This window comes from Cucumis sativus, chromosome 5, assembly GCF_000004075.3.
Source record: "Cucumis sativus cultivar 9930 chromosome 5, Cucumber_9930_V3, whole genome shotgun sequence".
NCBI classification, from domain to species: Eukaryota; Viridiplantae; Streptophyta; class Magnoliopsida; order Cucurbitales; family Cucurbitaceae; genus Cucumis; species Cucumis sativus.
This window is the reverse complement of record NC_026659.2, coordinates 17,825,446-17,967,387: the sequence shown is the minus strand read 5'-3', so window position 1 is coordinate 17,967,387 and position 141,942 is coordinate 17,825,446. Positions and strand designations below refer to the sequence as shown.

The window sequence follows — 141,942 nt, the reverse complement described above, 5'->3', positions numbered from 1 at the left end:
CTATGAGTAACACTGTAATTGTCACAATATAACTGAGTAGGATGAAAAAGATAAACATTAATATCTGCAAGCAACCAAAACAATTTTACAAGTTATCAAACCCATGGCATGATACTAAGCTTCATTGAACGAATGAGAATAAATTAGTTTTCTTTTTTACTCTTCTACACAGAGTAATTAGAGAATCCCCAAGAAATACAAAATCAAGTGGTTGACTTGAGACCCGTAAGATCACTAGTCCAATCGCATCGGAGTAAGCATCCAATGCTAATAGTGATGTGAAAGGAAACAAATTAAAAGACTGTGAAACTTAGTGCCTCGAAGTTACTTGAGACTACGAAGAACAACGAAACTATGAACTGTGTTGTCTATTCTGAAGAATCATAGAGTTGTTGTCCCAAAAATATCTGCAAGAAAAATATGCTCACTTAAACACATAAAATAGATAATTAAAAACCATACAAAGGAATATGAAAACAAACTATGGTATCTACTCGACAGTAAGAGCAAATAATTACGTAGTTGATGTATATATGTGCAAATTAGTAACTTTGGAATTAAAAAAATTTAAAATTTGTCTTCCTTCATATCTGGATCTGCCCACAATATTACTTGAGATCATAATATAAAAACAGTCACTATAAAAAGCTTCTAAGATAACTTAAGCTTATTGTACTCAAATTTCAATTAAGCTCCTAAGATAATTTAAGCTACTTTATTATACAAAAAAGTAGATGGTGATGTTTAAAACTAATTTAGTGCTTTCCATATTGTTTTAATTAACATACCTTATTGTACTCCAGGAATAGCAATTAATCTGTCCAAATACTCATCTCGGGCACATTAAAAGAAAGAAGAGGAAGAGAGGAGAAATAATAGAATGAAGAACAACGACAACAAAGAAGCAAAGAAACAAAGATAGAAAGATCAAAGATATGACCTCATTGACGTACTACTATCTCCCATGAAAAAAATACTCTCGTCTTGAAACTTTTCTGAAACAGGAAGAAAAGTTAGAGGATGAGTGCTTTCATTTTCATTATCACTTCTGAATTTCAATTTGAGAAAAGAAAGCATTTGTTCACAAGGAATGTCATTAATTAAGAATTAAGAAATGAGATGTAAAAACGAAACCGCTTGCCCGGTTGATAACAATCTGTTTATTGTAATTATCTATCGTAACAATCAAGACAAGAATCAAACAAAAAGACAGAAAAACGAAAAAGAATGAGAGGTTTTGCTTAGGAGTAGAAGGTCTTGAACTTTCTCGTCTCCTTCTCCACGGACAAGGTTAATATCAACTAGTTGGACAACCAATTCATAGAAAGCCATACTCTAATATTTGGGATCACATACTTTAGGGTTGACCATATCGGACGTTCCTTAGTTTAGTTCCTCATTTTCACAATTTTACCATTCAAATCACTATTGACTTAAAATTTTAAGAACTTGTTTGGATTCATTAAAGGAAAAAGATGGTCTTCAAAAACGTTTTATTTAATTTTTTTGTTGGTAAAAACAGTTCTAATATAAACTTGAAACCTATTTTGAATAGTTGTTCTTTGAAAGGAGTCCTTTCTAAAACTAAAGAAAAGACAGAAATTGATGAACAAAAGTAGATAAAAACTTGGAAAAAGAAGTTGGGAGAAGAATGAAAATTTAATCCAATTTAATGAAAGAAAGAAATGTACTTATTTACGTGAACAGCAGCTCCATGAGCAACAACTTTATCTGGATTCATACTCACTTGCAAAAATGGTAAAATAAGTTATAATAATTAAGTTTATATCACACACATTTTATTATTTGCGAAAATGACAAAAACGAAGCCTAATCCATACATCAAAAAGGTAAAATGTTATTATTAATACACTCGTTGATACATCTGATACTTCTTGATACACCCGATACATTTGATTGATAAACTTGATGCACCTGATACTGTTTGATAGATATCGAAACATACTAATATATATTTGATACACCTGATACACTGCATATACATTTAGTATTCTTCACTTATACAATTGATTGATTAAATGCACTTGATATGCTTGAAGTCCTACTTATACACTTGATATACTATTGATATACACTTGTAAACTCGATTCATATACTTGATAAAGATTCACTTTACTGATATGCTTTAACAAATATATTGTTGATATACTTGATAATTATATATTAAGTTACATCATTCATATACTTAGTAATATTCTAATGAACCATATAAAATTTGAAAAAATGAAAATCACGTAGAAAGTATATTAACCAACTAATACATATAATATAAGTATATATCACAAAACAAACATACGAAACTGAGACAAAGTAAAACAAAAAAATTAATGTAAAAAAATAAAACAAAGTCATTTAGAATCAAATTCAACTCAAAATACACATCGAAGAAAGTAAAAAAAAATCACAAATGAAATTAAATTACTCCAATCAACAATCATTATATTATATTATTCATATTACAACTATTGTACTATTGATATTTTAAAATTAAGATTAAGACAGAAAAAATAAATAATTTTTATAGTATAAGAATAAACAAATAATTTTTATAGTGGAAGCATGAATAAATAATTAATAGGACATTAAAAAGGGGAAGAGAAATAAGTTACTCAAGGTAGTTTAGGAATAATATCAAATTTAAGACGGAGAAGTTAAATTTTTGTCATATTTGCAAAATTTTAAAACATTGTATTATAATTGTTATATCATATTTTTAAAATGCTATCGTATGCGATTTCTGTTTGCAAAGCTCTTTCGATCGAAGTAATCTTGTCAATGATAGATAGAAAGATGCACACAAAAATAAACCATCAATGAAGTAAAACTTTGCATTGGAGGTTTTGAATCAATCCATCACAACTTCAGACAGAACCCAACATCTCAAAACATAATTTATAAATGGTAACCAATAACTCTTGATGCGATGAGCAATTTTGGCTGTTACCTCGGGTTGATACAGAACATTTGGTCATCAATATTGAATTTTGTATCCTCTGGGCGCTGGGCTTGCTATTATTTTGTAATTTCATAACAAATGAAGAAATCTATGCTTCTTAGAGAGACTAGAAGAGGAGGAGGGAAAAAAACCATTTTGGTTCCAGGTACTTTTTAATACTATTTTGGTCCAGTCTTTTTTAAAATAAAAGAATCAAAACATTTCTGAAGTATAGAAACTAAAGATAACTTAAAGATTCAATAACTATCTCCTTAATTAAGATTCTAAGTGAGAGTGTACAAGTATAACCTTTGATTGTTCATAATGCATCATTAACTAATCATACTCGTGCAATTTTCCCACATTCTCACACAATTCACTTCGCATTGCCAATTTTATTTATTTTTTTATACATTCGGTTGCTTCAATTCCAATACTCTCACTGATTACCGATTGTAAGTCTATGGATTTTAAGAAATCTAGCAAGCTCCCTGTAGATGAATTCCGTCGGCCTTACAGTAGACTACCATAATTGAGATGAAACCTCGATGATTGGAGAAAAAAACAGTCGGACCTACTGCATTACCACAAGACAGCTTAGGAACTGGAAGGACGTCCAAATGGCGATTATCAGTGAGAGTTTTGTGGGATAAAATTTGATATTCATGTCAATAGATGTACCTTGGGTTTGATTAAAATCACAAAGGAAACGACAGGATGTCTCCAATCCTAGCTCCTTCACCAACTTTTCTCGAACCAATCAATTCACGTTTTCAGTCCTCGTTATCTTGTTTTGATTCCTCAAATTTATGTCCATCACAATAACCAAATTAAATCTCATTTATAGTATTTGGTGTTTACGTAGATGATGAGTAATGGAAATCAAACTTAACCATGCAAATTTATTCCTCCTCTGTATATATCCTATAACTATGTCTCTCTATTTTCCTCCACTCCTAACATTCAACCAATTTCATGCCGCACCATATTCGTATTTTTTCTTTAATTTATAGATTCAAAAGACTTGAACTCTACAACAATCAACCTTGATTAATTTTTAATCAAACCTTGCTTCATTTTTTAAAATTAAGCTTATTGTTTATTTGTAAGTTTCATTATTTTGTTGTGAGTTCTATACATGTCTAACAAATTTTCTTCTTGATTTGTAATGAAAATTCAATAGGTCATAGATATGGATGATTAATGATAAGGTCCATAGAACACCTCAACTAATTTTGTTCGTATAGATCATAAAAAAGTTTACAATTCTATGACTGTAGAATGAAATGTCACTACTCTTAGTTATGGGTCATTAATTGTTGACATGGGAAAAATCTCATAACCTTAAAAAGAAAGTTTGAATTTTTTTTGTCTTTTTCCTAAAAAATCACACCTTCTTTCTTTTACTACGTTTCATGGTTCTTATTTACAATCATAGATTTGTGACACACAAATTTCGAAAAAACCCTAAAAAAAACTCTATTTTGTCTCACCAAAAACGCGTGGAGTGAGGAGAGTGAGTTTTATGACTCTTTGTATTTGTTGAAGCTCTTGTTACAAAGGCTTTTCTTGATCGGTATGTGAATGAGAGAGATCTCTTGAGTAAGGCAAATAGCACGCCAATGTAGAATCTCTCATAAGGAAGCAAGATGGAATCTCAAATCAGTCTAGTCTATTTCGTACAAAATTTTATGCGTCGAAAGAATGTTGCGTGAAAAATGACTTTTTGCTTTACCTATCTCTTCTTATTAATAGGTGGTGTGTGAATAACTGATCGAACTTCTTTTCTGAGTATCAAGAGCTTCTATCGCTCTACTTAGTTGAAGAAGAAAGGCAAAGGGAGACCTAAGAAAAGAGAAATTCCTAATATGATATTCCGTGAATGTGTTGTTAATAAAAGCAAGCCCAATGAACTCAGTAACGATAATGAAAGAATCAGCAAAAAGAAATATGGAAAATTTGAGCAATATTCTTTCCGCACTCTCATCTAGTTCTGCTATTGTACAAGGATCATAGGATGTACATTCTGTTGTAGTTTACCTGTATCTACAAGGTTAAATTTTGAAAAGAAAAATAAAATTGCACTATAAGAAAAATAAAATTGCATTATAAGAAAAATGATGTACGACGACAATTATTTTCAATCGTAAATAAAATCAATGACAACTATTTATAGTCATAGAATCGTCTCTTATGGAAAGATCATTGATGACAGTTTTAAGTGTTTCATGACAAAATAAATGTCATTATTTAATATTTTATGACAACAAATAACTATCATTATTTATTTTTTATGACAACAAATAAATGTCATACTTAGAATATTGACGAAAGTTATAAAATGTCACGAGAATTCGTATAATATAACATCTTATCACAAATTCGTATATTATGACATTTTTTTCCTTGTCAAGGATATGCAAATCGTGACATGGTTTTTATAAAATCAAATGTCATTGTTTCAATGTTGACGACAATTATAATATGTCACAAATTAGTATAATTTGACATTTTTTTATGTCGTTTATTCCTCAATTACTATATTTTTTTACAATAAAATACATTTCATGTTCTTTTTGCCGCTCTGCCATTACACTAACCAGTTCAATCATAAATTTGTTCTAATACATAACACCCATATGAAAACAAAGAGTCAACACTTTAATATATATACGTTATGATACACTTTGCAATATTTATACACTAGAATTGACTAATAGCCATTTTTTGTAAATGGTAGTTTACATACAAAAAGAATAAACAATTACATCTTTAGCTACCATCAAGTGTAAAATCAGTACATTGGAACCAAAATTTTGATACTAATCATACAAAAAATTTAAATGGATTCTTTCAAACCTAGTAAGAAAACAAAATCTCATTTTAGAGTAGGACTAAAGAACATTTTCAAAGCAAATCAATTCACAAGTAAACAAAAACATAAAGTTTGTACACCTAAATCAATTAATCTAGTCATCCTATAAAGGATCATCCCACAAAACTTCCTACCAAACAATCCACAAGTGAGTGATACTAATCTTTCACATGTCATAATGAATCTAAAATACATCCTACCAAACAATGTACAAGTGAATGAACCAAATAATGTAACAATTTAAAGCACTAATCTTTCACATGTCATAATGGATCTAAAATACTTCAATCAAGTTTGAAACAATTTACAAGTAAAGAAAAAACAGAAAGTATGCACTCAAATCTAGCCCTTAATCCCCTTCAGCCCCCAGTTCAATTCCCTCGTGTAAACTGACCAATAGACATAAAGAAAATTAATAAAGAAAACTAAAAATTAAGAAAACATAAACTATAGTCCAATAATCTCATTTAACAAATTTTAATAGAGGGAACATAAACTACTCCTAGCAGATCAACACAAACTATATGACTTCACTGATGTTCTTAACATGGAGGGGGAAAGATCAAGAAAGAAAATGATAGAATGATAATCTAGTTTAGTCGACCAGTCAAAACTAAAAAGAACCTCATTGATCTTTTAATTAATGTGAAGAGGAAAGATGAAAACAAAAAATGTAAAAATGATTATTTAGTTCTATAAACTAATCAAAACCAAAAAAGACATTTCTTCTAGCAAAAATAACCACACATTTGACTCAATATCTTCAAAGCCAACAATGCAATTACATATGTGCCACCCTCTAGCCCTTAATTACATATGTATCACTATGAGTTTGAAGATTTACAAGTTTGTCACACATTCTTTTCATTTTACAAATATGGCGAAACATATTTGTTTACCCCTAGCTCTTAATTCTCCTCTCCTCCCCCTTCAGCCCTTAATTCCCCTCAACCCTCAATTCAATTCTCCTGTGTAAATCCTCCAGCAAACAGAAAGGAAACAAACAAAGAAAACTGAAAATGGAGAGAAACTCAATAGGTGATCATTGCTCGCAAAAATGATAAGAATTAGAATAGGGACGAACAACAGAGGGATATGAATCAACACTTGGATATGAAGCAACAAAGTAGGTTCAAATTATAAAATTACAAATACCATACCAACGTAGAGTCCTAAAAAATTGTGCATTACAAAATCAACAAACTTGTAGGTGATTGAGAGGGAGGTCGAATTGTGCCTGGCAATTCTTGCCAGTTCTACACCCCAAACAAAAAGGGTTATTTAAACATGGACTTATAAATATAAATGCACACATTCATATCTGTTTAATTCTCATTAGTACATATATATAAATGTGAGATGAGAACTAAGAACTAACCACTGTGCTCCTTTAGTTTGTTAAAAAAATATGCTCTTAAACATTCACACATGTGGCATTTGTGTTCAAAAAAATTATATCCACCGAAAAAGGAAACACAATACTTCAAAAAAGTTTATAAAAAATTGGATGTTAAGCCCAATATACGTGCTTGGATATGAACTTCACCCATTCAGACCTAACTTCATCAATGTCACTTTGAGAGTACTTACGAGGTAAACTTTTAATCTATGGACAATAAAGTGGTTCTAAATGAGTTTTCTTCAAAATAAATGACATGATGATAGTTTTAAAATTGTTATACTTACTACAACTATAATAGAGGTACTCTTTGACAAAATTATGTCACACGCATAAACTGCATGACATAATAGTCGCATTCTACGCTTGAGACACTATGGATGCACATCAAAAATCATATGTATGCTAATAATAATAATTAATTACAACTATCTAATGGAGAAATTCACATACCTTCACGACCTTCCAGATTGGTTTTTTTTATTTGATATGTTGAACGACCTATAAAATAATATCGGATTGTTACGTACTTAAAGTAGTTGCATACAGAAAAAAGAAATTAACGATATAAGTATCACATACATTTCAAGTACTTCAGACATATCTTTGTCAATTTGATTTGTCAAAGGGTCGATCTAGAAGGCAACACCCTTTGTGTGATTTATAGCGACCAAAGTCTAGTGATTGCTAGGTATACGTTTGAAATAGTATAACTGCATATTAGACTAGTGCATTTGAAACATGAATGACACTTTTAGACCATCAACATACCCGGAGTTGTAAGGAAACAATACGAGTTGGTCATACTCTTCTTCAAGCAATCGAGCATTCAACAATTGTGCTCGCGAGTCTTTGTAGCTTAAAAAACTTACGAATCCAGCATCTAAGAACTTGTATAAACTTAAACTTTTTCCTTCATTCGTAATTGTGTATAGATACCTACAAGTGCAATGATAAGTATATGAAATGCAAGAAAATGGAATTACAATAAAAGGAAATGCAAAAAATTTCAATGCTCATTTACTGAACAATAAGTGTAGTAATAACAAATCTTACATCATGTATGCATTGAGACATGTCGTACATGTTGGTTGCATAGAAGAGAAATCTCTCAACGACACAATCATTACGTAACATTTTCTTCTCACACCAAAGACCTCAATTGGCGTGGTGATTTGAATCGATGACCCCATATGTTCAACTAGAGTCGTAGCAAACATCAAAGGGTCATTGGAGCACTTTGAATTGTTGCGCTTGAGAATGTGGCAAGATCATTAATCAATTTTGCAGTCTCCTTCTACCAAAAAGAATGCAATTAGGGTTAGCATAAATTCATGCATGGAATAGCAATAAAAGAAGATGCATTACCTTCTCATTCCCAGTAACAACAAGATAACGTGGCTACAGTAAGTGTGAACCTACTTCATGTGACATTTTGTTGATTCCTTTCTTTGTTAGAATGGGAATTGCACATTCATCATCCAAGAAGACATCTACTAACACCTTCATGTTTCCATCTACTTTTGAATCAAATATAGTTTCGTTACACATGAAATTATATTTGATTCAGAAGTACATGGTGACAACATAAAGGTGTCAGTAGATGTCTTCTTGGATGGTGAATGTGCAATTCCCATTCAGACTAAAAAAGGAGTCAACAAAATGTCACAAGAAGTAGGTTCACTTACTGCGGCCATGTCATCTTGTCGATATTGGAAATGAGAATGTAATGCATCTTCTTCTGACGTTGTTATTCCATGTATGAATTTATGCTAGCCCTAATTGTAATCTTTGTTGTAGAAGGAGACTGCGAAATTGAGTAATGATTCTGCTACATTCTCAAGCGCAAAAATTCAGAGTGCTCTAGTGGCCCTTCGATGTTTGCTACGACTAGTTGAGCATATGGGGTCACCAATTCAAATCTCCATGCCAGTTGAGGTCCTTGGTGTGAGAAGAAAATATTGTGTAATGATTGAGTTGTTGAGATTTTTCTTCTATGCAACCCACATGAATGACATGTCTCGATGCATACATGATGTAAGATATGTTATTACTACACTTATTTTTCGATAAAGAAGCATTGAAATTTTTTGCATTTTCTTTTATTGTAATTCAATTTTCTTGCATTTCATTTGCTTGTCATTGCACTTTTAGGTATCTATACACAATTATGGATTAAGGCAAATGTTTGAATTTATACAAGTTCTTAGATGCTAGATCCATCAATTTTTAAGCTACAAAGACTCGCGAACACAATTGTTGAATGCTCGATTTCTTGGAGAAGAGTATGACCAACTTGTACTGTTGCCTTACAACTCCGGGTATGTGAATAGTCTAAAAGTGTCATTCATGTTTCAAATGCATTAGTCTATATGCAGTCATACTATTTCAAACATATACCTAGCAATCACTAGAGCTTGATCGCTATAAATTACACAAAGGTTATTACCTTCTGGATCGAACCTTTGAAAAATCGAATTGACAAAGATATGTCTGGAGTACTTGAAATGTATGTGATACTTACTTATATCATTAATTTTTTTTTTTTGTATGCAACTACTTTAAGTACGCAACAATCCGATATTATTTTGTAGGTCATTCAACATATCGAATAAAAAAAACCAATTTGGAAGGTCGTGAAGGTTTGTGAATTTCTCCATTAAGATAGCTGTAAATTAATTATTATTTTTAGCATACATATGATTTTTGTATGTGCATTCATAGTGTCCCAAGCAATCAGGGGTAGTAGAATGCAACTATTATGTCATATGGTTTATGCGTGACATAATTTTGTCGAAGAGTACTTCTATTATAGACATAGTAAGTATAACAATATTAAAACTATCACCATGTCATTTATTTTGAATGAAACTCATTTAGAACCACTTTATTGTCCATAGAAGAAAGGTTTACCTTGTATGTACTCTAAAATTGACGTTGATGAAGTTAGGTTTGAATGTGCGAAGTTTGTAACCAAACACGTATATCGTGCTTAGCATCAGATTTTTTATAAACTTTTTTGAAGTATTTTGTTACCTTTCTTGGTGGATATAACTTTTTTGAACACGAATGACACATGTGAATGTTTAAGAGCATATTTTTTAACAAACTTAAAGAGCACTGTGGTAAGTTCTTAGTTTTCGTTTCACATTTATATATATGTACTGCTGAGAATTAAACGGATATGAATGTGTGCATTTATATTTTTCTAAGGAAGACTCCAGTATTTTTGAAGTATAAGTTCGTGTTCAAAGAACCCTTTTGTTCGGGGTCCCAGAACTCGCAGGAATTGACAGACACAATTCGACCCCCCTCTCAATCACCCACGAGTTTGTCGGTTTCGCAATGCACAATTTTTTAGGACTCTACCTTGATACGTTATTTGTAATTTTATAATTTGAATATGCTTGGTTGCTTCATATCCCTCTTCTATTGTTCGTTCATATTTTTATTCTTGTCATTTTGCGAGCAATGATCACCCATTGAGTTTCTTTCCATTTTTCAATTTTCTTTGTTGATTTCCTTGTTGGAAAGTTTACACGGAATAATTGAATTGAGGGTGAGAGGAATTCAGGACCGGACGATAGGAAATTAAGAGGTGAGGGGGATTAAGGTCTAGGGGTAAATAAATATGTTTTTAAAATGAGAAGAGTGTGTGAAAAACTTGTAAATCTTCAAACTCATATTTTTACTTATGTAATTAAGGGCTGGAGGGTGACATATATAATTGCATTGTTGCCTTCGAAGATATTTAGACAAATTTATAGTTATTTTTGCTTGAAGAAATGTCCTTTTCCGTTTTGATTAGTCTATTGAACTAGATAATCATTTTTGCATTTTCTGTTTTCATCTTTCCTCTTCATATTAAATAGATCAATGAGGTTCTTTCTAGTTTTGATTGGTCGATTAAACTAGATAATCCTTCAATCATTTTCTGTCTTGATCTTTACCTTTTGTGTTAAGAACATCGACGAAGTCATATAGTTTGTGTTGAGTACTTGGTAGGAGTATTTTATGTTCCCTCTCTTAAAATTTTCTAAATGAGATTATTGGACTCTAGTTCATGTTTCCTTCATTTTTAGTTTTCTTTGTTCAGTTCATTTCTGTTTATTGGACAATTTACATAGAGGAATTGAATTGAGGGTTGGAGGGTGAGGGAATAAAGTGTTGGAGGGTGGTGGAATTAAGGTGTGTGTGTGAGGGGGTGGGGGGAGGGAGGGTTTAATTAAAGATTAATGTCTGTAATTGAGATTATGGGAGGCTGAAGTATTTTAGATCGATTATGGCATGTGAAAGATTAATGTTTTATGTTTATTTTCTATGTATATTGTTCATGTGTGTTAAATTGTTACATTATTTGGTTTATTCACTTGTTCATTGTTTGGTAGGAAGTATTTTAGATCCATTATGGCATGTGAAAGATTAGTATCACTCACTTGTGGATTGTTTGGTAGAAAGTTTCGTGGGATGACGGGGTGAATTGATCATTTAAGTGTAAATAAATTGTACTAAATATTGAGGTGTATATCTAAAATATTGAGGTGAATTAATTGATCGCTTGTGGATTGTTTAGTATGAAGTTTTGTGAGATGACGGATGAATTGATCGTTTAAGTGTAAATAAATTTTACTAAATATCGAGGTGTATCTCTAAAATATATGGTTTTGGTTAAGTAGTTTTCCACATCTTTCCTAATAATTTTCTTTTTTAAGAAAATTGGTCTCCTCTTTCCATGTCATATTGCCACCGACTTAATTCAATTGGCACAAGTGTATAAATTTAATTAATGTGAAGGGGAGGGTGATGCAATATAAAATTTTAGGTAAGTATTATATATAAATTTATCTAACATTTTAGGAAAATTTTCAATATAACAAAACACTAAAATATTTATAGCTTGTGTAACAAAATTAAAAAGTCTACAAAGCTGACCATTTTTTTAAAATATTTCAGGTTTTTCTTTCCTTTCCATCTTCTTTCTTCTCTTTTTTCTTATGAACTTTTTTTTTCTTTTCTATCCTTTTTTTCTCTTCTTCTACAATTTTTTTTAAATTTCAAATTGTTATTTAGTCCAAGATCGTGTACCAAATATAAAAAAATCTATTTTTCTTTTATTTTTTTTAAACTGCTATTTGGTTGTTCAACATTGTATACCAAATATAAAAGATCTTGGTAAACGATATTAAACAAAAATCGTTGGATATTGGTATACGTTTAGATTTGGCTATAATCAAACCTAACAAATATAAAATATCTTTGAAAAAATCATTGTGATATTGTCACACGATCGTTTAGATTTGTTAATCTAAATGATCCACTAGTACAAAAGTGGTCTACGACGACAGTTATTTACTGTCGTAAATGAATTTCGCGACAATTATTTTCAGTCATAGAAGCGGGAGTCATGGAAAGTCCTTCGACGACAGTGTTCCAAAACTGTCGCAATAGGTTATTTTATGACATGAAATAAATGTCGTTAATCAACATTCAACGACTTCAAATAACTGTCATATTCTATTTTATGACAGTTAATAACTATCATCATTTCTTTATTAACGACGGTTAAATAAATGTCACGAATTCATTTATTGTGACATTTATTAATTGTCATGAATATGTTATTCGCGACAGTTTTTTTTTTAAAAAATGTCATTGTTTAGTTATTGACAACATTTTTTTCCAGTCAACGATTGTGCAATTGTGACAGTTTTTCGATAACATTAAATGTCATTGTTTTGCTATTGACGACATTTTTTTGCAGTCAAATATATTGCAATCGTGACAGTTTTTTTTGAAAAAAAATTGTCATTGTTTATCTATTGACGACATGTTATTCCTGTCACATATAGAGCAATTGTGACAATTTATTTTGTTAAATAACTGTCATCGTTCTCCAATTTACAACAAGTAATAACTATCACAAATTCGTTTATTACGTCATTTATTTCCTGTTGCACATTTCTTAATTTACTATAGTTTTTTCCTGTTCTCCATGCAGCTCCACCATTACACGAACCATTTGAATGACAATAATGTAGCTGAGAATGACAAATTTGAATTTATACAAGTTTCACACCAATGTACAAAAAAATAGCCAATACTTTAATATATATACACTATAATACGATTTATAATATTTGTACATCTTAATACAAGTTTCAATAATCCACATGTACGGAATTCTAGCCCTTAATCAAAAAATATTTTAAATAGCATTAGAATACATCTAACAAGATTTTCTGCAGAAGCATAAACGACCAACCAAGAATGTTCGTCTCTGAAAATGTTTTTTGAAAGAAAACTCATGAAGTTGTCGACTCCAGTTGAACCTACAAAGACAACATGAATATAAGTATCCATACACATACGTACAGTCAATGAATAACTAAATCAATGTCTCAACAAAATACAGAACACAAACAAGAACTTCAACACTTGATTCCATGAAATGAAAAGAAGCACGTGAGGACTACATTAGGCAAACACAACAAATAACAAGTTGAAAAATGGAAGAAAAAACCTGTGGATTTAAAGTTGCCTTGGAAAGATGGGTAGTTTTGGGTGATTCCTTTGCGTTGCATGAAGATAAATGGACTTCTCTGCTTGGTCTTGATCTTTTGTTGGTATATTTTCTAAATTTCTTTATAAGGGTATATTCAAGAGATGATATGCTTAGTTTTGTTTTAGAATTGGCTTATCAAAGATAGTCGGTTGAAGTGGAAATAATAGTTTTTAAGCAAATCATGTATTGTGAAGTGATGCAGAGTTCTAGTGTGTTACTCAAGTAGTAGGATCAGCAATTTTGGGTGTGTTGTGAAGTGTGTTGTGATGGAATACCAGATTTTGTTGTGTTGTGTTGTGAACTTTTTTAGCAATTCATAGATGATGGAATACCATATTTTGGAAGACCAGGCAAGTGATGGAATGCCTTTGAAGGGTCTATCTGCTACTCTTTCTCTCCAGAATACACATACCAAAAACATACCCCCTCTCACTCTCCCCTTCTCTATTCATTTTACTACCCCACTCATGGTGGTCCCTCTTCATATTCTGCAAACATGTTTTTCTGTTTTCATTGTGTATTGGGTCTTGTATTTAGTTTTCATTTTGGGTGTGTTGGGAAATAATAGGCTTTCGTGAATGGAAGCTAATTTAGGGTCAAGACATGTTTGCAAGCTCTGTAATAAGAGTTTTGCTTGTGGGAGATCTTTCCCTTGGGAATATGAGTTCTCACTTGACCCTTAATATAGCTCATAATGATAAGAAACAAATGGTCACTGCAAGAAGAAGTGGAAGAACCAGATTATCATATTACAGATGTCGAACATAATATGGTAATGGATATCAAATCTGATAATGAAAATGAAGTTCCTAAGAAGAAGAGAAAGAGATCAAGGAGAAGAAGAACGTCCAACCAAATGGCCACTGCAAATTGAACAACTTCTTGGGTTGTTCCTAGTCCTTAGAACAAAAAACCTACGACAATACATGTACGACAATTTGTAATCCTTAGAGTTAAACAGTTTGTATTAGGCAATCATCGCAAATAAAGATGAACTATGAATAATCATGTACCAATTCTCTCAAATTATTAAAATGAATAGGAAGATTACAACAACTACTCAGGTTCACGAACAAAAAAAGTGCTACAGGGAATGAAGGGTTCATGTGAAAACATACATGTATCGACGTACCATTCATTGTTGGTTTGCGGCAATGTAGGTCTATAGCGTCTTACTTGAATGCAGTGCCCAACATTATCCCATGTGTATGACAAAGTTGCCCATATTTTGGAAGACTGCAGTACTGAATTACAAAAACCAATTAGACAGCACAATGCAAAAACATACATCTCTAATCCCCAATCCATATATTAAACATTCAAAGCTAGTGAACCAAGGACACAAGCAAATAATCACCTTCGGCAGTTATTTGATTGCAAGAAGATTCATGTCCCAATGCAGTATGGCACCAAATAACAAAATTCCATGAGCCAGTCACATATATATCGAACTCTTCCTAAGAAACAAATAAGCAAACACACATTCATATCCACTTACTTAAAAGCAAGTCACATATACTTAGATGTGATAAAATAACCATTCACTTACCCCTTTCATGCTTAAGTCTTTTCAAAACAATGTGCTTAACATTTTCTTGTGTGTCGTTCGGGTTTAACAAAATTATATTAACAAAAAATCCCCACAAAATACTTCAAAAAATGTTGTTTCCTAATCTGGTGCTAAGCACGATGTACGTGCTTAGAAAGGAACTCCGCCAATTCCGATCTAACTTCATCGATTTCATCTTGAGAGTACGTAGGAGGTAAATTTTTCATCTGTAAATAATAAAGTGGTTAAGAATTATTTTCATTCCAAACAATGACATAAAGTGGTTTTAAAACTCTAATACTTACAACAACTACAATCGAAGTACTCCTCGCATAAATTATGTCCCGCATGAATCGCATAACATAGTACCTGCATTCTACCACCCCATTTTGTTTGGGACACTGGATGTAGAATACAAAAAATACGTGTGAAACGTTTAAATTAATAACTTATTTACGACTACCCTACTGGTCAATGCCACATACCTTAACAACCTTCCAATTTGGTTTTTTCTTCTTTGATCAATTGAATGACCTACCACATAATATAAGATTGTTACATAATTAAAATAGTTGCACACATAATAAAGACATTAACGACAATAATATGACCTACATTTGAAGCACTTCACTCATGTCTCCGTCAATCCGATTCTTCAACGGGTCAATCCAATATGCAGCACCCTTTGTAGGATTAACAACGACCAATGTCCAGTGATTGCTAAGAACACATTTCCACCATTATAAATTAATATTTTAATAGTGAATTCAAATCGTGAATGTTAATGAAAATGTCATTATCATGCGCTTACCCAGAGTTGTATGGGAACAATACTACTTGGTCATACTCGGCTCCGAGAAGTCGAGCATTCAACAACTGCGCACGCGATTGTTTGTAACTCGAGTAACTTACAGATCTGGCATCCATGAACTTGAACAAGCTTGAACTTCGTCCTTGTACCATAATTGTGTGAAGTAGTCTCCTCTCCACATATTGGACAAGCCTTATATCCTTTCACACTAGAATCGCATAGATTACCGTATGCTGGAAAATCGTTGATGGTCCATAATAAGACAGCCCGCAGTGTGAAATATTCTTCCTTATATGCATCGAAACAACGAACTCCATCCGTCCATATCATTTGTAGATCATCAATTAAAGGTGCTAAGTACGTATTGATATCGTAGCCCGGTTGCTTTGGACCTGATATTAACATTGTCAGCATCAAATGTTTTCTTCTCATACACAGCCATGGTGGAAGGTGGTATATTGTAGTGATGATGGGCCAACAACTGTACGTCGTCGACATATCTCCAAATGGGTTAATTCCATCAGTAGACAAACCCAAACGGAGATTTCTCTGTTCTGACCCAAAGGTTGGCCACATGTGGTCTATCAACCTCCATGATGGAGTGTCAGCCGGGTGTCTCAAAATACCATCAACTTGTCTATCTATCGCATGCCAACGCAAGTTCTTAGCATTTTCAAATCTCTTGAACATTCTTATAAATCTTGGAATTATTGGAAAGTACCACATCTGCTTAGCAGCCACACCACTTTGTTCCTTTTTTGAGTTCTTAGCGATCTTTCACCTTGACAAACCATACTTAGGGCACTTGGTCAACTTTTCATATTCTTTTCTGTACAAGCAACAATCATTAGGGCATGCATCAATCTTTTGGTAACTCAGTCCTAGGGCACCAAATGTTTTCTTCGCTTCGTACAAAGAACATGGAATTTCATTCTTATCAGGTAATAGATCACTTGTTATGGACAGTAATTCAGAGAAGCTAGTATTCGTCCAACCATACCTAACCTTCAGGTTATACAATCTCACGAGGGCTGATAACTTTGTGAATTTCTTACATCCTGGGTATAAGGGTTTCTTCGCGTCATCAAACATAGTGTCGAAGGTATTTGATGCATTACAAGATTGTTCCTGAACAGATTGAACCATATTAATTGTATTAAATAAATCATCGTTTTCATCAGTTTCGTCTACTGTATTTTCCATCGTGTTGGCAACGTTATCTGAGTTCAATTCTTCACCATGCCAGAACCATACCTTGTAACTCTTATCAATTCCATTGGCATACAAATGATACCGAACTGTTGAGACATCCTTAAGTAAACGATTGCCGCAATTCAAACATGGACATCTAATTGAATTAAGACCTCTGGCATGACTCAACCCAAATTTAATGAACCTTTCGACTCCTAAATCATATTCTCTTGACATCCTATTTTGGGTCATCCATGACTTGTCCATTGTGTAGAGGTCTAAGTTGGCCTCGAATAAACCTGATTACAAAAGAGATTATAGGCAACAACTTTTAAAACTCAAACTTTCAAAACGGTAGATAATCCTCAAAGTACTTAATAATTTATTTCATACCATTTAGGAATTTTCTAGTTGTATTTGAAACGATTGTGGTAGGAAAAAGCGTCACAGATAGACACACAAAAGTATATTTTCCAAAATAGATAATCAACATCAAAATTATATATACTAAAGAAAATATTGTAACTATATATACGAAGAAAATATCGTAATCAACATCAAACTTAGTCCTAACAGCTGGTTTTCAGCTTAGTCTTAAAAGTATACTAAAGAATACTTGATAACTCCAATGATCCTCTTAATTTGAAAACCAAATACATGAGCGGTATTGTTCAACTTTTCAATCCACCCATAATTTCTCACATCTATATATCAGAGTTCATCAAATTCTTATCTAAATATGATGCTGATTTGTGTCTCCTAATGAAAGATCAAACTTTTGAATTTATAACAAAAATGTGCTATATGAAAAGAAATGCCCAAAATCAAATGTTCCTCGTAAACAATCATTGAGAAAGAAACATTATACTTAAGATTGAGAGAAACAAATCCACCTACTAACACTCAAATACCATGAAACATTCTCCTAAGACTTGAGTCAATTCAGACCTCCTCTATTGGATTTTGTCGACTTTGACAGTTTTAAAGACTTTCGTCCCTATTAAACGAATCACTCGAATGCCATGATGAAAACTAATGAAATTTGTTACATTAATTTGAAAGGTTGTCTCATTACCACATTAGTGATGGAACCATCTTGAAGGAAACTTCTGGACTAGGTTCAACAACCCCCAATTAGCATAAAACATTTGTTCTTTCAAGTTTTACACTCAATTGAAGGACAATTTCCTTTACAAACATGATGAATGATGAAGGGAATTAGTTGACAAATAATTATAACAATAGTTTGTCTTTAGTTAGTTGATTAGGGTAGGTTTGTATAAGTAGTTTAGCTTACATTGTACAAGTAATTAGACCAATTTTAGATTGTACCACAGTACACTGCCAGAAATTAAAATTGAAGAGAAATTAACAGTTAGAAAACAGAAATTGGGCATAACTCAAATTCACAAAATAATCTCATGTACTTGCAAGAACGAATTAAGGTCATAAAACAGAAATTCAACAATTAATGACTGAAATTGGGAAAAACTGAAACTCACAAAACAATCCAATGGAGACAAAGAAGAACTTCATAGAGAGAGAGAGAGAGAGAAAGAGATAAGGAAGAGAAGCTTACCGGCGGAGGGGTGACGACCGACGCCCACGATTTGAAGCTTTAGGTTGATTGCAGAGGTTTGGAGAAGACGGGGGTGGTGGCGACGGGTTGGTGAAGGAGGTTTGGACGGACGGGCAGGAGGGGGTGGTGGTGGCGACGGGACTTAAGATGACCGGAATTGGGAGAAACGCGAACGGAAGGAATGGGGGAAATTTTGGGCACAATGCGATTGCGAACGGACGGACGGGCGGGAGGGGGTGCTATTAGGGCACACGGATGGGAGGAAGAAATTGGGGAAATTAGGGCACGTGGATGGGAGGAAGAAATTGGGGAAATTTTTGGGGAATTTGGGTTTTTTTTAAAATACAAATATGTAATTTTAATTTTTTAAATATAAAATAATAAATTTTTTAATGGTAACATTCTATGACATTAAATAATTGTCGCGGAAAGTGTTTTCCGAAAAATTCCGTCTTTTCCCGCCAAAAACGCGAAATTTTCTATTTTGTGACAGTTTTTTATTTTCCCATTCATTTTTTGAGATATATAACTGTCATAGTAGACAGGTTTTCTTCTAGTGATCGTGTACTAAAGAATCTTGAAAAAAAATCCTTTAGATTTGGATATACGATTGTGAGCCAAATCTAAACGACTATGTACCAAAGAATCTTGAATAAAAATTGTTTAGATTTAGATAGCTAAATTTAAACGATCGTCTAACCAAATCTAAACGACTCCAAATCTAAACATTCGACAAATCTAAACGATCATGTACTAAATAATCTTTAAAAACATATTTTAGATTTAGATAGCCAAACCTAAACAATTTTGTACCAAATATATTACGTGCGGAAATGGCAAATGAATAGCGTGTTGACGAGGACATTTTTTGTATTTCTCATATGGGTATGTGACGAGGACATTTTTTGTATTTCTCATTATGGGTCTGTGAGCTTTTTCATTATGGATTTATGAGTTTTTTCTATTTTCGAAATTGTTTTATATTGTAATATTTTGACGTTTTGTTATTTTCTATCATGAAAATACTTATTGTGACCGTTTTTTAAAACTGTCATCTCGTCTTTCCATGACAAGCGATTCTATGACAATAAATAACAGTCATTGTCACAGATTTTATTTACGATAACGGTCGTCGTACACCATTTTTCTTATAGTTGTGACTACCATACCTGCGGCATAATCAAAGAAGAACGTCCTGACATACTCCTTCACTTTATAATAAACTAATCTAAACTACTTTAATTTTGTTTGAAACAAACTAAACAAAACTCTAATACATAAAAGTCACCAAAACAAACATGAGTACTTGGTGAAAAGAGTTCAATTTGGTTCGATATCAATTCAAAGACACAAGTAGAAAATCGTAAGCATTAGAAGCTAAACTACAACTTGAATGAATTTTGAAAGGTTTCAAGGATAATTTCCATTGAAGTTCACAAAAAAGAAAAAAAAAACTCAAACGGTTGTTGATCCATATTGGAACAAGCTTAAACCTATGAATTTAAAGCGTTTAAGGTGTGTAACGAATATTTGGGAGTGGGTAAAAGCCAATCCTGAAAAGGATGAGGAAAAATCTCTGTACACTAATTAACATCAGTCAAGATCTCCGTAACAACCGATTTTGATCAGGAGATAGTAAGGACGAGACATTCTTAAGCCAACCAACCATACATAACAAAATAAATCCAAACTAAAGATACCCACCAAATGGTGTCGAAACTCCCCTAATTGGTAGGTTCAACTATTCCAGCTACCAAACGATGGTACCAGTGACGACGGTGAGGACGGCAACCGACGTACAAATAACAGAAGAGGGGGTGGGGGAGATCAAGAAGATGAATGACAACTTACCTGGACGGTGGAGTGCGGCAGACGGCGGTCAAGGCATAGATGTACGGTCCAGCGGTTTAAGAGTTTGAAAACTACGGTTGGATTGGAGAAGAAAATAAACGAAGATTAAAAGGTTTCTTAGGGTTTCCTTTTTTTTTTAATCTCATGTTTCATTTTAAAATTAATCTTACAAAAATCGTAAAAAATGAACCTTTTACAGAATATTTACACAAAAATAAGGGTAAAAAATGATGAACTTAATATGATTGAAACTCTATATAGACGTCCTATATCAAAAATTTTCTATATATATACGGCTTGAAAATAATTAACTTCATTCAGATACTCAAACTTCATATTTATTGCATAAGTCTAACTTTACAAGCATCACATTAGTACGTAAATTATTTATTTCATTTACGGGTCACGTATTTTACTAACAAATTTACCATATTATAAAGATTAGCTGCATTTTTCTGACTAAATTTGAATCAACAATAGTAAACAAACACAGATGAATTAAAAATGGAATGATTATTATGAAACTAACCTATGCACCTGGACAGGAATGGCAGCTGAGCAACACCAGGGAGTATAATAGTTAGTCCTGTGGGAACGAGATTGGGCTGATTAGATTTGATACTATTAAAATTATTGTAAATAGATGGTGGTTGTCTACTTACAGCCTTCTTTAATTTCCCATTGATTGCAACCTTCCGTTTACTTTTATATTCAAACTTAGACAGAATAAAGGTCAAAATTTAAAACTCAAACCTAACACGTTCATAAATCAATAAAAACACGGTTTGTGTATGCATTTATTTCATTTGTTTTTATTGTTGTTGTTATTATTATTATATATGTATGACTTCTACGAATTTAATTAAATACCATGAAATAATCACACTGAAACCTAACGTATCAAACTTGCTAAGACTTTTGTTTAATAATAGTCATTTATGGTGTGCTTAATTCACTGCTATAGCTGTAATAGTTTAGAATTGGAAAGTTGAGCATATTATCTAGCTTATACTTTTCAAACACTTATAAATAATCAAAGTACGGTTGATGTAAATTTGGGTTATAGAAAATGTAGTAATTGTGTTGGAGAGCAACTTTTGAAAATAAAATGAAGCGCATAAAATATCTTTAAGAATTGTAGAGAGGTTCTTGCAAAAATAGAAAAAAAAGACTTTATAATAATATGGTCCATTTCATTGCCTTTTCTAAATTTCAAAATTAACAAATTTAAAAACCGATAACCCTATGATTACCGTTTGATAGCCGTCTAATATCACTAATTTTATCATATTCGCAATATGTAAAAAAGATGGGTGTTATGAACCGTTAATGTAATTTTTGAATTGTAAATATAGAAGGTGTTTTATGGATAAGAAAACTCACTTTAACTTTTCAAGGCTGCCTTGAAAGGTAGATTTATTATCTTGGAGAAGAAAGATTGTTTGGAAGACGAGAAAAAAGAAAAAATTGTAGTGAGGTATGTCAAAAAACCATTAATGGCTAGGTCGATATATGGCAAAAGACGCAAAGCAATTAGCTACAGATGGAGGGGAAGAAGTAATCATGTTTTGTTGGGATTCCATGCTTTATTATATAATGATGTTTAGAAAGTTTTCCTTATATCCCTTTCAAATTTGGAATCTCTTTTGTTTTTCTATTCAGAAACCACACACTTATGGTTGGATTCGAGACGATAGGGATGTTCCAGAATAGAGGATCAATCTGGATCAGTCGTCACTCAGTGTAATCACTAAGCTTTTTTTGGTCTAGTCGAGGCAAGCTAGCTAGTTACAAAGGCCCACTTGGCCTTGGCCTCAGCCTCGACAATCAAGATGGACACTCTACTACAAAAATAGCATCACTTGATAATTTTTTCCAATCAAGTCTTTGTTTACTTGACATTTTTAAATACGTCAAATAATTCGATGTCAAGAATAAAAGAATTATTTTTGACTGGGTATATGCGCCAAGATGAAATTTACTTGACATGTTATATATTTGAGATCAATTGACATGTTTTACATGTCAAGTAAGGTGACATTCTTCACATTTATTATTGGTCAAGAATATTTAACACTTATTATCTATCAAATACATTTTTTTTCCTAACACTAAAAAGTTGACAACTTAGGTAATACTTGACACATTTTGCGTGTCAAGAGCTTTTTTTTTTCAAAAGAAAAATTATACAATTTGAAATATCCATATAATTATATTGCACCTATTTTGAAGTTCAACAATGCCACACAACATAACTAACTGAGACAACACATAAGTAAAGCGCCTTTAAGGTTTCCATCAATCTTGCTAAACTACACATTAATTGAGAACTATTTAAGTTTCTTGAATTAGCTTAAGCTTTCTGTCAAATAACTAACACATATTGCATATATATCCTTGAACACACATACAGTTGGTCATTACATACTTATGTGTGGTTTACGACAACTCAAAAGCAACATCTTCAAAAATCTACCATATGAGCAGATTGTTCTACCTCTTGTCAGCAAATCATGCGTCGGCCAAAGTACTACACCGACGTCATCTCGTTCCTATGTCGTCATTACCTTTTACGATGCATCATTTACGACGTCCGTGCCGACATGCGACTCTACGTCAACGAAGCCTTTGCCGACGCACAATGGCTTTTTTGCGACACACAGCTACGTCGGCAAGGCCCTAATTTCTTTGTTGTGTACATATCTAATATCTACTCCAGTTGTTGTTCGAAGTGTGTCAAGATAATAGATTGTCTTGTTGAATGCGTTAATAGCTGGATGTGCCTAATGACTACATAGAATACAAGCAGATTGTTTTCATTGTTAATGCAATAAATTTTAATAAATTGATTAGTCGAATATTACTTACCATAGATAATTAAAAGGAGCCATAACAATTTGGTTTTGTTGTGAAGTCATTAGTCTCCTGCATAGGTTGCAAGCTCTAACTTTCTGGGTGTTGTGTCCAACAGATATAAGAGACGGGTCAACAAATATGTAAATTGAAAGAGCACTTACTTAACGGATACCATTTGGCACAAAAAAAAGTATATCATTCGCCAAAGACACCCACAAGATAACGTTTTCAATATTCCAACAAAGTCTGCATAAAACCGTGAAAATACTAAAACTTTAATTAATATGTGTGCATGAACTCTTCAGTTGTTTCATTTACTTTCCATCTATCAATTTCATACCATTGAAGAAAAATAAAGACAAATATACAAAAGTACAACATTGTAGCTTCTTCAAAGCTAACAAATTAAACCATCAATCATAACAAGCTTGGGAATACCATTAAGGGAGTAGATGAAGGGTACAAATAAAACAACACATTATATTTTCTCAATGTAAAGATGGGAATACCATGGCTATGGATGAAAATTTTATCTTGAAACAAATGCAATCATGATATTTTTCGAGAGATGAAGAAATCCACAATGAAAAGAGAACAAACATCAAGTCCTATTATATATATTAGTGATATTGTTAAGTTTCGTTAGTTTTTTATACTATAATGAAAATGCATGTCAATGTATCCTCCCGAATATGTTAGAGTTTGATTTATAATGTGAGATGAAATGATGTTGCAAAGATTTCAACAAGGAAACACAAAAAGAAAGAAAAAATAGTTTGAAATTGTCAACCCAATTACAAAGAGAGTAAAATATACCTTTTTCTTTTCCTTTGAGTTACATAAAATCTCCTTCCCTTAATGAACCATTGCCCTTCAAAACAAACATCTTCATCTCTGTTTCAACAATTCCTAAACCCAAAATAAAGAGGAGAGAAAGAGAATGAGCAAAAAAGAGAAAAACAATTCTTCATCTCTTCACTCCTTTCTTCCTCCAATTCCTTATTTAAAATCCCTTTCTTCAATTCAAATCACACACATTCAAAAATTGCATCATATAAAAAAAAAAAAAAATTTAAAAAATCAGTACATAGCATATCTTTTTTTAATATTGTGAATATGACAAGTAAGTACATAGAATATCTTTTTTTAATATTGTGAATATGACAAGTAATTAATAATATCAGACAGCTATCAGGTGATTATCAAATGACTATTAGAGTGCTAACGGAGGGTTATTCGCTTTTGCAATTTAGAAAATGTAGTGACATGAGTCTTATTATCTTTTTTTTTTCCTTTTGCTATTTTTGCAAAAGCCAAAAAAATTTACATGAATTTTTTCCGTTCCCCAGGTTATACCCTAAAATAGAGACATTTACTTGTGAAGCAAAGTGAATATATACAAACTCTATACTTTTCTCCGGTGCCAACTGACCTTCCCATTTAGGAAATGTGCACAAATTCTCATCAACAAAACACAAATAAAAACCCATCAACATAAAACAAATAAAAATCCATAAACACAAAACAAGAATATACATTATCAAATAAAACCAAACACTACTACAAAACTAGGTTTACTTGACCCTTAAAACCTGTCAAGTATCTGTTTATTTGACGCTTTTCAATGCATCAAGTAATCCGGTGTCAAGAATAAGAGGGTTTTTTTTTTTTTTTACAGTTTTTAAGCGTCAATAATTTATTTGTTCTTGACACGTTTTGCATCTCAAGATTTTTTTTTCAAATAAAAATTGTACAATTTGAAATATTCATATAATTATATCACATATGTTTTGAAATCCATTCACACACATATAAGTAGAGCGTTTGAGATTACACAAAGTTGCTAAACTACGTATATTAATTAAACAATTGAATCAACCCAAACTTTCCATTAAAGAACTCATAACTTTAACAAATTGCATATATCAATGAACCATACGTATAGTTGGTCATTACATACTTAACTACAATAGTCCAAACTTCTAACAACATCCCAAACTTTCCATCTATGTCTAAATAAATTTAGATCCACATTTCAACAATAACAACTCCTAAAATCTCAAAACAAAATTAGAGAAACAAAAAACTATAACATAAAAACATCTAAAAGAGAAGAAACTGACCACCTAACTAGCAAAATACACCAAGTAAAACCAAAATTTCAATCACATTAGAGAGAAAAATCTCAAATGAACCGAAAGAGACCAACATTAGAAGAGAAATAGAAAAAAAAACAAACTTACGATTTGGCAAAAGATCTAGAGTCGTCGGCAAAGCTTGTAGTGAAGTCACGTTGTGGTGTAGCTTGGTGCGGTGTCACGTAGGCAGAAGATCTCATGCAGTTGAGCTTGGATGGAGTCACGAGCGACAGATCGTGCAACGTACAGCAGATGCAGAATCACAAGCGGTGAAACTTGGGACGGAATCACGACAATGCGATGGTAGAGGGTGTCACGCCCCACCCCAAATGTCACACCATGGGAAAAAATGGAGGACGTGCACCTAGACATTTAACACATACTTCTCACGGGATTATGCGTTAAACGCTTAATAAGTGAAAAAACTTTTTCTCTTGTCTCTTCGCGAAACTCTTCCACCTAAGCCTTAAAGACCACCTCCTTTATAGGGAAAACAACTCAAGAAATTAAGATAGCGAAATAACTTAACCCCTTCTCTTTATTAACACAAAGCTTACAGAAGTACAAATTACAAATTACACTTTGCTTCGCATAAAAATAAACCAACTCTGGTCTTCTCATGTCCTTCTTCTTTTTCATCAAGGTGTCACTCTTTGTGCCGAGATGTTCTGTAGTATAAGACTTCGATCTTAGCGCTTTTTTCTCAAGTCATCAACATCCAACCTAAGGACATCCTTCGAAGTCTCCTTTTCTTTATTTACCGTTAAACGTTGCTCCTTGTAGCAGGTACCTAGAGGTGTAAAGGTGGCAGTTCCTCCTCCCCCTAGGTTGCCAAACTACCTCTCTTTGCGGACTGCATTTAGGGCTACTCTTTCCCTGACTCAGCAAAGGAGCTCTCTGGCTTCTTGGGTTAAGCCTCACCAACCTGGATACTGCACTCGTCTGCCTTCTGAGTCGGGTCATCCATGCTAAGGTGCAATCTGCTTTTCAACTGGCTCCTTAGACCCAAGATGAGATGTCATGGTAGCACGCCATGTAAGACCATAGAAATACTTTGTCTTTCCTTCTTAACTTAGCTACATCACCTCAAAATCAAACTTTCGCATGGCCACAACGCCTAACAACTTAAGGATGAAAAACACTTCAAACTTAAGTCAAACAGACTTAGTGAATGACAACTTTTAAGAAAACCTTTTGAGAAATCACATAGAATCCATAAATCAATAAACATCAAGCTATAACATAATAGGTTAGTCTAACGCACAACGCATAATCATCACAGTTCAACAACTACACAGTGAGCGCTACAACACCATACGCAGAAATCATCTCACAACAAGCTCATTCTTAGACCTGGGAATCTGTCCTCACTTAGACATGTGATTCGTTCTCGTCAGTGTCACGCGAGTTACTTGGGATATCCAACATTCGCCACATTCACATTCTTAGACCTGAGAGTTACACTCCACCATGGTCTCATCATCATACTTTTCAGGCTTTCCACAACGAGTGCTACAACAACTTGGCTCTGAGACCTAGGATTCTTCCCCCCACTAAGATATGGGAGTTTCTCTCAACCAACATCATGCGAGTTTCTTGGAACTTTCACCAGCCTCTAGCCTTACAATCTCATCACAACTTGCTCCGACTTGGGAATTCTCCCCTCGCTTAGACCAGGAATTCGCTTACACAATGTCTCGCTACTTTCCTAGGATTCCGTCTAGCATCATGTGATAGATCAAGCCCTATTACAAACACAACCACACTGACACATCAAGGAAGCACAGTATCACTGCTTACTCATAGCACAAATCAATCACGAATATATTAATAAGGCATTTCATAAATATCATCACAAAGGAAAAAATACTCAACATGTAACGTTAGAACGTCACCTTTCTGAACGAGAATCATATAAATGGTTTTAGAAATCATACTAGGAATTGAATAATCATTTACCACTATTTATAAATCACATTTTACCATCTTTCAAAGAATACTCTTATTCATAGAAAACATCTACCGTTTCACTCATTTTCAGAAAATATTTATGAAATGGATCTTGTTAGTCACAAAAATAAGACTCATAACACATATTTGATCATTTATGGAAAGGTAATAAACCACATTATTACTTTCAAACAAACTCGTTAAACAAATAGTATAGTATACATAACAAGTATGTAAATCATTTTGTCACGCACACAAGATACTTAGCCTCGACTTTCTCTTTCTTGGCTTTCAACTTCTTCTTCACATTTGACAGTTGGAGGAACCGTTCATTTAGTATTCAGAAATTTTCTCTTGCTTTCATAAGAAAATACACTTTTTCTCTTTAGGAAAAACTTCCCTTTTCTTTTGGCTTTCAGCCCTATTTATAGTCACTTTTCACATACGAGGGTCACTTCTACGCTTTAGACGTGTTGTTTTACTAATGCACCACGTTATGTTACTAATCTAAACTCGACACATAGCCTATTCGTCAGGAATGATTTGACTTTCCCTTGAGATGCACACCTTATCTCTTTGGAAAGCCAAAATTTTAATTGTTCAATTGACCCAGTTTTCTTCTCAAAGAACCTAGCATCATTTCTTTTTCGACAACAAGTTCCCATGTCGTTTGATTAGACGTTTACTTCCTCGCCTAAATCTCTTAGGTACAGATGCTTCCTCTCGCAGTATCTTGCCAATGCCTCACTTAACGCAATGTCTTCTTCACCAGCTATTCTTATCGTGTTACTCACCTTTATGCGATAGAACCTTTGGCTTACGCTTTTCTCTTTGTGTTGCTTGCTTTCTTTTGCATCATTTCTTGCAAAATGTCTCAACACTTACTCGAAACAACCTTCCAACAAGGGTCCTTTTCATCAAGACTTCCTTTTTCAGATCAAGGCCTCACAGAGTGAAAGAGGAAAGGAAAAAAAATTGTGGGTGTATGGAGAGAGAAAGGAAAGGGAAAAAAAGAAAAATAATTTTAGAGAAAATGGAAAAAAGAAAAAAATACTTAGAAATAGGAAATAAAACTAGACTTGACACTTTTAACCTATCAAGTATTGATAAAAAAAATTGAAAATTATGTATTTTTCCTCTTTGCACGTTTTCTTCATTTTACTTGACATTTTTTTATTAGAAATATCAAATATTTCTAAATTACAAGCGTCAAATAATGGTAATTTTGTAGTACGGCAAACTAGGCCCAATTGGCCTTAACCTTAACCTTAACCTTCAATTCTTCGTGTTGATCCAATTAGGTCTTGGCCCAATTGTCCATTCTCTCTATTTGTTAGGAACTCTCCTAAACTTTGCTTCCAGACACACTCTTGGGTTCGTTCTTTTGGATTAGGTAAGTATTCTTCTAGTTTTACTTTTATTTTTATCTTTTTACCCGTTTAGAATTACCTATAAGACCAAGTAATAATAGACTTTGTCGGTGATAAACTTCTCTTGGTTATACTCTTACTACCGATATAGTCTATCATTAATAAACTTTTAGAATTTCAACGCAACTTTTAGTTTTTGGTTGCTAATACGTTAGTTTTTGGTTGCTAATAAGTTAGTTGGGGGTTGATTACTGCCCTTGTACCGGCCACTCGTTAAATTTGTGGGGGGGGGGGGGGGAATTGCAAGTATGTGTTTTACATTTTCTTTATAACATAAATTTGCTTATTTACAATTTTTTATTGTGGACACAATTTAAAAGCTATATATGATATGAGATTTTGTTAATGGGGAGTAGCTAGGGAGAATTCAAACAAAAAAGGACAACTCTATCTTAGTGCTTTACAACTCTATTCTCCCATAACACATGCACATTTTGGTAAAGATGTCCATTAACAATATTATTATTATTATTTTGAAACTTTATTACTTTTTTAAATATATTATTTTTGGGACCAAAGGAATTAATAATTCAAATCTACAAAATGGCTGCTTGATTGGTCAATCTTCATACATGTGCTCTTGTTATTTTCTGTTGCCTTTTTCAAATAGTAAAGCTTTTGTTTGCTTCAAATCCTCTTCTTTTTTGGCGCTTTCCACAAAGTAATCCCCTCTCTGGAAAATTGTATATGGTCAACTCCACAGTCATTTATAAAATTGCTAAAATTTTAATCATTCCAAACTAAATTTAGTGATATAATTTATATAAATATTGTTTTTAAGTGATTTTGTTTAGATATTATAAAATTTATTTTAACACTTACGTAATCACTTCCATGCACGCACAGTTTAAGGTGTATTTTGATTTGATGTTTGAGTGTTTAATCTTAAAAATAAATTATTTAGAATTTTTTTTCTTTGAAAAGCTTTCAAATTTTATTTTAAATAACTTTTTGTCTAAATTAGAATTTAGATATAAAACTTTTAATATTTCAATAAACTTATCCTGAGATATTTTAAAATATTATAGGTATCCGACTTACACGATAAAATTTCATACTCTTAAAAACGTTTTAAAGTTGAGAATTAGAGAGATTATAATGTATAACGTAGAAAGTAGAGCTTAAATCCTACCTACAAGATTTTAATTCAATTTTTACAAAATTAATTAGTGAGTTATTGTACTAATTAACTATATCATATCACTTTCATTAACCAAAGTTCCATTTGTTAATTTGCTGACTAAGAAGGTGTTTTGAAAATTGAAACCATTGTTAAAGGACCATTTACAAAATAAACAATTAATTTCATACTAATTTAATGGGATAAATTTAGAATAAAATGAGATTCACATGTGTGCACCAACTTAATTGACTATGATATGGTCAAAAATAAAATAATTCACACCCATACAATTAAGAATCAATAATTTTGATGTTGATAGTTTAGAAAAAGCTATCGGTACATACATTCACACTGATATAAAAATAAATGTGTTTACAAATTTATAATACATAATATATGTTGGATATATTGAAATTGTTTGGAAATTTTTTTAACTTCCGATAGATATGGGGAAAGAAATATATATTTTGAACCATATTTACTAATAATTTCAAATTGTATGATTGATAGAACAAAAAAAAATTAGTATAATTTGTAAATATTTTTTTTGTTTATTTGAATGTATTAAAAAACGTGATGGGTTGTTTTGAAAAGAAATATATATGAAAGAATTAATTTTAGAAAAAAGGTTAAAAAGGCATATAATGAGTTTGGGATACCAAATGCTACTTTAGCGTGCCTCCCACGTGCCCACATGCATTCTTTATTGCACTGCCTTTTTTCTCAACTTCATTTACTTTGAGCCTCTGCATTGTTTTGATCCCAACATTGTTCTCTTAACCATGATTCGAATCCAACGGCTAATCTAGGGACCTCCGTCGTTCATTCCTTATGCACTTTGTATGATGTGGGTCTCGTTTCACAATTAACATCATCCAATCTTTGACTTTAAACATATCATCCAATGTCTATTACACCTTAACTCAACTTTCTTCTCCCCTCACTTTAGCACATTTGCCATACTTTCACATTTTTTCTACTACAAGAGAGATGAAAGATTAAGGGTGTGTTTGCTTATAACTTCAATTTTTGCTTTCTATTTTTCCATTTACTGAATTCGATAGATGTCTGTTTGACATATAATTTAGTAAAAAACATATGAGAACTCGAGAAGGGGATGTGAAAAGACGACTGACAAGAGAATATAGTATGTTTCTAAAAGGTAACATGGCAAGATATACAAAGTCTTTTGGAAAGAGGATCCCGGCAACAAAAACATTTATGTTATGTTCCATAGCCAAGAAAGCAACAGATGAGAGCATGCACGAGGTTCTAATAGAGTAGTTGGGAGGAGTACCATATAGTTGTTCGAAAGGGAAGATATTCTAAAGGAAGATGGTTGATAGTATAAACAGATGTAAGAGCAACCTCAACCCAAAATTCTCAAGACAAGAGGCAGAAAGAAGTTGAGCATAAACAGAGTCAAGAATGTGTTGATGTTTACGCTCTGCACGCTTGTTCTGTTGAGAGGTATGAAGACAAGAGCAATGAATGAGAGTGCCCTGCTGGGAGAGAAAAGAAAGTAAAGTGGATTCTTTATACATACTCCATAGCATTATCGGTGTGTTTTTAATGGTATAAGAGAATTGGGTGTGGATCATGTTAACAAAATCAATATAAAAGCGAGATAATGTAGAACGATGTTAAAGAAAATAGATTTATGTAAAACGATGTTCCTCATACAGCCTGTTGAATTAAGATGAGTCTCTGTTTCCATTTTTTTTTTTATCTATTGAAGGGGGTTCAATTTCTCGACATGTTGGGGTTTCTTTTTGTGTTCGTTATATATATATTTCCCATGTTTTTTTTTTTTTTCTGAAGACAGATCTCATATCCTGTACTATGCTTTGATGGTCACAGATGTCTACTATTTTCTTCTTCTTGCTCTCTGACCTATGTTGTCTCTCTCTAACTTATTTGACCATAATATTGATTCTCTTGTGTTGTCTACTCCATTTATGACATTGACAGTAGTTGTACTTATTTGGTATGGTCTTTAATGGAGCATTGACTTGTGATTTTTACTCCTTCAAACATTCCTTGTGTGTAGTTGGCATGTATGGTATCATGTTTTTCCTTTTGCATATTTATATCCATGCATTTCATGTCACCGCATTTAATCATTGCTTACATTCCACTTCTTAACTTGTGTTTAACTCTATTTTGTGTGTGTCATACCTTTCATATCACGGCATTTGACGACATTGCGTACGTGACAATTATTTCACATACGTATGAAGTTCAATTTCTTGATACTAAACGAACTTCCTTCCTCTCAAGCACAGAAAAAAAAAACTTTCGATTTATATTTTTGTTTATATTTTTTTGGGTGTACGTAACTTTTAACAGTCTATTATTTGTCATGCGTAAACGATGGTAGGTCCAGAGTCAAAGGTATGTGCCCACGTCCTTTTCCATATTTTTTCTTTCCACACATCACCGGTCAGCGCAGTTAACTGTCCTAACAGATGTTTTTTGTTTGTCTTTTGCAGTGCATGCGAGTACGTATCACGATCTATCTTGAGACACTAGGGTATCTACGTCTTTATGCATAAGGTCTTTAAACATGCACTTCTGTGCTTTTTTTCTGTTTTAGTACTTTTGTAACTAAATTCCCTGTTTACGATCACACTTTTGTAAGATAGACTTTCAAATTAACTTTGTTTGTTTCTCCTGCCATGTCATGTTCTGCTTTTACCCATCATGGTTTTTCATGCTAACATCACAATTACGTCTTACACCAACTAACATTCGAAAAAGAAAAATAAATCACATATCAACTCATGAAATAAGATTTTGATAAATAAAAAACTAAAATAAAACACATATATACTTTCCAAATGTGTTTTGACGGAAAAAAAAAATCAAATATGTACTTTTCAAATTGGTTTTGATGAAATACAAAAAAAAAAAAAAAAACAGAAATAAGATTGACAAATTTCCAATATTGTTTTCATAAAGAAAAAAAACTAACATATGTACTTCTTTTCTATTTTTGTTTGCACGAAACAAAAAAAAAAAAAAAAAAAAGAAAACCGAGTAAGATATGTACTATTTACTTTCATGAAACAAAAGACCAAAAACAAAAAAAGATTGTCTCTTTCCAAACTTATTTAATAAAACAAAAACAATTTCAAAATAACATATCTATTTTCCAATTTCGTTTTGATGAAAAAATAATAAATGACATGTACTTGATAAATATGTTTTCATACAACAAAAAAAAAACAATCTAACGTACCTTCATTCAAATTGTGTTTTCATGAAAAAAAATAAAAGAAATCACAATTCCATTTTTACATTAACTGGGTTTTGGTAAGACACATAAAAGAAACTTTGAAAATCACCTATCTAATTATCACGTTTGTTATCATGCATCAACGACAAAAAGTATAAAAAAAAAAAAGACATCTTTTATTCAAATTTGCATAAGGGATTGGGGTTGTTTCCTATGTATAATTTTCACATACGTTTTGGAAAAAAAATGTAATAAGCAACCTTGCAACAGCTTGATAATCTGCAGTAATAATATCATTAAAAAAAATTGATCGATTCACAAACCGTTTAGAATGGTTTTTTAATGGAACGATTGAATGTGAAAATGAGAGTTATTGCACAATCTGGATGCTAGAGAAGGCGATAAACATTTACACTACACAATTACGCGAAAAAAACAATACACATTTTTTGTTTATAGCTTTTTACCATCTCCTTCATCTTTAGCAGGTTTCCCCTTCATAGTAGCTAGAAAATGGATTCAAACGAAACCGCAGCTATGGTCTCTGCCTTCACAATCACCCAACGACAAATGCTAATGACATTGGAGGCTCTATTGAATGACCACAAGAGGATAACTCAAATACTAGTCGATACTAGAAATAGGATTAGGCACCTAGCGTACTTTCGAATGATACACGAGTCTGACCTTGTGTGTCGACAAAGTACGCGGATGGGCAGACGATGTTTTGCAATTCTATGTCATCTACTACAAACAAGGGTTAGTTTAGAATTGTCGAAAGTCGTCGATGTTGAGGAGATGGTCGCTATCTTCCTTCATGTGCTGGGACACGATGTGAAGAATTGCCAAATTCAAAGGGAGTTCGTATAGTCTGATGAGACAGTCTTGCGACATTTCAACATTGTCCTGATGGTTGTACGTCATCTGCATGACGAGTTATTGGCTCAACCACAACATGTGACGAGCACATGTACAAATGTGAGATGACGATCTTTGGAGGTTAGGCCTAAAATAACTTATGATTTCTTTTTTACCTGGAACAATTGTCCAAACTCTAAATCATCATTAGATATTCGCTACATAATTGTCTATGGGCATTAGACGGCACACATCAAAGTTAACGTGTTTGTAGCTGATCGACCAAGGTATTGAACCTAAAAGGGCGAAGAGGCAATGAATGTTCTTGGCATATGCGACACGAAGGGAGACTTTGTTTTTGTCTTAGCCGGCTAGGAAGATTCGTAGCGAACTCGTGTATCCTACGAGATGCAATTTCCCAACCTAATGGCCTGAAGGTTCCAAAGGGTGAGATCATATATTCTCACTAACCCACGTTAAATAAGTTCGAAATTTGTTTTTATCCTTTAATTAACTGATTAACACTATGCAACCTCATATCCCTGGGGTTTTACTACCTATGCGACGCGGGATATGTCACGTCCTGCCCCCAGGTCTGCTTGCTTGTCTCGTGAGACGTGGTGTGACGTGAGCATCATTGACGCGGTTAAACGCCAAAGACGCTCGTCTTAACTTCCTTAACTTAGCTTAATCGCCAAAACACTTAACTTAACAAATATACTTTAGGTGATATTAACTTAACGAAATGATAAAACAAAATTTAATTTTTATTACCAACAAGGCATTTAGTACATGAATATACAGATATAATACTTAACCAAAATACAAAAATTAAACTTAAGTTTATAACTAAACGTCTGACAACTCTTTTTTTGGTAAGCCCAAACTTCCCTCTCCTTTTGGCCTCAACACCTAAGTCCCGGAAGATAATTTTTAAAGAATAAGTCTAAAAGACTTAGTGAGATTTTATGAAAAAAAAAATTCGCAATACCTTTTCATAAACATCATTTCGTAAACAAATTCAACAAAACAAAATAACATCTCAAATCATATAAATATATCATTTCACATAACACATCTTTTCGCTAAATGAATCATTTCAAATAAACATGCATTAGTTAACAGTCATTTCTTTCGCCAAGGATCTCGAATAATCCTCTGTGTTAGGTCACATAGTATTGAAGCATGATCATCAAATAAAGTTTTAACATTATAAATCATGTTTGAAAACATATAAACTTTTCGTAAAAATCTCTTTTTAAACACTTCTCATTTGAATTCATCTTTCAAATCAGTAAAAAGAAATCATAATAAAGATTTTAACATGAAAGCTTTTAAGAGAATTATTCACAAAACTTTTAAGAAGAAAAACACTCACATACTTCACTACAAATGACTCTTCTTCTTCTTCCTCACATAGCTTTCTTGTGAAACCAAAATGACAGCACTACATCTATTGAATTTTCTTCTTTGACTTAGCAAAATAATAACCCTAACAAATGATTGGGGTCCTCTATTTATAGAGCTTAGTCATGATTAAACTCTTCTCAGTTCGCCAACTTCTGCTTCTTAATGGAGCACGTGTAAACTTAAGATGTGTCCTTAATCATGCTTAGCTTGAACTTCACACATGGCCCACTAATCACACTTAGAAAATTTCTCCGAACTTTTCTTACTTCTTCTTCTCACCAAACCTCATTCCGTGAAGAACTTTACTCGCCAAACCTTTCTCGCGAACATCCTTATTACGTGGTTACACTTCTACTCCAAGAAATCTTCCTTGCGAACTAATCAACATTTCCTTGCATAGAACTCTTACCGCGAACTTACACTTAAACTTCAAGGTTTCCTCACATACTTCTTAAGACAACTCCTTAATTCACAACCTTAAATTTTCTATTTTCCTCACAAAAACCTTCTCCATGCAATACTTGATTCTTCTCTCGAAGATCCTTCTAAAACGTCAATCCTAAACACTTAGTCAAATATTTTCCTCTTAACTCTTAAATTAGACGTATATTTCACATGATACCCAAATGCAGAGGGTTTTCTGGCACCATATAGAGGGCAACGATATCATCTACAAGAGTGGTGTGGTGTTGAAAACGCTTCAACAACACTAAAGGAGTTCTTCAACTTGAAATATTCTTCTGAACAGAATGTCAATGAAAGAGCGTTCGGGCTATTGAAGGGTCAATGGACAATACTACGAGGAAAGTCTCACTACCCAGTTTAAGTCCAATGTCGGACTATTATGGCTTGTTATCTCCTCTATAATTTCATAAAATCGGGAGAGGACAAACGTCGACATATTGGATGATGAAGATGAGGGTGACTCGACACACGCAACTACTACTGGTGACAAAATCAAATACATTGAGGCCTCAAACGAATGGACTCAATGGAGGGATGACCTTGTAGAGTCGATGTTCAACGAATGGCAGTTGTGTAACGACTAGTACCATTTGTTTTGTAGTACAAACACGTTATTAAGACGGTTGTAGTATGCGTATTCCCATTCATTTTTGTTGTCGTCTTATTGTGTGTACTGAGAATTTGTTTTCCATAACTTTGTCATTGATGTTTAATTATCATACTACTTTGTTTGTTTATATGTTTATATGCATTTGTTATTGCAGTAATTTTAATGTTTAAATTGGTTTATCAAAATGGCTAATTCCTAGTAACCCTAAGCATCCATGGACGAAGGCGAAGGAGACGTGCCTAGTAGACTACCTTGTGGATTTGGTGAACGTTTGGGGGTGGAGATTGGACAACGGGACCTTTCATTCGGATTATTATCTATCACAACTAGCCAAGCTAGGAGAAAGAATGTTCGGCTGCAAATTGACCACCACTCTCATCGAAAGTCAAATAAAATTATTGAAGAAGACATTCCAGACCATTGTCAAGATGAGGGAACCAGCAGGCAGTGGCTTCGAATGGAATGGTGACATGAAGTGCATCATCGCTGAGAGGGACATGTTCGACAATTGGGTCCGGGTAAGATACGAAACTTAATTTTATAATTAAAGGGGTATAATCAAATACTAATTGCAATGTTTTTTTTTTTTTTTTTTTTGCTTTGTTTTCTTTTCAGACGTATCCTGCAACAAAAGGACTTCTGAACAAGGTCTTCCCACATTACGGCATGTTGTCATACGTCTTTGGGAAAGACCACACAAAAGGGCCCGTTTGGAGATATTCGCGAACATCGGGTCCAACGTGCAAGGACCCTAGTGCTTGTGTCCCCACAGAGGATGGCCTGAAGATAGAGTTTCCAACTATGTGCAGCCCGAGGATGAACCTCTCACTGGATGACATGATGGTCGGACAATCTGGTAGGTTCAGCGATTGTAGGTCGGGTCTAACTATCAAAAAAGAAAGTGCGATATTCAGACATTTGAGACTTATGACCTCATTCAGGTCTCCTTGGACACTACGAATGAAAAGCTTAAGGCCATTGTAGAATGGCCAGATAGAGCTAGCAAAAAAAAAAGACACGACTATCCAAGAGGTCATTACACATATGCAGTCCATTCAGGGCCTTAGTATGGAGGACATTAGTAAATGTGTGATGATAGTGACAGAGAAGGTGTCGCTAATGAAAAGTTTCATTAGGATGCCCAATTCAATGAAGATCGCATACTGCAAGGTCCTCATCTGCGATAACTCATGACAATGGTGCTATGTTTCCTTCACAAGGCATGTATTTTTTTTTTCTCTTCATCAAATTCATGTTTTTGTTTTCTTATTTTGCATTACTTGTTTGTATGTTGTAATAGACATTAACTATTTATCACAGTTTCTTTCTCAATATTGCATGATGAGTAATCAATTAATTTATGGAGAGGTCAGCAAACACATAGTACTGGACTGTTAAAATAATATTTGCTTTTACAAATCTTTCAATTAAGTTCACAAGACCTTATGTGTTGAATTGATTTTTTCTTCCATCACTGTCAATTTGGAAAAATATTTTTTACTTGTTAATATTATGTGTGTAATTGCACTGTTTGTCAGACATATATCTTCATTGCTTGTTTTTCAGTTATTCAATATAAGAAAACTATCCATACTTCTTCATTCAACAAAATAATTAGAATGAGAGAAACAAAACTTATAATATAAAAATAAAAATGATAGATTAAAAAAACATTAATTATGATCTAATTAAAAAGAAAACACTTGCTACTTCATCAAATATGTCAATTTTCTTTCACAAGATTAAAAAATCTATCACATCCAAATTTGTCATATTTGATGGTTCAAAGATATAATTAATATGATATACAAAATCTGCTTCCACTTTTTTTTTTTTTTTTTTTGTGGAGCTTTTCTTTTATGATCATCATTCCATGTTGTTCTTTTGAAATTTGGATGATTATAACAACCAACCTCAAAAAATAATTATTTCTTCCTCTACTATGGTAACAACCTCGATCACAATTGTCAAATTCACAACATTCACTTTAAAGAATTAGATTATTCTTGTTGCTCAAGATTCATGAATTTACATCCACCATTATTAAAATCAACATTCACTTTAGGAAAATGTTGGTTTTTTAGTAGATTCATATTCATGATTTTTTAATCAATAACTCGTTACTTCATTCAATCATGAAAAGACATTAGATAAGTGCATATTATTTTTTAAAATATTTCTCTCGATATTGCTACTATAGAAGCGTATTCGAAATGTAGAAAAATATCATCTCGAGCATCTTGATTTAAAATTTTAGAGCCTCAAGTGCATCCATTTAAAGTGAGCTTTAGGAAAATAATTGCTTTATGAGGATCAAGCACTAGAGATGAAACCACATTTCATCAAATCAACATCAACACAAATTCAACTCCACGAAACACGTTTCTCTAAAAACCTCGTGTGAACCTTTAGTGGAAAAATGATAGAAGATTGGTATTGATAACGCACGGTAAAAATGAGACATAATGAAAACATAAATATTAAAAAATATAATATATAAATGAAATAAATAAGAAAATAAGAAATTCTTTAAAATTATCTACAAAACTAACCAATTGCGACTATTTATAGGTAATTTGGCTAGCATGGGATTATATGAATACTAAGGGTTGGTATCTTTAAGACACATGACAGTGACGATGTAAATGGAATGTAGGAAGACTAAGCATAATGGTATCGATTTAATAATATTTATAATATGTTGTTATTATTATTAGGGATAGTTGCAAATTTAACAATTAAATTTAAAATAATTAAGTATATAGTAACATTTTAAAAAATTTGTAAATGTAGCAAAATTTATCAAATTCTATCAATGATAGTCCATGTTGTAAAAATTAGTCTATCACTGATAGATCATACAAGTCTATCAATGATACAAGTCTATCAGCGATAGTTTTACTATATTTGTAATTTTTTTAAAATGTTGTTATATCCTTAATTAATAATATTCCTCAGATGGCCATCAACTGCAATTACCCTTATTATTAAAATGGAGATGTTTGGTAAGAATTATACGTCCCACCATGTCGAATGGTTCTGATAAAAGAAATATAGATAGTTATACTTAATTAGAAATAAAATTCTTCTCCTACCCATTTGGCCACTTTAAAGAAACATATCTTCATCAAAATACTCTTTTTTTTTCCGAGTTATGAAAAAATGTCTTAAAATTTAGTCATTTAGTTAAAATAAATAATAGTAATTTGGGTGGGATGATACTGCCACTAATTCATTGATCCTGTTAGAACTCCACAAGTTAAATTTGTATGGGGAAGTATTATTAACTAAGTTTGATGGCTATTTTGGAAGTTTTTGTGTAGCAAAAAAACAATTGCAATATTACTCTTCATTGTTTGAAAATGTGTTAAATCTTTGTTGAAGTAGGTAAATGTTAGAATTTTGAATATAATTTAAGATTTTGAACACAAGGAAGGTGTCAGAATCTGAAGCCAATGTACACAATGTTCTAGTCTCAATTTTTACCTAATGTTTTAGCACACTTCTACTTCGACTGTAGTTTAAAATGCTTATAAATGGTTACGTATAATGCCAAAACTTTTCGAGGAGTAATTTTTCTTTTACAAGTGAAGAGATTCAAGAAAGTCTTTTTTCGTAGTTTAGTGTTCCTACAACATTATTCTAATAAACAAAAACTATTTTTGACAACTAAAATAGGATCATGGAAAAGATTTTTTCAAATATAGTAAAATAGGTATGTTGAATAAGAAATTTGTAGACTAATCACAAATTGTCACATCATTTACTAAATTAACGATGAAAAGTACAAATAATTAAATTTAGAACTAATTAAAATAATTGATATGTGTACCAAATTAAAATTGAAAACCTAAATTGGTCAACTCTGATGATGTCACATGTTCTCGTCATAACCGTTTGATCAAATTACTTAGGTTCAATTAAATATTATTTACTTGAGTTAAGTTGAATTGAGTCCAAAAATAAGCTTAATTGAGTCCGAATGCTAAATATGACTCAAATTTATATGGTTGAGTCAATGAGACTGGTCCATAGACCAAGCAGGCTCAAGTCCATAAAGTCCACCAAATAACTCTATAAATAGAAAAGTTTTGAAAAAAATTTAGTCTAGAAAGTCTAAAGAGAAATCTCCGAAGAGCTAGAAAACTCTCTAACTCCTGAAGTCAATCATCCTTGAAGATTAAAGCTCATTTGAAGATACAAGATTTCTTCCAAAACTCCAACTTCTACGAACTCTCTTCTAAGACTCTAATTTCCTTCGAAGATTGAATCTCTTTTGAAGACACAAGCTTTCTTTCAAGACTCCAACTTCAAGAACATCACGTGATCTGTTTTCTCAAATCAAGCATAAGCATCCAATCGAGAGAGAATCAGAAGATCAAATTTGTAGAGACCGAACTACATCGTATCAAATCAACAAAAATACAACATCATTACAAGTTCAACTCTACAAATCAAATTTCTTCAAAAATCTCGTGCAAACAGGATCAACCTATTTACAAACGTTACAAAATTTAATTTTTGTATATATGATAAAGCAGGACAGATTCAAATATACATGAACATCAACATGCATGTACTTGAGTGAATCCAAGTCTATATTAGTATACAACAATAGAAGGCAAGTAAGGAGAGAGAGAGAGAGTTTTCTATTTTGGTTGCATTTGCTTGTAAAATCTGAAAGGAAGAGTTACGTTTATCTTTTTCTTAATTTGGTAGACCACGAATTTGTGTGGATGGGCCACATAGTTGAGATGTGGAAAATCCATGTCAATTTGATAATGTACAATCTATGGATTTTGTACACAATTCAGATAAACTCATTAACACAGCACACACACACACTGTCAAGTGTCAATGTATGTATATATATATATCTCATGTCCCTGATTTGGCAACCTTTGTTTCAGAATAGTTTGACAGCAATACTATTTTTCTATAATTGCTTAAATTACATTATTTTTATTTTAAACAATGGCGTTTTCTTTAGTAGAGTAAGACAAAATAGAACACAGGCTTTAATCTTAGGAAGACGGCCTAAAATAAAAGAATTTGGTTTGCATCATAAAATAGGGTTTATAGCATTATTTAGTAGACATTGTTTTCAAATTTAATAATAATCTGTGACAGACGTGTCACCCATTGGGACAAATAATCAATGGTTAATTAAATCTTGTGCAAAATTTCTTCTCTCTCACACCCCTTTGACCACTTTCAAATAAACGTCTTCATCAAAACATTATTTTTTCCCCTCATGCTACGAAAATAAAACACATCTAATCATTCTTACTTTGTTCTAATATAAGTTGGAGCCATTTACGAAACTATCAAATACAATAACCATTCTAATATTCAACTTTGAAATTTTCAACGGAAGTGGTACAGTGATCTTAAACAATATGAGGATAATCAAATTTCAGTTTTCGTTCTAGTCAATATAAGCCACTATTTCAATTCCAATTTTCTCTAATGTTTTTAAATGAATTTTTACTTTAATTTTGAAAATGTTTGGAAAGGTCATAACAAATGTTATAACTTTTCTTTTATATATTTTTATAAATAAATGCCAACTTTCTCTATATATATGTAGGTATAATTTACCCATCTTTAAAAAATAGTAATGTTGTTCACCACACTATGAACTATCTATTGATGCAATTGCTTGTCTCAACAAATTGAATTGATTTTTGCTTTGTTGGTTTTTATAAACACTTTCTACCGTTTTGTTATTTACAATGAAGTTTGGCTGTTTATGTATAGAAAGTAAATAAAATTTGATTTAGGATGGAAAGTCGTAAGATTGAAGAATTAGGGTGATTTTGGTGATTAGAGAAAGAGAATGGTAATGAAATGAAGAAAAGGAATTGGATTGGGTGTGAGATGTGAAGTGAAGGAGACAAAGGCACATGATTTACCAAAGCAATATGGGTAAAGCGTGTGAAGTTGGCATGAATTGAATTGCTTTGATTATGTAAAAGAATAAGAGAAGGAAAGGACCACTCATTATTATTAAAAAGATGCTTCCTTCACTTTACTTCAACTTAACCAAATTTCCACACACCACCAAACCTAGCCAATCCCATCTTTGGCCTTATCCTACTTTTTTTTCTTGTTGTTAATCTTTGACCCTCCTCTCTAACTTCCACTCCTATTAATTAATACATACATTACGACGCCAAATCAACGTGTCTATTTTTCTATAGATTAACGTAACAAATTGCTAACAAAATTTAAGCGTACTAGCTAGTAACTACGAAGGTTAGTTCATGGTTCGAATCTCTACCATCCATTGTTGTACTCAAAGAACAAAATGATATCAAAATAAAAAATTGCAATATTTATCAAAATAAATTGTTAGAGTAACTCCATCAACTATAATCTAATAATCTTTTACTACATAGTTAACTTGATGTCCATGATTTTAGGTTATCTAAAATCAAAAAAATTAGTAAAAAATCGTTTCTTGTATTCAATGTTTCGAACTGCAACCATCTTAGACAGATGTAGGTAAAGTTTTTCATTTTAATTTGAGTATATATATGAGTTGTGAAAACTCATTCATATATAAAAATATTTTTAATATATAAACAAAAAGAAGAACATAGTTAATGAACATCTACAAACCAATCGTGAGTTGAACAAGATAAAATTCAAAACATGTAATATCGAGAATTAGTTAATCAACAAGAAATCGTAATAATCGCGGTAAATCATGAGTGGAAACTTTATCCATATTAACCTCAAAGTTGATATAAATTTGAGAGGAAACACAATAATTTTGATGTGGAATAATATTTGAACACCAACTTAAGACTCAATCAACCTTGTTCATATTTGACAAAACTTCCAACAAGCCTTTTTTACCTCAAACACCACCAACATTTTTGTACCCATTTCCCCATTTTTATTTATTCTTTATCTTCCCAATAAACTCCTTCCCTTTAATTTCTCTCCACTGCACACACCTCTTGGAAGCCATTGTTATACATCAACCAAGCTCCAACCTCTGTTTTCTTTACCAAAACAGAGATTCCAACAAATGGGGGACAAATACGATCGCTTCAACCCACAAAAGGTTACCCACAAACACATCTTCTTGCCGATGCTCTGTTCTAAACCGGCGATTAAAGACGGCCGGCCACCCAGATGCGATCGGGACCGTTTAGACTCCTCTTCTGCTGACCCTTTATCGCCGAGAATCGGATGTATGGGTCAAGTTAAGCGGAATAACAGAGTTGCGGGTCTTCCGATTTCTCACAGGATTTTGATTACGACCAAAAATGCCGTTCTTAATAAAAATGGTAACAACCCCAATGTTGGTTACTTCAAGTTGAAGAAGTTTTTCTCCAGCAAAAACCTCTTGGGTTCCCCCTCCACCAACCGAACCGGCGCCGTTTCCACCAGGTCCACCACCGCCATATCGATATCCACGGCGGGTGTCAACGGTTGTGGGAGTAGAAGAAGATTGGCCCCAAATTCTGGAATTACGGGTAAGAAGAGTGTTTCTGAAAATGGGAACTGTGGTTCATTGAACGTAATGGATTTGGATCCGCCGTTGCCGGTGGTCCGGCGAGTGCAGAAAGCCGGAGAAGAAAGAAGGGAAACGGAGAATCTTTGGAAGAGGAGATCAGGTGGGATTGTATTACAGAATTTAGAGATTCAACAAACCCATCTTCCAAAGCATCGACTTCAGATTACGACTGTTCGATGAGAAAATTTGGAACTGGGGGGTGTTCATAGATTTAATGGAGTATCTGTAAATGATCTGTTCTTTTGTTTTTTGTTTTTTTTTTTTTTTTTTTTTTTCTTTTTAGGTTTTGGTTGCATCTCAATCACTGATGCTGAAAACAGTGTGATTGGTACTCATTGTTCATAATATATTTTGTTCCAAGTCTCAATTTTATATGACATGTTTTGTATTAAGATAATTACTTGTTTGTATCTTCTACCTTACTGCAGTGTCTTGCACTCGAAATAAACAACAAATATGCATCAGATCTGAAGAAAATGGCAGACATAATTTTTAATTGAAACAGGGCAACATCTTAATCAATTTGACTAAGTGCTAATGAATTTTTATCCTCCTCTTTCCAAGTTTCGCTTCCAAATGCCTTTTCCCCTCCTGTTTTCTCACAAGGGAAAAAAAGATACACCTTGAACTTAATTTAGTCCAAAATTGGAACTTTAGATGCTTCAAATGGTGTGTTGAAGATCTAAAACAATATGGGTGAGAATAAAAAATTTTAGTTTAGATTAGAACGTTGAGGGGAAGACTATCGCCGTTCATTTTTACCAGTTAACATTTATAATTTTTATTTTGTTACTGTGCTTATTATTTTCTCATTTAAACACACATTATTACTACTCGAGCTAAAATAATTTAAATCTCAAACATTCTAACTCAACAATAATAACTAACCCTTCGTAAACATCCCGTGATTCTGTGGAGTCCTAAAATCTTTTTTTTCTTTTTTCTTTTTTTCTCTTTTTTAACTTAGCTAAAACTTGTGAGATGGGCAAAGGGAACATGGAAGAGTGTTAAGGAAAAAAGTAGTGAGGATTTCACCTAGGGAGGATGCAAATGTAAAGTAGTTGTACTTTTACTAGATGAGTCCTGTGTTGAAGTGTGTTTTGTTTTCCCGAAGAAAATTTTAAAGAGAAAGGGGTCTTATTTCTGCTTTCACCAAAAAGGGTTATTTCTTTTAGGGATGTAGCCATCATGGAAAAGCAAAGAAAGATCATTTTTTCTTTTGTAATGTTGCTGTTTGAGCTTTCTTGTCTACTTGCCACGTCTACCATCACCGCTACTAGACAAATAAGGCTTCTGGATGGTACTTCCTGTTCTGCTGAAAAATTATCATCATACTCTCTACCTTTTTTCTTTCATCATTCATTATGGTTTTTCTCAAGACTACTAAACAAATATAAAAGATACTATCCAATTTTGCATTTTATTTGTAAAAAGAAAAATAAAAGATGAAAGAAGTCCACAACTAAATCTTAATATCCTACACAAGTAAAACCTGAATCAAGATACGAGATAAAGAAAGAAAAAAAAAAGTGCGAATGTCAAGGTTGACACATGAAAAGTAAATGAAAGATGAATTCTCGAGGAAATTGCAAGCAACTAGTGATGTACAAGAAGCTAGATTTCTACCATTTGTCAATTCAACGTATCCAGTATTGATTATCCAGGCTTACATTCATCAGATAGGAATGGCAATGCCTATGCTTTATACTAAATTCTATACTAATATTGTACATACAGAGTTAGGTTATGGTCAGACATAATAATTAATCAACCCTGTTCTCTGTATGGAGTCCAGATCAATTTGCTCACATCCACCTCTAGGCCCCCACGACCAGCAGCTTTGAGATGACGATCCAGTACCTTAGGGTCAGCACATATAACATGCTGCCCTTTCCTGTATTGTATCAACTCCAGGCTTTGAAGTGTGTTCAAAATATCTTCGGCTTTGATAGCTGTCATGTCACTTAGCTCCTGACATAAAGGGATGTCCAATGTGCCAAGTTTTAGGTACAAAATCTAATGACTAGTAGTACATCCTAAAATTATTTGAAATTGGCAAAAATTTTGAGGAACGTTGCTTCAGTTGAATATTTCAAACATCATCTAAGACATCAAGCAATAGAATCCATATGAAACCCCGAACCGTGAAGTTCAATTAAGTGACAAAAAAAGCAAACCTTGATCGAGATATTGGCCTTGTGCTTTTTCAAGATGTCCAAAAGAACTCTGGTCCAGTATCCTCTGTAGCTCACCAACCCAAGATCTGAAAGAGGTCTTTCAGGAGTGCCAACTTTACCTTCCTTCTTGGAGAGTTCATAAGCTGATCCCTCAGTTTCATGAAAGATATATATCTCCGTTAGGAACAAATGTGAGACAACAGGGGAGAACAAATGTGAACTGTCTAACTAAAATAACAAACTAAACTTGAGAAATTTTCTACACAGGCAAAAAAATTACCGGTCCTATTCAATTCTAGAGAACAGAGATTGTCAAGGTTGCTAGTTGCAGATACAATTTCAAAAGATAGAGCCAGATTAATGTATGTGGACTTACAAAATGCTATTAAGAACTTCCCGTAGCCCTTCCTTTGATAAGGAGGAAGGGTGAGAATGCATGCCAAATTATAGGATTCCTCTGAATGCTTTTCCTGCACACCGACAGATAATATAGTTACAAAAATAATTCTGCCCTAATTCAAACACTTAAAAAGGTATAAAAAATTCTCAATTTGCTCCCAGCTTATAAGTTCTGAAGCAATTTAGAAGCAAATCCACCTTACATACCATTATCCACATGACATAAGTTTTCGTTCATTTTTATACCACCCACTGTTGGCACTAAAACACCCATTAGTCTACCAACGGGAGAAGAAAAAAAAACTACTAAGCCACGGATAAGAAAGTATACCATGAATCACATTCAGCATATCCTGTAGCATATTAGATAAATTAACTTTAAGCACTACTTTTTTCATTTTTTCGTTTTTCATTTTTTCTTCTTCTAAAGAAAACGTATGGTCAGATAGCCCACAACATAATATTGAGCCCTGCGAACTCCACCAAAACTGAAAAGAAGATAGGGCCAACTTCTCTGATGCTTATAACTTGAAGGAGAAGAATGGCAGGACTTTCTTTCCAAAAGATTAAATGTTCCTTCAATGAAGCACTAAGCTCAAAATTTCCTAAATATATCCCGCATCCCCAATACCAAAACAGATCAGAACTGCTGAGGAATGGACCTAACTTGATTTGAAACTAGAGTGGACTTCTGTTCTTGGAAACTCAGATGAGATTCAGAACCAGAAGGCAGAAGGATGATGCTAGAGTCTAACCTTGAAAAAAAATATGGAATGTTTTCCAAAAATCCAATGCTGCTTCACATTGATAAGAAAATAGGCACCCTTCCATTTGGTCTGGTTCATGTATGAGACTTCCAGATCATAAATGTCCCTAAAACGTGTTTTTTTGCTATAAAGATGATGGTATGACTCGAGACCATCTCTTCATTGGCAACCGTTTCTCAAGAATCATGGTTTTACATATTCAGCTCTCAATTTTGACAATGCTTTCCCCAATGATATCCAAGACAACTTGATTCAAGCTTTTCTTAGGTTACAGCTTTCAGATCATCAATAAAATATATGTAACTGAATAAGGACAGCTACAATATGCCCTATTCAGTTTGAAGAAAATAAGAAAGACTTTTAGATGCTGATGTATGGGTGTTTTTTTCCCTGGGTAAAAAACCGGGTTTGCATTGAGAAAAATGAAAGAATACAAGGAGATACACAAACTAAACCCAAAATAAAATGTGAGTCCAGCCCTAACTACATAGAAAAACAAAAAACTCCAATCCAAAAGAACGATAGCAATATCATAACTACAAAAGAGTCTGGAGACCAAAGTCCACAAGGAAGCATTAAACCTAGAGATCTCAGAAACATTCTCACCTGATCACTTCAGTTCTCTCAAATTCTATTGTTTCTCTAAATCCAAATATCCACCAAACTGCAAAGAAACTCGCTTGCCACAACACTTTGTCCATTTCCTTAAAAGAAGGATTTCAAAGCACCTCCACCATAGACCTCCCACTCAATTGCAAGACCCACAGACCCAGAACTAGTTTTTCCGATAACCCAAAAGTAAAGAGCAAAATGCAAATCCCAAAACAAATGCTCAAGACTCTCCTCATGCTCCTGCAAATAATGTGCATGTAGCCCGTAGGAACACAAAGAAGAATGCCTTTGGATACAATCCATGGAGTCAACTCTCTCATTTAGAACTTGCCACACAATAACCTTAACCATTTAGCCAATAAAGCCACGTTACATAGTTGGAAGCTCCCGTATCTAATCCATAGGTTTCACAACCACCTCCCACTTAACCAAGTGTGAGCCTCTTCCCTCCTCAAACATTTTCCACAAGAAATTACTCGTGAACCTCAAGAGGTTCTTACTCCAAAACTAGAATTCTAAAACTAAAAAGAGACAAATAGTAACGGGAAATCCTACCCAGAACTGCCTGGATGGGAGGTTTCCCCTTTTGCAGAAAAATGTTTTTTTCCACGTAGTCAACCAGTTCTTCAACGTCTCAGGAATAGTTCCAAAAAGGACTTACTTTCCGCATACCCTCCCAAGGGGAGACCTAAATAAAAGAAAGGAGATCAGCTGACCTCAAAGCCCACCGTAGCAAGAAAGAGCCAAATTTGGACAGGCAAAAACTTAAGTGATAGCATTTCCCTCTACACATATTGTAATTCTTTTCGATCTTAGATGGATCTCCCTGCCCAAAAATGTTAATGATCATACTTCTCATATTCATTAAAGAGTTAAGAGTCCCTATCAGTTCGTTTTAGTTAAGAATGATGTTTTCTCTTACCTTCCCCACAACCCCCCATCCAAAAATAGGAGGAAAGGAGACAGACCACACAACCCACCACAGCAGCAAAGAGCCTAATTTTAACAGGCAACAATTCAACTGTAAAACATAGATTTTCACTCCATTGGTGCATTTTATAATTTCTCTAGCTCTTAGATGGATCTCCCTGCCCAAAAGATTTCAACAACATGCTCCCTTAGAATTAACTCAAGAATAAAAAGTTTTAAGTCCCCATCAGTCCTTTTTTGGCTAACGTTGATGTCCCCCCCACCCCTCCCCAAAAAGAAAAAAGCAAATAATAATAATGATAGCACCACTCAATTTCCCCTTAGGTTATTAATCAAACAATTCCAATTTGAATAGCAGTTATACTGAACCAAAAAGTCACCTTTGAAAAATATCCAACCATGTGACACCCTCGATCATCACACTCACACAGGACATAAAACAGAAAAAGGTCAACATCATAGTAGAGAGTCTTGTGGTCCAGAAATAACTTTGCTAAGTAACACAGATTCTGCCCATAAACCTTGTTCTTTTTTCCATCAACCTGTTTCAGAAAAAATAAACAAAAAATTATTATATAAGAATTTATAATCTACAGAAATAAAACTATTGTCGTGCTACTTCAGGAGCATCATTGTTTGTCACAGGTTAAAAGATGAATGGAGTTATCATTTAAATAGTAATTTCACACAATGCAATTAGAGGAGATGTCAGACTTGAACAAACTATTAGAATGCAATGAAAGTTCTCACTGTGGAAATCATAACCATAACAAAAATGAATTCAAAAAACCAGAATGACACTATTTTTAGTTTGAAACTGAGAAGAAAAAGGAAATTTAACGATACAAGAGAAAATAAAACAAGGTTACAAGGCAACAATTCAGCATGACAAAGCCCAAAGATTGAAAAACTAATCAAAACCATACCTCAAACATTGACAAAGTACCGCATCGATATATTTCATCACCAGGAGGATGCTTCAGATCACACTTCCTCTACATGAACAAAAGCACACAACTTAAGGTTGTTTGTAAAACGTGTAAAAACAATCCAGTTGAGGAAATACATTCAATTGTAGATGTTCCCAAACGGGACATTATAATAAGGAAAAACACATCTTATTTCCTTTCCAAAAACCTTATTATAATTCAGATATCCTTAGAACTCAAGGACACAGTTGTACAACCTATAGAACAGATCTTGTTCAAGTAAGGTCGTATTATTATTTACCCTCAAAGGCACGACCTTATTACAATTTTCATCACGGTATATAAGGTAATAGCTGCACTCAGTTGGATTAACATGAAACAAACTGCTGGACAATCTGAATATATGCACTCCTAAAATCAAGCTATCACACATCAATAATCAATCTCTTATGAAGCTTTACTCAGATCGGGAACGAGTAAAATCATTTGCCAAGATGTTCAAGCACAACCAACAATTCCCACATTAATCAGGGGAAGATGCAGCCATCACTCATCGGGCAGGAAGTAGGGTCAAACAGAAGTTCAACACTCTCTTTTCAGACATACTGACCTAGCCTAATCTCATTCATAAACATCACAAGACAAGATTTGGAGCACATCTCACCATATGTCTCTGGAGTTGTTCTTTGCGCTTCATGAAATTGAGACAAAACTCACAAAAATAGAGCTTTGTAGTGTCATTGTACTCTGGTGGAAATGGGGAGAAATACCATGTCTCAATCTCATATCTTCCAAGTTCAATTGTTGCAATATTTTTCACTTTCGTGAATTCTTCATGCTCCCTCAAGCTGGCAGCATCAAGTTCCTCATGGCCCTATAAGACATTTCATAAAGAAAGCAGGGAAGTTTTGTTTGGACACTCCAATTTGAAATCATAACATCTGATTAGTAAGTATCAACCTTCATTACTACGCCATCTAACAGAATTACCTACTAGACTACTACTAACAAGAGAGTTTCATGCTTGCCTTTACAAGTTACACCTGCTGGTTGTGACAGAATGCTTTAACCCACTACTGGCAAACACCCATGTACTATTTTGTCTTATAAAGGATTGCTCTTCAATTAATTGTTTAAGCCATGATATAAAGGCTCTTGGAAAGGAGTAGATGCTTCCTTAGGAACACATACCTCAACATGGGTTTCGTCAATCTTCCGCTTCTGGTGCCGGGTCATCTTCAGTCCTGTTACCTTCAAGTGCAGGTATAAAGATACTCATATTAAATACTTGCAAGAAAAAATTGGCTTCCAAAAGGACCAACTGATAACCAAAGATAACCTTAAAACAGTGGCAATGCCTCCGGAGTGGACTGGTTGAATTTAAGAATATAAAGGTGGAAGGGGGAAGAAAGCTTTACCTTGTCCTCCACTTTCTCATCAACAACCGTCTCAACCGAATCAAGATCAAGTTGGTCAAGCTTCACCCACTCATCAAGTCTCCTATTGACTGTCACAAAATCCAGATAAGGAGAAAGAAAACTCCAAACTCAACATAGAAGAGGCTGATCGTTTTATCAACGAACACTAGGGCTAAAGAAAAATAGGAATACACCCATGTAGCTTATCAATTTAATGGTCCGATAAAGAAGAGCAAAACCCCCCATTGCTGCATAAGCTACTTGTCTCACTCACTACAAAAGGCACTCCCTAAATTGCCCATATTTGAATAACCCTAATTCACCAAAAACAAAACCCTAAACCACCACATCAAACAAATCTAGTGACCAAAACAACCAAAAACTTCAGCTCTGACAACTCATTCCAGCGTGATTCTGAAAAACCAAATAACCACATACTAATTAAAGCTTCAGAGGAGTAGCTTACACTCGGTGTAATGGACATAGTATTCGTAATCACTAAAACCAATTGCCTGCAACTTGCGACGTTCAATGACCTTAACGGGATGGTACTTCCCGTCCCTCCAGCGGCACATGACACGGGTCCCGACATCCAGAGGAAGCATGGAGGACAAACGTTTCTTCGTCGGGCCCAATTCCTTAGGCTTATCAGGGGGCGCTCCGTCTGGGTCGTTAGATGTGTGGTTCATACCGTCGGTGGGAAGTGACTTTTGACGACCATCAGCAGAGGCGGAGGCGGATCCATTTTCAGCGCTGGTTGATTGGACGTCTATGGAGCCCATGGCGAGCTTGGGGCTTCGTAGGCAGAGGCAGAGCACGGAAACCGTCGTAGGCAGCAGCGGCCTGGGCCTCCTATTTTTCGTTTTTCTCTTATTTTTTAAATTCTCCTTCCAAGTTCGGAATATATTGCACACACCATTAAACCGTTTATTATTACTAAGATAAGCACACCATTAAACACATTATTATGGGGAATTTCTATGTCTATCAAAAATATTTTGAAAAAAACTGTTTATGTACCATACTTTTTTAATATATTATCAATATCACAAAATCAGTCATATCAAAACACTAGTGAAGGATTATCATACAGTAATCATAGAATTATCTACTTTTAAATTTGTTACTTCAATTTAGAAAATCTAGTGACACGAGTTCTATCATCACAAATTTTTTTTACTATTTTTGTTAGGGTCCTTCTTAAGAGGCTATCGTGCATTTTCAAAATAATTTAGGAAAATAATGTATTTTTTTTCCTCTCCTACAAAAACTTATTTTCAATCAAAAAAATTGGTTCAATTTGATTGTTATTCAAACTTGTTAAAAATGTGTTCTTTGTATTTTTAAAAATTCATGAAATTTCTTTCTAACTTTTTTTAAACTTTTAAATTTATGTTTACGTTAATTTTCCAATTTATTGATATTTACCGATGTAATTCATTCGTTTTGAATTAACTAAAGGTTGTAAAATTGTAGTAATTGCTTGTGTTTGGAAAATAATAAAATATAAAATAAAAGGTCTAATAGAATAATTTAACAATTTTCAATAATAAAAAAAAAATCAATGTGTTCCACAACCTGAACGTCGACGATTTCTAGTGGGTTGTCGTGGTCGACTCTCCATTCTTTGTTACTCTAGTCTTTCTTGATTTTCTTGTTATTATTGTCCATCTGGTTTCCCATGTGTTGTTGGATTAAAGAGTATATAAATATATATTGTATGAAAGAATAAAGACTTTCAGTCATTATACAATATAAACAAATACAATGTACATAAATAATATAATGGAAAGAGAAGAAAAGGAATACAAGTTAGGGGGAATAATAATGGGATCTTCTTCACTCAAACTACATGCTTTCACTCCACAAACTAATCGAAGAAGATAAAGAAGTTCTTCACAAACGATGGTAAGGCTAATCCTTGTCACTAACTCTCTAGGTTTTAGTCCATGAAGATCTTTATGACCCATATAGGTCTCTCCTTCTTGACAGAGATGGAGCTTTTTATGTAGGCAACTTTCGCCAGAAAATCTATCATTCTGACTAGGTTAGTGTCGAAAGTTGTTCTTTTCGTCAAGTCACATCACTCCAACTATCATTTTATCTTCTAGCAAACCTCTTAGAGTGATGATTTGATCTTCTCGCCTTATTTCTGCATGAGTTCCTCTGCGATTTGTCAGCTTATTCTTTTGTGAATAATCTTGCGTTTAGACACTAAAAACGGGGTAAAGCAGGCATGAAGCTTATGTAAAGTACATTTCTAAATAATTATGTATTTACAACATAAGCTACACATTTTGACACTTTTACCATGTGTTTTGGTCTCATTATTCTACCTAAAAGGCTATAATAACTTGTATTTCCACAAGTTATCAATCCCCACACCCTTGAAACTGAAGTCGCTCACCTCACACGCAATCGCCCAATCTTTTTCAATCTTTAGTTTAGCTTCCTCTCCATCGACCCTCATAGTTGGTCGCCCACCTCTTCGCTTGCCCTTCAAGTTGGCCACCTCCCTCTCCACCGGTGTTCAGTTGCTCGCACTTCATGTCAGTCGCCCCCCTCTCCAACACTGTTCAGTTGCTTGCCATTGATACGTCTTTTATAATTTTGTATGTCCTCCCTATCGCCTGCCTTTCTGCCAACAATTTGAATTTGGTGTTGAATTTGTTTTCTGCTTACACTTCGGTAAGTTAAATATTTTGAATTTGTTGAATTTTTGTGGTGATGAAATTTTTTAGTTAAATTGTTTAAAATGAACTATACGATCGTGTAAATCATGATCTAAATGATCGTAGATCCTTCCTTTAAACTATAATACATAATCATATAACATAATTTATAAACACATGGTCCATTTCAGATAGGTCACCTCAAATAGTTATATTATAAGCACATAAAATATACTTTATAATTTTTATTTGATTCTTCAACCACACTTGTCTTTGGTGACTACATACCAGAAAAAAATAACAAGAACAAAAAAAAAAAAAAAAAAAAACTGAAGGCCAAAGGGACCCATAAATCTAATTGCAAAAGAACTCTCTCCTAATTGTAGGGTCTGATTTAGTGACTAATCGTGTATGCTCGACTTCTCGGTGTATGTAATTGGATTGGTCATCGTTAATATGTTGTGGCCTATTTCTTTACATCGACCACACTTTTGCGAAAGGACCCTCACTGACTCTTAGAATCCTTTTTTCTTCAATCGACCAACTATTTTGACTACTTTCAAAATGTAAGACAGTCTTAGACACATAATCTTCACTTGTCTTCCAATCTAACTGGTTCCCAACTAGGTAGACAACCTCCAAATATATGTTGCCAACAAACATTCTTTAGTGAAATAATTAACACATAAACTATAAACATTTATATTGTGATCATGTGTTGTAGCAATGACATGTGAGCATGGTAGTTGCTTAGCTTGAAACACCTTGCAAGAGCACTCTTGTGCATACAGATTTACGACCTCCTCTCAGCAAATCTTTGTGTGTTATTTCTTTACTGGAAACAATGTCTTTCAACATGACTTCATATTTTCTTCATCCCACATCTTGTAGTCTTGTAGTTTGTAATTGTATATATTATACAAATATTTTATTTTATTGATATTTAGTTACATTAACCATAAAATCAATAAACTAACATCCAAGACTATCTTCTGTAACCTAAACATGTACGTGGAGACATACAAGTGGATCATATTTAAGTAATAATCTAAGTGGTCTGTAGTAGATGGATAAGACTGGATACCTTATCCTAGTGATACTCTGAATATGACATGTTTTGTAGTTGTTACAATTGTTCTAAAGTGCTACAAATGATTTGATCATAATCATTCATGTCGAGACATTAGAGTAGGGGTATTCTATACAAAGAGTTTGTATAAGACCTGACCATGAAATGAATAGTCTCTCTTATTAACACTGTTACTAGTTAAAGACTACATTTCACCAGGATGACCATAGGTGACTTGACCTGAATCTTGAGTGAGTTGTAAACTCCTGCCTATAAAGGCGGTCCTTTGATTTTCATGGATGAGAGTGGCCTATGTCGTCAACTCAATATGTCTACCATTTTGGGGATTCATTTGATTGAGGAGCTGGGAACACAGCTACACAAGAAGGAATTCACTTCTTCTCTATATATAGAGTAAGTAGAGAAATTGTTCTCTTAAGAGCTGATTTCAAGGCTTGAACAATGTGGCGTCACCCCCTCTCCTGGTCGGAGAGGATTTCAGTTATAGTGGGACTATAATTATTGTTCAATGGTACTTAAGGAGTTAGATGTAACTACAGGGGCAAAACGATAATTTTTGACCTAGATAGCTATGATACAATTAATATAATGTATCCTTATGAGCAATTTGTGAAAGGTCATTGTATTGTTGATTGGTTATATCTAATAAACATAAAAGTATATCTACATTAAGAAGAGTACAACTATTAGTCTTTAGTAGAATGACTAATAGTTAATTAATCTCATATCATTGGAGCTTCAATTTGTAAGTCCATAAGGTCTCCTTGTTAGCTCAATAAGGATACATGAGAATCAAGTTTATTTTGGTTTAATTTAAATTATTCAAATTGATTAAAGGGAATAAGTTGTATATGATACAATTAATATAATGTATTTGATACATTATAATATAAAGTTTTTATAATAGAAGTTAATATTTGAATATGATTCAAATAATAATAATAATATGAATAAAATTCATAAATAAAATTAAGATTAAAATTAATATGGATTCCATTCATTTTATAACTATAGATCATATGAGAGATTTAAATCATTCATTATACTACATATAATATAATATAAAGTTTATATTATGTGATATATAATATTAATTACATCTATATTAATTTTATTAAAATTATATTATATGAGATATAATATGAATTACATTTATACTAATTTTAATTAATAGAATAAGTCTCACAAGATGGGGAGGGAGGGAGTTATTTGATTACTTCCTCCTCCATCTCTTTTAAGAAAGAGAGTCGAAGATACTTGAAAAAATCTAATATCTTAGCTTTACATAATGATTTGTTTGCACACGAAAAAAAAAAAAAACTCTCAATATACAAAAGTTTTCCCCTTTTTACCAAAACAAAATCACATAAACCCACAACTCTTTTGATTTTCACCTTGAGCATAACAAGAAGGACTCTATAGTGTTTTTGGGAGGTTCGAGATTTTTTGGGAGATTCTACGAAGGTTGGTTTCTTTTAATTTTTTCCTCCTTAGAAACATGTTTAGGTGTTTTCTCTGAATTTTTTTGTGTGTGTTTCAAGTTGGATTCCATTTGGTTCACACGCTTCTGCTATGAAAATTTCATTCCTTCATTATTATCATGCATTATATACTCAAGGCATAATTTATTCCCAGCAATGTTATTTCCATCTCTATTCCCTCAATCCAAACAGCCCTAAAAGGCTTCCTAGACATGTATAAAAGCACTCTAGACGACTTAAGAGAGACATAAATTTGATTTCTAAATTTATAGTGAAAGTTTGAAATGTGTGAGATGTTCTCGAGATAAAACATAAGTACCTAAAAGTGATAATAGCATGTTTGTAGTCCAAAATTGTTCCAAATGAGTAACAACACTTTTAACAAACACATGGTGTCCACAACAAATTAACGACATCATTCACCAATGTTAAACAAGCACATGATAACTGTTGCCTAAACTACACAAGCAAGAAATGAAAATTCTACAAATGTCAAACAACTTATTATTTGAAGACTTTTAACAAACACAGTGTCCACAACAAATTATTCTATAACCACAATACCACTACATTCGATCAATATAACTTCCAAACTTCATAATAAACACCATCCTCATTCACCAATGTCTAGGTGGAAAAGGTAGGTGAAAATGGCGGGTTTTTGTATGTTGAAATTTGAAATGGAGGTCACTAGAGAAGACCTTGAAAAATGAGTTTGAAATGTAGGCCACCAGAGATGTGAAAAACAGCCAGAAGAAAGTGAACAAAGGATAAATTAATTAAAATACATAAAATGAGAAATTTCCTCACCGTTGACGACGTCCACCATTGTCATTGCCTCATCGTTGACATTGCACACATGTTAGAGGAGAAGAGTTCGCGGGAGAGAGCAAGAATCGAATGGTCTAAGTTTTCTTTCTTTCTTTCTTTCTTTTTAATTTTATGTGTTTTTGGTTGAGGAGAGAAATTTTTCATTAAGAGCAAAATTGAACTTTCACAACCAATTTATCCTAAATCTCCACTTTTTTTTTCAAACCCAATACTAAAAATCATTAACCCTCTCAAAATTGGCCTAACTCTTTAGTTCTTCGGGTTTTAAATCTGTCAAAATCACTAACTAATACAATAAAAAGAACTTAAAAGTTGTAGTTCTTCAAAGCCCAATCTTCGGGTTTAAATTTGTCAAATGGATTTTTTTGGTTTTTATAATCATAAAATTCTCGTAGATGACTAACTCTTTAGAGGAACAATTAGTCAAATAGGAATCTTTTAGGCTAAGCGATAGAGTTAACACATCTTTGATTCAAGATTCTAATGAAGACTTCCAAACCAACAAATTGATAAAGAAGAAACAACCATGTCTTCTCAAGTCTCAACCAAATCAAGACAAATTGTCCAATTTTTTCACGAGGTCACATTTCAACTTGACTAGCAAGCTGACATCTTGTTCCCGGCAGACCGTTGAAAGTTAGAGCTAATATAAGAACCCTTCAATCAAAGAAATTGTTGCACCTGATAATTAAAAATCTCCTAATTTCATTAATAAAACGGATTAAAAGATTGGAACAAATTTTGAGCTTGAGCATTATTGTACTATTTAAAAGTGGGCAGTGAGTTGGTTTGAAGAGGATGGACAGAATGATTGATTGCGTTATCAATTATACACTCACTAACTTTACAATGGGCTTCACAGCAGCAACTCTTTCCTTTCCCCCTCCCCCAACTCCTCCTGACACACAATGGCTAATACTTCTAAAAATTTGACTCTACCCACCAGGAAGACAATCTCAAAAACGAGGAAAACTCAATCTGCCCCCATTTCAACATTCAAACACATGAATCTACCCATCTGTACACTTACAATCGACGTCAAACATACATCTGCAAGGCCAAAACTTTTCTTGCCCAAGTCAAAACCCAATGCCTCTCGGTGGAGCCATCTCAGCACTCACCATGCTGTTTTTCTCCATCGGCCATATCACTGTTCTCGGACTCAGTTTCCGAGCAGGATATGCATCCCAAGGCATATGGATGGTTGGCCTCTGACGTGGAAATCTTAAACACAATAAATGCGTGCCTTCTCCAACTACCTGTCACATTTCGGTGGCTCGGCAGAACCTGTTTCCTGGTTGACCTGCTTCTCCTTGGCAAGGACATCAGCAGGAACGTACAGATACTGCTTAGGTAGAAGAGAATTCTTCATTGATGCTTGCTCCGACGTCATTACCAGCTCTTTCTGAAATGTTTCAGCATGCTACGGTCAAAATATCCAAAGTCAGGATAGGATCATGCACATCAGTAGGCAATAACAAGAAAGAGGAACTATAATGCTGTACCTTTTTAGACTTGAATCTCAATCCTCCATCTAAAAGATTGCGTGATGTAGTAGTAGAAGATCTCTGAGGTATTTGCTTCCCAGCATACTGACCCCTGTCCTCAAATTTTCTAGGGAATGGATTCTGAGATGTAGTACTATCATCATCCGTCTTTTGCTCAGTGTCCAAAGACAACGGTACCTTGTTCCAGTGCTTGATAGAAACTGTGCTGTCCACAGTTACATCATCTGATCTTTGCACAGCTTCACTGCACGATTTTAAATCTTCCACATGCCCCTTCAGTGATGTCGTAGCTGATTCAGAACTAACTTCAGGGAGGAAGAAAGGAGAGCGAACAAGTACTGATCGTGCTACATGGTCTCTTTTAAAAGCAAGAACATCATGTGAACACAGAACCAGGTCCCTCTGCAAACATACAAAGCAGTCTTCTGACTAATTTTGAGGAAAAACCCTACGGAACACATAAAGAAGGAAGAAATTTCAAACTTTTATTCCCCAAATTATACCATATAACTGTTTTCCTGTCCATAGATTTTAACACCAAGTCCTCAATTTCTTTTTTATTTTTTAATAACACAGTAGTATTATTTTTTAATAACACAGTAGTATTACCCCGTCACTCTAATCTCCCCAATATACCCCAAAACCCCCAAGCACCCAAACCAATGGAGCGACAACACTTTGAGAGCCAAAATAAGTTCACAATTTCATGAGCCAATGCTAACTAAAGCTAGTTCTTGAGTGGCTAGGTACTAATTTAAATCATATTCAGAACGTGAATGTCCACGGGTACCCAACACTTTGAATCAAGAGTTGCGTCCAATTAAACTTTTCTTTTAACTCGAAAGCACAATTGAACTTTGAGATGATTAAAGTTTATGTGGCTTCCTGGTGTTTCTTTACAAACTACACTTCAAGAATAATTCATTCCTGAAATAATTTGAATTGAAAAGATTCTTCGTTTGTTTTGTTACTGTTTTGAGGAGACTACTATTTGCGCTTTGTAAGTAGTATGACATTCTCAGTGAAAGTTGATAGTTTGTAGCTTTTCAAATCCCAATGGAAAGTTCATTGCTAAATAAAGGTTAATCCCAATGGATTCAACCCCAAAATAAATAAACAAAAATAAAAGATTGAGAAATAACTATTGAAAAAAATCGTGGAAAGAGAACTACCCACCAAAAAGATATAAGGCCCATTTAGATTGACTTTCTAAGAATTTAAAACTAGTTAATAAAAGAAAATTTAATCACTTAAAAAGTCAACCCAAATATGTAAATAAACATTATGAGAAATTGGTTTTTCAGTTAAAAATCACACACCTTGATCTTCTCACGCTTGATGATTCTTTCGCAGAGTAAGCGTAACCTCTCAAGTTCAACCTGCAAAAGAAGAGACAGAAAATTCAACAATACAATAGAAAAATTATAGCCTAATTTCACATATATTCAGTCAAACCAGTAAAAACACAAGGCAGACTGCAGACCATATAAATGAAATTAGTCTCACAATGTAATTAAAAATGCTGTCATAAATGATTGTGGTCAAGAAACCTTTTCAAACATAATTTAAAGATCACTTGTTACATTCACCAACTCTACATAATGGAAGTAAAATAATATCAGAAAATAGTTAATTGATTAAAATTAAAAGATTATTCACATAATCTAATACAATCTATCAAAAATCATAAGTTCCACCTAAATGTAATCATAAGATATAAGCATCGTCTTGCAAATATGACAGAAGTGACTTTATAGGAAATTATTATAACGAAAAAAAAATTACCCTAATTTGCTTGACTCTATTTAATTCCTCAATCCCATGTGTTTGGTTCTCAGCCTGTCCACGTTCGTTCAAAGTCGGATGTCACAGTTGTATAAAACAAGAACAGAAATCATTACAAGATAGAGTACCTTTGCTCTCTGCTCTGAGCTATGTTTTTCACAGTATGCTCTGTGCTGCAACTTACCACCAGAAGACTTTACAGTCATGTAACATCCAGCACTTCTACCGCACGAGGGATGAAAAGTGGACTGGCAGTGGCCATAATTGCACTGAAGACCATGAAATCAAGACACTTTAACCATCACAATAGTCAAGAAAACAGGAATTCCCACACTCCCACACTACTATAAATTCAGAACAGACATATTGAGGCAAAATAAGTTAGCTAACCTTCAAACAGACACCATGCTTGCGGTGACAAATATAGCATGAGTCAGCCCCTTTTGAAACTGTCTCCTGGAATTACATTAAAAGAGATTCAACAACCATAAGTGGCAGTGCTCACAGAGATGAACTTCAACTTTTAAAAATATACACTACATAAACAGTGATTCAGTAGTAAAACACGTAGTAATGTTACATACCATGCCTCCCACAGGATTCGCTTGTCCTCTTTTGAAAGTTGATTCGAAGACCCACTACAAGATGATACATGAAGTAGACAAAATTTAGTGAATATTTAAAGAGGAATGCATAAAATATTTTGTCCAACAGATTGGTCGTATCCTATATGTATAGAGTGACAATAATGATACTTCAAAATTTTAAGGGCAAAGCGACTATCTTACTATATTCCACAACAGAAAATAAGGTTCGTTACAATTTTGAAAAATCATCTTACCTCTGCACAGAAGGCATGAACCCACTGACCATCAGATGATTTCCTGAATGCACCTGTGGTGCCACCACACAGACCACATTCTGCCACAAAATAAGATTTCTCCCAAAAATTGACTACCGGTGCTCCAGACCCTCTTGATAGCGACAATTCTTCACATAATTCACAGCACCATGGACCTGAGGACTCTTTCACAGTCCGGTAGCAATCCAGATGTACAGAAACCTGATATATACACCACATGGCAATCAAATATAAGATTTATTTTTCCTTTTCCACAAAAACAAGCAGAAGAGAATGGAAACCTTGCAGCTTGAGCAGACTAAAATTGGCTTTAATATTGTCTCTGGCCTCCTGCAGATATCACAGGATCTAGCGTGCTCTTTACAGAAATCTGATTCTAGTGAAGTCTTTGGGAGAGCAACCTTAGTAGGCGTTTCTTTTGCACGAGGCATCAACTGGGAAGAATTGCCGAACATTTCATCATTAGTCGCTTATCAACAGATATTGCATAAAGTGCAGTAAAGAGTCCCAACAAAAAGTCATAAAAAAACCTCTCTGTGAGTAGATTCTTCGTATACATCTTTTCTGAATGATGACATCCTAGAAGAGGCAGCAGCAGCAGCTGTTGCAGCAGCTAGTACAGCCTGTGCTTCCTTATGTCTTCTTTCTTTCTTACCCTGTTTCTTTGCTTCTCTGAGTCCACTATAATACTGATTAATAAGAATAGCATCCCATCTAGTACTTCTTGCTTCATCAATCTCCTTTGGAAGACTCTTAACAACGTTACAAATTAAATGATCTGCAAAAATGATTCGTGTCATACACCAAAAGTTATTAGAGGGAGCTTTCTTGCGACACTTCATGGTAAATTGAACAGTCGCCAGATTTTTTAACTAATACAGTCAATTTAAGTATATACACTGTTGAATAGAAACCCATTTTCCTTTGCCATTTTTACCGTCAATGGTTAAATTTTTTAAGCGGTGTTTCAAAGGTCTAATTTAGTGCATGAACTTTCAAAAAAAAAAAAAAATCGATGCTTACCATTTTATTGGTATCAAATATTTAACTGATGAATGATGCAACTTCAACACACATATTAACAAGCTGGCATGGCATGCATTAAGGTCCTACCGTTTGGCTCATGCAGAAATTGGGTAGAGAAAATTGATAGTAGAATAATAACATTTTTTATATCCATGAGTGTCGTAAGAAATTAATTCCTAAGTACATGGTCACCATGGATGGAACCTATGATCTCTTAGTAATAGAGACTATCTCTACCGCTAGGACAACCTTTGATGGTTGGTAGAACACTGATATAAAGACCAAAGTACTCTAAAAAGATTCAATGGCTAAATTAAGACTATTTGGAGGTTGAGCAACCAAAATGGAAAGCCTAAGAATTCAAGTCAAGGATCAAATATCGGATTTAAACCCTCTCTTTTGGTTGATAGTTATTAATGATGCCTAGATGCTTTCAAATTTTCATGGGGGAGAGCAAATAAACAACAATGAGTAAAAAAACCAACATATAAAATGAAGTTTGAAAGAACAATTAAAATACCAGTGAACCACTTTCTTGAAACTGCATTTGCAAGTAATCTGTGCTGATAAAATATAATTTCCCCCTCAATTTCATCTTCTGGAGACATCTTTATGATTCCATCTATTTTTTTATTCACTTGCTGCTTCGGACTAAATCCACCAGAATTGCAACTCACGTTATTGCAGTCTAAATGCTGGTGTTGGCGATCATAGCAACTGCCAGCATTGGAAGATTCTTGACAACATGAAATTTCCCCTTCAGGCACATCTGTAAAGTAAAATAATGTCATAACAAACTCAATGCATACCGAGTAGCATGAAATACTTTAGCAGGAGATCCAAATGTGTAGTTACTTAGAAGCTTTCCATGCAACATATACGTCATCTTCGCTCGAACGAATGGATGCAAATAAGAACCAGGGGACTCTCCAGCTTTTCTGCAGAATATTCCTCTAGAATGTTTAGAAAACTTGTGACATCAGCGATAACATATAAAACTAAGTTACTAGTCAAAAGCCTTCAAACCAAATCAACAATTTGAAATATTCACATACCCATGAACTGCACTTATTGAAGAATCGTGGCCAGAAACGGAACCCTCCAATTGATTGCCTTCTACTAGACAACATTTAACAGAAAAATGAGAAACCAATATTCTAGGGGGAAACTCAAGGATCCAATAAGTTCACAAGTAAATATTTGAAGATCCATTTTTTCTGTCTATTGGTGCGAGGGTCATTGGGAGCATGAAAGCATCTACTTATGCCCAGTGTTTTAAAAAGCCCTCTCGAGTATGCACCTAGGCTCAAGGCACAGGTTTGGCGACTCACCTTCCAAGGCAAGGATAACAAAATAAGGCATGTGCCTTTTGTGAAGCCCCAAGCTCAAAGCCCTGAGCCTTGGGGCTTTTTCATTACTTTAAAAATAATAATAATAAAGGGTTTTCCTTCTTTATTAACTAAAAGAATCAAGTTTACTAAGCCTAAATGCAAAATTTATTGGATTTAGAGTCTTTTTTTCCATATTTCTACTTCAACTATGTTTTCTCTTTGTAATGCAATATTTTTATATCTAGTGCACCTCAAAAAGAGAAGAAAAGCCTTGCGCCTTTTGTGCGCCTGGCTCCAGAGGGCCACTGCACCTTAGTGCGCCATGAGCATGCATTTAAAAACCTGATTGTGCCCCTTTTTAGAATAATTCATTCATCAAAGAAATATATATTACTATGAAAAAATAAATCTACCTTTTTTTGTAAGAAACTTCAGAGAAGCATATTCCACAAAAAATGAGGAACAACCTAAGGGTCAATGTAGAGAGAACCCTCCTAAAAGGTATACAAGAAGGATCTTCCAATCGTTAATAACCATGAAGGGGGTTATGATAATAGAATAATTTTGTATGTAAAGAAATCCACCAAGAGGTCATGTTTTGAAAAAATTACAAAAGGAATAAAAAAAGAACTGGTTTATCTTCATAGGTTGTAGCATTCCTCTCCTTCCCAAAAGAAAAAAAGCCATATGACATTTTTTTTAAGAAGAGAAACAAATTTCATTGATGAATGAAATGAGAAGCTCCAAATCACCAATAGGTGGATAACATAAGCCTATTTATCATTAATGGAATTTGATCGGCCACCTATAGGAAAACTGAATCAAAACTATACAACCCTAGAAATTTTTAAGAATATAAAACAGAATACCTCTTTAGTGGAAATCAGAGTTTCTAGAGGGACTGTAAGACACCTTGTGGGGAAGTATGGTCTCATGTTAGGCCTAATGGTACTACATCGGCTTCAGGTTCCAAAGTCTTCAGCCAAAATCCATTAGGTCTAAAGTAATTGTTCTGAACTGGAAGCCTCTTTGGTATTGTTGGAGCCTGGCTTTGTTAGTGGGCTACTTTTTCACTTTTTTTTTTAAGAAACAGAACTTTTCATTGATATAATGAAAAGAATCTAATGCTAAAAATACAGTAATCGAAGTAAATTAAAGATGAAAAATAAAAATCATTGAGGAAATCCTCTTCAGAGGAGATCAACTATCCATTCCTCATACATCGCGAAGAGAAGCCCTAATCAAAGAAGCTCATGCTGGAGGCTTAGCTGGTCACTTTGGTCAAGATAAAACTTTCCATCTATATATTGGCCACAAGCAAGAAGGGATACTAATAACTTTGTGAAGAGATCGTGTTGTGTGCCAAAGAGCTAAAGGGACTACAACTAATGCTGGCCAATATTCTCCCCTACCAATTCCTATGAATATTTGGGAAGATCTCCCAGTTGATTTTGTTAGTATGAGAACTATGATGGCCTAGTAACTAACTTTGTATTAAATCTTCTATAAATAACACCCCAGAATAATATTCATTCAAAATACCTTTGGTGGTTTACACCAAAATATGATTCAGCTAGAAACATACGGAGAAAAACCAATCATAGAACTTTATAGCATACCTACACCATTTGGAAAATTTCTTGAAGGAGAACCTTGAGAACTATCACACTCGTTTACATGCTGCATGGATAAAAATAAAATCAGTAACAATGGATATGGGAAATACCACAAACTAAATAAAAAACATTGTGAAGTATGGTAACTCTGGGCTTTTGGAAATAAATGTGCAACTTCATAAACATGGCATAGTCCACCAGTTCAAATTATAAGGAGCATAAAAAAGAGAAACATCAACCTGTGGTAAAAGCATAAGATAAGCCACAACCTGAACGTTCAACATTCCTATATAACAGTGGTAAAAAAAAGTTCCTACACAACATCTTTCATGTTCTTTTAAAAATAAAAGTAACAACTTTCTTTGAGAAGAAAATGAAAGAATACAAGAGCATACAAATAAATAAATAAGCCCACCAAAACACCCCAACTAGAGGAAGGGGGGTCCAACTAAGTAAAATGATATCTTCTATGATTTCACATAACATCCTTTATGTGAAACCAACCTGTTCAGAAAAATGAAAAAAAAAACAGCATAATTCTGCAAAATGAAGCACCACTAAAGGAAGGAGCTCCAACTATGAAAAACAAAACCTAAAAGACTTTGTTGCCACTCAACAAAGCCCATAGAAAAACATAAAACCTAGCAATGGACCAAACATCACTCGAATCCCTCTCCGCTCCTTTAAAGACGCCCTTATTCCTCTATCCCTAATGACCCCACTCGGCTCTTTTTAGTTGTTTGCTGCAACTTAAAAGACAAGAAGAAGATGACCGAAGTATTAACCTGATGGGTTGCTAAGATCATGGAGGAAGCAACGTGCGAGTGACCAGTAGACATATTGGCTGAACATCTTTTGGGAACAATAAAGCATGAGACCTATGATACTGTAAAACATTGTTATGTAAGAAAACCAAGGGTTAATTGGGTAATATTCTAGGTTAAGTCCCTTTTTACCCCACTTGTAACAGAACTCTATAAATAGGAGTCTTCGCAAACCAACTTACGTGCACCTTGATTAATCTCACGGGACAACTTGCCTGACACTACAAGATTTTGGTGTCAAGAAAACTAGTAGATAATTAATTCCTAGGTAGGTGGCCACCATGGATTGAACCCATGACCTCTTCGTTAAATATTGAGACTATGTCTCCCTTTTTACCATTGGGCCAACCCATGATAGTTGGTATAAAGCACATGATTCCTTCTAGTAAAAGATCCACAATCCTGGTTCTTGAAAGATTTCTATTTTTTCCTTTTTTTGCTTCATAAATTTCTTCTTTTTAAAACTCGGGATGAGTTTTCTTGTTGGAGGGGTAGAATGATGTAAGAAGACTAAGGGTTAATTGAGTAATTAGGTAATATTCTAGGTTAAGTCCCTTTTTACCTACTTGTAATAGAACTCTATAAATAGAAGTCTTCACCTCTGGTATGAAACACATTATTCATTCTAGTAAAAATATCCACGATCTTGGTTCTTGGAGGATTTCTCCTTGAGGTTACTTTACATCACATCGAATTTTGATTATATAGAACTTTTCCATAAACCAGCACATCCAAATGTTATCTTATCAGACCTGAAAATGCAACAAATGAACAATGAACTAAAATAGAGACAGATAAGAATAAGGTGCCAGTCTATTTTGCGGACATAATCAAGTCCATCTCCTTAACTCAAGGGCACATTTGTACAACCTATAAAAACAAATCTCGTTCAAGTAAGATCATTATTTAACCATCTCAATAAACAAACAGCATTCTTCATGACATTGTCCTATGACTGGATACTTTATAAGTCCACCTATCCAGAAATCAAACAACCAGGCAGGGCCAAGGGGGAACAAACATGATCATATGGATTCCATAGGGTAGAAAGAAACTATATAGGTAAGAGAAAAATTAAAAGAAAAGTTACAAAATTAACAGCCCAAAACAATAATAGCGAGAATAATAGTTAATGATAAGGTGCCCACCTTCTCACCAGCGTCTTGTATGCATTCCTTCTTTGAATCTTCTTGCTGGTCCAAGGAATTACTTTGCGTTGGTAGACCATAACAACCTAAAGTTTCTTCAGATGAAGATTTGATTTCATCATTCTTCAAATGGCTAATACTGTTTTTGGTTTTTCTTCGAGGTGTAACCATCTTATCAGCAATAAGATCTGAATTGTCAGAATCAAGTACTGACAAAGACTCAGAACGATCAGCAGCTCCAACAACAGCCTTAGCTAATACAGCCGATTTAAGTTTGACTCTCAAATTTTTCTGCAAGGAACCAATATAAGCATGATTTCTTAGCCATCGGACAATTTTGGATTTCAAGTCGGGGACAATGTTCTCAGCCTGCAACATGGGCATCATAAGCAGACAAGAACTTTGTTATATGGGAAAGAGTTCAAATCAACAATAACATAAAAAAATCATAATCACAGATTCACAGGCATTACAGTAAGTTTTGCGCATAATAAATCAGGGGGTATGCCAATTTCTAAGGCTACATCTTTAACGTTCACTTTTCCTTGATCAATCAACTGCACGAAGGTAGACATACAATTTAATTAAGACAGTCCTAGAAAGAAACCATTAAAAAATAATAAATGAAAAAGAAAAAAAAAAGAAGGAAAACAAAATAGTTTCACAAACTTGCCTTTTTCATTATTGATGCAAACTTAAGGGAGTCAAGTGGGTTAAGATCCTCAACCCCCTGGACAGTAGACTTCTGGGCATCAACACAAGCAGCATTTAAATTGGGATCAGCAGATCCTGTATCTTCTAATTCGCCATCATCTAATTTTCCAGAGTTGGTATCAGAAGCCTCCTTACAGAGTAAAAGGCTATCAATGTTCCTTCTCCCAACTAACTTATGTGGTCGGTTAATTGATAATGTCACAGGAAGGTGGTTGACCACATATGAGCTACTGTTAATAGCCTCCGAAGGGTCTTGATCGCTGCTCCTATCTCGACTTTCTGAGTGCTTAGAGCAGAAAGCACGAAGCTCAACCTGATAGAAGAAAACCTTTAGATCTTTCAGAAGTGAACACTTTCTAGACAATACAACAAACCTCTTTATAAATAATAATAAGAATAACAAGAAATAAATGTGATTGGGTAGCATTTTAACTGTCACATTTAACTTGGTTTGATTGAAGTAGCATGTAAAATTGTTATTAGACAGGCCGAATTTTAGAAAGAGAATAATTCAGACTTACATTATCACACCCATACTTGGCCCACACTTCCATTCTATGACTAGCCTCCCTTGCACAAATTGGATGAAAGGAGGTTCTGCAGGTTCCTGAGAGCAGTCACCCAGCAAGATAACCTTTAACAAAGGGTAGGAGAGAATTCGAAGGGGTTGGGTTGGAGGGAATGAAAACAGAACAATCAAAACAAGTAGAGGGAAGATTAAATCCAGTACTAAAAATCATCCCCCAACAAATGAAGAAAATAGATAAAATTGAACATCACAACAAACCAATGAAGAACCATATCAAACCAACAAAATCGTGCAAATTAAAACATACAAGACAGACAAAGCTCCTGTTCTCACCACCATGCAAAGACAAATTAAAACACACAAGACGGAAAAAGCTCCTGTTCTCACCACCATGCAAAGACAGTACAAGACGGTAAACCATAGGAACAAATCATAGTGAGGATTGGCATATATATCAAAGAATAAATTATTATCTCATACGTAGATGTATAGTTCTCAAGAGCCAACCGACTTTTAATTGCCTGTCGATTTTTACACCTAAAGTGTGCACTGAAAGTAGCTTACTCTAGACTTCCTTGGAAGATTTAACGTCTTGGAAAATTCTTCAATTTATATCCCCCCAAATCTTCCACAAAACCGTTAAAATAGCCCATCGATACTCTCTGACAGTCCTATATACCAGAGAGGGATCTGAAGGGAATAAAGAACATTTATGGAGGAATACTGCTTACCAATAAAAAAAAAAGATGGGCTCGTCAAATGCTTACAGTTTCACTTCATGTTAAGTCATATGATTGGAAATGAATAAGCTTTTTTTTTCAATCGAAGCAGGATCATAACAGTGTTTAGAACTTATTTCCTCCTGGATAAAAAAATATTATCCAAGAAAAACTACAAAAAGAGGGGAAGGGATCCTCCATACCTGAAAAATACTCCAAATGGCACTAACCAAAAAGAAGTTGCAATTACATGAGTATGCTTGAGGAGAACATGAATAACTATCTAATTTCTAAGATTTCTCTGATTGCAAAATCCAGTATCTTTAATCCTGTCTACAAATTTTCCTCTTGTCCATATTTGTTAACCAAACTGACCAAGGCTAAGTTTCACCAAATTGCACCAAATCAGATTGCCCTAAGAATGTTAAGGGTCAACGAAGCCACAGCACACTTCAGCTGGGGATTTATTCAATGGTTGTTCAAAATATGTAAACTTTAAGGGCTGTTTAGAATGCATAACGAAATTAGGGGAATGATCAACATAGGCCATGTTAGTATTGGACGTTGCACATTAAACCACAAAAAGAAGCTAATATGAAATGCAATTTAATTTTTAAATTATTAATAATTAATTTTAAAGCAGTATTTAGCAAGTTATACAACAAAATCTTATTACCAAATGTAATTTAACCATGTCATTAATTTATAATCAATATGTATAAAGATTAATATTTCAAATAATATTATCAGATTGTTATAGGCTTATAGCTATTCAATTTCTAGTATGAAAAAGTCAAAAGCCCCCTTGGAATTTCTAATGTAATTTGGATAGACATTTTTTTAAGTGATTTAGTTGTAGCTAAGAAGATTTTTCGTCCTTGCCAACTAACTCTCGTTACTTAGTCCACTTTGGATTCTATAACAAAATTGAGGAAGAAAATAAAAAATCAAACCTGAATAGAGAGGCACCCCTGACCATTCATTGTGCAGCATAGTACTGCTGAATCTTCTAATAATTGACAATATTTGTTCTCAAGGAACCACCAATTAAATTTCATGATAATGATGAGTTCCACTTCTTTTTTCTTTTTTTTTTATAAGAAACAGATATATATATTCAGAGAGCAAAAGATAAACAGCCTAAGGACAAGGGACAAGAGGGCCCTCCCCAAGAGAAACTAAATAATAAGGGCCTTCCAATTGTTGAAAATCATAAAAAGGCTATAATTACAAAAGTGTTTGGTATAATTTATACTCCACCAAGAAGCTGTGTGTTGCAACACAGTCCAAAAAAAATCAAAAGAATTATAATTATCTTAAAAAATTCTACTATTCCTTTCTTTCCCAATACACCACAAAAGGCAACGGGTAGCACAGCTCCACAAGATGCAATGGGTAGCACAACTCCACATGATGAGTTCCACTTCTAAGTGCGAATATGGTCTTTTTCAAATGAAATGGCCGTGTCAATGTACAAAAGACCTTAGAAAGCGCAACTTTCAAAGATTGCATTTCCCCAAATTCGTATGTAATGTGCAGAAGGGGTTCAGAGAATCAAGGGCACATTTTCCTTCACTGTGATTTTGAGAGAGCTGGGTGCAACAGATTGTTCTATCTGTTTGATCCATCAAAAATGTCCATGATAAAAATTGAGAAGGCTTCTTGGTGCTGCTTCATCAAAAGTTCCCTTTATCAAATTTCTAGTCTGTGCAAATTTGAAGAGTTTTCAGTTTTCTCTTTGTTGGATATTTTTCAATCAGTGGTCGAATCTTAGGTCTCTGGTGTTTTTTGTAGTAATTTTTTATTTTTTTCAGTATTTGAAGAAGGCATGTTCGCAATTGTTAGAAACTTCAGATCTATTGGATAGTATATGTTGTTCATAGCTTTTCTTCTCTCCTTTTGCGAGAACATTTATTCCTTCTCTGATCCCTATGTCAAGGATTTTTATTCTGCTATTTGGATGGATCATTTGCCAAAGAAAATCAAAATTTCCTCATGGGAACTAAGCCTTGGTGCTATTAATATCATTGATCGTCTCCAAATTCAATGTCGTATATGACTATTTCTCCTTTTTGGTGTTATAAGTGTCATGATCATTCCGAATCTACCGCTCATCTCCTTTTGCTTCACACTTTTGGCATATTTTGATCCCTGCTTTTGATTGGCCAGCGGTTTTCTCTCATAATATGTTTGATAATCTGGCTTTGTTGCTCGTTGATCATCCTTTCCATGGTACCAAGACTGTTTGGCTGGCTTTCTAACGGGCATTTTCCTGAACTTTGTGGGGCAAGCGCAACAAACGTCTTTTGAGATCCTTCTTCCAGTTTTAATCACTTTTGGATTTGGTTCTTTCTACTACATTGTACTGGTGCAAATTTAAGCAACCATTTAAACATTTGAGTTTTTCTTATTTAGTTTCCAATGGAAAATCTCTCTTGTAATCACCTTTTGGTGTTTGGGGGCCTACCCTTTATTTCATTCTTTCAATGAAATGTTTCTTATCTTAAAAAAACCTTTTATTCCTTTTCATTACAACAATGAGAAGTTGTTTCTTGTTCAAAAAAATTGAGGTGGCTGGCTTAACTGCAATCCCTTTGAAGGCCATGCTAGAGTTTTGAGGTCAAACATGGTGATGGCTTCTTTGGAGGCTGTGGGTCTTCAAAGGGATTCCTCTAACCTAAGGAGTTTTGAGACTATCTCTTTGCTTCCATTTACTGCTCTCTGTCTAGTAATTTAGTAATTTTGTAGTTATGACCTTGTACAGAACACAAATGGGCCCCCTTCTGAAATTTTGGTCTTGTGGGGATATCTATCTCGCCTTTTTTATGCTCTTTAATATAGTACATCAGTTTCTTATAAATTAGATACAGAGAGAACCAAACATAAAAGAAAGAAGACGGGAATCTCCAAAACCTTCAATTGTAGTATATTTCTTTCAGTTCAGTTTAAACACTACATATATGACATAGGATATCAATGTCACACAGAAGAATACAAGTTAATTGAAACTTCTGCAAGTAATAAACCTCTAGCCCAAAGATCCCTGGTGTTCTCATTCAAGAAAGCTTAACTCAAAATTAGGTCGCACATCTGCCCCTATGGCAGCTGCCAGTTATATCTCAACCACCTTTGCTTGTGCATTGGAAAACTTTACAATCAGATCATCCCCACATTATAAGATTGGCTGCTGTGATATTAAGTGTAGCAGTGTCTAGCGATAATTTTTTCTTCAAACCTATCCATCCAGCCACAGTACCTTCAGCTAGCTGGTAAATAGAACACTTGAAAAGCTTTCAACAAAATCCTAGCTATTTAACAGAGCCAAGGATTTTAGAAAATACTCTTAATGAATGAATCTAAAAAGTCCAAACTTATCTTTAACAACAAATGTGGGGATAAGAAATATTAACCTCTAACCTAGTAAATGTATTAAACATTAAGCTACCCCTATTCTCAAAGACTATAAAAACTTCCAATTGCTCAAAGTGTGCTTCTGAAAGATTGTCTTCCTTCTACTAGCTCGACCTTCAGAAACATGATAACAAATCAACCATGGTTGGGCCCAAGGGTCAATACATGCCAGGTAAATAATAAGAGGAGAATATGGAATGGATTTGAGCCAATATAGCCACCTAACCTAGATTTCATATCCTATGAGTTGTTTAGGAAACCAAATACAGTATGCTCAGGCAGTTGTCTCAAAAGAATAGTCGACGTACACTCAAATCGGCCAAACTCATGTATATAATATCGAAAAGGTCCAACCTAATTTTTTTACAACAAATGTGGGATGAGAAATTTAAACCTCTATGTAGTAAGCTCAAACAATTGTCTCAAGAGAATAGTTGATGTGCACTCAAGTTGGCAAGACACTCGTGTATATTAGAAAAAGGAAAAGGATAGACAAAACTTCAAGCCTGTCAATGACTATTTTATTGAAGATAGGATAGAAATTTCAATAAAATAGAAATTCTTTGACAAAAGAAAAATAAATGGAAGGTATGGAATTTAATTGGTCCAATTTCTTTAATTGAGCATCGTCCATACTTTTATCTTCTTGATTCTTGCCCATTGAAGTCTTTAAATTATCTTTCTAAATACACCTTTTTTAGGATGGGGGGAGTTCCTCCTCAATCCGCCCCATGAGAAGGGGTCGTTTCTTATAGTTGACAAGGGTGTGTGCTACTGTTGTCGTGTGGAATCTTTAGGGGAAAGAACCAATAGAGAAAGAGACGATAAAAGTATGAACCAATAGAGGGGTTTCTTATAATTCAGCAACTAACCTTCCAAAGAAGTCAGAAAGCATAATTAAGAAAGAAACTGAGAGAGGGAGAGAGCAAACAGAAATATAAAATCAAACCACAAGAGTAGTAGAAAATAATTTTTCGCTGATTTCAGATTTCTACCAACTTCTCAATACTTTGTACAAATGACATTAACATGATTTTCTCCCAGATAGCTTAAAAATAATATACCCAGTACAAAAATATAATACAAGAAAAACAAGCCAAAATCTGACGACCATAGTAGCCACGTCGAATGTGCTTCTTATGCATCATCCAAACAGAAAAGGAGAATGACATAGAATAATGGAGCAATAAACATACCATGGCTACACCGAAGACAGGCTCCATACTTGACTTTGCATATGTTACATACTAACTTTTTTCGGGTTTCTTTTATATCTCCCAGATTCATGACGGGCTCCATCTGCGTCAAGTTCTCTATATATACCTCTGGCATCCACAGGCTGCAAAACAAATGAGCAAATTCAAGAGAAAATCCACCGTCAACGTTCTTGTGTACAGGTTTCGCAGCACCACCCTGCTTGGGACAGAGCAAACAAGGCTTCGTGGAATCATTGGTTTCATCCTTCTGCTTACACCAAGAACACGACCATGATCCATTGACTTTCTCTCTTATGCCATAGCACTTATAATGAACTACAACATGACAACAACTGCAAGTAACTAATGGATTTAACCCTTTGTCAGTATCGCCCTTAGAGCAAAAGTGGCACAAAGATGGATTTCCATCACAAGGAGAAACAATCAGAAGTTTTTCCAATCCTGCATCACCACCTAGAAGCTTCCGTTTCTTCGAAGGCCGCTCTGAAGTTAAAGACACCTTATTCCTACAACCTAAGAGCCATTCTAAGCCGAAAGAAGAACCCAAATTCAAGAAACCCTTGTCTTCGAGAGGTGAACCACTAGTTTGAACCATGCTCACATCCGAGCACAAAGGAAATCCATCCACCTCGTCTTTAACAATGGCCCCATCAGTATTCTCATCAATAACATTCTCAATGCCACCTACATTTGCTTCTGGAGCATCTCCTAACGACGGAATTGAAAAACATTTCCTAGCCACTAAACCACTAAAGGAAGACGCTGTACGCAAATTGTCTACATCAAACAGCGTCAAATCTCTAAAATACTCCTCTGTCTCAACCCAAATGTTGGAACCACGCGACCTTTCACCTTGCCTAGAAGACTTCTTGTCTGCCCCAGAACTGGATTTCCTCTGCCGTTTCTTCCCACCCGTATGTCTACTCAAGAAGCTACCCAACCTACTAGGCAAAGTAGGCACAGAAGGAGCTGAACTCTCTTCTGCAACATCAAATGGCGAACGCTCACATAGAGCCTTTTGAGCCTGCGCATAATAATCAATGTCCAAAGTAGAGAGCTTCTGGTTCTCCTGGTGTTTTTGAGTTTGGGTCAACGTTATCCTGTTTGGCACTCTTCCCACTGGACAAGGCCTTTCCTCAGTACCACAACCTCCATCCGCACCCCTACCCATCATCTTCTTTCCCAGGTGACATCGGTCTCTAGTCATCACCAACAATAACCAAAAACTAACCCACCAATGGCGCGTACCATGGTCAAATCCCCAAATTCCACTCTACCCAAATACCAAAACTGACATACCTACGCTTTTCTGATCGAGACCCACCTCGGTATGTAGAAAAACAAACCCTAACCCTAACCCTAATCCTGAAATTCTGGTCCAATTCTTTGTTCGCAAGAAGAATAAAGATGAGGAAAGGATGAGCCGAAACCAGAATTGGGGTCTGAAATTAGTATGATTCTTGTTGTTTTCGGATCCCTTTTTCCTGTGAAATGATTTTAATTTTGTTCGCAATTCGATTTCGCTTTCGATTGGGATGAGAGAGAGATTCGCGTTATTTGCAGGCAGTGAAGGCGGTTCGTTTCTAGAAGATATTTTAATAGGAGAGAAATATTAGGATGTAGTGAGGAAGTATAAACTCTGCGCTACTACCTTCCTCATTGTATACGTGCCATTCATCCATTCGTCTGACTTATGTAATTGTTTTACCCGATCATTGCCTTTTTCTTTTTCTTCTTTTTTCTTTTTTACAGTATTTCGATTCCTCGAGTTTTTTGCTTTTGTATGTTTCTTTTTTACTTTTCCCAGATGCTTTCTTTTCGTACTTTAAAATTAAATTAAACATATTGATCTTAATCATTTATAATTTTTCAATTTTATTTCTAACCTATTCAAGATTCTCACTTTTTCAACCAAAAAAAAAAAAATTAAATTTATTAAAATGTTTTTTCTTCTTTGAACCAAATTCTTTTTTTACCAACACACAAGTCTTGCTTTTACCAACATTAGAGATGCCAAACATGAGCTTTGAAATCATTGGATTTGGTTCACTATGTGCTTGATTCCCTGAGGGTATGACTTTATATGACTTAAAGATATAAACTCAACCTAAAGAGATTTTGTTAATGTTAGTTTTGGGAAATTTTCAAATCAAAAATATATTTTTTTTTAATTTTCAAAAGTTTAAATAGACCTAAATCGACTAATGGACTTACCAACGATCGGTTTGTACTAAGAAGGTCTGTCTGTACTCCTTTTGTTCCATTCTAAAGCAATCAACTCCACAACTCTAACGACCATTATATGAATATTCATATTATTTTATAGTCATTTTTATAATAATTGGACATAAATGAGATTACTTTTAGTAAGTAATAACTCAAACAAACTTGTATTTAAATATGTTTGAGAAAAAATTTTTGAACGAATGAGTATTTTATTTTGATCAATTTTATCAAAAGAACCTTTTGGAAAAAAATATTTTTTTTCAAGTTAATCCAAAAAGTAACATAGGTCGTGGCAAAAAGATAAGTAGAAAGAGTTTTGGAGATGAAAGAAAGTTGTAGATAGATTTTGATGGATTTTTGTGTAATTTATTTGTGAGAGTGAATTTGATCGTTTATTGACCTATATCATATACAATTTTTTTTATACACTATAGTGAGGCGAAGAATGTGACCTTTAGTACATATTTTTTATGCCACCTATGTAAGATGTGACCATTGGCATTAATAGAGTCATTACAGTACAATCACATTTGGAAGATAATTCACTTACCATATTTGTTTGTTCAACTTAACTAGAAACATTACGTGCACAAAATTTGTAAATTGGCTGCTTAAACTTTTTTTTTTTTTTACAAATGCATGATCAAAAAATGAACCTTTAACTTCATTTTAAAAAAAGTTTTCAAACAAAATAGTCACCGTAAAAAAACATATTTATTTAAAACTTGATCACATACTAGATCAACCACAAATTGTCACGTATTTATCAAATTAATAATGTAAATACAAACAACTGAACTTGACACTTATTAAAAGTTGTCATGTGTCCTAAATTTACATTGAGACATAAATGGCAAATCCCGGTGATGTTTTTATTATGACAGTTTAATCAAATTATTTTGTTATAATTATATATTATTTATTGGAAAAAAAAACTTATTTTAGCTCAAATGTCAAATAAAACACAAATCCTTGTGGTTTGGCTTAAGGGGCTTGATTAAAATTGAGTAGAGAAAAGTTCTGTTCTTCATTTGTAGGGGTTCATAATTTTTTTTTTTTTTTTTAAAGAGCTTAAAGAGAATTTTTCCAAAAACAACAAGACTAAGTAGCTCCTAAAGACTAAATCGCTCGTTGAAGTTCTTTTGAGATACAAATATTCTTCTAAGACTTTAACTTCAAGAACATTAAATCGTATGTTTTCATACATCAAGCGTACACAGTCAACCGAGAGAGAATCAGAGAACCAAGTATTAGAGATTGAATCATTTTGCACTAAATCAACATAAACACAACATAAACATAAATTCAACTCCACGAAACATGTTTATCTAATAACCTCGTGTGGACAACTTCTAACATTTGATTTTAACCCTCCACCCTAAACACTTCAAGGATAAACGTTTGAGCTCAACCAAACATCCCAAATAGCCCCAAAAAAACATCAATGTTATCAATTGGCACGTTTGAATTTTATGTGTCTACTAGCATTGGAATGACACAAATGTATTTAAATATGTTCTTGAAACAAAAACTTAAAGAGGTATCAAATAACTCAATTTCAACCATATTTATTGTTGTAGTCTTTGCATTTTTAAGAAATTTATTTTTTCCTTATTTCTTTCTTTTGCACGTTTATCAAAGATTCATCTTACTAATTTACAAGAGGTCGCTGCTAGAGATGTCGTCGGAAGGGATGGAGATTTTGCAGAGATCGGGTTCCCTCAGAGAAATATTTTTCATTTTTTTTTTATAATTTAAATCCACATTTACTTGAAATTTATATACATTTCTAATGTTGTTTTATTTTCGATAAAATATTATCAAATTTCTTATTTAAAACAATTAAAATGTCAAATTATCACTGTTTATAAAAATAGAAATTCAACTACTAGAACATAAATATAGAAATTCATAAAAAAATAATCAAAGATCAATTGGAAATTTAGAGGCCTTTCGAGATTTAATTTTTAGATGTGAACTTTCAAGACATTTTTTCAACGTTTTGGGACGGAGCTAAAAAACTGAGTTAGGGGCATCACCGTTTGACTTTTGTGGGCAAAGAACTTTTATATTACTCAAAATGAGATCACCTAGTAGTTAGATGTGAACTTTCGACACCTTCTGCATTGTTCTATGTTGGGTAGTTTCTTTGTAGGCTATAGCATTGACTCTTTTTTCGACGTTTTGGGGCGGAGCTAAAAAATAAAGTATGGGCATCACCGTTCAGCTTTTGTGGGCAAAAAACTTTAATATTACTCAAAATGAGACCACCCAGTAGTTAGATGTGAACTTTCGACACCTTCTGCATTGTTCTAAGTTGGGTACTTTCTTTCTAGGCTATAACATTGACTATTTTTTCGACGTTTTTGGGCGGAGCTAAAAAATAGAGTATGGGTATCACCGTTCAGCTTTTGTGGGCAAAGAACTTTAATATTGCTCAAAATGAGATCACCTAGTAGTTAGATGTGAACTTTCGAAATCTTTTGCATTGCTCTAAGTTGGTAGCATTTTTCTAGATTATAATATTGGCCCTTGTTTCGATGCTTCTGGACGAAGCTAAAAATCTGAGTCCGGGGCATCACTGTTTGGCTTTTGTGAGCGAAAAACTTTAATATTACTCAAAATGAGACCACCCGGTAGTTAGATGTGAACTTTCGAGACCTTTGACATTGTTCTGAGTTGGGTAGCTTCATTATAGGCTATAACATTGACCATTTTTTCGACGTTTGGGGACGAAGCTAAAAAACTAAGTATGGGGCTTCATCGTTCGGCTTTTGCGAGCAAAAAAACTTTAATATTACTAAAAAATGAGACTACTCAGTAGTTAGATGTGAACTTGTGAGACCTTTGACATTGTTTTAAGTCGGGTAGCTTCTATCTAGACTATAACATTGACCTTTTTTTTTTTAATGTTTCGGGACGGAGCTAAAAACTAAGTATAGGACATCACTGTTTGGCTTTTGTAGACAAAAAACTTTAATATTACTCAAAATGAGACCACCCAGGTTTTGAAATAAATTTTCATACACTTCTGTCACTTTAATTAATTTGAAAAATATCATGTTTTTTTTAATCATAATATGCTAACTTCAATTTAAAATAAACTAGTATTTTAATCTTGACTTTAATTATTGAAAAAGTATAGTTTAATTAGGAGAATTGTTATGGATAGCACACAAAAATAAAACTATTTAAAAAAATATAACAAATAATTTAAATATGTAAAGAAAGTTTGGTAAATTTTGTAAATTTTTGAGTATTATGCTATTTTTGTAAATGTGCTTTTTTTATCAAATTATATTTTTCATAAAGTTTAAAATTCTAATTTTTATTTGACAGCTAATTTCTTTCCAACATTATGATTTTTAAGTTCAAAAAGTTTAAAAGATAATTCTATGTATTGGAGCCATTTAAATTGACCAACAAAAAAAATATGTTATCAAATTAAATTAGAGATTTCTACACAAAGGCTATATAAATATACTTAATTATATATATATTAGTAGAAAAGGAAGCATGTATGTGGAATTTCTTTGATATATATTCGACATTCTCTCTATATACACACACTAGCATTATCCCCTAAAATGAATAAAGTATTAATTTTAAACAAAGAAAAAAAAGTCACAATTTAAAAAGATAAACTAATAATAACAATAATTTAGAAAAAATACTCAAAAAGGAAAAAAGAAAAAAACACCTTCACAAAATATTATTTTAATTAAAATAAAGGCTTATTGGGAATCACTTACAAAAAGATTTTTAAAAAATCAATTTTATTTAACACTTTTTCTTTTATAAAAACTTCTCAAAATAAAACAGAAATGTGTTTTTAATTTTTTTTATTTTTTATTTGTATATTTTGGTTTCCTATATATACTAAAATATTTTTATTAAAAAATTTCATAGTTGATCGGTGACAATGGTTGTTGAGAGTAGAGTCACCAGAGGTGATGGTCAGAGATTGACCGGTGACGATCACTTGCGGTGGTATCCAAAAATTGGTCAACAAACTTTTCATTCTTTGAAACAAATACCCAAAAATTGAAGAATAGTAAAGACACGTGTTATTTTAAATTATAACGCCAAACCTCGTACTAAAACTAACAATGAGTGAAGTATTACTTCACTTCATTCCTATTCCAAACATGCTCTAAGGCTGACTCTGGAGCTTGAAGAACAAGTCTGCTCTCTCACTAACTCTTAGTTTATAATTTAAATGAGTTGTTTATTAGAGTGAATTCATTCAAGTGTCAATAGATGTAATTTCTTTCGACCCATCGATTTGGTGCTCAAACTGAATTGGATTGGTTTTTTAAATAAAATTATATATGAAACAAAACTGAACCCAAACCACATATATGCACATATGCAGTTTGGTTTAATTTTTGGTTTTCTTATTGTTTGGTTGTTTCTCTAAATTTCTTCTCTACTTCCTTGTCTTACCTTCCTCTAACCGAGAGATAAAGGGGGACGTTGGAATTGGATGGATGGAGGAAGGATAAGAGACTCGAGAGTGGTGGAGGGAGAATGAGAGACTCGAGTAGCTGAAGAGACGCAAACGAGGGAGGGAGAGAGGAAGGGGAGCAGTTGAGCAAGTGGGTCGTGACAATTGCAGACGTAAACGAGGGAGGGAAGGGAGCAATAGAGAGGGAGAGAATGAGTTGCAGACGTAGTTGTGAGGGAGAGATTGGGAGTGAGCGGACTCAAGATGGTGGAAAGGAAGGACAGTGAAGAAGACGGGGACAAGTGGTTTTATTTTAAATTTGGTTTTCAAAAATGAAAACGAACCAAATCAAACCGTGGTTTGACTTAAAAATTCGTTTAAACCAAACCAAACCAAACCACATTTTAATCCGAAATCGGAGAAAACTTGTAATTTAATTTTTAAAGAAAATGCCGCAATGATATATTTCCCCGAATATCAGAGCTTCGAGGGAAGGTATGGGAGTTATAACATTGAGCTGGAAAAGGGTGTGAGCCTGTGAGGTGTGCGATCATTCAGTTCACACTACCCTCTCCAGATCGACCCGCTTCCAACAACCTGCGTAAGGAGAAAGCAAAAACAAAGAGCCCCACAAATGGATTTGGCGGAGCTTTGGTCAATTTTCGGCCCAGGCGTTGCCGGAGCTGTGTTTGGCGCCGGATGGTGGTTCTGGGTTGACGCCGTTGTCTGCAGTTCTGTTGCCGTCTCCTTTGTCCACTACCTCCCAGGTTCTTTACTCATCTGCGAGTCCACACCACGTTTAATTTGCCCTTAGGGTTTTTGACGATGTTCTGGTATTGCGGTTGTAGGTATTTTTGCTTCTTTTGCGGCTTTGATGTTCAATTGCGTTCGAAAAGAAGACATCGATTATTCTCCATACGAGGAGGGGGAATGGAGGTGACAAGTTTATGCTTTATCTACGTAGCTCTCTTCCTTCTTTGCTTTCTGGATGTTCTATTGTTTAAATCTGTCAGTAAGCATGTTGCGACCCGCTTTGCCTAGTAATTCGTCTAGATTGAAAGGAATGTCACAGTGTTCTTCTTCGACAAGGTTATGTGGAATGTGATTTAGTACCTTGCTAGGATTATTCTCACTGAATATGTTAGGATCTTATGAACTCGTAACTCACATCTGGTTCTTAATTCTCAATTTACAATTTACAATATGCAATGCACTTCGAGTCAAACTTTGCGTGTTTGCAATGGAAGTTGGGTTCTAACTCTGGGGCTTGGTTGGAGCAGCCATAAGGAACTCACAATCAGTGCGGCCAAGTGATTGAATTCTTTGTTACTCGTCCATTATAACATTAGTAAGGTGAAAAATCAAACTTTGTGTCAATGGCCGTTTTTGATGTAAGAGCAATTTGGAGATCAATTTCTTCACTGAGATCTGTACACATTTTTTTGTCATGTGACCCTCAGTTATAATGTACTGCTTATCAATTAGACATCAAATAAATTGATTGTTTTATACCCTTTTTCAACCACCGCTCCAATTAAGTGAGTAGCAGACAAGGGTGAGGTTGTTTGGGTGTGTTAGTACGTGTCTAGTGAGGGTAGAGTTAAAGAAGACAGAATATGCACAGAAACTATTAGAGTTGAAAACGCAGAACTATTCTTGATAGAATGGTCCAAATGATGGCAAACATTAGCAGAGGTCTGACAACCATGGAAATGGTGTGAAAACAAAGAACACTTCTTGATAGAATTGTCGAAACGATGGAAAACATTAGCGGAGGTCTGACAACCATGGAAATAGTGAGTTAGAGATAAACGTGCTAAGGTCTACGAGCCACTATTCATCTTGCTTTTGTATGGAAATACAATTTTCTTTATTTTGGAAAATCACTTTTTTAGTATGTGCACTACACTGAAACATCATTCATTATAGGTTTGGTGTCTCAGGATTAAGATTCTCTCAATGAGACAAGAGACCAAGAGGTAGTAACAGTAGGGAATGGGGAATACTTCAAAAGGAGATCCCTCTTTTGGACTATAATCATGAAAATGCTAGAATTATAAAAAAATTTTTTGTGGTTTGATCACTGCCAAGATGTAGTGGTAGTAGTATGCTATATACTATATTACCAAAGTTATCTTTCAAAGCTGACTTATCCTGAAAGGAAAATCCTTGACTTGTCTCTTTCCAATAAGGGAAAGAAGAGGTTAACTGCACAGAATCTTTTCCTTGCCTATAAAAGCTGCCTTCAAGAATTATTGTGAATCATAGGTCCTCCAATCTAGGGAGACACTGATAACCCAAATTCTAGCAAAAGAAAAGACCTATAAAAAAAAGCAAAGAAACGAGGAAGGTATGATATTCCTCATTCTTCTTCCAAAGACAGTAAACTGAGGAGGACAATAATAGGTCCTCCAATCTAGGGAGACAAAATGATAACCCAAATTCTAGCAAAAGAAAAGACCTGTCGACAAAAGCAAAGAAACTAGGAAGTTATGAGATTCCTCATTCTTCTTCCAAAGACAGTAAACTGAGGAGGACAAAGCCCAGAGTGGGAACTTCTTTAATGTGTATGCAGTACTGAGATTGAAACTTCTATAGAGGAGAGACAACATTCTCTTCCATAGGGATCTTGAAATTCCTAATATAATTTGCAAAAGGGACTTTGAAACTTTCAGGCTGTTTGGTAAGATAAGATGCATTGAAGACTGTTTCGTCACATGTTGAGTAGTTGTCGTACTTGTTTGAGAATAAAATTAGTAATGACCTGCTAGCTGAAATCTATCTTCTAGGAACTTCATTATCAAAATAACACCCTCTTAAAAATGGAGTTCTTAAAGTGGTAATTGTAAAATTCAAACAAACTTGTCCATATGTCTATTGATCAATGGATATGCTGCCAAACTTGTCATGAATGGTGACATTAATTATGCCATCATTGATTGACCAATTAAGAAATAACAAAATAGAGCTTGGTAATGACATTCAAATTGCAGCCTGGTCCATATGGTTTACTAGTCGTGAACAATTACTTTCATTATCCCAGTAAGATACAAAAAGAATAGGAGATGAGTTATCCCACAGACCAACAACTTACAAAGAAAGGAGCCCAATTAGTTTAAATTTGGGATATACTTAGTCTAGTTACAAAAGAATTTAGAAGTGAGGATCAAGTGGAAGCAAAAAGAGAAACCAAATTCGAAAAAGGTCACTGTTAATTTTTTGATCATGAAAGATTCTAGAGTTTCTTTCATACCACAATCCCCAAGGGAGAGCGAATATCCCCATTGGATGGAAGGGTATTTGTTTCAGCATTTAGCTGAGGATTTTCAACTAACTGTAGAAGGCATTTGAGCCTTTCTTGGGCCAACATTCCTACATTTTGAACAAGCTAAACAATCTCCTCCAACAGTCAACAAGACAACAACGAAGAGACCAAAAAGAAGGCACATCAAAGATTCTTCACTCTTTTTAAAAAAGAATACACTAATTAGGAGAGAGTGCGTAATTTCGAAGGACTGTTTGGATTTTACAACTAGTGTTTAGCCTTTAAAAAGAGAAATTCAAAAGAAAGCTTTGACTTTCCTAGGACAAACCACATATGATAAGGTTTTTGCCTTTTCAGAGCTTATGACTTGGCCAATCTTATAGTGGTATTTAACTGAAAAGAAGCCATCGTTTTCCAACAACCATAGATGAGCTTGATTTTGTATAGTTGGGATGCCTTCTTCTTGTGGGATTCCCCCTTTTATGGACTTGGTTTTTGTATGTTCGTGTATTCTTTCATTTTTTCTCAATGAAAGTCATTTTCATTAAACAAAAACAAACAAACACATTGTCCTTGTTTTTCATCATTCTAAAAATCTAGAACGTGTTCAAAAAGCAACCCCATCATCAAATTTAGCATCGATGAAACTTCTTCTGAACTTTAAGTCCCACACATGAAGAGAATCAAACCAACACTAACAGACGAAAGAACACTTGGCAATCACTAGTCTAGCTTGAAACGACTAGGAAACTTCAATCAAAGGGATGATTCAACCGACCAATTGTCATTCAAGAATTGGGTTTTATCTCCACGACTCACTCTAAGTCTATACCATTGCCATTCCTCTGAATTGAGAATGTTTTTCATGATCTGGGGCCAAATGCCTTTTGTTAGAACTAGTGGGCTTGGCCCTTAAAGTGTTTATGGGAAGATTTACCCTATTTCCTAATTCTTTTCCTTTTTTATTCCTTGGTGTATTCTATTTATTCTTCCTCTTTGTATCTATTGTATTCGTTCATCAAAAAAGAATAAAATTAACAATATCGTGGTTTTTCTCTCGGTTCTTGGGTTTCCACGTAAGCCTCGTGTTTTTGTTTATTGCTTTCAATATGGTATCAGAGACAAGCAATAACGGAACTCTAGAAACCAACCTAGGAGAAACCCAGATTGAACCTGAAGTCGTTGCCACCGCCACCATGGAAAAACTGCTCCAAAACCTTCAGAAGCCGTCGATCTATCCAATGGGACAGCCCTTTTCGCTGTCCACGCAACTCTCCAACCAGAAACAGCTTTTTGCATCACCCCTGTCAGGCGTGTAGGCCCACGCACCATCGCCTTTTCATCTAACCGCCCAACCCAACCTCCTCTACTCGTCGTCGTTTTTCCAACTAGCCTACCCTTTCGGTCATCTGCTGCCCCATGCGTCGCCAATTTTCACGAGCATACTTGTTCAAGGCGTTGTTTGTTTATGGCTGCATGCCCAAACATCCTCAAACCACCTTATCTTTATGTCTTGTACTTAGTTTAGTCTATTGCTTTCCTTTTTATGTCACTGACCTTGGGTATGGCATTTCACACTTTTCACATGCAAGTCTATCAAATCTAAAAAAGTTTAAAATGTACTATAGGGAGACATACTAGTTGAATCCTCGACCAAGCCTTTTTTTACACTTTGCAATCTAAGCTTTATTTGCAATTGACACTCTTCAATGCTTTCTTTAATGATGTTTTCAATGCTTTTCTTTCTCTCTCATGTTTTATAAAACCAATTTCTCTCAAAACGTGAAGAGAGGCTACATCATACCGTGAGTTTGCCCACGACTTTCGGTTTTAATATGGCTAACTTGTTCATCGAGTTAGATCAAGTGGTGCACAATCGCCCGTCTCGTGTTTTGCAAAGTTGCGATTTGGTATCAGTGCTTTGTTAGCTTGATGTAACTAAATAAGGCTATCTAAATAGGCCACCTAGTTAACTAACCAAAACTGTTAAAGTTGTTACAACTGAAACAGTTATTCTGTTGCTAAGTTCTTATATAAACAAACATCTTCACCACATTGGGAAGATAAGAGAGAAATTTTCAAAAAAATATACTTTGGTCTTACACCATAGCTCCTTGGCTAAGTGAGATGCAATTATGCCAGCAATGAAACAACTGTTGAAGTCGCAGTCTAAGCGATTTACCGAGATTGAAGAGCAATTCTTGTATTTGAGAGAATTGCTAGAAGAAAATAAGATTTCTTCAGACTTGGTTGGATGGGTTGGACGAAAAAGTTGGAGAAGTAGATGCATTGAATGCTTGGGTAGACGGACTACCCATAAACGAATTGATGTTGAGGGTTGATTCGATAGAACATAAAATTGCCTAAGCGGATAGTTTTGAACGTGGGAGTAGCTCTTCGAGTTTTCTCACGCACATGGAAGAGCATGTCGAAGAGCTCGACTCTTCTCAGAAGACCACGCTAAAAAGTCCAGTGATCTGTCAGACAACTTTCGAGCCACAATAGAGACAATTAAGGTCAAGATGGCCGAGATGAAAGTGCAAGTGAATTTAATGATGCAAGCAGTGGGTAACCAGACCCTGAATCAAACATGTAATGTTTCAAGCAAGTTCAAGATTCTAGAACCTAAAGCCTTCAATGGAAACTGCCATGCTAAAGAGCTTGAAAATTTCATATTTGATATGGAATAGTACTTTAAGGCCAGTGGAACCAACTTTGAAGAAACTAAGGTGACACTAGCCTCCATGCATTTGTCTAATGATGCAAAGCTCTGTAGAGGTCGAAAGTGAGCGACATCGAAAATGGTCAATGTACCATTGATACGCAGGAAGATCTTAAGAAAGAACTAAGGGCTCAATTCTTCCCTAAAAATATTGAGTTTATTGCAAGAAGAAAACTATAGGAACTTAGACTCACAGGAACCATAAGAGACCGTTAAACAATTCTCTACCGTTATGTTGGACATTTGAGACATGTCGGAAAATGATAAAATATTCTGCTTTGTAGAAGGGCTCAAGCCGTGGGCCATGACTTAATTATACAAACAAGAGGTTGAGGTTCTTGCCTCTGCTCTTGCTTTTGACCTCATATTTATCAGTGATAAGGAAGACCCAGGTAAGACGGGTGTGATCATCAATAAAGGTCACAAACCATCGTTCCCTAGAGGAGGTAATGACCTTCGAGGGACCCCAAATGTCTCTATAAGTAAGGGTGAACGGTTGAGTTGGCTTATATGGCTGTGAGGGAGAGGAAAACCGATGCTGTTTGGCCCAAATACACACATCACAAGATATAGATGGGACATCAACTTTAGAGAAGAGATGGGGAAATAAAGACTTCATATATTGAAAGTTTGGGTGGTCCAATCGGAGATGCCAGAATATACAATCTTATTCAGAAATAGTAGAATATGAAGATAGTAAACTAGTCCTAGAGTTACTACTAGCGAATGTATGATTGTCAAGGAGATAGAGTCCTCTGTTGTGTTGGGCAGTGCCAATTATCCTCTTTGAGCTCTAGTCCTGAAAAGAAACAAAATCTGGTAAGAAAGTAGCTTTGTAGTTCAGTTCACGAGTGATCTTGCTTATATATAGCTAATTATAGGAAATCTTAGGCACACATGCAATACATTATGGAGAGATAGCCTCTTAAAGGGAAAAAATTGCCCCTTCTTAGCATTTGGAGCAAAGAAACCATCGACTATTCTGATCTTTTCATTACCAACACATGGAATATAAGAAACGAAATGCTCAGTGGAACTTGTCAAGTGATTTGTAGCACCCAAGTTTAGGATCCAAGGACTCTTCCCATCGACACCGATAAAACTAAGGGACCGAGGCATACTTGATTGAGCAATGACTGCTAGAGTGGATGGTGGACTGAAACTGTTTTGGTTTACAGTAGGGCCAAATGGTTGAGCGGTTCTAGCATACTAACTTATATTAGCACACCCTGAATTATGCTTATCATTTGAGGAACGTTTCTTACCTCCTGGAGGACGACCATGAAGTTTCCAACACTGATCCTTAGTGTGTCATTTTTCTTGGAATGCTCATAGATAGGAATCGGTTTCTTGTTGTTCTTCTAACTATCATGGGTAGAGGATCTAATCTAGCATTGACGGCAACGAAGTCAGTAGTAGGAGTAGTCAGGACACTCATGGCACTCGTACGATTTTCTTCAAGACGAAATTCACAACGCTTCCATTAAAGAGGAAAGGGGTCTCTGGCCAAGTAACGACCACAAACAATGTCAAACTTGGGGTTCAGACCTGCAAGGAAATCATAAATCCGATCAATTTCTTCAAGTCTAGCATTCTGTGTGCCATCATTCGGAGTATTCTTTACTATCTCTCTACACAGGCCCATCTCTTGCCTAAGTTGGGAAAGTTCATTGAAGTAGGATGTTACATCCAGAGTTCCTTGCTTGCAATCATGAACTTGTTTCCTCAGTGTATACAGATGAGAGACGTTTCAAATAGAGTTTCTAATTAGTGTCCCATAGATCCTTTGCAGTTGTTGCATAGAGCATAGACTTGCCAATTTGTGGTCCCATACTATTAATCAACATGGACCGAAGAAGGGAGTCCTCCCCCTCTCCAGAAACGTCCTTGGGCATCATGGGTGGGGGACCAAGAGTCTCCCCTGTTAGAAAACTAAATTGCTCACGTCCCTCAATAAACATTTTGACCGATTGAGACCAAGAAAAGTAGATTTGGCCATTTAGCTTCTCTTCTGGAATACCTGTAGATGGTGCTAGAGAATAGTTAAATAATTTGAGGACAAAGTAGGAAACAAAGTTACCGAGTTCTTGGAATACATCGGCAAGTTGGTTGGCTTGGATTGTGTCGAAGATTCACCAACTTCAGACCCTGATTTATTATGGAGTTGATCGATTCCAGTACCACGGATGTCTGACTGATTTAAAGAATTGGAGGGCAGTGTGTGAAAGGAGGGCAGACGCGGTTGACCAAAAGAGTACTGCTGCTGGACTTGGGAAATCAGGTGGGAGTAGGCTAGCTGAACAGTGGAGGAGTTGGAATGCGGTGTGTGGGCGGAAAGGCTGGGCGTGTTTGGCTTGTTTCCTCCACTAGGTGGCGCGGCTGGCTCCAAGGGTAAAGATAGAACTACTCACTGGTGGTTTCTGAAGGTGTTGGAGTAGTTTTTCCACAGCTGCATTGATCTCGGCGGCGGCGTTGGCTGTCTCGTGGTCAGTTTGGGTTTCACCAAGATTGGCGTCTAAGGTTTCATCTTTACTTCATTCTGATACCATATTAAAGCGGTAAAAGAAAATAAAGACTGAGTTACGTGGAAACTTGACTACCAGAAGAAAAACCATGATCTGACTTTCTTTTATTATTTCTTTTGAATAAAAGATACAAAGAAGACAAATAAATAGAGAACTAAGCTTATGATAAAATGATTGGGTCAAGCCCACTAATTCTAACACTATAAGCAAACGAAAACTAGGTGAATCCTCTGGTAACATTGAAAATTTGATTTTGTGTAATATGGTGCTAGACTGCTAGTGTTTTGCTGTAATCATCAGTACTCACGTTTCCCTTGACAACAGGTTGAAGCTTTGGCTCTTCTTCGCTTATGTGGTATCATTCGTTTCATTAGCAGCATCGGTTGGACTCTTGATACAAGATTCAGTAGTAAAAGCCGGGCCATCAGTGTGGACAGGAGTTGCAGGAGTGTTGCAGTGTGTGTTTGTGTTGGTTAGGTAAATGCCCTTCCTCGTTTTGATTATTTTACTTCTTACTTTTCCTGTCTTCTATTTGGGTTTGTGCCAATTAACATGTAATTACTTTTTATAGTTTAATCATCTACTCCACCTAGTTTGTTGTGGAATCTTTCCGCAAGACAACTTTCTGAAAGAAGACTTTTACGGTTCTTTTGTTATGTTTTTTCTCTTGATTTCTGAGCATGACCTGTACTTAACATCTGTTTTTCATTCTCTCTAAATCATATGATGTTTTAGATTATTTTCTAAAAGAAGTTTGCTTGAGCTGGGATGTTTTCTGTTTAGCAATCTAATGTTGAATCAACAGATGCCTTGAATTTTGTTATTTGTTTCATTATTTCTGGAAAAATATGAAATCCAATTATTTTGGGGGGTTTCATCACTAGCTCGCTAATGCCATCTCTGAGGATTACGGGATTTTTTTTATTAGCTTATAATGTTTTCTGTTTTTCTGAAATACTGGCTGTTTCAGTGGGTTGATTTACTGGACTTCTCACTCGGAGTAAGTTGGAAAAAATTATGCACCAAGGCAAGATCTCAAAAGCTGAAGAGTCTACCAACTGTATAGAGCTCCAGTCTGCACTGCAATGTCGAGTAATTTGTTTGTGTCTATTGACCTGAACCCGAGAGCCTTTTTACTTTTTGTAAATGTCATGTGTTAAATCATAAGCTGAAACTATGTCTATATGTCTTTATGAATTCAATATAAGTGAGCCAGATATTTAATGTTTAGACTTTTGTTCTTTTATTTCTTCAAAATCAAATGTTTTCTCTGCAAAAGAAAAAAAAAAGAAAATATAACTATGGTCATGTAGAAGAACCCATACTCATTAAATTTAGATAAAGTTATTGTCATTTGAAAACAAAAATTACCAATCCATTTACAAGTTTTCTCTTTTCTTCTTTTTGGGTGAGTTTCTTTACATAGATTAATCAAGGGTTTCTTTGAAAACTAAAAAAACTACTATATATTGAATATGAAGAAAAGTTTATTTTAATTCTGAATTAATATGAACTTGGCGACTTCATTGAAGAGTTTTGATGTGTTGTGCAGGTGGTATAGCCGACAGGGTGGCTGTAAAAATGGAGAAATTTATCACATCAAGTGACCATTTCCTACCAAATATTTAAATATAGATCTAATTAAAAGGTAACATGTGTCGAAATTTAATTTAAGACATAAATTTGACAAATTTGGATGATGCCACCACGTGTTTTCATCATTACATTTGATAAAAAAAAATTATTTTGGTCCAAATAAATAGTATTATTTGGACTAAAGTTTAGTTGCGGCAAAAAATAGGCTTAAGTCAGCTTGAATGCCAAACAAGTCCAACATTCATGTGGTTGGGTCCAAGAGGTCAGGTCCATTCAAAAACCAAACCCAAGCTCATAAAGCTTACATGAGAACGTACCGTATAAATAAAAGAAAAGTTCTAGTCAATTGTGGGTGCGTAGCATAAATTTAGACTTCACAAAGCCTAGAGAGAATACTCCTGGAAACCGAACGCACTCCTTGAAGTTAAAGTAATCTTTGGAGATAAAACAAATATTATTTCAAGAGTCCAACTTGAAGAACATCAAACACTCCGCTTCTATTCATCAAGCGTACACATTCAACCGAGAGAATAAAAAGATAAGTACTAGAGACGATCGAACCACATCGTATAAAATCAACACAAACACAACGTTAAACACAAGTTTAACTCCACAAAAAACACGTTTTTTTTATAAAAAAGATTCACGTGAACAAATTATTTATTGGATAATATATAGGCGAGTAATAAAAGATAAATAAATAAACGTTAAAGTGTTACAATTTAATGATACCTTACCAATGATATGCGCTTTTACACTCTTTAATATGAAATATTGAAAGTTATGAGTTGCTTCTAAAAGTTATGTGACCTTGGTTTTTGAAATATTTTTATTATTGACTTAGTCATATATTTTAAATATATTTACAATTATCATGTTTTAAAATTTCATTCTCTTTGAAAAATAACATAATTTTTGTAAAGAAAAATCTTTACGACAACATCGCAAATTTTAATTGGAATACTATTGCAAATGATCGGCCTAAGTATTTTTCTTTAAAAACACAAAATTTAATTTATTAGTCCAAGAGAAATTATTTCTTAAATAGAATAAAATTTTAAAAAAATCGTGAATGCTCTAAAATTGAGGAGGAGAGCGGTTCACAACAAAACCATAAATATGGAGAACATGTAATATAATAATATTATACAAAATAACTAAAATTGACTTAATTGGAGAAATTCTCCAAAACTTTTCACTATCTCCACACCAATTGAATTCTTCGGTTAATGTATTATTTTTACACCATCTCAAGATTATAATAACCACTTGGTCTTGTTATAGCAATACTATTTAAAAGTTTCTCAATTAGGTACATTCAACACTTTTTTTAAAACCCTTATTCGTTATAGTTTTTACTTTTTGCTATCGTGTTTACAATTTACTTTTTAAGTTTTCTTTCATTTTTTTGCTACAATGTTTACTGTTTTCTTCTCAAACTAACATAGTTACTTGCAAAGGCATACTATTGTAACAAAAACTAAAATAGTCCAACCCCAAACACAAACTATTGTAATCCAACTACGTTAAAGAACCCATCTACAAAGTTAGAATCTCCAAAAGTCTAATTGGCGCCGCTTCTTCTCTCTCCGGTCTTGTTGCTTTGCACCTTTGGTCGAGCCCTATAATAATATCCACCTTAAACGCCTCCTAAGAGTGTATGATTGTATAATACATGGACAACATATACCCATGGAATTAGTGAGCGAAGACCACTTAGCTTGTTTTTAAATACACTATATATATGCATGGACATATAGTAATTATAATAGTAAGTATTATTATTATTGTTAGCTTATTATGCTCAATACTTCAAGGGAAGGGACAAGAAATGAATCACACATCTAAAGTTGTGATCGAATTGCATGCAATAAAAGTTGCTTTATAGAGGAGATAGGGGATTATCGTTATGATATCACTAAACATTACTTTGTGGATGGAACATGTGGAGGGGGAGGCGGTGGGATGACCATTTGGGTGTCGTCGACGATGTTCGATTTTAAAGGCGAATGTGATGTGGTGGAGGAGTGGGAATAACCATTTGAGGGCCGTCAACATCGGAATCAAGATGATGGTGTGGTGGAGGGGGTGAAATGACCATTTGAGGGCCACCAACGTCAGAATCAGGATGATGGTGTGGAGGAGGGGGTGAGATGACCATTTGAGGCCCGCCAACATCAGATTGTGGATATTTGTGCGACGGAGGTGGTGTGATGACCATTTGAGAGCCACCAACGTCACAGTCAAGATGATGGTGTGGAGGAGGGGGTGGAATGACCATTTGAGGCCCGCCAACATCGGATTGTGGATGTTTGTGCGGAGGAGGTGGTGAGATGACCATTTGAGGGCCACCAATGTCCGAATTAAGATGATGGTGTGGTGGAGGGGGTGGAATGACCAATTGAGGGCCACCAACATCGGATTGTGGAAGCTTGTGCGGTGGAGGAGGAGGGATAACCATTTGAGGGCCGCCTACATCCGAATCAAGATGATGGTGTGGTGGAGGTGATGGAATGACCATTTGTGGGCCACCAATGTCTGAATCAAGATGACGATGTGGTGGAGGGGGTGGAATGACCATTTGAGGTCCGCCAACATCAAATTGTGGGTCAACATGAAGCAACACTGTAAATACACAAACAAAGAATTACAATACATGCATACATGATATGTGTATACGTATATATATACAAACAAAAAATAATATTCTTGAATACGTACCACGACAATGTGATATTGTGGCTATGGATAAAATCAATAGAAAGAGAAGATAAATTGTTTGTGTTTTCTCCATATTGGTCACTAGAAAATGGAGAATAGAAGATTAATCTTGTGGAAATGGATGGAGGAACGAAGGGTTTATATAAGATGGTTTTGTTGGCCAAAACAAGAATTATAGTTTAATCATAATTGGTACGCAACTTAATAAAATTGAAATTGATAAAGTTATACCCAAACAGTTTTAATGGTCCATTTTAATGCCTAAAACTCAACAATCTTAACTTTCATCTAAAAACATCCAATATCGTGCTTAAGAGAATTTAATTACTACTTAGAGAAATTAGATGAGAATCAACAAAGATAGTTGTCCATGAAAAAATAAACTCATATGCTCTTATTACCATAAATTTTCCAACAATAACCTTCTTTTAAAAAAAAGAAATCTTAGTTAATGACGGTAGTTATAACAGTTTATATCAATGGATATGATTAGTGTATTTTGAGAACTAAGAAGTCCATGGTCCAATTCCCCTGCCTCTCCAATTTGAACTAAAAACAATTTTAAAAGTAAAAAGAAGATTTTTGCGAACCTTTTCTCGAAAAAAAAAAAAAAAAAAAAGGAAATAACAAAAAAGAAAAGATTGTATGAATTAATTATTGATGGTTGTCTTAAAACCATCAAAACAAGCATAGCTCAACAAAGAAGTAAGTTTTATCGCTCGTAGGTCTATAACTTTGAATCTCTCATCTTCTATTGATACTAAAAAAATGAAAATTATTAACCAAATTACTATTGCGATATATTTTATCTAACTTAATTAAGTTGTTACATAGTGTTGTTGAATGAGAAGTTTCTTTTACTAATCGCAAATTGCCCCATCACTTCTCAAATTAATGACTCAAACGGTCGGTTTTATTGAATAGTTCAATTATTGATATTTTCAAACTTTTTTTTCCTCCAAAAAAAGTCTCTTCAATAAGTATTTTAATTATCTGGTTAATTGGACTTTAATACTTAAAAGCAGATCACTTGATGTCATCATCTTTATTCTGTTCTGAATAAGAAAAAACAAACACAAGTTGTAAAGCTTAGAGACACATACGTAGGATACGTTTGTTGTGGTGATCTTTAGCCTGCACGAGAGAATCCACTGGATAGCCCTGAGCGAGCACAAAGAGGCTTGGTGCATACATGGGGTAAGCTGAAGAGAAGCTTTAGGAGCCTAGGAGAGCGCTAAAAAAAAGCACCTACGTGGGAGAGTTTGGACAACTCTGCGAGCCCCATGAGGTAGGCTCAAGAGGAACAATGCAAGAGAGCTTAGACAGCTACATGAGATCCTTGAGGTAAACTCAAGAGAAGTAAGCTCATAAGAGCTATAAGAGAGCTCAAGATGAGTATAGCGAAACCTAAGAATAATGATAAGGCAATCCTAATCCTCAAATCAAATATCTAAGCTATCAAGTTAGCAAGAACTTTTGAATATGAGAATTTAACACCTCTTTATACTAATTTAGATCAACCAAGAGACTGTTATAATTAAATTACCTCTTTATACTAATTTAGATCAACCAAGAGACTGTTAGAATTAAATTACCTCATAGATCGAAGATGTAGAAGCAAAATTTGGAATCTTGTTCTAAATTGAATCGCTCTATAATTAAACTTGATCAAGGTTCGATTGAATAACTTGCATGAATTCTATCACAAGAGCTTCAAAGTTTAAGAGAAAAATCTCAATATGGGATATAAAATTTCATTCATCAAAAGTCTTGGTCCCTTGCAAATGGAAGGATAAAGACATCATATAGCCTTGTAGAGATTCTAGTCTATTTAATGCAAATACCAAAATGTTAAAATAAAACATCAACTAAGCTTTCTATCTTCCAACAACTATCTTCCAACTACTATTTTTAATACTAACCTATTAATGGTAGCCACCCTAATTAGTCAAAAGCACAAGACTAAATATCTTATTATACTCAAAAGCACAAGATTGACTTGAGCATCGAAGTATCTGTGGTTAGACTCCACACCCACACCCACGCTTACCTTTCTTTATCTTACAGGCACTCGAACGAATCTTCTCAAAAAACCAACTTTATAGTTGATTCATTTTTTACATCAATAGGTGGTGTCTTCTGTGAGAGATTTTGCTTGTACTTACCCTTAAGATTGGGAATCAACACCATGAGTAACAACTAACATGAACCGTGAGAACTTGATTGAAGATATCAATAATAAATCCAATCATGATCAACACCCAAGGCGGATCCTTGTCCAGATCATATTCTCCCACCAACTGAGATCCGTTAGTCAACGAAAAAAACCTTTCGATGACTATGATTATGTTGCTATAGAAGACAAGGTGAAAGATTTGAACCAATGCCTAATTGAAATCTTGGAGCTACTAAGGGTTACAAACCCCATCATGGAAGCTAAGACAAAGTAGCCGATGAGAGATTCAATGCTACTAGAAAGTCAAGAAATCACCCCAATTTTTTGACATTGAGCCAAAGGAAAGACTTTGACAAATGAAGGGCTAAAAGGATTTCATAATAGAAGGCCAAGACCAATGGAGAGATTCAAAGAGAGGATGAATATCTGAAAAGCACAATTTTCTATTGAACTGCTTCTGCAATGCATGGTCTCGTAACACAATCGCAAATTTCTCTAAACTTCCTTGAGAAAAATCTCAAAGAAAGGTTTGTGATTTTGGAGGCCTCGTTCGAAAACTCTAGAGAAATGAGGTCAAAGAAAAGATCAATTGAGCACCAAAATAATATAAAAATAATCATAACTACCTAAGTATCCTAGAGATGCTGTGAAGGTGGTTGAGAGAGATAAGTGGGTGAGAAAGAGGGGTGCAGTAACTTGCATGAGACGAAGGGGGTGAAGGAATATTTAATGTTACCAGGTGAATAAGCTATATGACCACCTCAATCCGATGTAACTAGCTGAACTGTCTCATGATTAAGGCATGCTCCACTCAAACTCATTGAACGCCACCCTTGGTCTCCTTTCAGGATTCAAATGCCTAAGCCTAGTTTAGTGAGGTATATCTAGAAGTACTTACTTATACTACTTAAAGTGCTTCGCATTTAAGGACAACAACCTCTCGGCGCCTATTATCCACACTTGTTCACCTTTTGGGACACAAATGAAGAAAACAATCTTGCCAAGGTTAAAAAAACTCTTCCTTGTTGTGTTAGCCACATCCTTGCTACATACCATCTCGGGCAGTTTACAACATACACTAACCAAATGATGAATGTAGCACGACTAATAACGCAATAAGTGATAATATGTATAAATATTCGTTATTATAACCTCTCTTATTAGAATAATGAGGTCAAAACACATAAGAATATGATCAAAGCGTGTGACTTATGTTGTAAATACATAAGTATTTAGAAATACATCTTACAAAAGTATCATGCTTGTTTTACGTGATTTTCATGTTTAAATGTAGGGTAAGTGGACAAGAAGAAAGAAGCAAATCACTGAGGACATCTCGTGCATAGACAATTGATGGAAACTCACCTGGTGAATAACATCTCCAGGTGAGGACTCACGTCATCAAGCGAGGAAACTCACCTAGTGAATAACATCTCCAGGTTAGAGTTATGTGACTTCATAGGACCGAAGTCAACATTGACAGTCTTAGAGGAATAAAAGTTTTTCGCCTACAGCTGCCTATAAAAGTACTTCATTTCCACCAAGAAGAAGGGGGCTTGCATGGGCCAACTAGGAGTTTGAATAGACCATGAAAGAGAGTCCCAATGAACTACAATTGTAAGGAGTTCATTCTTTTTCTTATACCATGGCCATGCTGAGAGAGAGAGAGAGAGACCTCGAAGCATGAGTGGAGAAGGACATTCCCCTTTGTTGCCTAACTTGTAACATTGTTTCGTTATTCTGTCTTCCATTTTTGTATTCTTTGTAATGGGTATTGTGCATATCATATGTGGCCTACGACCTACATTCTTTGTATATATTACATGTTTATGCCTTTTCAATCCTACATTCCTTTACTCTCCACTGATCAATGTGTTATTTGTAGCTTAGATAGATGATAAGTTCTTGATAAGGAGTGTTATTTATAAGTCTTATCGCATTAGTTGAGCGATTCTCATTGCTTGACCAGTGTAATTCGCCAACTACCCGAGAGGGAAAGAAGCTAGGACCTAACTAACGCAAACATGAAGGAGTTTTGTCTTTCCTTGCGAGATAATTTACAACATTTGTATTCCAAAAAGAGAACACTTGTGGACAGTGGGCACCGAGAGGTTGGAGTCCTTAATCGTGAAATCCTATACGATTTATAAGCAATCCCTTCTAGATATAACACGCTAATTCATACTTAGTCATATGGATCTCTGAAAAAAAGACCATGTGTGGCATATAATGACTTCGAGAGAAGTAAACCTTAATCATAAGTATGGTTTAGTGAGTTACATCGCATCAAGATTATCTTGTTACTTTTTTGCATGATAATAGATAGACATTCCTTCCTTCATTTCTCTACTACAAGTTAGTTCGCATCACCATATCACTTTCTTATCCATTTTTTACAAATTATTGCTGCTTAGTTTAGTCAATAAGCTTAGTTTAATATTTCTTTTGTTATTCTTTAATTCTTTCACATTGTCTAAATGAGAAGTAATTTCTAGAACTAATATCTTGAATTGATTCCCTATGTTCGACCCTGTTTCTAGAACTAATATCTTGAATCGATCACGCAGGTAAACCTATTGTTTTGCTTGCACTTAGGCTAATGGTAAGAAAACTTGTACTCAACGAGGACTTAAGTATTACACAATGAAGAGGGATATAGTTAGCATTTCGCATGCCATGATCATGCCCCATGGCTTATCACTTAAAATTAGTCACATAATATAAGAAGATATGGCGAACATATTCTTTCTGTGGTGTTGAACCCCTAGTTGCATTTTTTAAAACAAAAGGAATGGAAATCTAAAGGTGATCCCGGGCATACTGAAGTTAACCTCAGGCTATTCTAAGTTGATCTCAGGATAATCTCGAGATAGATTTGAAGCAAGATAGAATGACTCGAGGAAAAAGTTGAAGCGAGTAAAAGTTAAGTCTTCCTTTCACTTAATTTTATATTTTACCTTTTATTCTTTCAACTTGTATCAGAGCGTGCTAGGTTAATCAAGAAGCCTTCAAGAAATCTTTCAAGAATCACTTTTATCTTAGATAGTAAGTAATGGCTTCAACAAAATATGAAATTGAGAAATTCACAAGGGTAGGAGACTTTACCTTATGAGCAAAGAAGATCAAAGCAATTTTGACAGCACAGAAGGCAGCAAAAGCTCATGAAGATATGAAAGAATTTCCTGAAATAATTACGAATGTTCAAAAGCAAAACATGGAAGATGCAACCTATATAACACTATTACCGAACATTTCAGATAATGTGCTTCGACAAGTAATTGAAGAATCAACATCCCATGAAGTCGGTAAGAAACTACATTCTCTATATGACAAGAAATATTTGCCAAACAAGATATTCATTCGAGAGAGGTTATTTTCTTTTGAAATGAATTCATCCAAGTCTCTAGATGAAAATGTAGATGAATTCAAGAAACTCATAAATGCCTTTAGCCAATCCAGTGAGAAACTTGGGACTGAAAGTGAAGCTGTCATTTTGATAAATTAAATCAAACTCTTACAAAGATGTAAAATTAGCCATGAAGTAGGAGAGAAACAATATATCCATTGATTTAGTCATCAATGCCTTGAAAAATAAAGAACAAGAGTTGAAAATGGAATTAAAGAACTTGGGAGGAAAATAGTCTCTTTATTCTAAAAGCAAAGAACTTCTAAAAAAAACAAAATTGACCAAAAACAGAAGAATCAACATGACAAACCACCACCGAAGTGTTCCATTTTCCATAAAGAAGGACACTAAAAAGAAATTTTCCTGATAAAGGAAAGTCATATAGAAGAGACACAAGAAGACCACTCAAGAAATGACAGAAACATAAATGACTCAAGAAGACCAAAGAACAAGTGTAAGTGATAATGACTTTGTGTATTATGAAATATTAACAACATCTCACTTAAAACCCATGGAAAAAGAGACTGAGGAAATGGAAGACCGAGTCATGGACTCAAGGTGTACTTATCATATGACTTCTAAGAAAGAATGGTTTGTAAGCTACAAGCCATGAGAAAGGGGCTCAGTCTACATGGGGGATGACCATAACTGTGAAGTTGTGGAGATTGGCTCTGTATGCCTAAAACTTGAAGACAACCGAGAGATACTTCTAAGAAAGGTGAGACATGTACCTAAACTTAGAAGGAACTTAATCTTAATGAGTATGCTAGCTGATCAAGACTGTTACTTTATTGGTAACAAGAAAAATCTACAAATTAGAAGAGTTGGAAAGACAATCGTAACTGGTGCAAGGATGAATGGTTTGTATTATTTGAAGAGTGTGTCTTTTCCTAACGTTGCTTTTCTATCTCAATTTGATAAAACAGAAGACTTTGAAAGGTGGAATAGAAGTCTGTCTCATATTAGTGAGAATGGACTAAATGAGTTGTCTAAACAGTGGCTGATACAATCCATAGGTATTATGAGACTGAACTTTTGTGAACATTGTGTGTATAGCAAAGCAAAAAGGCTCAAATTCACAAAAGAGACTCATATCTCAAAGGATAGGCTTAACTACATACATACTGATTTATGGGACCAGCTGGAACTCCTTCTTGGAGTAATCCTAGGTATTTTCTATCCTTAGTTGATGATTATTCTAGAAATGTATAGACTTGCAAAAATCTAAAGATCAAGTCTTTGAAAAGTTTTTAAAAAATCTAAAGATCAAGTCTTTGAAAAGTTTAAAAAATGGGTTACAAAAGTAGAAACTCTTACAGAAAAGAAAGTTAAAGTACTTAGAACTGACAATGACTTTGAATTTCTAAGCAATGCGTTTGTTAATTTTTGTAATAAACATGGTATAATCAGGCACAAAATTGTAAAATACACACCATAGGAGAATGAAGTTGTAGAAAGAATGAACAAGACCCTCTTGGAGAGAGTGAGGTGTTTGCTATTTGAAGCTAAGCTAGATAAAGTCTTTCAGCAGAAGCTTTAGCTACAACAACCTATTGAATAAACAGAAGCCCATGCACCTCTACTGAAATGAAAACACCAGAAGAAATATGGATTGTTATGCCTCACGACCTCTTAAACTTGAAGAGCTTTGGCTGCACAACTTATATACATGTGAGACAAAACAAGCTTGAACTAAGGGCCCTAAAATGCATGTTCATTGTCTATCCATAAGGGGTCAAAGGCTACTAGACGTGGGACTTTAACTCCAACAGAAGCATTACAAGTAGTGATATAGTGTTAAAAAAAGATGGGATGTTCACGGCAACTGAAGAAGTCAAAGTGCAAACTCAAGGTGAAATTCAATCGAGTTCTTAGGTAGAGATATTACCCACAACTTACAAAATCACAAACAAAGAGACTCATGAGGCACAATAAGACACAAAAAGTTGAATCCACCGAGACACATCGAGAGAATCAACCCGAGAACCTTACCGATTATGCCTTAACAAGAGACAAAAGCATAAGAGAAAGAAGCCCATCCCAAAGGTATAACAAAGTAGATCATGTTTCTTTTCCTAACCTTTGCGATGATTTAAATGATGATGAACCTAAAAGCTAAGAAGAAATAATCAACAACAAAGAGAGTAAACAGTGAGTAAAAGTAATGAATTCCTTATACAAGAATGAGACATGGAGCTTGGCTACTCTTCTTCCTAAACAGAAAGTAGTATCTTGCAAATGGATCTTCAAGAATAAGCTGAGAAAGGTTGATGAAGGTGAGGTTAAATACAAGACTAGTTGGTTGCTAGAGGGTACACTCAAAGGGAAGGTTTAGACTACAACAATATTTTCCCTCCTATGGTGAAGCATACTTTTATTAGAATGCTCCTAGCTATTGTAGCTTGCAGAAACTTAGAGCTAAAACAACTAGATGTGACCACTACTTTCTTACATGGAAAGCTAGAAGAAACAATATACATGGCTCAACCTGAAGGTTATTAGAAGAAACGGTCAGAAAATCTAGTCTGCTTGTTGAAAAAGTCCTTATATGGACTTAAGCAGTTTCCTAGATGGTGGTATATAAGCAGTTTGATAAGTTCATCTCTAAGCTAAAGTTCAGAAGAAGCAACTATTACTCATGTGTCTACATAAAAGAATGTGCAGAGAAAGAGGAAGTATATCTTCTACTATATGTAGATGATATGCTATTGGCAGAAAGTGACTTGACTGAACTAAATGAAATCAAAGCCCAAATGAGCGAAGAATTTGAGAAGAAAGACCTAGGAGCTGCAAGGAAAGTCCTAGTAATGGAGATCTACAGAAACTGAAGCAAACGTGAGTATTTTTATGCAATCAGATTTGAAGGGATGAGAGCCCTACGCAACTGAATAAATTTTAAACAGAACCATTACTCCACTTAATTTGGGAACGTAAAAATACCATTACAATGACAAATATAATAAAGAAACTAATTTACTGTAGGCTAAGCGTGCTTCTAAAAAAACACAAACAATAAATAATAAGGAACTTACATTCCTTGACGACTTATTTCTGAGTCACCACCACTTGGGTTTGAGCTAGAGATTATGGTTTGTGGAAAAAAAAAAAGTGGGAGGAAATTTTTTAAGGAGAGTTCTTTTTTAGAGCCCAGAGGCAGAGGCATAGTATTGATGAAAAAACCTTGTATCTCTATATCGTATAACCCCTCTTCCCCAGTATGAAGAAGAGGGAAGTTAGAGAGAATTTGGAAACGTGGGAAAACTACTCACATTCCTTATTAATTTAATAAATTAAATCAATAATAATATTAAAAAAAATGAATAAATAAATAAATAATATTTCATTAGTATTTCATTTAAATCATATTTAAATGGACAATATCTCTCACATAACCTATCTCACCTATTGTTTTAATTTAATTAAATCAAGTTTAATTAACTAAAATAAAATAAAAATATTAATTAATTATCCAATTAATTAATTGCTAAATTAGATATCTTATATTTAAGAACCATTTTTAAAAATAGCAAAATAAATAAAAATATTTACAAGCTATAACAAAATTTTGGATTTTATCACTGATAATCTTCTATCACTATAGCATATCAATGACTATCAGTGATAGAATTTGTTATAAGTTGTAAATATTTTATAAAATCTATTATTTTTAAAAATTTCTCTATATTTAATTTAATCTAAATTTGAATCATATTCAAATATAATTTTTTCTGAGAACCTATAGTTTTAATGAGTATCATATACATACTAAATTTTAACATATAGTTTTTATATGAATTTAATACACATTAATTAATATTTGAACTCATTCAAATATTTTATTATCTCATTAATTAATTTTGAATCATACAGAAAATTAAATTTATACAATAAAGTTTAATTAAAATATAAACTTTAGATTATAATGTATTACGATACATTATATTAATTCTCAAAGTAAATTTGAACATTTCAAACTACAACCAATATAAATAAATTTTATTACCCTTTACGAGCTAAGAAGGGGATCTAATGGACCTACTGACTAGAAACTACAACGATATGAAATTAATTTGCTAAACTCATTAACCAAATTAATCAATATTCGTTAACTGTGTGTACAATCTTCTAAAGACTCACAACTGAAATTTTTTCACTGTAGATATATTTCTGTGTCCACGGATATATACCAATAATAGTAAGTTAGTCATTTGCAAGCGTTCATAACACTAGTTGAATCAAATTATCGTTTTACTCCTGGTTACCTTTAGTCCTTAAATATCAATACTCATCTAATGAATAACATGTTTATTGGTCAACTACTAAACATAAATCCATCTTATGCTATAGAGAGGCTAGGACCCTTTGTTCAAGTCCCAAATATATAATTTAAGAAAACACTCATCTACTTGTCCTAAAGTTGGGAATGAATGAATTCCATCTTGTGTGATTATTTTCTCAACTCCTCACTCGGTCTTGTCTCCAAAATGATAAGTATGTTGAGTCAGCAATCTGACCACTCTCACTCGTAAAAATTAAAGAACAATTCCTTGTGAATAGGAGTTCATAATACATACTCAGGATTAAGACTAAGTTATCTAGGTCATTCTACTGAAATAGAAATCTAACTAGTTAACAGAGTTACATCTAGTGGTTACTATTTTGTGGTTTAGTCTTATGCAAAATCATTACATAAGACTCTCACTCGCATGTCACCTACACAAAGTAGATCATTGTGTTTGTATCAAATACAAAGTGAGTTGTATCCATAGTGTTACTAGGATAAGGTACCCAACCTTATCCCTATATTGTAGACCCTTTAAGTTGTATCTCAAACATTGATCCATGTATGTCTCAACATACTGTTAAAGACTCATCAAACAACTTTGAATGTTAGTTTATTAGATTTAGGTTATTAAGACAAAACTAATAATATAATCAATAACGCTTATTGAAATTATAATAATAACACTTTATTAATAACAATAAACATATTACATTTACTATCTATGAGTTTTAGGACATAAAACCCAACAAGATTATACTTCTAAAGTCCTAAAGAAATTCAACATGGAAAATGCCAAGGCAGTAAGCACCGCCTTAGCTCAGCAGTTCAAACTCTCAGCTCAGGACTCTTCTAATACTGATGAACTTGAAAGTACTGGAGAGAACTACTCGATTGTTATAGTTAGCCTAATGTATCTAATGGTTTGCACAAGATCAAATTTAGATCACTACTCTAGCCAAGTAAGCAGATATATGGGGAATTCAAGGAAGGCTCATTGGGAGGCTACTAAATGGTACTGAGATACCTTGTTGGTGCTTTGAAGAAAGGACTTTTATACAAACATCGTAACTCAACTAGTCTAAATCTAATAGGCTATTTAGACTCAAACTTCACAGGTGATTTAGATAAGCAAAAGGTCCTTAACAGGATATGCGTTTCAATTTGGAGGAAATTCTATAAGCTGGAAGTCAGGTCTTCAATCCATTGTAGCCTTATCTACCACAAGAGCATAGTTCATTACATTAACAGATGCTATCAAAGAAGTTAAATGGCTACAAGGATTACTAAAAGACTTTGCTTACACACATGATGCAGTGAGCATACATTGTGATAACCGAAGTGCTAGACACTTACCTAAAAATCTCTAATTTCATGACAAATCAAAGCATGTAGACATTCATTTACACTTTATCATAAATGAGATGGAGAAAAGCAAAGTTAAAATTAGTAAAGCAGTACCACGGTCTAAGCTTGTGTATTGTCTAGGTCTACTAAGATTAGTAGACCATTCAGCTAAAAAATAGATCAATAAAGTATTGAGTTAATTTTAGCTCAAGGTGGAGATTTTGTTATTAATTGAGCTAAAATTAACTTAATCCTAAAGTTGAAGACGAAAGCTTAATCTATTTTTCCTTTGTAAAATAGAAAGTTAGTTAGCATTTTTTTAAATCGGTTAAACTGATTTACATTTATTTTTAAATGATCTTGTAACTCCTTTGTAATCAGAAATCTGTATAAACAACAAAGAGATGAATGTGAGAAGATGTAGAGAGAAATGTGCCTTTTGAAACTCGATAATAAAGAAAGTCGCAAATGGCTGTTTATGTAAATTGGACTTAGGCCTCCATTGTCGAATCACTATAAACCTAGTGTTCTTCTTTTCCTTTCCTGTATAATTTCTTTCTATGATATCGAATTCCTAGTTGCGTGTTTTCGAAACAAAAGGAATGGAAACCTAAAGGCAATCCCGAACATACTAAAGTTAATCTCGAGCTATCCTAAGCTGATCTCGGGATAATCTCAAAACAAATTTAAAGTGAGATAGAAGAACTCGGAGAAAAAGGTAAAATGAGAAGAAGCTAAATCTTCGTTTCACTCACTTTTATATTTTACCTTTTATTCTTTCAAAACTAAAACTAGGTAATTCACATAAGTTAGTTAGTTTATTGAGTAGTTTTGTTGTACTTCGCTTCCTTGATTTCCATTTGGCTATATATATGGCATGTGTGCTCCATTAACAAATGAATATGGTATTATTTACCACGGTGTTAATATAGAAAATAGGATTCACTTATTTATACCTATCGACTCTACAACTAATACATTAGCGAAAAAAAACCTATAAATTAATCCATTGACAATCAAAACAAAATACCTTAATTAAACTTAATTTCATCTTTTCGATCCTAATCCTTCATCTCTTACCATTATCCTACTTCTTTCGACCTTTGAAAATGAGAAACTTCGAACCTATTTGATAGAGAATTTGGAAACAAAGGAATCAATAGAAACATAGTTGTATTTTATGTTTTCAAATATATGTTTGATGACAGATTCAAAAATTAGACTTTAGTTTGAAAAAAAAACTATTTAAATATATTTTAGACTGTATAGTTATAAATACAATTTATAGAGAAAGTTAGAGTTTAACTTATAGTTTGATAAAACATCATATATACTCCTTTTGGTTTAAGAACCATCATAAATAGTCATGAGACTATTTTCTATAATTTTTATCAAACAAAAGGAACTACAAGAAATAATGGCTACAATAGCTAATAAAAAAAAATGCTATAAAAGACTTTTTATAGTTTTTTTTTAAGTCCTAAAAATCCGTGTTAATAAAAGTCCAAGACTTTTTCTAGTCATTTTTTAGAGTTAATGGATGCTAGGGTGAGCATTGATCGATCAAAATTAATTTTTTGAACAAACCAACATCGAACCGACTATGGTCGATTTAGTAAATGTTCAAATATGATTTGAATCTTGAGAAAATGAATGTGGAATATGTTCAGGAGGTCGAAATTAGTTAAGATTGACAAAATTGTAAAAAGTCAAAATGTTGACATTTTTTGGTTTTATGTCATAAAACTCGTAGATAGTAAATATAATTCGTTGACCGTTATTAATAAAGTTTTATTATTATAATTTCAACAAGCGTTATTGATTATATTATTAGTTTTATCTCAATAACCTAAATCCAATAAACTAACATCCTAAGTTGTTTGATGAGTCTTAAACAGTATGTAGAGACATACAAGGATCAATGTTCGAGATATAGTTTAAAGGGTCTACAATATAGGGCTAAGGTTGGGTACCTTATATTGGTAACACTATGAATATAACTCGCTTTGTATTTGATACAAACACAATGATCCAACACGTTCATGTAGGTGACATGCAAGTGAGGGTATCCTATGATCCTATGTCTTGTCTTCACGAAATAGTAACCACTAGATGTAACTCCATTAACTAGTTAGGTTTCTATTTCATTAAGATAACCTAGGTAACTTAGTCTTAATCCTGAGTGTATTACGAACTCTTGTTTGCGAGAGATTGTTCTTTGATTTGTACAGATGAAAATGATCAGATTGCCGACCCAATATGCATATCATTTTGGAGACAAGATCGAGTAGAGAGCTGAAAACATAACCACACAAGATGAAATTCACTTCTTCCCAACTTTAGGGTAAGTAGATGAGTGTTCCCTTAAATGGTGTCTTCATAACTTGAACAAAGGGTCTTACTCTCTCTATGGCATGAGAGAGGTTTTTGTTTAGTGGTTGGATCATATACAGGTTCATTAGAGGAGGACTAGAAGTAACCCATAGGTAAAACAGTAATTTGACCCAGTTGATGTTACAAACACTTGTGAAGGACTGGCTTCATGTTATTAGTCTATATCCGTAGACATAGAAATATATATATAATGAAAAGAGTTCAACTGTGAGTCTTTAGTGGAGTGTACACACAATTAACGAATTTCAAAATAGTGGGAAGATCAATAGAAAAAAAATTATTTAAAAAATGCTTAAAACAAAAATTAGTTACAATCAACTTAATATTCTTTTTGGGGCATTTTTGAGTTCTAAAAGAACAAAATTACGTGGAGCACACGTTCGCCACAATCCAGAGGAAAAAACTATTTCCATATACCCAAATAAAACTTAGAAAGTTGATATATACCCCAGGAACCATATAAAAGGATTTCGGTCTTTGATATCTATCCAATTGCAACCCTAAAAGTTGCTATATTCTAGAGTTTCCCATTTTAAATATTAATAAAAGTTTGGTTTTTTTTTTTTTTTTCCATTTACAAACCTTGTTTTTATACGGAAAAAAATGGACAAAAGATTTAGATATGTTATAAAATGGGTTTGGTTACTAAAACAAACCTAAAATTTCAAAAATACAAACGTAGTTGCACAACACAGCGTACAATATTAAAAAGTTTTTGAGATACCAATTGGTGCCAAATAGATTCGTCAAACGTTGGGATGATTAAAAATTTGGGCGACTCCATGGCACTAAACAACTAATCTCAAAGTTAAATACTCTTAATTAATGTGTAATAAGTGCAATTCAATGTCAAAACAAGTCCAACACTACCCAACTCTAAAAAGGTAACGTTTCAAACAATAAATCAATATATGCCGAATGAAGATAGAAACCTTTTTCAATTTTCCATAATTTCCCAATTTCCTTGAAAGGAGTAACTATTTTTTTTCCTAGTAACTTCCAGAATTAAAAAAAGAAAGAAAGAAAGAAAGAAATGCAAAAATAAACCAAAAGATGCAAATTTCCATACACATCTTTAAGGCCTGCCAAACCTCAGCCAACTGCCCTTTTTCAAAAACCGCAAAAACTCCTCTGCTGTAAAGGTAGGCAGCAAGGATGATTTGGGCAACTGTAACTTATTTCACTATTTGCACTGTTCAGTGTTCAATTAACATCCACCTCTCTTCTTCCAACCCAACCAACTCTCATCATCAGCATTTCTTTTAAACCATCAAAAACAAAAAAGAAGGGAAAAAAAATTTTAAAGGGGGAAAAGAAGAAAAGAAAAAAAAAGAACTAACCCCACTGCCATTAAAAAATGTGAACTAGAACTTCTCATGGGTGAAAAAGAAAAATGTAAATTCAGGCTTCTGAGTCAGATGAGCTCAATTCAGAACCGGCTCCATCATCCTTGCTGTCCACACGAGATTCAGATGGCACAAATATCTTTGGCTGAATGCATCGACCAATTTTTAGAGATGGCTTCAAGTTCACGTACTGCAAAATTAATAATTACATTTATAATTTCATCAGCTAACAGAGAAAAAAACAGTACACTTTGAAAACCCAAGGCAGTGCAATAGAAATATTATATATTTACCTCCCGATAGAAAGAATTGATTTCTTCTTCAGTAAGGCCTTCGTCCTCACCACAGCTTTCATCCCATCCAAGAGAACGAAGAAAAGCAGCCTCCTCTTCATCTAGAGATTCTGCAGCAACGTGGCTCTCAGTTTTTTCACCACTGTCACGAGATACTTGAACCTCTTCAGAACTATTGCCATTTCTATTCTCCACAGCACCATTTTCAATGACACGAGGACTTGCGGTGCCCATTTCTTCACTTGTTAGTTCATTAGATTGGCCAATTGAAGGAGACTTCACAGAAGAGCATGAATCTGAGAGAACAGCAGAAGAATTCATTGAAGTTTTCTTCTTAATGAGCTTAAAGAAATCATTCCGGCTCTGGACTTGGGATAAGGATGGTCTTTTTTCCAATGTTGTTCCAGTTTTGAGATCTAAGCTAGCAATTTTGCGCTCCATAGAAGAAACATTTATATTATTTGGGCTTCTCAAAGGAGCATGTGGAACTGAAGGTGCAAGAGCGAACTGGCTGTTTGCTGCCATGCTGTTTGCATTACTAGTCGGACTTGAGACATCCTTTGCTGCAAGGGAGACACCATTTTCTCGTACAGGTTTCAAAACAAGAAACTTCCCATGAGAACTCTTTTGAGCATCGGGCTTGACATGTCCTACACGAGATTGGTTGGCATGAACTAACAAGGGTTGTGGCTGTCCACCCTTGATGGTTGCATTAAGTTCTCCAGTTCTTGATGCCAATTTGGGCTTTGATTTATCCGAAGAACTAAGCACCTGTCAAAGAAAAAAACACTAACGATTACTTAAGGGAGGAAACAGAAGATTTGCAGTCAGATATAATAATGAGAGATAAGTATTCCTAGATATGTTTAGTACAGAGATGGAAGTTAAAATCAATACACCGTTGTAGAAATTTACCATGGTATTTGGGGGTGGGGGGGAAGATAGGGGGTTATTCAAAACATAAAAAAACTAACCACATTCATATTATAAGGGTGAACTTCTTGGATGCATTATGTCAAAATTGTCAAAATTCACAGACAAGTCTACTAAAATTTATCAGCAAAGATATGGCCTACATTTTAATTTTCAGTTATTTCTTCAGAATGTAAAAATAAGAATAACATATTGAAATCTATTTAAAATTTTAGAAGACTATTGATCAGATGTATATAAATTAGTTTTGAAATCATTAAATAAAACACAACAAAATAGTACAAGTTTTTTTTTGTTTTAAAACTACTTTAACAACTATACTCCAAAGCAAGTCTTTTTTCCAGATAACCGTGAGTGTTCGGGCCAGTTTACCCACACCTCGAATAATGTCACAGGACAACCGTCTGATCCTACAACATTTGGGTGTCAAGAAAACTAGTAGAAAGTTAATTCTTAGGTAGGTGGCCACCATGGATTGAATCTATGACCTCTTAGTTAAATATAAATAATTGAAGACTATATCTTCCTTTTTACCACTAGGCCAACTCACGATCGTTTACTACTAAGCAAGTCTATTACATCACCATACTGAAACTCAACAATAATTTACATCAGCTTCAAAAGACAAAACAGAAGACAATGTGAACCTTTTACAAGAGAAATACTCAGTCAAGTTACAACTATTATTACTGAAGAGGGGTTGACATTCAGTTAACAGAAAACTTGCCTACCAAATATAACACGTTAACAAACAAAGTAAAACCAGCCATCAGTGACATATTGACTACAGCACAACAATCTCAAATAAACTTTACACTTCCTTTAAAGCATATTGAATCTAACATTGGCCTTTTCCATCCTTGAGAGAGAACAAAAAGTGATCAACCAAAGATAATTCAGTCTGTAAAGTGTCAAAAGTAGCAAAGCACAAATATGCATACTATGGAATGAATCCCAAAGGCCAAATAGAATCTGGTTATCTCCTTCCTATCATCTAGTTCTTACAAATTTCCAAAAGGAGCCAGGAAAGAAAACACTTGTCTTTGTTCTCCCAATAGTTCTGACATTCTCAAATAGAGTTTCTCATCAAATTTGGGGGGGAAATGGTCTAGTTATCTAGCACAATGCAAATGGCTACGAAATTTTTAACAAATGTTTCGACTTCTGCAATTTAACACTGTTTTTAATCAATGAGAGTAAGTTGAAGCTGAATAACAAACTACCACAAAAACATTTACAGTTCCTAAAATGCAGAAGTCGAGTTTATTTAACAAGCTAAATCCAAAAATTTATATCACCAGCAACCAGCCACCAACAGCCGTCGCAGAAAAAATGTCAAAACATATCGCAACTTTGTCGCACAATTTTCACTATAATTTGTTATATATACATCTTTTGTGCCATAATACTAAAACACAAAAGTAGCTTCGAGGAGAGTAGTCCCAGCTGAAATCAAAGATTGGGACAAGTTGTCTAGGTACCGTGCAGAATTTTCTCAGTTTTCTACTATATTTTAAGTACGAACCTTCATATTTTTTTTGTCAACAAACACAAAATAATTAAAATATAAGTAGGTAGGAAAAAAATCTGACAACAAAGAATCAAAATTTGCATTAGCTCCAATTACCATAGCTTTTGGCATAGAAGGTGTCACTGGTATTAATTGCCTGGACTGTTTAATAGCCAATTCCTCAAGCCTCTGGGTCTTGACAGATAACTACCAAAGTGGGGATAAAAGATGAGACTGTTAAATCAAAAGGAGAAAATAATATACAGCGCAAGAAGGTTGGTATAGTACCTCAGATACCTGGGGAGCAGCACGAGCTCGAGATGGAGCCTGCACCAAAGCTTCAGCCATATTGAGTCCAGCTGTCACACTCAGAGGCCCTGCCCCTGATGTAGCAGGAACAGTTTGTTGAAAGGACGATGACCCTGTGGTGCTTCCAATCATACTGGGCACCTCCGCAAGAGCAGAGGTCCATCCCTCTCCACCAACAATTAAGGCTGAATTGCCAATTGGTAAGCTTTGGACTGGTGAGCTCAAACCAGGAGATGAAACTCTTCCAATTTCTGATGCTCCCTGCTTTTCTTCAGATCCCAGTGAAGGGAAATCCTTTTCAAATACAGCTTTCTGAATGCTACTGCCGACGCTAGTTCCAGAAAGAATTCCATTGCTGCTGTTGTGACTTTTTAGTTCTGTTCCAACTCTTCTATGAAACAACTCACCTTGCTTCCTGGATACCATTGAATGGGACCGTCGCAAAGCATCTTTATCAATCCTGTTGGAGAGAATCTTTCCAAGAGGGTCATGTGCGTCACGGTCCCAATTATCTCCAAAGTTTAACCTATCCTTTTCTTTCTCACGATCCTTATCACGATGACCCCTGTTAAAACTACTATATGCATGTTTAGAAGAACCATTGCTCGAACTTCTCCTTGAATTTGATGAAGATGTCCGATCCAGAAAAGAAGAACGTGAAGAGTCAAAATCGCCAGTGGTCTTGGAAATTCTATTTCTCGATTGAGATAGAGAGGGAACATCTACACAATAACATAGGATACACATTAACAGCGTTCACAATATCAAAATAGAGGCAAGTCAGCAGTAAGTGAGTGCATCTCTTATTAGAAGCATGCAACAATAAAAAAGAAAACAAAAAGAAAGAAAGAAAGAAAGAAAGAAAGCACTACCTGAGTGGGAAGAAGATGACGGAAAATGGTGGTTTGGATTGCCGCCACCAGCAACGCTTCCAGTACTTCTCAACCATTCTGGGACTAATGTGGGTTCACTTCTTTCCATAAGGAATACTGAACATGATCAAAATATCAGAAGAAAAGAGCACTTCTTGCCTTCTTTACCACCTCGAATTACCAAAAACTGTATTCCTTGTGCAGAGAAATTTATAAAGCTCTAGCCTGTACTTTATTATTTCAAATGCCTAACCACTATTTTAAGCTGAATGAACTTTCACGATCATCCCTGACAAGTCACGGCACCAAAGCATATGTATCATCAGATTTATGGCATATCCAAGGTTCCACCAGCAAATACAGGCGTGCAGTGAATTACTTCAGAGTTGCAAACTCGTACACCCAGAGGATGGTTCTCAAAATTTATGTCCTGAATACCACTGAAGAAGTCTATCTTCTACAACTATCCTACTTCACAACCACCGGTATTCAAGCAAGTAGCTACCAATTTGGCTACAAGCTGGAACGCATTCTGAAGGGGATTTATCTTATCTTATGTGCAAAATCAATATACCCTAATTCTCATACGGGTGTGAAATACCAGAGGATGTTAAAACAGAGGAAATATCAGGGATAAAATGAAGGTGTTCAATTAAAAAGAATGTTAAAACTTAAAAGGAAAGGCCTCACTGTCGTCCTCCGGCCTCCGTGTTCGATTAACTGTAGATTCGGCCAGCAAAACACGCTCGGAAAACCCTCATCTATGAGGGAATCGGTGGAGATGCGGAAAGATAAAGAAGGTATACCTCAGGAATAAAGAGGTGGTGAAGCAATTCCAGAACAGAAGATTATCCCCGTCAAAACAGTTCGATCAGAAAACAAAAAGAAACCCTAGCTAAATAAGAAATTGGAATAACCAGAATCCCAAGTCCGATTAAATGTGCCCAAAAAGACAAAATTATCAGAAACCCTAAACCAAATTATGCACCCTCCGTTAAAAGAAAAAAAACTTCCGTAGAGGTCCAAACCCGCAAGAGAAATACAGAAGAGAGATATAATAAAACCTGTGAAATATCCGATGAAGACGAAGAACTAACCCTACCCTGAAGACTGATTGAGAGAAACCCCAGAAGGCGCAACTGCTTTCAATAACTGCCTCCCAGTGGTTGCTGTATGTCCCCAAAACAAAAAGAAATGCGAGCTGAAGAGGGAGACAACAAAATAGATAGGTAAAGAGAGAGTTTGAGAGTGTGAAGAACGAAAGCGGCGGCGGAGAGAGAGGGAAAGGGATTGTGAATGAGAGAAAATGAGGCTTGGGTGTTCGGAACAGAGAATAGGGTTTTTGTCTGTTTGTTGGGTTGGGTGAGTTTCAGCCGCCGTGCGGTGGCAGAGAGAAAGGAGAACGGCAGAGAGAAACGGAACGGCGGAGAGAGAGAGAAATAGAGAGATAGAGAGAAGATGAAGCGAGAGAGCGAGCGAGCGAGCGAAGGAGCGTATAGAGAAGAGTCTTGGAAGGGAGAGACGGCGATTGTGAAAAATAAAATAATAAATAAATAAATAAATAATTTTAGACTTTGGTTTCTCTCTTTGATACTCTGAAAAAACAAAACAAACGTCTCTACAATTGAAATTTCCCCTATTGTTTCTTCTCTTCTTTCAGGTCTATGGCTAAATCTAAATCTTTTTATTATTGTTGTTGCTATTATTTATTTTATTAATTATCGTAGTTGTTGTTACAATAAAAATAAATATTGATAGTAATTCTTGAATAAATACTTTGGTGATCTTTGGAGTCTCAGAAAATATAAGAATAAGAAAATTCCGCCAACGTTGGTTGTGAACTAATTTTTCTTGGTGTTGAGGGGGTGATTTGCTGTGACTCGGTGTATGGTACAGTGTAGGTAGGCCACATATTTCATATAGCCTTTACCTGACCTCCTTTTTTTTTTTTTTAATTATTTTCACATATTTTCTACGAAATTACCGATCAATTGCTCCAACCAAATTAATTAAATAACAACATTTTAATAATCTTTTAGTTACAAAATTGTCATTAGATCAGTCTTCTTTTTCTCTCTTTCTTTCTTTCAATTGTTTTAACCTAACGATGGTTTAAATTTTATTTTTAATAGGCACCGTCGTCATTCATAGGTATAATTAATTATTTATAAAGTGATATGTGGTTTTTCAAATAAGAATTTTTACATTCTTTTTTTCTTTTTTACATTCTTTTCTTTCTGTGTTTGTCAATTTAATAAATGGATTCAATTTCAAAGTTTGTTAATAATTTTTATTTAAAAGTTTATTAAACTTTTAAGCTTTCCTTTATTAATTATCAATGATAATTAAAGTTAAAAATCAAATATTTTAAAATAATTTGACTAAGTTGTGGTCTACACTAAAATATTCAAACTTTTCATGTTTCTGGTGATTTGTTTACTTTATAAGCGTATTTAAATCAATATCTTTATTTTATTCTTACCTATATTATACCATCTAAAAGGTTACGAGAAAATCTTCTATCCTTCCGGTGATTGATTATAGGATTTTATATCGTAAATTTACATTAAATTCATTAAATAAGGTTTTAAAACCAGATATTTACTTTAAAATAACAAAAAAAATTATAATAATAAAGTTCATACCACGACATTTTTATGCAAAAGTAACAAATTTAAAAGCGTGACCCTTTAACAGTTTCATGATTATCGTCTGATAGTCTTACGATTGTAGCTGTCTAATATCACTAATTTTTTCATATTCGTAATATACAAAAAATTATTGTCATGAGCTATTTTTCCTAAATATTTTGATTGTTGGATGTATTTTCTCTTAAAACTATGAATTGGCATTTAAATAAGGTTTTTCAATAGAATATTTTCCTATTTATTTTGGCTTTTCAAGTTAAATTAGTACGAATTTAAAAAATAAAAATATTTATTTCACTTTGATAGTCTAAAAAATGAAGGAGAAGAAATTTGGTTATTATAATTATAGATTATTATCTTTGGAATATAATAGTTTGTGTTTGAGATATAAACTATTTTTGTTTGAGTTATAATAATATGAATTTGAATATATAAATTATTTTAGTTTGAAAATAAAATAGTAAATATTACAAACAAATAAAAATTTATAAGTGTAAAATAGTAAATCATGTTTAAATTATTATAATTTTAGACAAACTTGCCCAAACAGTGTTTAGAAAACAAATCTCAAGTTGATAATAGAGATAATATTTATATATACACACACTGTCTCTATTTAAATTTTATCTAAAATTGAAAGTTTAAAACTTTAAAGTGTTATAAGAAAATAAAATAAATAATATCTCATTTTTCTCTACAAATAGTGAAGTTTCCTTTTTTATTTTCATTTAGGTCTTGAAGGAGAGATGGTTTGTTTTTTCTTAAACATGTGTCCTCAATCTCGTCTTCAACTATGTAACGCCTCTCCCTTCTCTTTTCTTATACTCTCTAATTTCTTTTACTAGAAATTTTGTTCTTTCGTTTTTTTTTTTTTTTTAATATACTCATTTTCAACAGTTATTCTTGCTTTTATGTTAAAGATATTTATATGTCAAAAGCCATTTGTATGTCTCAAAAATTGTATCATCTCACCTTTGGTATGTTTCAAAAATTGTATGAAACTTAAGATTACCAACACTCATTCACACCAAGTTTTCATAAAAATGTATTTCGTGTGTTGGTGTAGTTTGATGCAACATAATTCTCATGTATATATGCAGATGGAGCTAGGGAGTCTTCAGATGGGTGAGAGAACTCTCTTTGGCCTTAGAATAAATAAAATCATCTTTTTATAGAGTTTTCTTTGGAATTTGTGAGCTTGGATTTATTTGGCCCATGAATTTGGCTCCTTAGATCCAACCATAAGAATTTGAGCTTTATTAACTAAATTAATTTTTTTTTGTTCTATCAAACTTTAGCTCTTTCTTGATATAAACTACAATTTGAATTTTAGTAAAATTTTCACTGCTTAATTTAAAGTTGAATTTGGAGTAAAATTGAACTTCTTTCCAGATATTCACGTTAAATTTGGAGAGTTTCCACAATTTAATTTGACTTGAGGATAAAAATCGATTTGAATTTTGAATAAAAATTGGAACATGATTAAATTTCAATTTGAGATAAACTTGAGATTTTATCCGTAATTTAATTTGATTTGAGGATAAAAAATTAGATTTGAATTTAGATTAAAACTCGAAAAAATGTCTCGATTTTAATTGGAGATAAGGAGAAAACCTCAATTTTAACCCTTCAAATTTGGATTATGTGATAAATTTTGTAATAGAACCAAACATCAATTTGTGATAATTTTGAAGTCTTATTCATAGTTAGGGTATGAACTTAAATTTTGACAATATCTTTTTTAGAAAAATCTGGAATATTGCCAGATCTTTGAAATATATTTTAGAGTTTATCTTTAATCTATTTTGATTTGAAGATAAAATCTCAATAGTTTGAACTTGAACAAAATTTAAGTTTTTAATCGTAAATTTGAAATTTAGATTATGGTTCCAATCTAAATTGACATAAATGGAAAATATTATCCATAATTTGATTTAGCTTGAATTTAAAAATCCAAGATTTAAATCTAATTTGGAATAAAATTTAAATGTAGTAGTCTTTTATCCCAAGCCAATTTTATTTAAATTTATAATAATAATAGCTGAATATATGAAATTAGATTTCAAGGGATTTATGTAGATTAAAGGGATTTTACTAAATCAATTAGGATCTTGAGTTAAACCTTTAAATAGGGGCATGACTCTTTGTCACGCTCCATCCTCAAGTCACTTAATGTAGGAAAGACTTGATCGTCTAGATATTTTACACAAGTCTCTCCGCGAGATATCTCGTAGATCCAATAAGTGAAATGGATGAACATCTAATTATAATGTGATTGAGATGAGAGCTTATTTACAAATAACAAAGGCTTCATTAATATTGGATTAAAAGTTCGTTAAGCATGAGTACAAGTCTAGTCAAACTTCAAAAGTACAACGTTTTAAGACAACCATTTGACTCTTTTTTGCCTAGCTCTACATGCTACCCGAATTGACAGTGGCCACTACCAAATGATGTATTCGCAAAGGGGCACGATAGGCAATCAAGACTGCAAGTTCAACACTAAATGTTCTTCGCTACTTGGGGGAAAGAAAACAAAACATTTGAAAGGTTAGACGAAAACGTCTAGTGAGTGAGATTCTTTATTAATAATTTTATAAATCAAATCTTTGTATTTAGGCATTATAATTATTTTGTCAAATCATGCGCTATAAACATTTTGCATTTCAATACTAGATTATTGAGTTCAAACAAGTCCTTTCAATAGTTAGTCAAATAACACAATTCAAATCTTATTATCAACATTTAGAAATCGCATGGGATATCACTTCCCTTTCTAAAATCAAGTTCAAGGCTTATACCACATGGAAACACATTCATTCTCATAATCTCATCAATGTATTGTAGAATTATTCTGCATATTAATTAAGTAAACCTTAAAAATGTGACAAATGGACTTAAACTTGTTTTTTACAACTTAGAAATTATTAAAATAAATAACTAATACAGGAAAACGAAAGATAGCTTACAAGTTATTACCTCATTTTTAAGAATTCAGTTCTCAAAATTTGGTCAAGGTGATGAAGTGAAGAGTTGTGGGTATTGAGATTTCATTATCTGCACAGTTTCCCACGTTGCCTCTTTTGTAGTATGGTTCCTCTAAAGAACTTTAACTAACGGTATGACTTTGTGAAGAATTTGTATTGGTTCCTCTTTGTAAGACAAATTCTCTTTCAAATGAACTGGTTGTACCTCAAGAATATGAGATGGATCACAAACGTACTTACGCAACATAGACACATGAAACACATCATGAATCCTGAAAAGTTCCATATGCAAGGTTAAACGATATGCCACAGGTCCAATACGTTCTAGTATCTCATAGGGTTCAATAAATCTTAGACTCAGCTTCCCTTTTCTGTCAAAACGAAACACATCTTTCCAAGGAGATAACTTTAGAATAACCTTGTCACCAACCTCAAATTCCAAGTCTTTCTGACGCATATTTACATAACTCTTTTGACGATCCTAAGCTGTTTTCAACTTCTCTCTAATAATTTTTACATTCTCTGAAGTGGCTTGTACTAATTCTGGCCCCACTAACTTTCTTTCTCCAACTTTATTCCAACACATTGAAGTTCTACAACGTCTACCAAATAAGGCTTCGTATGGTTCCATTCCAATACTTGAATGGAAACTATTATTATACACAAATTTCATTAATGGCAAGTGAGCATCCCAATTACCCTTGAATTGCAAAACATAAGCTCGAAGTATATCTTCCAAAGTCTTGATGGTTCTTTTTAACTAACCATCTATCTGAGAATGAAATGCGGTACTGAAATGTAACTTGGTACCCAAGGCTTGTTGTAAACTCGACCAAAACTTTGAGGTAAACCTGAAATCTCAATTGGACACAATAGATAGGGGAGCTCTATACGCACTTACAATATTATCAACATACAATTTGGCCTGCTTATCCAAGGTGAAAGTAACCTTGACTGGTAGAAATCTTGTTGTCTTTGTAAGTTTGCCAATTATCACCCAAATGTCATCATACCCACTGGTGTGTGGGGAAGTCCAAATAAAAAGTTCATGGTAGGCACTGCAAGTGGGTTTAGAAGTCCCACTGGTTCTGTCGTTCAGGTTTAACTTGCTAATAGATTAAATACTTAGCCACGTATTCTGCAATTTCAAGCTTCATATCTGGCTACCAGCAGTGTTTCTTCAAAGTTCTATACATTTTCGTACTACCAGGATGCATTGCATATGCAGAACTATGTGTTTCCTCTAAAATTTGATCTTTTATTGCTTGATCTCTATGTACACACAACTTATCATATTTAATTAAGGCATCATCACCCCTCAAGCTATAATTCATTCTTTAGTTTAGTTTTACCTCTTTTGCTAACTTTCTTATCATTTCATCTTCTATATGAGCTTGAATGATACAGTCTATCAAGGTAGGTCGTACTTGAAAATGTGCATTTAAAATTCCTAACCTGCCTACTATCGCAGTAGCTTCACCCATCTTCAATTATCTCAAAAGCGAAGAACTAACCGAATTTAGAGCAATGTTACAATGACTAGACTTACTGCTTAAGGCATCTTCCACCACATTAGCCTTACTAGGATGATAATCGATAGTGCAGTCGTAATCATTGATTAATTCTAACCATCTTCTCTGTCTTAGATTTAATTCTTTCTGATCAAATATGAACTTCAAACTTTTATGACTAGTTAATATATGACATCTCTCACCAAAAAGGTAATGCAACCAGATCTTTAATGTGAGGACCACTGCAAGCCACCACTTTTCCTTTTCGCATAAAGACACAACCCAAACCTTGATGAGAAGCATCACAGTAGATCTCGAATTTTATACTAAGAGTTGGAAGTGTTAATATTGGAGCTATTACAAATCTTTTCTTCAACTTTTGAAAACTATGTTCACAAGCATCCGTCCATTCAAAATTTACATTCTTCTAGGTTAGGTTGGTTTATGGAAGTGCCAAGTTTGAAAACCCTTCCACAAAACTGAAGGGATAAGAGCCCTAGTAGTGGAAAACTTATAGAGACCAAACCAAATTTAACTGAGAACCTAAAAATATCAGTACATTGACAAACAATTACATAAACTAATTTTCTTATAAGGCTAAGGTTAAGCAAAAAAAAATACAAAGAATTATAGAGAAGAGGAAGAAGACTTACTTTTGTTATCCCAGTCGGAGATCTCCCTATTCTCTGAGATGAGAGATGAGAGATCGGTTTGTGGAAACCATTGGAAGGAAATTTTTCTTCGAAGAGAATTGGCAATAACACACACAATTTCTTCAGCCTTCCTCTGACGTCTTGCGTAACCTCACTCTTCTTCTCCAGTCATGTTGTAAGTGAGAACTTAGAGTTTAAGTGTAGAGAACCCAGTTCCCATTCCCCCTAACTTGTAACAGCTGCCATTCTCTTTTTACTTTCCATTTTTGTATCCCTTTGTAATATATGTATTCATATTGTACAATGACCTACCTACATTCTTTGATATATTGCATCATTATACTATTTCAATCCATCATGTCTTCACTCTCCATCAATCAATGTATTATTTGTAATGTAGATGTGTGATAAGTTCTTGATAAGAGGTTTTGCCTACAAGTCTTATGGCGTTGGTTGAACTATTCTCATCGTCTGGCCATCGTAAGTCGCCAACTACCCAAGAGAAAAAGTAGCAAAGAACTAACTAAAGTACGCAAAGAAGAATTCTATCTTCCTTCGTGAGACAATTTTCAACATTTGTATCCCAAAAGGAGAACACGTGTGGACAGTGGGCACCAAGAAGTTGTTGTCCTTAATAGTGAAATCCTATACCATTTATAAGTGATGTTTTCTAGATATTTCTCACCTGATCATACTTAGTCATATGGATCTCGGAAGCCGACCATGTGTGACGTATAATGACTTTGAGAGAAGTAAAGTCTTAATCAGAAGTACGGTTTAGTAAGTTATATCGCATCAATGTTATCGCACTACTTAATTGCATGATAATGCATAGACATTTATTCCTTCATTTCTCTAATACAAGTTAGTTCGCATTGTCATTCCGCTATCTTACTCCCTCTTTACAGACTCTCGAGACTTAGTTTAATAGTTGAGTTTAGTCTAACATTTCTTACATTTGTTATTATTTAATTCTTTTATATTGCCTAGATAATAAGTAATTCCTAGAACTAATGTCTTGAATCAATTTCATGTGTTCGACCTTGGATCGTCTAGGAAAACCCACTGTTTTGCTTACACTTGGACAAATAGTGGGAAAACTTGTATTTAACAAGGACTCATTAATTACGCGATAAAGAAGTATATAGTGACTACTCCGCATGTAGTAATCACGACTAATGACTTATTGCATAGAATTAATTGTGTAATTAACCATCCCTGAGTCCGAACCAAACTCAATAGAACAGAGTTTCAACCACATATCACTAATTACTTGTCATATTTTCCATATTCGCAATATGCAAAAAAGAGGTGTCATGGGCTATTTTTTTCTAAATGTTTTTGTCATATAATGCAATTTTTCTTAATTAAATCAAACTAAACTATTAATTAATTAATTTTCTAATTAAATATCTTATATTTAATTTAATTCAAATTTAAATCATATTCTAATATAAATTTCTTTCATAACCTATAGTTTTAATGTGGATCATATACACATTAAATTTTAATCTATAGTTTTAATATGAATCTAATTCACATTAAATTAATATTTAAACTCATTCAAATATTTTTATCTCTTATAAATTAATTTTGAATCATATCCAAAATTAATATAATAAAATTTAATTAAAACATAAATTTTATATTATAATATATCACCATACATTATATTAATTTTCTGTGCAAATTTGAACATTTTAAATTACAACCAATATAAATAAATCTCATTACCCTTTACGAGCTAGAACCTAATAGACCTAAAAATTAGAAGCTACAAAGATATGAGATTAATTGACTAAACTCATTAACCACATTAATCGATATTTGTTAACTGTGTATGCACTCCACTAAAGACTCACAATTGAATTCTTCGTACTGTATATATATTTATGTATCCACAAATTTGGACCAATAACAGTAAGTTAGTCTTTCACAAGTGTTCATAACACCAGTTGGGTCAAATTACCGTTTTACCCTTGAGTTACTTCTAGTTCTTAAATATTAATGCTCCTCTAATGAACAACTTGTTTAGGGTCCAACCACTAAACAAAAACCCTTTTCGTGCCATTGAGAGAGTATGACCATTTGTTCAAGTCTTGAAGACACTATCTAAGAGAACATTCATGTACTTACTCTAAAGTTGGAAAAGAGTGAATTATATCGTCTGTGATTATGTTTCTAGCTCCTCACTCGGTCTTGTCCCCAAAATGATAAGCATATTGAGTCGGCAATCTGGTCACTCTCATCTATACAAATCAAAGGATGATTTATCGAGAACATGAGTTCATAATATACTAAAGATTAAGACTAAGTAGTGGTGGTCTCCGATTCGAGTTCATGAGGAGATATCTTGGTCCACATGCTCTACCAAAACCCACCATCTTCTTCTTCCTTCGTTAGCCTAGCACCTGCCACCATTAACCTTCTCTCCGTCGTCGTTCGCCGATTTCTCTTCTTGGCCTTGTCTGTTGGTGTTTAGATGAAGTCGTGTCGCCCACTCTATCGTTGTTGTCATGTCTCCATTCACTATCCAGCCAAGTCTATTGTCTTTGTCTTCAAGCCGAAACCCATATGAATCCTTTCATTTTGTGTTGCATGTCATGTCCGAGCCCTTCCACCTTCGCATGCCACCATCCGCACCAAGCTTCCTTTATTCAAGCTTTGTTTCACATGTTCGTAGACGAGCTAGTTCTCCTTTCATTCGAGCCATTTGAGCCGCCCATTAATCTTATCCAATCCTTGAGAATTCTATCTTTTTCCTTAAGCCATTTAAGCCACTTGTGGCCATTTTTTGGTGAGTTAGGTTGGGTTTTGGATATACCCATCAAGTAGTAACTTTTGTTCTAAATAATTTGATTTGGATTTAATTTGGAGTTTTTTCTTGAAGGTTCAATTAGCTAAATTGGAGGAATTAACCTATGAAATTTTTTCCAATCAATGTTGAATTGGTTTCAACCTTAACTTTGGGTAAGTTGATTTGAGAGGATTTTTGGGACAATATCAATTGATAATTTTATTAATTAAGCTATTGACTCTCCATTTACTGTTTAGAATTTTTTCATTGAAAATCTTTAACAGTCAGCTAGGGAATCTTTGTTAGCTAATCTCAAGTGAGAGATTTTACTAGTGGATCTTCAAATGAATAATTAAGGGTCTGCATGTGTTGATTGATTATGCATCGTTAGTGGCTAAAATGCATAGTTGACTTATGTAGATGTGGGTTGCTGTTACTTGTTGATTATGCATGATTTGTGGATTTCCTTGTTTTATGAACTATTATGACTGTTGATTAATGTCATGTTTATGTTGTTTGTTATATGCTTTCGGACTCTGATGTGTCTGTTAGCTTTGGCTGTTAGACTTTTATACCTTATCGGTATTGTGTTCCTACTTGTGGAGTCACTCGCACTACTGGAAGTGTTTCTATGGACTACTCCATGATTAGGGGTGTACCTACTGATCACATGCACACTTAGGGGTCAATTATACTATGTTCGTATGAGATCACTCGCACGAATGGGAATTGTACTTGCATGATTAGGGGTGTACATACGTATCCTACAATTAATTGCAGGACTAGGTGTGTTCCTACAGGATCACTTATACGATTAAGGGTATTCATACGATCTCACTTGTCTAGAGTCTTTTACTGGGATGGTTTTAAATACTCACTCTTTTCTATGTTTAATATTTTAGGCAAAAGGTTGAGGATATGAAAAGTTAGCGAGGGACCGGAAAGACTCGTGACATGCCATATGGAGACCTCATTTTGCTTCCGCCTTAACTTCATCAGTTTTCAGTATTTTTATTTTTAGACATCTTATTTAAAGTTTTGTCTTATTATTTATCTTTATTTCCTTTAAAAAGTGTTAGAACGTGCAGGTCATGTTTACTAGGTTTGCCAATTTTATGTCATTCAAATATTTAATTGTTATTAAATTTATAAGAATTTTAGTTTTCATTTTTTCAAGAAAGTGTCTTTTGTTGTTTGTTTGAGTAATGACCCAGATTAATTTAAGAGCTTGAATCGTTACGAGATCGATCGAGATTGACATAAAAAAATAAATTACATGTTTTCTAAAATGTTTCATTTTGAAATGTAAAAATGTAAAAAACCAAAATGTGTTATTTCTCCAAATTTCCCATCTATTCCCCTTTGAAAACGTTCACGGCCCGGACATGATCTGCGGCGGATGTGGCTTCAAACCCACGCAACTCCGATGCTCATCAGTGGCTCAAGCAAGAATATTCGATCACTCATAGTTTAAGGAGGTTTAATTTGCTAGTTTGAACCAATTCGATCACCTTTCACTGCGTTTTCTCTTATTTCGGTAAGTTCCATCTCTAACCCACTTTCAATCGACCTCTATTTTGCATTACCCACTACCTAAAGATATGAAATTTATAGGTTTAAAGCTAATTCGATCACCAACCAACCCAGTGTTTGAGTCGTTTTAGGTAAGACTAAGCGGGTAAGAATGCTCTGAACTTCTTTTGTACTCTTTTTTAGAACTCTTATGTTGTATTGTTGGACTGATATCGGACCTATTCAAACAGTTCTCAGCAAGTGCCTAAATCTCTTTTGGTAAGTTTTGAGTAGTAAAGTTTGGTTTAGGCCTTTTTGTAATCGATTTAAATGCTGTAAATTAGTTTAGTCTTGAAATTTCTGTAGCTCGGGTCTAAAATAGAGGGTTCAAATTGAGTTTTAAGGCTCTTAGAAAGTTAAGAACATCTGCCCTTGTAGTGTTAAACAAGCTGTTATGTTGAGATTTTGTGAAACTATATGAAAGTATGATACTCATGTCAAAATCAAGAACATTTATATGTGGTTGTTGGGCTGGAAACATGGTCTAGAAAGCAAAGTTTGAGTTTATGCTGTATGCATTAGTTTGTCCACTCTAGCGGCCTGGCCAAAGTTTGAGTTCAAAAACCATTTATCATTAGCTCTTTTTGGTGTACGATTTATTTCAAGTCATTTTCAATCTTCTTAAGTTGCACATGGTCATAGTTCTTCCATCTTAAATGTTGAAGATTGCAAACATCTTTATTTTATCACACCCTTTTATAGTTTATATGGTCTATTAGTCTCCTCTATTGTTTTTTGGGATGTTTTATATGAATGAGATGTTAGTCAATTGAAAGAGATCGATGTGTTGCAGTGTCAAATGCTTTAATCAAACGATGAATGCAACGTCCTTCCGCAAAATCGCCTTTCTGAATCAAACTCTAATCTCACTTCTCGATGGATGCAAATCAATGTTTGAACTCAAGAGAATCCATGCTCTACTTTTCACTTTAGGCATCTCGCAAGACGAAACAATCAAATCCAAACTTCTCTTATTCTCTGCACTCTCCCCTGCTAGGGATCTTGATTACTCGTATAAGCTGATATTGAATGTTCCCAACCCTACAACCTTCAATTGGAACACTCTCATAAGGGCGTTCTCAAATACCAAAAACCCAAATCCTTCGATCACCGTCTTCATCAAAATGCTGCAAAATGGGGTCTCTCCAGATTATTTGACATACCCTTTTCTGGTGAAGGCGACTTCCAAATTGCTGAATCAGGAGCTTGGGATGGCAGTGCATGTTCATATTGTGAAGTCTGGACATGAGATTGACAAATTCATACAGAATTCATTGATTCACATGTATGCCTCTTGTAGAGATATTGCATCTGCACGCAAGGTGTTTGATGAAATGCCAAGGAAGAATTTGGTGACTTGGAATGCCATGTTGGATGGGTATGCCAAATGTGGGGATTTGAATATGGCTAGGGAGGTGTTTAATTTAATGCCCGAGAAGGATGTTGTGTCATGGAGCTCTTTGATTGATGGGTACGTTAAAGGCAGGGTATATGGGGAGGCCATGGCCCTTTTTGAGCGCATGAGCTTTGATGGACCCATGGCAAATGAGGTGACTTTGGTGAGTGCTTTGTGTGCTTGTGCCCATTTAGGTGCACTTGAACATGGGAGGATGATGCACCGTTATATAGTTGAGAATGAGTTGCCGTTGACAATTGTGCTGCAGACATCTCTAGTGGACATGTATGCCAAATGTGGCGCAATACATGAAGCTTTGACCGTGTTTCGTGCATGTTCACTACAAGAGGCTGATGTTCTAATCTGGAATGCTATAATTGGAGGTTTGGCAACACATGGGTTGATTAAAGAGGCAATGAACTTGTTTTGTGAGATGAAAATGGTTGGGATTGTGCCAGATGAGATCACATACTTGTGCTTGTTAAGTTGTTGTGCTCATGGGGGACTGGTGGAAGAGGCTTGGTATTTCTTTGACTGCCTTCGTAAACATGGTATGATTCCAAAGGTTGAGCATTATGCTTGTATGGTAGATGCCTTATCAAGAGCTGGTCAGGTATCAGAGGCGTACCAATTCTTGTGTCAAATGCCCGTCCAACCAACATCTTCCATGTTAGGCGCGCTCCTTAGTGGCTGCATGAAACATGGCAAGCTGGACATTGCAAAAGTAGTAGGAAGGAGGCTTGTTGAGTTAGATCCAAATCATGATGGTAGATATGTTGGCTTATCCAACATATATGCTGCTGATAAGCGTTGGGATGATGCCAAAAATATTAGAGAAGCTATGGAAAGGAAAGGAGTGAAAAAGTCTCCCGGTTTTAGTTTCATTGAAGTATATGGAGTCCTTCATCGATTCATGGCCCATGATAAAACACATGGCGACTGTGAGCAGATTTTTATGATGCTGAATTTAATTGTAGATCAAATGAAACCCATTGAAGATTACGTACATCAAGAGTGTTGTTTCTATGACATCATGAACGTCTCCTGATTCTTTTAACATGCCAATTACACACATTTACTCGAGAAAAACCAATTTTAGACTCCTTTGAATTCGTAGGGTTGTATGCTGTACTTATTTGTGTTATGCATATGATTTCTCACATGCACCGTGGTGGATATATTGCTTCAAAGCCTTTTTTCCCAAGTCAAAGTGTTAGAAGTTAAAATCCCCGGGAGAAAAAAGAGGTCTTAGAAGTTAAAATTTATATTTTTATCGTTGTAAGTCTGGGTTTAGTAAAATTTAATGATAGTAGAGGTAGTGGAGGATGACCAACCATAAACAATGGAACATGGCGACTCTGTTTGCAGTTTGACAATCTCCTTGATGAAGATACTTCTTATCCCTGTTGTGTAATGACCCACCTAGTGTTCCCTTCCAAAGCATTTTGTCAGTTTCTGCATACAAGGTTTATGTTTAAATTAGAATGCGCTTACTTTTCGAGGATAGTTTTATGTACTTGGATTGCACTTGTGTTCTTTTGTCTTGTTTGCTTGTTTTATTGGATTTTGACCGTTATCTTCTTTTCATTATTTCAACGAAAAGCTTCATTTCCTCAAAAAGAACTTGTTATGTAAGTGATGAGGATGACTATTATGAATTTGACAATGCTCAAGAGGAGGCACGAGAAAGATGAACCTTTAGGCATCTTCTTTAGCTTTTTCTCTTTTTGGATTGTGTTAGTTTGAGGATTCTCTCTTAAGTTGACGTTTTGTTTTAAGTTGAAGCTTCACTAGTGGGTTGTCTTTTGGGTTTGATGGCTGTAAATGTAGGCTTGAGTTACTTTAGGTTGAGACTTTCATTGAGGTCCATTGTCAGTTCCGTCAAACTACTATTTTTATTTTAGGGTAATTTTGAATCTAAGAAATTATCTGATTTCTAGTTTGACTAAGCCAAAAAAAGCATACTTTTATCCCTTTACTTCTGTTTTTATTTGAGGTTAACTTAGAATTTTTTGATATAATTAAAAAATAAATCATGATGCCACCTCTAAGGTATGGTTTTTGTCTGCCCCATTGGATTGCTGCCGCTGTTTTGATGCAGCAAATTTCTAACTACTAGCAAGTAGCAACCTGAGAGAGAGCAGAGCAAAGCTTCTTAGATTGTTTTTTCTAAGGTATGATTTTCTTTAACAAAAGTACATTATAACTTTAATTTAATTGGGATTTTGGAAACTGACTAATTGATCGTTGCAATTTTAAGAGGAAATGATGAAGAAAACCAGCAGGAAAGGGAAGGGAGGCCGAGCTTGTGTTGTTGTTCTTGGTGATCTTGGTCGAAGTCCTCGTATGCAGTATCATGCTCTTTCTCTTGCCCGCCAGGTATGATTTGATCATTTTTCCAATTGAACCTTGATTAGTGGAACGAATGTTCAGTTTAGCTTCTCATTGTTGGCATCTGTGAATCTAAAGATACCTTAAAAATTTTCTTGATTTTACTGGACTTTGAAGTTTGAGATGGCATAACATCGAATTCTATTGAAAAAAGCTTTTTGCAGTTCCACTCCTTATTGTTATTCATATCAACTGATGTTCTTTTTTGCCTCTCTCCTTTTGACCTTGGGCGTTCATGCTTATTTGGATTGTTGCGTTGCCTCATATTTATATTTATAAATCTTTGATTTCTCAATTATATGCCTTCGATGAATTTTGTAAGCTAAACACATGAATTATAATTTTCTCCATGTAGTGGTCTGATGGTTTGCATAACTTACCTCTTCAACTCTGATTGATATTTGGTCCTTTTGATTGATATTATAGGCAAATTTGGAGGTGGACATTGTTGCTTATGGAGGTTCGTATGCTTTCTAATACAATAGGTTAATCTAGAATGTTTTGTTCACGTCTTTATGTTTTTTGTATTTTCACACTTCCATGTTATTAGGGAGCATTTTTCTTCCTTCTTTATCTTGTTCTGCTTTTAGGTAATTTTCCCATATTATCACTCAACTTTCTCGAGAAACATTTTCATTTGCAGTTGTTTTGATCTAGTGGATTCAAGATGTTATCTACAAGACTACTATTTTTAAGATTATTTATTACAACTTCTGATTACGAGTCTTCAATTCATCTTTAAGTTTTATTATTTTATCATGTTTATAGGATGCTAATTTTGAATTTGGATGCTAAATAGGCTCTCAGCCCCACTCTGCACTTCTAGAGCACAGATCTATTCATATTCATACCATGGTACGTGCGCAGAAGTGTTTATTGTTTTGTTTCTTCTTTCCTTCTTTCTACTCTACTGGACTTCCTCAAATTTCTCTCGTTGTACATCACAGACACCGTGGCCAAAATTCCTTCAAAATCTGCCGTGGATATTCCGACCTGTAACACTACTGGTCAAGCCACTTGTTCAGTTTCTTATGCTTCTTTGGTTCCTTGTTAGAATTTGTTCACCTGCCTTCTTCATTGTGCAGGTAAATAAATAGTTAAAGTTATCATGTATCTTCATGATTGCATCATATTTGAACAAATTCACATCACATGCTATATTCTTTTCTTTGGTTTCTGGGCATCGAGATGTCTCTTGGTTTTTTTTGAACGGTATGTAGTTTTCTAAAGGAATGAGGTAGGGAGTTTCTTGATGGTAAATGTCACACCCTTCCCCAATTCGCCTACTTGAACCGTGAGAGGATGCTACGGGCGAGAGAAGTGCCAATGTCCCTATGCAGTGTTACACTTACGCCTAATAAAACTCACATACAATGCAGAGGACAAACCTCTCAAACAAGTTCTTAATTTAAAAAAATTGAAAGAACAACAATGTATGAAGAATCTAAATTTAATCTTAGTTGGATCCCCTTCCTTTAGTGGGGTCTTTTTTATTGGGCTTGTTATTATTTTTTTTTTTTTTGTATATCCTTGTATTCTTTCATTTTTTTTCCCACTGAAAGGTGTTTCTATTAAAAAAAAAAAAGTCAAACTTTTATTAATTTTTCAACGCCTAGTACAAACATGAATACCGAGCACTTTGCTCAACCTCCACCAAAACTAAATACAATTCTCACACCCTATTCCCCTAAATGTGCAATGGATACTATTCATTACAAACTGGCTATGAATGTCCAGACTATGCTCATAACTAAGGGGTAAGGATGCAACTCTTATACGCGGTGAAGGCTGACAACAACTTCCGTTGGGCATCTGAAACTCTTAGCTATCTGGAGAAAAAAACATTTTAAAAACGTCAGCCAAAAGCTCAGTGTCAATTTCAACACAACACTTCTCAACGCATCTACCATTTTTTATTCACAACCAAAACTTCACAAGACAACCCCAAAAACTTTCCTGGGACGGATAGCTTCAACGTATCCATGTTCTGAATGTGGACACTGATGGAGCCCCAAAATTGTAATAGAACTCAGATCTGTACCACTCTAACACTGCTTTGTATAGGCTTATGACAGCCATGATCATCTTCTCCGAATATCGGTGAGTTTGTGTATTTGAAAATACCAATCTGCTCTAAATAGCTAGGAATCGGTATCAGTTCCACTAAGTACTGGCATCTCTACCTTCTTAAACTTGCTTCGATCACTCAGATTATCTTCGATTTCGATTTCGTCCTTTGCTTCTGATTTCATTCATTGGAGTACTTCTTTCTTCCATCGCTTTTGTCATCGCTGATCCTTGACTTGCAAATCTTGTTATTCCTTTGCTCATCTCTGACTTATCCTTTGCTGTGTTTTTGACGTACTTCAACAACAGTTGTTGTTTCTCGGCTTGTATTTCTAATCTCTCAATACTTTCTGCTAAGGACATGAGGTTTTCTTATATGGCTGGTTACTTGTGTAGTTCCGTTTGAATTCCTGAGATTTCTTGGTCGAATGTCTCCAATTTTTCTTCAATTCACTTCTGTGCCATCCTCTTTCGATTTCCCAGGGAAAAGAGCTCTGATACCAATATGATGGAGCCCTGAAATTGTAATAGAACTTAGAGATATAATGTTCTTATTCAAGAGTAAAGAAGAATGAAATACAAGATCGAATTGATGAAGAAATCAAATAAAAAATCTAAGAATTGGAAATTCAAAGATACTCTTCTCACTCTCTGTTATCCTTTCTCTCAAGGATGAAACAGAATTCACACAAAAATGCACCCCCCTTTCCCTCCTACTGAAATTCTACTTATAGCAGACACAAAGACTCTAACTGTCTTGAGTCCCACTATGGTCCCTCCTCTCATTGTCTAAATTTCCTTTCACACGTGCTATTCCTTTCTTTCTCTTTCTGCTGTATTGCAGAATAATTGGTGGTCTAACAGACACTTACTCAACACTCCCAGCCACTGAGGTGGACAATCTCAACACACTTAGGCGTTGAAGTGGATAGCACCCACACTTTCAGTTGCCTTGGCGGACATATCTCACCTTGTTTTTCTAGCAAAGGTGGACGCACTCAACACCTTGTGGCCAGTCATACGTGCTCGCAAAGCTTGACCTATCATTTCGGGTACCAGATCCAATGATTTGAAAACCATTTCTTAATAATCATTTGACTATAAACATTCAAGTATAATCGCTATTTAAAACATTTGAAAGAACACTTAAACGCACACATTTTAATTCATAGCTTTTCAGAAACCAAATTTGCTTTTACATTTACCATAACTTTACAATACAAAGCTTTGAAATCATATATTAAAACTAAACAACATTTCAAGCAAACTTTGGTGTAGGAAGGGTCATTCACAAATCACGACCAACAAGTCCAACAAAGCATAAATTCTATTTAGTGTCCTTCGCCTTTTTCTCCATAGATTTCTTTCCAGACACACCTGTTCCTTCTGCGTCCAATTTTCTTTATTCGAAATTTTCCTGCTTCAAAACACAACACCTAGTTTCACTGCCTTCAAAACTTCGCCTAACTTTACCTTCTCATCAAACCGCCTTTATTCAATTTCACCGCCTCCCCCTTTTGACTCTTTCAACGCGAACGCGGATGTTACAGTAAAAGCATATGATTTTGCCATTTTGCTATGAATAAAAATTTGAAATTTACCATTCATATGAATAAGCCATTCATAGAATGATATTTTGATTGATTTCCTCTTTTTTATTCTAGCATAATTTGCTTCCAGTTGTTGTAATAAAGTTTCTTGCTACAACTCCAGACTCGGGCCATTTGCCTGCAAATAAGCAGATTATTGTTTATCTGGTTTCCTCTTTTACACTTCGATATTTTGAGGAAACATTGACCGACTGTGTTCACTAGGGTGTACAATCATATTTTACAAGTATTATTTTTATGTTTCAGAAGTTGTACTTCACACATGAATCTTGGTGAAAGGCATTTATGTTAGCATCTGCTTTTCCATTGTGTTTATTGAGATTTATTATTTATTTTCAATTTGTACTATAATCCCTGAGTTCTTCTTTACCAGAATCCTCCTTCTGTTCCAACGTTAATTGCTGTAAAATGGGTTAGCGTTCTAAAGCGGTCTGCATTTATCATTGATTGGCATAATTTTGGCCATACTTTGCTTGCCCTATCCCTAGGAAGAAACAGCAGTTTTGTTGCTGTATACCGTTGGTAATGAATATGTTTTCCCTGCTCTCTTTTGTCCATTCAGTGTGTGACTGATTTATTCTTGGCTAATTATGATTATCATGCTTAGGATTGAAAAGTATTTTGGGAAGATGGCAGATGACTCCTTTTGTGTCACGAAGGCAATGCAACATGAATTGGCTGAAAACTGGGATATAAAGTAAGAGGATGGGACTGCTGGGTGGATAGCAACAGTCATATTTCATCTAATAGAACCACATGAGAATGAGAATTTACTCGAGTATTATAAATAATTATTTCATTTTTCTTCTTTTTTTACCACCCTTTTTTCTTTATGTAGAGCCACTGTTTTCTATGATCAACCTCCAGAGTTTTTCCACGTTGCTTCACTTCTGGAAAAACATGAGGTAAGTTTTGTTTGTATTTATTGTTTCATTCTCTGTTTAGATATATAAACTAAGTATGTTGTTCGTTTTAGTTGTTTTATAGGCTACATAGTAATATTATTCAACCTCTTGGTCTTCAAGATTGTGTTAGCTATGGTAAGATTTACATTTTAATATGTGTGTTGGAGATTTAGGATGTAACATTTTCTTGTTCAACAAAAAACTTAATAATCAAAATAATGTATGAGAAATTTGAATTTACTATGTTCATTCAAGTTAACACTATAGTTAGTAGGTGCAGGAATGTTAGGTCATGAGCATCAGGAGACTTTTTCAACTCGCCTGGTGGGCAAGGATATTTTTTTGAAGCAAAACAGACCTGCAGTTGTTGTGAGCAGCACAAGCTGGTTAGGTTTTAAGTTTGACCCAATTTAGTAATGATTCTTGAAAAAAATGATTTCTTACCCTTTTTTTCTCGGAGGTTCTTCTATGATTGCACTTTCAATACTCTTTCTAGGTGTTTTTTGGCTGTTTGATTGCTAAAGTGAATATGATAGTTTATATTAACCTGTTGGGATATTGAGATCTTCAGATTTTTTAAAAATGGCCATTTAGTTGTTTAGAATCATGGGACGGATAGCTATAAAATTGACATCTAAATGCTTATATTCGGTCTGCACATTGGTTTCGCTCCCAAGCGTGACATCCATAGATTCCTGGCTTTGCATAAATAGTTTTAAACCTTGGTAAAGAAGAGTGTTCAAACAGAACTCAAAAGGAAAAAAGTTGAATATTTCTAATGGTAACATTCAATTGAAAAGTTTGGGACTTTTTTTTCCCCTGAAACAAGTGTATTGGTGATTTCCTTTCAAACCTTGAGATTGCTGCCTTGACTTCCTGTGATGTCTTTTCAGGACACCAGATGAAGATTTTAATATCCTTTTAGAAGCTGCAGTCATGTATGATAGGCGTGTTGCTGCCCTCCTAAATGAGGATGATTCAATTCCTGACGAATTTGTCTGGAAAGAAATCTATGATGAAAAGCAATGTTTATTCCCTCGGCTATTATTCATCATTACTGGTAAATAGCTTTTCACCTACTGAAATATCTGCTTCCAATTGGGCTTTTCTAAATTAGCGACTGTCTATAAAGGTAAAGGGCCTGACAAACAAGAGTATGAAGATAAGATCAGTAAATTACACCTTAAGCGTGTGGCATTTCGTACAATGTGGCTGTCTGCAGAGGATTACCCATTACTTCTTGGTAGTTTGTAACAACCTAAGGTTTATACATCCCCATTTTATCTTTCTGACAAGACTAATAACAATATACATGGGTATCTATAATTTGCACAGGATCAGCAGATCTTGGTGTTTGTTTGCATACTTCTTCATCAGGCTTAGACCTTCCGATGAAGGTATATAATAATTCTTTAGTTGAATCTTAGTATCATGGAAGAAAATAATTTTCTGCCTTAGGCTTACTCCTGAAGGTGATCAATGTGCCATCTTGATTAATAGGTTGTCGATATGTTTGGTTGTGGACTTCCTGTCTGTGCAGTTTCCTACTCTTGGTAAACTCTTTTCCACATCTTTTGCCATTGTTCAATTTATCATACATTTTCAAGGCATTTAACTTGTGATTTGTTTCAATTCTACATTTTTGTTTTCTTTCTCTTAGCATCAACGAACTTGTGAAAGTAGGGAAAAACGGTCTCCTCTTTTCATCATCGTCAGAACTAGCAGATGAACTATTGGTAAGTTTTTTCGTTGAACAGGATGTTGAATAGGATTGCAGGGTAATTGCTTATGTCCAATGTGATTCTCTTTTGAGTTAAAAATTTGAAAATTAATGAATGCTGTTAAAATATCATCATTATTTGTATGAAATGGAATGAATGTAATAACAATATAAGTATTCAACCTTAAACCCATGTGTGTTTTTTGATTAATTTTTTTAAAAAACCAGATCCTATAGAAATCTCTGGAGTTGCAATAAACTGGAAATAAATATGATAGTAGCTTGTTTTCCATCTTTTTTTGTTTACTAGATCGGCGCTCTCAATTTATTTATTGTGATTTGTATAGATGCTTTTCAGAGGATTTCCCAATGAATGCAATGATTTGCACTCACTAAAAAAGAGCACAGTAGAAATGGGTTCTCGTAGGTGGTCTACTGAGTGGGAGGAGCATGCTAAACCCTTAATATCTCAGGTAAGCTCTCCAAGTTTCATCTATGACGTCAGAGTCAGCAGTATGCATTCTGAGTATTGTGTTTCATGTTTCTTCCAGCACCATGATTTCAGTCCTTCCTTCTATGCCTTGGACATTTATTTTTGTTGTATTTTATTAGTGCAACATTATAGTTGTGCTCAATGTACGTTGACTGCTCCTTGTCATAGTGAAGTTTGGATTGTTCTGTAAACAAGCACAATATAACAAAGAGAAAGGAGAGGAAGTCATAATGTTAATAGCTTGGATATAGAAGTTTTCAGTTTAGTTTTATTCAGATTCTTCCCTGTTTGTTGATGATTGTGCAATTTTGCTAAAATATTGTATCAAAGTAGTTGCACAGTTTCTTGTACTTGTTGTACTTTGAATGTGTTGCCTAAGCAAGAGGACGACGTTTGCAGGTTATAACTCAATACCAGGATTAATTTATTGTTACATCTGGACACATGAAGGCTCCCATCATGCAGACTTGGGCTTCTCTTTATTTTTCTCCTCACAGACCTTTGATTTCTTCAAAGGTTTGATGGGTAATTGTGAGTGCTCTTTCCTTTGTAATTATGGTTTTGTTTTATTTCATTAACATAAAAGGATGTAATCTTGTGCCTTACAATACATGATGAACATATAAAAAATTTGACAAGTAAAATTATTGTTGTGACAAAATCATCTGGACGAGATTTAGAAGTGCTTGTCACCCTAATTGAAGTTAGTGCTGTTCAAAGAGAAGGATGGAAGTGATCCTTTTCGTTGCCTCATCTGGACTATTTTTTTCTGATTTAAGTTTTTAGGAAAACAAATAAGAAATAATAGCAAATTATCAGTTTTACTTTGGAAAAATAACAAAAATAATTTTAAATTATTAGAATAGCAAAACATAGAAATTAGAAAAATAAATAAATAAAATAATCTCTTAAATGCCCTTACTCAATCTGAAAAATACAATTGTTCACATAAATCTCAAATACAATGTAATTGAAATAACATAAATGTAATTGAAATAACATATGCTGCATAAAAATTGTTAAAAATTTTCTCCAAACATAAAGATTTGACTTGCCATTAATGAAAAAGTTTCACCTCATGCTTCAAAATTTAAAATCAATGTAAGTGATTACTTCTTTTCATGGACTTTGGCTGCTCATCCCCTTGCCTTAACCTTAAAGAAAACTATTTGAAATCTTTCATCTTCTTACAAATCACTCATGGGCATTTCAAATCTTTTTCTCTTTTATTCGAATGCTTTTTTTCTTCTTCTTAAAATCCGTGCAAGTATTTTTTTTTTCATTTGGACTTCGCACACTTCTTCTATTCCTCTTTCATTCAAACATTTTTTTTTTTCATTTGAAACCTTTCTGACGCTTTTTTTTAGAAAAGTTAGAATATGGCAACTGTTGTGGCCTTAGTAATTTTGGAAGGTTGGAAACACAAAAATAGTTTGAATTTAAAATAGTTTGAATTTTTATATTGTTGTTTTTTATTATTTAATTATATAATATATTTAGATATAACAAACAATTTGTGTTTTTTGCTTTTATATATATATTATTATTATTATAAAATAAAATAAAATATTAGTTAAATTCAAAATAAAAATTTCATACAAAAATTATTGTTACAATTAAATAATCTTTTAGATAAAAATTATATTATTATCACGGTTTTTATGGGATGTTGACATTTAAAATTCAATTTTTAGTATTTTGATGCTTTTAAATCAAACTTTAAAACCAACTTTTATATAATATTTGTGAAAAATATACCTCATTTAACAATTCTTCCATCAAGGATTTTATTCCCCTAATTTGGATGTATTTAGTATTATTAGTTTAAAATTTTTTTTATCATCCCCGTATAGTTATAATTGATTGATTCTCCTTAAATAATGGTAATTTATTATTATGTTAAATGAATTATTTATGGAATAATTGTTACCTCCATAATTATAGGGAGGATACAATTCGATACAATTTTAATAGGAAGGATACAATCCGATACAATTTTAAATTCAAAATTTTAAGATCTTTGAACTAAACTTTTAAAATCAAATAATAAAATAAATATTTAAAATAATAAATATGAAAAGTTGTGTATTTATTTGATATAGTAAAATGTTACTAAGAATTGACCAATCTTCAAGACAAATAGGATGAATAGATTATATTATCAATTATTATACAAAATTTTTTGTATTTGTATTTGTATGATATAATAAAATATTACTAAGAATTAACTAGAACTTATGATATGTAGTGAAGAAATTATATTATATGGAGGGATAAAATCGGTTGACAAGTTGTAAAAAAATATCTACTTCAATCGATTTTGCTAAAAATCAAAATATTTTTGAGATTTACTATTTTTTAAATTGTTATATATTATTTTGTCATTCTCTCGATTATCTCAACAAAATAAATAGGTGTACTTGACCCATGGTTTCAATTTTGTCATTTGGTTCCCCAGGGCCCAAAAATAGACTTATGAAAGTTGCAGATAAAATATTTATATTTACTAGAAAATTTCACAAATGTCATAAGTTATAATTTATTTCGTTCATTAGATTTTTTCAAATTTTCGCAACAATTTTAACTTCATAATAACTATTAATTATATATAAATTTTAAAATTAAATTCAAATGGTTTCTTTGTTTATATTATACTAATCCTAGTAATAATTATTAATTATATATAATTTTTAAATTTAAATGATTTTCTTATTTATATTATAATAATTAAATTATGTAAATGACAACTTTTCTATTTAACTATTAATTAAGGTATAAATTGATTATGAAAATTAATTAAAAATATTTTATTAATTCGATGTAAAATAAAATATTTTCTAATATGAAATAATTTAATGATTAAAAATAACTTTATCTCGTTATTTGCATCAACCATAGACATTTTGAGATAAAAATTGTGGTGCCAGGGAGGATTTTTTTTTTTATAATTCAATTTTAGTTGTTTCTTCCGTCAATTTTGCTGTTGTCAATATCGTTCCTCAATTTGATTCTTCAGTTTATTTCAAAATTTTGTTTTATATGCAACTTTTGGTTAGTTGTCTTCTTCAATTACTTTTTTTTACTTTAAATTTCAATCAATTACTTTCGTTTTTCTTTTCTTCAAATTTCGTACTTTATCGAGATTTTGCTTACTATAAGACATGTATTCTTTATTCTTCCGTTTCGTAGCATATATTTTTTTCCTTAAAAAAATTGTTCTTTATTTTTTTTGTTTCGTAGTATATATGTTGGTCATGTTCGTTATATTTTGTTTAATTTTTTATTGTTTAGTTCATCTTCCATGTTCGACATATAATTTTTATTAAATACCCCATCGTTCGTATATACTATGGTTTACCACTAAATAATACATTTATGTAATGTGATTTATTACACATATACTATTGTATATATTTAATAATATATACACATTTTCATTTTCATGTTATGTTATTTTTTCTTACTAATATTATACACAGTTTATATATTTAATTATTATTTTTTATTTCTTACATATATTACTGAATAATTCATTTATGTTTTGTAATTTGTTACATATGTACCACAATAATGCATACACAATTTTTTTTTATGTTCTGTGATTTTTTTTTAATGCATTTAACATGGATTATGTATGTGATTTTTTCTTCATGCATTTAACATGGTTTATATATCCGATCATATTTTTTTTTTTAATTCTTACATATATACTATTGCATAATACATATATCTTATATGATTTGTTACATATATACTATTTCATATATTCAATAATACATAAATGATGTTATATTAAATATACTCAATATACCATAGTGTATTTCAAATACGAAATATAAAATCTTACTAAATTTAAATGAACAATATATACTATAATATATTTGTAATCATTATTGTTTCAAAAATAACTTATTATTTACTACATATAAAATGAATATTTAAAATAAAACACATGAACTAGTTTAACAAATTGATAGCATAATCTTTCATCATAAAATATACAATATATTGCTTCATATATAATATTCATAAATCAATTTAACATTTAATCACTTTTTTCATACAATTTATTGAATCTTCATTTCTTTCATCAAAGTCCCTACAATGCAAATATATTCAGTTTTTCTCAACATTTCATATACCAGAGAACAACTAATGTTTTAATAACATATATTACATATAGTCATCATAATTTTTTCTCATTCATGTTTATGTAAACATAGACAATTTCCATACATAATTACTATTATTTCAAACATAACGTATTATTTACTACGTAAGATATGAGTATTTAAATAAAATACATAAACAAATTGATATAAGAACCTTTCATTAATAAAATATACAACACATTATTTAATACACTACAAGAATACGGAGTTACCGTGACGCTCGAAATGACGTCGCAAAAAGTAACATCGACGTTAGTAGACTTTTCACGACGTCCACCTCAAGATGTCGTTATATGCACCCATCCGCGATGTTTAGAAACACAACGTCGGGGAAAGTTTACTAATTAATTTATTATTTTACTTTTTCGCGACATAATACTCGAACACGTCGTGGAATGTCGAAACGTTTCGCTTCGTTCTAGACTTTCCGCGACGGACGTCTCCACCACGTCACAAAAAGCTGAATATTTAATTTGTTTTTATACTTTCCGCGACGTGTCTCTGAGAGACGTCGCAGAAAGTCGAAGCTTTCCGCGATGCATGTCTGATGTACATCGCGGAAAGTTGGACATTTAATTTGTTTTTTGCACTTTTTGCGATGCACGTCTGAAAGACGTCGCGAAAGTCGTGTGATAAATTCAAATGAGAATCATTTTGCGACGCAACGCTGACACACGTCGCAAAAGGTCAAATGTAGTAATTTCGTTGTATGAATTTTCGCGATGCAATGTCCTCCCATGTAGTCGAAAGTCGAAACGTCAACGAAACGATTCGATATTTCGCGACGTGGCCGAGCAGACGTCGTGAAAAGTGAACATTATTCGCGACATACCTACCTCCAGCGTCACAGATACACACTTTCTGCGACGTTTTCAAAGACGTCGCAAAAAGTCTTGCCTATTTCAACTCAGAATTCATTCTCAAACTCAAATTTGAGAGAGAAAGGAAAAAAGTTCGAGAGAGAAGGAAAGAAAACCCGTCGTCACCACTGCACCGCCGTCATCGCTCACTGCCACCGCCTTGATGTTTCTTTTTTTTTTTTTTTTCATGTAGGTGTTTTTCTTTTGCATTTATGTGTTTATGTAAGTATATTTTTTTGTAAATATAATTTTATGTGTGGGTGTATATTTAATGTGTAATGTGCAATGTATATGTATGTATAGTTTAGTGCATATGTATGTTTTTTTAGGGTTTAGTAAATTTGATATCTAATTTAATAAATATGGCATATGACGTCGCAAATCTCTAAGGAGTCTTTATCAAATTCAATAAATACTACAATAAATATGGCTTCCGCGACGCGGACGTTCCAAAACGCTATAGCGATACAGACGTCGTGGAAGGTTTATGTGACGCTGGCGTCACAGTATCCTTCTGCGACGTCTGCGTTGCAAAATGCTTCCGCGATGTACTGGGCCGTGCGCGAGGAAACTTTCCTCAACGTCGGAACGAGCTGCGTCGCGGAAAGTATCCCTGACATGCTTTCCGCGACTGGAGTTTTCGACGACGTTGCATTGCATTGGGAAAGACCATAATTATTGTAGTGATATATACTATAATTATGTGAAATATATGAAAAATAATGCAAAAAGAAAGAAAGAATGGACGGAGAGAGATTGCAAAGTGAGAGAGAATCACGAGGAGAGAATCACGAGGGGTCTAATCATGTGCACAAGTCAATATTATATCAATTTAGGCTTTAAGCTTTTGCAAGTACATCAACTTACATAACATAATGAAAAATCTTGTACAAAAATTAGAATTGTACTAAATAAAATTTCAAACTTAAAAATTAATTAATTTCGTTTTAGAGAAAATTTTCTTTTACATCCATTGATGCCTTTTCTTTAGTCTCTATTTTGTAAAATCGACGCTTGAATATGAGATTTCCTGCATTGATTAGTTTTAAATATAATTATAATAAATGGAAAAATTAAGAGCTTAATTAATTTAAATTTTGTCATGTATTGGTATATTCATAGTAAGTTAAAGTTGAAAGATATAAATTGATATTAGATTATAATTTAACTAAAAATGTTTATCTCCTCTCATTTATATCCTCTCTCTGCCCAGCTTTTCACTATCATTTCCCCTTTCATCTTTCTGGAATTTTGTTGCCATTTTTACACAGGGTTGGGACAAATATTTCTGGTCAAGTTTATTCAATATTTGCTTTTAGAAACATATACTTTGTTACAACTGGAGACATAAATAATAACAAATTGACACATGGCCTAACACAATTGGGTATTAATAAACAATCAAAATATAT

The 141,942-nt window shown here is 33.9% G+C and overlaps 8 protein-coding genes and 1 long non-coding RNA gene across 26 annotated transcripts; 4 read left to right on the top strand and 5 right to left on the bottom strand.

Annotated features, from left to right (window-relative positions):
* Positions 1-13,311: 13,311 nt before the first annotated feature.
* Positions 13,312-21,432, bottom strand: LOC116404160. 3 transcript variants are annotated; one of them, XR_004217102.1, is made up of 11 exons: positions 21,303-21,432; positions 18,923-20,844; positions 16,153-17,642; positions 15,957-16,061; positions 15,827-15,875; positions 15,647-15,742; positions 15,342-15,568; positions 15,150-15,249; positions 14,925-15,036; positions 13,751-14,706; positions 13,312-13,559 (listed from the first exon to the last, which is right to left on the bottom strand). It is a non-coding gene; the product is annotated as an uncharacterized LOC116404160 (long non-coding RNA). The 3 variants fall into 3 exon arrangements; XR_004217100.1 differs by lacking the exon at positions 13,751-14,706 and having other exon boundaries at positions 14,911-15,036; XR_004217101.1 differs by lacking the exon at positions 13,751-14,706.
* A 22,208-nt stretch (positions 21,433-43,640) lies between these two features.
* On the top strand, positions 43,641-44,846 carry LOC105435499. The gene has a single exon (XM_011656903.2). It carries the CDS (start codon positions 43,891-43,893, stop codon positions 44,560-44,562), a length of 672 nt encoding a protein of 223 aa, XP_011655205.1. The 5' UTR covers positions 43,641-43,890; the 3' UTR covers positions 44,563-44,846.
* A 1,088-nt stretch (positions 44,847-45,934) lies between these two features.
* Positions 45,935-52,524, bottom strand: LOC101217824 (histone acetyltransferase of the MYST family 1). The gene is made up of 9 exons (XM_004140271.3): positions 52,081-52,524; positions 51,615-51,703; positions 51,388-51,447; positions 50,861-51,070; positions 50,194-50,262; positions 49,648-49,809; positions 46,936-47,029; positions 46,560-46,702; positions 45,935-46,353 (listed from the first exon to the last, which is right to left on the bottom strand). The coding sequence occupies exons 1-9, from the start codon at positions 52,394-52,396 to the stop codon at positions 46,150-46,152; spliced, it is 1,347 nt and encodes a 448-aa protein (XP_004140319.1). The 5' UTR covers positions 52,397-52,524; the 3' UTR covers positions 45,935-46,149.
* A 5,852-nt stretch (positions 52,525-58,376) lies between these two features.
* LOC101212864 lies at positions 58,377-75,958 on the bottom strand. 3 transcript variants are annotated; one of them, XM_011656899.2, is made up of 19 exons: positions 74,358-75,956; positions 69,024-69,109; positions 68,462-68,815; positions 68,262-68,345; positions 67,789-68,157; positions 65,820-65,880; positions 63,925-63,988; positions 63,725-63,822; positions 63,390-63,638; positions 62,374-62,621; positions 62,125-62,277; positions 61,823-62,044; positions 61,566-61,619; positions 61,372-61,437; positions 61,110-61,250; positions 60,982-61,035; positions 60,516-60,575; positions 59,194-59,598; positions 58,377-59,111 (listed from the first exon to the last, which is right to left on the bottom strand). In XM_011656899.2, exons 1-19 carry the CDS (start codon positions 75,583-75,585, stop codon positions 58,944-58,946), a joined length of 4,164 nt encoding a protein of 1,387 aa, XP_011655201.1. In that variant the 5' UTR covers positions 75,586-75,956; the 3' UTR covers positions 58,377-58,943. The 3 variants fall into 3 exon arrangements, with proteins under 3 accessions (XP_011655201.1, XP_011655203.1, XP_031742175.1); XM_011656901.2 differs by having other exon boundaries at positions 63,725-63,807; XM_031886315.1 differs by lacking the exon at positions 58,377-59,111 and having other exon boundaries at positions 59,313-59,644; positions 74,358-75,958.
* A 5,544-nt stretch (positions 75,959-81,502) lies between these two features.
* LOC101218060 (transmembrane protein 50A) lies at positions 81,503-90,804 on the top strand. Its single transcript, XM_004140272.3, has 4 exons — positions 81,503-81,818; positions 81,900-81,987; positions 89,888-90,040; positions 90,534-90,804. The coding sequence occupies exons 1-4, from the start codon at positions 81,686-81,688 to the stop codon at positions 90,565-90,567; spliced, it is 408 nt and encodes a 135-aa protein (XP_004140320.1). The 5' UTR covers positions 81,503-81,685; the 3' UTR covers positions 90,568-90,804.
* Positions 90,805-92,421: 1,617 nt separating this feature from the next.
* LOC105435671 (splicing factor 3B subunit 4-like) lies at positions 92,422-102,700 on the bottom strand. 7 transcript variants are annotated; one of them, XR_004216414.1, is made up of 3 exons: positions 102,495-102,700; positions 99,162-99,238; positions 92,422-92,809 (listed from the first exon to the last, which is right to left on the bottom strand). XR_004216414.1 is itself a non-coding variant. In XM_031885001.1 (3 exons), the coding sequence occupies exon 3, from the start codon at positions 93,738-93,740 to the stop codon at positions 93,159-93,161; it is 582 nt and encodes a 193-aa protein (XP_031740861.1). In that variant the 5' UTR covers positions 93,741-93,784; positions 99,162-99,238; positions 102,495-102,700; the 3' UTR covers positions 92,915-93,158. The 7 variants fall into 7 exon arrangements, 3 of the variants coding, with proteins under 3 accessions (XP_031740861.1, XP_031740862.1, XP_011656211.2); XR_004216415.1 differs by having other exon boundaries at positions 92,422-92,781; XR_004216417.1 differs by lacking the exon at positions 102,495-102,700 and adding an exon at positions 100,896-101,448.
* Positions 102,701-108,404: 5,704 nt separating this feature from the next.
* On the bottom strand, positions 108,405-114,271 carry LOC101213347 (mediator of RNA polymerase II transcription subunit 1). 2 transcript variants are annotated; one of them, XM_011656898.2, is made up of 5 exons: positions 112,749-114,271; positions 111,865-112,598; positions 111,685-111,774; positions 109,125-109,895; positions 108,405-109,021 (listed from the first exon to the last, which is right to left on the bottom strand). In XM_011656898.2, exons 1-5 carry the CDS (start codon positions 112,855-112,857, stop codon positions 108,887-108,889), a joined length of 1,839 nt encoding a protein of 612 aa, XP_011655200.1. In that variant the 5' UTR covers positions 112,858-114,271; the 3' UTR covers positions 108,405-108,886. The 2 variants fall into 2 exon arrangements, with proteins under 2 accessions (XP_011655200.1, XP_004140377.1); XM_004140329.3 differs by having other exon boundaries at positions 111,856-112,598; positions 112,749-114,270.
* A 10,522-nt stretch (positions 114,272-124,793) lies between these two features.
* On the top strand, positions 124,794-127,893 carry LOC116401622 (pentatricopeptide repeat-containing protein At5g08305). 4 transcript variants are annotated; one of them, XM_011656888.2, is made up of 4 exons: positions 124,845-124,881; positions 124,959-125,022; positions 125,108-125,135; positions 125,710-127,893. In XM_011656888.2, the coding sequence occupies exon 4, from the start codon at positions 125,732-125,734 to the stop codon at positions 127,358-127,360; it is 1,629 nt and encodes a 542-aa protein (XP_011655190.1). In that variant the 5' UTR covers positions 124,845-124,881; positions 124,959-125,022; positions 125,108-125,135; positions 125,710-125,731; the 3' UTR covers positions 127,361-127,893. The 4 variants fall into 4 exon arrangements, with proteins under 4 accessions (XP_011655191.1, XP_011655189.1, XP_011655190.1 ...); XM_011656889.2 differs by lacking the exon at positions 125,108-125,135 and having other exon boundaries at positions 124,794-124,881; positions 124,959-125,008; XM_011656887.2 differs by lacking the exon at positions 125,108-125,135 and having other exon boundaries at positions 124,813-124,881.
* LOC101218297 (UDP-glycosyltransferase TURAN) lies at positions 124,807-136,201 on the top strand. 4 transcript variants are annotated; one of them, XM_011656896.2, is made up of 19 exons: positions 124,807-124,881; positions 124,959-125,022; positions 128,414-128,486; positions 128,573-128,691; positions 129,130-129,163; positions 129,503-129,558; positions 129,651-129,788; positions 132,754-132,902; positions 132,988-133,077; positions 133,219-133,285; positions 133,357-133,420; positions 133,566-133,671; positions 134,179-134,345; positions 134,418-134,528; positions 134,621-134,682; positions 134,786-134,838; positions 134,946-135,021; positions 135,353-135,478; positions 135,898-136,171. In XM_011656896.2, exons 4-19 carry the CDS (start codon positions 128,578-128,580, stop codon positions 135,919-135,921), a joined length of 1,437 nt encoding a protein of 478 aa, XP_011655198.1. In that variant the 5' UTR covers positions 124,807-124,881; positions 124,959-125,022; positions 128,414-128,486; positions 128,573-128,577; the 3' UTR covers positions 135,922-136,171. The 4 variants fall into 4 exon arrangements, with proteins under 4 accessions (XP_011655198.1, XP_011655196.1, XP_031741413.1 ...); XM_011656894.2 differs by having other exon boundaries at positions 133,560-133,671; XM_031885553.1 differs by lacking the exons at positions 124,807-124,881; positions 124,959-125,022 and having other exon boundaries at positions 128,395-128,486; positions 133,557-133,671; positions 135,898-136,201.
* The last annotated feature ends 5,741 nt before the right edge of the window (positions 136,202-141,942 follow it).

Excerpts from the sequence above, each read along its gene's own strand:
- LOC105435499 (XM_011656903.2), top strand. The coding sequence starts at position 43,891 with ATGGGGGACAAATACGATCGCTTCAACCCACAAAAGGTTACCCACAAA.
- LOC101217824 (XM_004140271.3), bottom strand. The coding sequence starts at position 52,396 with ATGGGCTCCATAGACGTCCAATCAACCAGCGCTGAAAATGGATCCGCC. Across the intron at positions 46,703-46,935 it reads GAAGTTCTTAATAGCATTTT|CTTATGAACTCTCCAAGAAG; the intron begins GTAAGTCCACAT and ends CTGAGGGATCAG. Across the intron at positions 46,354-46,559 it reads AGGCCAATATCTCGATCAAG|GAGCTAAGTGACATGACAGC; the intron begins GTTTGCTTTTTT and ends CCTTTATGTCAG.
- LOC101212864 (XM_011656899.2), bottom strand. The coding sequence starts at position 75,585 with ATGACTAGAGACCGATGTCACCTGGGAAAGAAGATGATGGGTAGGGGT. Across the intron at positions 62,622-63,389 it reads TTCAAGAAAGTGGTTCACTG|ATCATTTAATTTGTAACGTT; the intron begins GTATTTTAATTG and ends TCATTTTTGCAG. Across the intron at positions 61,251-61,371 it reads AGCATGGTGTCTGTTTGAAG|TGCAATTATGGCCACTGCCA; the intron begins GTTAGCTAACTT and ends CATGGTCTTCAG.
- LOC101218060 (XM_004140272.3), top strand. The coding sequence starts at position 81,686 with ATGGATTTGGCGGAGCTTTGGTCAATTTTCGGCCCAGGCGTTGCCGGA. Across the intron at positions 81,819-81,899 it reads CTTTGTCCACTACCTCCCAG|GTATTTTTGCTTCTTTTGCG; the intron begins GTTCTTTACTCA and ends TTGCGGTTGTAG. Across the intron at positions 90,041-90,533 it reads TGTGTGTTTGTGTTGGTTAG|TGGGTTGATTTACTGGACTT; the intron begins GTAAATGCCCTT and ends TGGCTGTTTCAG.
- LOC105435671 (XM_011657909.2), bottom strand. The coding sequence starts at position 95,074 with ATGTATGCACCAAGCCTCTTTGTGCTCGCTCAGGGCTATCCAGTGGAT. Across the intron at positions 93,785-94,983 it reads CCACAACAAACGTATCCTAC|TGTTGCTTCATGTTGACCCA; the intron begins GTATGTGTCTCT and ends GTGTATTTACAG.
- LOC101213347 (XM_004140329.3), bottom strand. The coding sequence starts at position 112,857 with ATGGAAAGAAGTGAACCCACATTAGTCCCAGAATGGTTGAGAAGTACT. Across the intron at positions 112,599-112,748 it reads GTCATCTTCTTCCCACTCAG|ATGTTCCCTCTCTATCTCAA; the intron begins GTAGTGCTTTCT and ends GTTATTGTGTAG. Across the intron at positions 111,775-111,855 it reads CTGCTCCCCAGGTATCTGAG|TTATCTGTCAAGACCCAGAG; the intron begins GTACTATACCAA and ends CCACTTTGGTAG.
- LOC116401622 (XM_011656889.2), top strand. The coding sequence starts at position 125,732 with ATGAATGCAACGTCCTTCCGCAAAATCGCCTTTCTGAATCAAACTCTA.
- LOC101218297 (XM_031885553.1), top strand. The coding sequence starts at position 128,578 with ATGATGAAGAAAACCAGCAGGAAAGGGAAGGGAGGCCGAGCTTGTGTT. Across the intron at positions 134,529-134,620 it reads GGATTACCCATTACTTCTTG|GATCAGCAGATCTTGGTGTT; the intron begins GTAGTTTGTAAC and ends TAATTTGCACAG. Across the intron at positions 134,683-134,785 it reads GCTTAGACCTTCCGATGAAG|GTTGTCGATATGTTTGGTTG; the intron begins GTATATAATAAT and ends CTTGATTAATAG.